Raw genomic sequence first — 144,179 nt, 5'->3', positions numbered from 1 at the left:
GATTTTGTGATCATTTTTCAAATCGAAGGCCGCCGCTCAAAAGTATGATAACTATATTATGGGTATCGTATCCGAGGTTCTCGAGGGTGCTGAGAACGATTTTTTGATCATTTTTCTAATCCAAGATGGCCGCCGCACAAAATTATGTTTTCAGCAATATGGATATAGTGTCCGAGGTTCTCGAGGGTGCAGAAAACAATTCTGTTATCATTTTTTACATCCAAGAGAGCTGCCGCAAACAATTATGTTTTCAGCAATTTGGATATCGTGACCGAGGTTCTCGAGGGTGCAGAGAACGATTTTATGATCAGTTTTCAAATACAATATGGCTGCCGCTCAAAAGTATGATAACTACATTATGGGTATCGTATCCGAGTTTCTCGAGGGTGCTGAGAACGATTTTGTGATCATTTTTCAAATCCAAGATGGCCGCCGTGCAAGATTATGATCATAAAAATATGGGTATCGTATCCGAGGTTCCCGAGGGTGCTGAGAACGATTTTGTGATCATTTTTCAAATCCAAGATGGCCGCCGCTCAAAATTATGATAACTACATTATGGGTATCGTATCCGAGGTTCTCGAGGGTGCTGAGAACGATTTTGTGATCATTTTTCAAATCGAAGGCCGCCGCTCAAAAGTATGATAACTATATTATGGGTATCGTATCCGAGGTTCTCGAGGGTGCTGAGAACGATTTTTTGATCATTTTTCTAATCCAAGATGGCCGCCGCACAAAATTATGTTTTCAGCAATATGGATATAGTGTCCGAGGTTCTCGAGGGTGCAGAAAACAATTCTGTTATCATTTTTTACATCCAAGAGAGCTGCCGCAAACAATTATGTTTTCAGCAATTTGGATATCGTGACCGAGGTTCTCGAGGGTGCAGAGAACGATATTGTGATCATTTTTGAAATTCAAGATTGCCGCCACTCAAAATTATGATAACTACATTATGGGTATCGTATCCGAGATTCTCGAGGGTGCTGAGAACGATTTTGTGATCATTTTTCAAATCCTAGATGGCCGCCGCACAAAATTATAATTTCAGCAATATGGATAACGTACCCGAGGTTCTCGAGGAAGCAGAGAACGATTTGGTGATCATTTTTCAAATCCAAGATAGCCGCCGCACAAAATTATGATATTAGCAATACGGATATCGTGCCCGAGGTTCTCGAGGGTGCAGAGAACAATTCTGTCGTCATTTTTGAAATCCAAGAGGGCTGCCGCAAACAATAATGTTTTCAGCAATAGTTTGATAACTACATTATGGGTATCGTATCCGAGGTTCTCGATGGTGCTGAGAACGATTTATGTGATCATTTTTGAAATCCAAGATTGTCGTCGCTCAAAATTATGATAACTACATTAGGGGTATCGTATCCGAGGTTCCCGAGGGTGCAGAAAACAATTTTGGGATCATTTTTAAATCCGAGATGGCCGCCGCTCAAAAGTATAATAACTAGATTATGGGTATCGTCTCCTAGGTTCTCGAGGGTGCAGAGAACGATTTTGTGATTAGTTTTCAAATCCAAGATGGCCGCCGCTCAAAAGTATGATTACTTCATTATGGGTATCGAATCCTAGGTTCTCGAGGGTGCAGAGAACGATTTTGTGATCATTTTTGAAATCCAAGATGGCCGCCGCTCAAAATTATGATTTCAGCAATATGGATATCGTGTCCGAGATTCTCGAGGGTGCAGAGAACGATTTGGTGATCATTTTTCAAATCCAAGATGGCCGCCGCACAAAATTATGATTTCAGCTATATGGATATCGTGTCCGAGATTCTCGACGGTGCACAGAACGATTTGGTGATCATTATTCAAATCCAAGATGGCCGCCGCACAAAATTATGATTTCAGCAACATGGATATCCTGTCTGAGGTTCTCGAGGGTGCAGAAAATAATTTTGGGATCATTCTTAAATCCGAGATGGCCGCCGTGCAATATTATGATCACGAAAATGTGGGTATCGTATCCGAGGTTCTCGAGAGTGCAGAGAACGATTTTGTGATCATTTTTCAAATCCAAGATGGCCGCCGCTCAAAAGTATGATAACTACATTATGGTTATCGCATCCGAGGTTCTCGAGGGTGCTGAGAACGATTTTGTGATCATTTTTCAAATCGAAGGCCGCCGCTCAAAAGTATGATAACTATATTATGGGTATCGTATTCGAGGTTCTCGAGGGTGCAGAAAACAATTTTGGGATCATTTTTAAATCCGAGATGGCCGCCGCTCAAAAGTATGATAACTAGATTATGGGTATCGTCTCCTAGGTTCTCGAGGGTGCAGAGAACGATTTTGTAATCAGTTTTCAAATCCAAGATGGCCGCCGCTCAAAAGTATGATAACTTCATTATGGGTATCGTATCCGAGGTTCTCGAGGGTGCTGAGAACGATTTCGTGATCATTTTTCAATTCCAAGATGGCCGCCGTGCAAGATTATGATCACAAAAATATGGGTATCGTATCCGAGGTTCTTGAGAGTGTACAGAACGATTTTGTGATCATTTTTGAAATCCAAGATGGCCGCCACTCAAAATTATGATAACTACATTATGGATATCGTGTCCGAGATTCTCGAGGGTGCAGAAAACAATTTTGTGATCATTTTCAAATCCAAGATGGCCGCCGCTCAAAACTTTGATAACTACATTATGGGTATCGTATCCGAGGTTCTCGAGGGTGCTGAGCATGATTTTGTGATCATTTTTCAAATCCAAGATGGCCGCCGTGCAAGATTATGATCTCAAAAATATGGGTATCGTATCCGAGGTTCTTCAGAGTACACAGAACGATTTTGTGATAATTTTTCAAATCGAAGATGGCCGTGGATCAAATGTATGATAACAACATTATGGGTATCGTACCATAGGTTCTCGAGGGTGCTGAGAACGATTTAAGATTCATTTTTCAAATCCAAGATGGTCGCCGCTCAAAATTATGATAACCACATTATGGGTATCGTATCCGAGGTTCTCAAGGGTGCAGAGAACGATTTTGTGATCATTTTTCAAATCGAAGATAGCCGCCGCTCAAAAGTATGATAACTAGATTATGGGTATCGTCTCCGAGGTTCTTGAGAGTGCACTGAACGATTTTGTGATCATTTTTGAAATCCAAGATGGCCGCCGCACAAAATTATGATAACTAGATTATGGGTATCGTCTCCTAGTTTCTCGAGGGTGCAGAGAACGATTTTGTAATCAGTTTTCAAATCCAAGATGGCCGCCGCTCAAAAGTATGATAACTTCATTATGGGTATCGTATCCGAGGTTCTCGAGGGTGCTGAGAACGATTTTGTGATCATTTTTCAATTCCAAGATGGCCGCCGTGCAAGATTATGATCACAAAAATATGGGTATCGTATCCGAGGTTCTTGAGAGTGTACAGAACGATTTTGTGATCATTTTTGAAATCCAAGATGGCCGCCACTCAAAATTATGATAACTACATTATGGATATCGTGTCCGAGATTCTCGAGGGTGCAGAAAACAATTTTGTGATCATTTTCAAATCCAAGATGGCCGCCGCTCAAAACTTTGATAACTACATTATGGGTATCGTATCCGAGGTTCTCGAGGGTGCTGAGCATGATTTTGTGATCATTTTTCAAATCCACGATGGCTGCCGTGCAAGATTATGATCTCAAAAATATGGGTATCGTATCCGAGGTTCTTCAGAGTACACAGAACGATTTTGTGATCATTTTTCAAATCGAAGATGGCCGTGGATCAAATGTATGATAACAACATTATGGGTATCGTACCATAGGTTCTCGAGGGTGCTGAGAACGATTTAAGATTCATTTTTCAAATCCAAGATGGTCGCCGCTCAAAATTATGATAACCACATTATGGGTATCGTATCCGAGGTTCTCGAGGGTGCAGAGAACGATTTTGTGATCATTTTTCAAATCGAAGATAGCCGCCGCTCAAAAGTATGATAACTAGATTATGGGTATCGTCTCCGAGGTTCTTGAGAGTGCACTGAACGATTTTGTGATCATTTTTGAAATCCAAGATGGCCGCCGCTCAAAATTATGATAACTACATTATGGGTATCGTATCCGAGGTTCTCGAGGGTGCAGAGAACGATTTTGTGATCAGTTTTCAAATCCAAGATGGCCGCCGCTCAAAAGTATGATAACTACATTATGGGTATCGTATCCGAGGTTCTCGAGGGTGCTGAGAATGATTTTCTTATGTATGTATGTTGGTATGTGTGTAAGTAGTGTAAATGTTAGTGTGCATGTATGTTTGTGTTAGAGTCTGATCCGTGCAAGATTATGATAACTACATTATGGGTATCGTATCCGAGGTTCTTGAGAGTGCACTGAACGATTTTGTGATCATTTTTGAAATCCAAGATGGCCGCCGCTCAAAATTATGATAACTACATTAGGGGTATCGTATCCGAGGTTCTCGAGGGTGCAGAGAACGATTTTGTGATCATTTTTGAAATCCAAGATGGCCGCTGCTCAAAATTATGATTTCAGCAATATGGATATCGTGTCCGAGATTCTCTAACATAATCTAGTTATCATTTTTCTAATCCAAGATGGCCGCCTTACAAAATTATGTTTTCAGCAATATGGATATCGTGTCCGAGGTTCTCGAGGGTGCAGAGAACAATTCTGTGATCATTTTTCAAATCGAAGATGGCCGCCGCTCAAAAGTATGATAACTACATTATGGGTATCGTATCCGAGTTTCTCGAGGGTGCTGAGAAATATTTTGTGATCATTTTTCAAATCCAAGATGGCTGCCGTGCAAAAGTATGATCATAAAAATATGGGTGACGTATCCGAGGTTCTCGAGGGTGCAGAGAATGATTTTGTGATCATTTTTGAAATCCAAGATGGCCGCCGGTCAAAATTATGATAACTACATTATGGGTATCGTATCCGAGGTTCTCGAGGGTGCTGAGAATGATTTTGTGATCATTTTTCAAATCCAAGATGGCCGCGGATCAAAAGTATGATAACTACATTATGGGTATCGTACCAGAGGTTCTCGAGGGTGCTGAGAACGATTTTGTGATCATTTTTCAAATCCAAGATGGTCGCCGGTCAAAATTAAGATAACTACATTATGGGTATCGTATCCAAGGTTCTCGAGGGTGCAGAGAACGATTTTGTGATCATTTTTCAAATCCAAGATGGCTGCCGTGCAAAAGTATGATCATAAAAATATGGGTGACGTATCCGAGGTTCTCGAGGGTGCAGAGAATGATTTTGTGATCATTTTTGAAATCCAAGATGGCCGCCGGTCAAAATTATGATAACTACATTATGGGTATCGTATCCGAGGTTCTCGAGGGTGCTGAGAATGATTTTGTGATCATTTTTCAAATCCAAGATGGCCGCGGATCAAAAGTATGATAACTACATTATGGGTATCGTACCAGAGGTTCTCGAGGGTGCTGAGAACGATTTTGTGATCATTTTTCAAATCCAAGATGGTCGCCGGTCAAAATTAAGATAACTACATTATGGGTATCGTATCCAAGGTTCTCGAGGGTGCAGAGAACGATTTTGTGATCATTTTTCAAATCCAAGATGGCCGCCGCACAAAATTATGATTTTAGCAATATGGATATCGTGTCCGAAGTTCTCGAGAATGCAGAGAACAATTCTGTTATCATTTTTTACATCCAAGAGAGCTGCCGCAAACAATTATGTTTTCAGCAATATGGATATCGAGTCCGAGGTTCTCGAGGGTGCAGAAAACAATTTTGGGATCATTTTTAAATCCGAGATGGCCGCCGCTCAAAAGTATGATAACTAGATTATGGGTATCGTATCCGAGTTTCTCAAGGGTGCAGAGAACGATTTTGTGATCAGTTTTCAAATCCAAGATGGACGCCGCTCAAAAGTATGATAACTACATTATGGGTATCGTATCAGAGTTTCTCGAGGGTGCTGAGAACGATTTTGTGATCATGTTTCAAATCCAAGATGGCCGCCGTGCAAGATTATGATCATAAAAATATGGGTGTCGTATCCGAGGTTCTCGAGGGTGCAGCCAATGATTTTGTGATCATTTTTAAATCCGAGATGGCCGCCGCTCAAAAGTATGATAACTAGATTATGGGTATCGTATCCGAGTTTCTCAAGGGTGCAGAGAACGATTTTGTGATCAGTTTTCAAATCCAAGATGGCCGCCGCTCAAAATAATGAGAACTCGGAGACGATACATATAATGTTATATGTATCGTCTCCGAGGTTCTCGAGGGTGCAGAGAACGATTTTGTGATCATTTTTCAAATCCAAGAAGACCGCCGTGTAAGATTATGATCATAAAAATATGGGTATCGTATCCGAGGTTCTCGAGGGTGCTGAGAACGATTTTATGATCAGTTTTCAAATACAATATGGCTGCCGCTCAAAAGTATGATAACTACATTATGGGTATCGTATCCGAGTTTCTCGAGGGTGCTGAGAACGATTTTGTGATCATTTTTCAAATCCAAGATGGCCGCCGCTCAAAAGTATGATAACTACATTATGGGTATCGTACCATAGGTTCTCGAGGGTGCTGAGAACGATTTAAGATTCATTTTTCAAATCCAAGATGGTCGCCGCTCAAAATTATGATAACCACATTATGGGTATCGTATCCGAGGTTCTCGAGGGTGCAGAGAACGATTTTGTGATCATTTTTCAAATCGAAGATAGCCGCCGCTCAAAAGTATGATAACTAGATTATGGGTATCGTCTCCGAGGTTCTTGAGAGTGCACTGAACGATTTTGTGATCATTTTTGAAATCCAAGATGGCCGCCGCACAAAATTATGATAACTAGATTATGGGTATCGTCTCCTAGTTTCTCGAGGGTGCAGAGAACGATTTTGTAATCAGTTTTCAAATCCAAGATGGCCGCCGCTCAAAAGTATGATAACTTCATTATGGGTATCGTATCCGAGGTTCTCGAGGGTGCTGAGAACGATTTTGTGATCATTTTTCAATTCCAAGATGGCCGCCGTGCAAGATTATGATCACAAAAATATGGGTATCGTATCCGAGGTTCTTGAGAGTGTACAGAACGATTTTGTGATCATTTTTGAAATCCAAGATGGCCGCCACTCAAAATTATGATAACTACATTATGGATATCGTGTCCGAGATTCTCGAGGGTGCAGAAAACAATTTTGTGATCATTTTCAAATCCAAGATGGCCGCCGCTCAAAACTTTGATAACTACATTATGGGTATCGTATCCGAGGTTCTCGAGGGTGCTGAGCATGATTTTGGGATCATTTTTCAAATCCAAGATGGCCGCCGTGCAAGATTATGATAACCACATTATGGGTATCGTATCCGAGGTTCTCGAGGGTGCAGAGAACGATTTTGTGATCATTTTTCAAATCGAAGATAGCCGCCGCTCAAATGTATGATAACTAGATTATGGGTATCGTCTCCGAGGTTCTTGAGAGTGCACTGAACGATTTTGTGATCATTTTTGAAATCCAAGATGGCCGCCGCTCAAAATTATGATAACTACATTTGGGGTATCGTATCCGAGGTTCTCAAGGGTGCAGAGAACGATTTTGTGATCAGTTTTCAAATCCAAGATGGCCGCCGCTCAAAAGTATGATAACTACATTATGGGTATCGTATCCGAGGTTCTCGAGGGTGCTGAGAATGATTTTCTTATGTATGTATGTTGGTATGTGTGTAAGTAGTGTAAATGTTAGTGTGCATGTATGTTTGTGTTAGTGTCTGATCCGTGCAAGATTATGATAACTACATTATGGGTATCGTATCCGAGGTTCTTGAGAGTGCACTGAACGATTTTGTGATCATTTTTGAAATCCAAGATGGCCGCCGCTCAAAATTATGATAACTACATTAGGGGTATCGTATCCGAGGTTCTCGAGGGTGCAGAGAACGATTTTGTGATCATTTTTGAAATCCAAGATGGCCGCCGCTCAAAATTATGATTTCAGCAATATGGATATCGTGTCCGAGATTCTCTAACATAATCTAGTTATCATTTTTCCAATCCAAGATGGCCGCCTTACAAAATTATGTTTTCAGCAATATGGATATCGTGTCCGAGGTTCTCGAGGGTGCAGAGAACAATTCTGTGATCATTTTTCAAATCGAAGATGGCCGCCGCTCAAAAGTATGATAACTACATTATGGGTATCGTATCCGAGTTTCTCGAGGGTGCTGAGAAATATTTTGTGATCATTTTTCAAATCCAAGATGGCTGCCGTGCAAAAGTATGATCATAAAAATATGGGTGACGTATCCGAGGTTCTCGAGGGTGCAGAGAATGATTTTGTGATCATTTTTGAAATCCAAGATGGCCGCCGGTCAAAATTATGATAACTACATTATGGGTATCGTATCCGAGGTTCTCGAGGGTGCTGAGAATGATTTTGTGATCATTTTTCAAATCCAAGATGGCCGCGGATCAAAAGTATGATAACTACATTATGGGTATCGTACCAGAGGTTCTCGAGGGTGTTGAGAACGATTTTGTGATCATTTTTCAAATCCAAGATGGTCGCCGGTCAAAATTATGATAACTACATTATGGGTATCGTATCCAAGGTTCTCGAGGGTGCAGAGAACGATTTTGTGATCATTTTTCAAATCCAAGATGGCCGCCGCACAAAATTATGATTTTAGCAATATGGATATCGTGTCCGAGGTTCTCGAGGGTGCAGAGAACAATTCTGTAATCATTTTTTACATCCAAGAGAGCTGCCGCAAACAATTATGTTTTCAGCAATATGGATATCGAGTCCGAGGTTCTCGAGGGTGCAGAAAACAATTTTGGGATCATTTTTAAATCCGAGATGGCCGCCGCTCAAAAGTATGATAACTAGATTATGGGTATCGTATCCGAGTTTCTCAAGGGTGCAGAGAACGATTTTGTGATCAGTTTTCAAATCCAAGATGGACGCCGCTCAAAAGTATGATAACTACATTATGGGTATCGTATCAGAGTTTCTCGAGGGTGCTGAGAACGATTTTGTGATCATGTTTCAAATCCAAGATGGCCGCCGTGCAAGATTATGATCATTAAAATATGGGTGTCGTATCCGAGGTTCTCGAGGGTGCAGCCAATGATTTTGTGATCATTTTTAAATCCGAGATGGCCGCCGCTCAAAAGTATGATAACTAGATTATGGGTATCGTATCCGAGTTTCTCAAGGGTGCAGAGAACGATTTTGTGATCAGTTTTCAAATCCAAGATGGCCGCCGCTCAAAATAATGAGAACTCGGAGACGATACATATAATGTTATATGTATCGTCTCCGAGGTTCTCGAGGGTGCAGAGAACGATTTTGTGATCATTTTTCAAATCCAAGAAGGCCGCCGTGCAAGATTATGATCATAAAAATATGGGTATCGTATCCGAGGTTCTCGAGGGTGCTGAGAACGATTTTATGATCAGTTTTCAAATACAATATGGCTGCCGCTCAAAAGTATGATAACTACATTATGGGTATCGTATCCGAGTTTCTCGAGGGTGCTGAGAACGATTTTGTGATCATTTTTCAAATCCAAGATGGCCGCCGTGCAAGATTATGATCATAAAAATATGGGTATCGTATCTGAGGTTCCCGAGGGTGCTGAGAACGATTTTGTGATCATTTTTCAAATCCAAGATGGCCGCCGCTCAAAATTATGATAACTACATTATGGGTATCGTATCCGAGGTTCTCGAGGGTGCAGAGAACGATTTTGTGATCATTTTTGAAATCCAAGATGGCCGCCACTCAAAATTATGATAACTAAATTATGGGTATCGTATCCGAGGTTCTCGAGGGTGCAAAGAACGATTTTGTGATCATTTTTCAAATCGAAGGCCGCCACTCAAAAGTATGATAACTATATTATGGGTATCGTATCCGAGGTTCTCGAGGGTGCTGAGAACGATTTTGTGATCATTTTTCAAATCGAAGGCCGCCGCTCAAAAGTATGATAACTATATTATGGGTATCATATCCGAGGTTCTCGAGGGTGCTGAGAACGATTTTTTGATCATTTTTCTAATCCAAGATGGCCGCCGCACAAAATTATGTTTTCAGCAATATGGATATAGTGTCCGAGGTTCTCGAGGGTGCAGAGAACAATTCTGTTATCATTTTTTACATCCAAGAGAGCTGCCGCAAACAATTATGTTTTCAGCAATTTGGATGTCGTGTCCGAGGTTCTCGAGGGTGCAGAAAACAATTATGGGATTATTTTTAAATCCGAGATGGCCGCCGCTCAAAAGTATGATAACTAGATTATGGGTATCGTATCCGAGGTTCTCAAGGGTGCACAGAACGATTTTGTGATCAGTTTTCAAATCCAAGATGGCCGCCGTGCAAGATTATGATAACTACATTTTGGGTATCGTATCAGAGGTTCTCGAGGGTGCAGAGAACGATTTTGTGATCATTTTTCAAATCGCAGATGTCCGCCGCTCAAAAGTATGATAACTACATTATGGGTATCATATCCGAGGTTCTCGAGGGTGCAGAGAATGATTTTGTGATCATTTTTGAAATCCAAGATGGCCGCCGTGCAAGATTATGATCATAAAAATATGGGTATCGTATCCGAGGTTCTCGAGGGTGCTGAGAACGATTTTGTGATCATTTTTCAAATCCAAGATGGCCGCGGATCAAAAGTATGATAACTACATTATGGGTATCGTACCAGATGTTCTCGAGGGTGCTGAGAACGATTTTGTGATCATTTTTGAAATCCAAGATGGTCGCCGCTCAAAATTATGATAACTACATTATGGGTATCGTATCTGAGGTTCTCGAGGGTGCTGAGAACGATTTTGTGATCATTTTTCAAATCCAAGATGGCCGCCGCACAAAATTATGATCTCAGCAATATGGATATCGTGTCCAAGATTCTCGAGGGTGCAGAGAACGATTTGGTGATCATTTTTCAAATCCAAGACGGCCGCCGCACAAAATTATGATTTTGGCAATATGGATATCGTGTCCGAGGTTCTCGAGGGTGCAGAGAACAATTCTGTTATCATTTTTTACATCCAAGAGAGCTGCCGCAAACAATTATGTTTTCAGCAATACGGATATCGTGTCCGAGGTTCTCGAGGGTGCAGAAAACAATTTTGGGATCATTTTTATATCCGAGATAGCCGCCGCTCAAAAGTATGATAACTAGATTATGGGTATCGAAACCGAGATTCTCAAGGGTGCAGAGCATGATTTTGAGATCAGTTTTCAAATCCAAGATGGCCGCCGCTCAAAAGTATGATAACTACATTATGGGTATCGTATCCGAGGTTCTCGAGGATGCTGAGAACGATTTTGTGATCATTTTTCAAATCGAAGGCCGCCGCTCAAAAGTATGATAACTATATTATGGGTATCGTATCCGAGGGTCTCGATGGTGCTGAGAACGATTTTGTGATCATTTTTCTAATCCAAGATGGCCGCCGCACAAAATTATGTTTTCAGCAATATGGATATCGTGTCCGAGGTTCTCGAGGGTGCAGAGAACAATTCTGTTATCATTTTTTACATCCAAGAGAGCTGCCGCAAACAATTATGTTTTCAGCAATATGGATATCGTGTCCGAGGTTCTCGAGGGTGCAGAAAACAATTATGGGATTATTTTTAAATCCGATATGGCCGCCGCTCAAAAGTATGATAACTAGATTATGGGTATCGTATCCGAGGTTCTCAAGGGTGCACAGAACGATTTTGTGATCAGTTTTCAAATGCAAGAAGGCCGCCGTGCAAGATTATGATAACTACATTTTGGGTATCGTATCCGAGGTTCTCGAGGGTGCAGAGAACGATTTTGTGATCATTTTTCAAATCGAAGATGGCCGCCGCTCAAAAGTATGATAACTACATTATGGGTATCGTATCCTAGGTTCTCGAGGGTGCAGAGAACGATTTGGTGATCATTTTTCAAATCCAAGATGGCCGCCGCACAAAATTATGATTTTAGCAATATGGATATCGTGTCCGAGGTTCTCGAGGGTGCAGAGAACAATTCTGTTATCATTTTTTACATCCAAGAGAGCTGCCGCAAACAATTATGTTTTCAGCAATATGGATATCGTGTCCGAGGTTCTCGAGGGTGCAGAGAACGATTTTGTGATCATTTTTCAAATCGAAGATGGCCGCCGCTCAAAAGTATGATAACTACATTATGGGTATCGTATCCTAGGTTCTCGAGGGTGCAGAGAACGATTTGGTGATCATTTTTCAAATCCGAGATGGCCGCCGCTCAAAAGTATGATAACTAGATTATGGGTATCGTATTCGAGGTTCTCAAGGGTGCAGAGAACGATTTTGTGATCAGTTTTCAAATCCAAGATGGCCGCCTTTCAAAAGTATGATAACTACATTATGGGTATCGTACCATAGGTTCTCGAGGGTGCTGAGAACGATTTAAGATTCATTTTTCAAATCCAAGATGGTCGCCGCTCAAAATTATGATAACCACATTATGGGTATCGTATCCGAGGTTCTCGAGGGTGCAGAGAACGATTTTGTGATCATTTTTCAAATCGAAGATAGCCGCCGCTCAAAAGTATGATAACTAGATTATGGGTATCGTCTCCGAGGTTCTTGAGAGTGCACTGAACGATTTTGTGATCATTTTTGAAATCCAAGATGGCCGCCGCTCAAAATTATGATAACTACATTAGGGGTATCGTATCCGAGGTTCTCGAGGGTGCAGAGAACGATTTTGTGATCAGTTTTCAAATCCAAGATGGCCGTCGCTCAAAAGTATGATTACTACATTATGGGTATCGAATCCGAGGTTCTCGAGGGTGCTGAGAATGATTTTCTTATGTATGTATGTTGGTATGTGTGTAAGTAGTGTAAATGTTAGTGTGCATGTATGTTTGTGTTAGTGTCTGATCCGTGCAAGATTATGATAATTACATTATGGGTATCGTATCCGAGGTTCTTGAGAGTGCACTGAACGATTTTGTGATCATTTTTGAAATCCAAGATGGCCGCCGCTCAAAATTATGATAACTACATTAGGGGTATCGTATCCGAGGTTCTCGAGGGTGCAGAGAACGATTTTGTGATCATTATTGAAATCCAAGATGGCCGCCGCTCAAAATTTGATTTCAGCAATATGGATATCGTGTCCGAGATTCTCTAACATAATCTAGTTATCATTTTTCTAATCCAAGATGGCCGCCTTACAAAATTATGTTTTCAGCAATATGGATATCGTGTCCGAGGTTCTCGAGGGTGCAGAGAACAATTCTGTGATCATTTTTCAAATCGAAGATGGCCGCCGCTCAAAAGTATGATAACTACATTATGGGTATCGTATCCGAGTTTCTCGAGGGTGCTGAGAAATATTTTGTGATCATTTTTCAAATCCAAGATGGCTGCCGTGCAAAAGTATGATCATAAAAATATGGGTGACGTATCCGAGGTTCTCGAGGGTGCAGAGAATGATTTTGTGATCATTTTTGAAATCCAAGATGGCCGCCGGTCAAAATTATGATAACTACATTATGGGTATCGTATCCGAGGTTCTCGAGGGTGCTGAGAATGATTTTGTGATCATTTTTCAAATCCAAGATGGCCGCGGATCAAAAGTATGATAACTACATTATGGGTATCGTACCAGAGGTTCTCGAGGGTGCTGAGAACGATTTTGTGATCATTTTTGAAATCCAAGATGGCCGCCGCACAAAATTATGATCTCAGCAATATGGATATCGTGTCCAAGATTCTCGAGGGTGCAGAGAACGATTTGGTGATCATTTTTCAAATCCAAGACGGCCGCCGCACAAAATTATGATTTTGGCAATATGGATATCGTGTCCGAGGTTCTCGAGGGTGCAGAGAACAATTCTGTTATCATTTTTTACATCCAAGAGAGCTGCCGCAAACAATTATGTTTTCAGCAATATGGATATCGTGTCCGAGGTTCTCGAGGGTGCAGAAAACAATTTTGGGATCATTTTTATATCCGAGATAGCCGCCGCTCAAAAGTATGATAACTAGATTATGGGTATCGTATCCGAGATTCTCAAGGGTGCAGAGCATGAGTTTGAGATCAGTTTTCAAATCCAAGATGGCCGCCGCTCAAAAGTATGATAACTACATTATGGGTATCATATCCGAGGTTCTCGAGGGTGCAGAGAATGATTTTGTGATCATTTTTGAAATCCAAGATGGCCGCCGTGCAAGATTATGATCATAAAAATATGGGTATCGTATCCGAGGTTCTCGAGGGTGCTGAGAACGATTTTGTGATCATTTTTGAAATCCAAGATGGTCGCCGCTCAAAATTATGATAACTACATTATGGGTATCGTATCTGAGGTTCTCGAGGGTGCTGAGAACGATTTTGTGATCATTTTTCAAATCCAAGATGGCCGCCGCACAAAATTATGATATCAGCAATATGGATATCGTGTCCAAGATTCTCGAGGGTGCAGAGAACGATTTGGTGATCATTTTTCAAATCCAAGACGGCCGCCGCACAAAATTATGATTTTGGCAATATGGATATCGTGTCCGAGGTTCTCGAGGGTGCAGAGAACAATTCTGTTATCATTTTTTACATCCAAGAGAGCTGCCGCAAACAATTATGTTTTCAGCAATATGGATATCGTGTCCGAGGTTCTCGAGGGTGCAGAAAACAATTTTGGGATCATTTTTATATCCGAGATAGCCGCCGCTCAAAAGTATGATAACTAGATTATGGGTATCGTATCCGAGATTCTCAAGGGTGCAGAGCATGATTTTGAGATCAGTTTTCAAATCCAAGATGGCCGCCGCTCAAAAGTATGATAACTACATTATGGGTATCGTATCCGAGGTTCTCGAGTATGCTGAGAACGATTTTGTGATCATTTTTCAAATCGAAGGCCGCCGCTCAAAAGTATGATAACTATATTATTGGTATCGTATCCGAGGGTCTTGATGGTGCTGAGAACGATTTTGTGATCATTTTTCTAATCCAAGATGGCCGCCGCACAAAATTATGTTTTCAGCAATATGGATATCGTGTCCGAGGTTCTCGAGGGTGCAGAGAACAATTCTGTTATCATTTTTTACATCCAAGAGAGCTGCCGCAAACAATTATGTTTTCAGCAATATGGATATCGTGTCCGAGGTTCTCGAGGGTGCAGAAAACAATTATGGGATTATTTTTAAATCCGAGATGGCCGCCGCTCAAAAGTATGATAACTAGATTATGGGTATCGTATCCGAGGTTCTCAAGGGTGCACAGAACGATTTTGTGATCAGTTTTCAAATGCAAGAAGGCCGCCGTGCAAGATTATGATAACTACATTTTGGGTATCGTATCCGAGGTTCTCGAGGGTGCAGAGAACGATTTTGTGATCATTTTTCAAATCGAAGATGGCCGCCGCTCAAAAGTATGATAACTACATTATGGGTATCGTATCCTAGGTTCTCGAGGGTGCAGAGAACGATTTGGTGATCATTTTTCAAATCCAAGATGGCCGCCGCACAAAATTATGATTTTAGCAATATGGATATCGTGTCCGAGGTTCTCGAGGGTGCAGATAACAATTCTGTTATCATTTTTAACATCCAAGAGAGCTGCCGCAAACAATTATGTTTTCAGCAATATGGATATCGTGTCCGAGGTTCTCGAGGGTGCAGAAAACCATTTTGGGATCATTTTTAAATCCGAGATGGCCGCCGCTCAAAAGTATGATAACTAGATTATGGGTATCGTATTCGAGGTTCTCAAGGGTATAGAGAACGATTTTGTGATCAGTTTTCAAATCCAAGATGGCCGCCTTTCAAAAGTATGATAACTACATTATGGGTATCGTATCCGAGTTTCTCGAGGGTGCTGAGAACGATTTTGTGATCATTTTTCAAATCCAAGATGGCCGCCGTGCAAGATTATGATCATAAAAATATCGGTATCGTATCCGAGGTTCTCGAGGGTGCTGAGAAAGATTTTGTGATCATTATTTCAAATCCAAGATGGCCGCCGCTCAAAATTATGATAACTACATTATGGGTATCGTATCCGAGGTTCTCGAGGGTGCAGAGAACGATTATGTGATCATTTTTGAAATCCAAGATGGCCGCCGCTCAAAATTATGATAACTACATTATGGGTATCGTATCCGAGGTTCTCCAGGGTGCAGAGAACGATTTTGTGATCATTTTTCAAATCGAAGGCCGCCGCTCAAAAGTATGATAACTATATTATGGGTATCGTATCCGAGGTTCTCGAGGGTGCTGAGAACGATTTTGTGATCATTTTTCAAATCGAAGGCCGCCGCTCAAAAGTATGATAACTATATTATGGGTATCGTATCCGAGGGTCTCGAGGGTGCTGAGAACGATTTTGTGATCATTTTTCTAATCCAAGATGGCCGCCGCACAAAATTATGTTTTCAGCAATATGGATATCGTGTCCGAGGTTCTCGAGGGTGCAGAGAACAATTCTGTTATCATTTTTAACATCCAAGAGAGCTGCCGCAAACAATTATGTTTTCAGCAATATGGATATCGTGTCCGAGGTTCTCGAGGGTGCAGAAAACAATTATGGGATTATTTTTAAATCCGAGATGGCCGCCGCTCAAAAGTATGATAACTAGATTATGGGTATCGTATCCGAGGTTCTCAAGGGTGCACAGAACGATTTTGTGATCAGTTTTCAAATCCAAGATGGCCGCCGCTCAAAAAAATGATAACTACATTTTGGGTATCGTATCCGAGGTTCTCGAGGGTGCAGAGAACGATTTTGTGATCATTTTTCAATTCGAAGATGGCCGCCGCTCAAAAGTATGATAACTACATTATGGGTATCGTATCCTAGGTTCTCGAGGGTGCAGAGAACGATTTGGTGATCATTTTTCAAATCCAAGATGGCCGCCGCACAAAATTATGATTTTAGCAATATGGATATCGTGTCCGAGGTTCTCGAGGGTGCAGAGAACAATTCCGTTATCATTTTTTACATCCAAGAGAGGTGCCGCAAACAATTATGTTTTCAGCAATATGGATATCGTGTCCGAGGTTCTCGAGGGTGCAGGAAACAATTTTGAGATCATTTTTAAATCCGAGATGGCCGCCGCTCAAAAGTATGATAACTAGATTATGGGTATCGTATCCGAGTTTCTCAAGGGTGCAGAGAACAATTTTGTGATCAGTTTTCAAATCCAAGATGGCCGCCGCTCAAAAAAATGATAACTACATTATGGGTATCGTATCCGAGTTTCTCGAGGGTGCTGAGAACGATTTTTTGATCATTTTTCTAATCCAAGATGGCCGCCGCACAAAATTATGTTTTCAGCAATATGGATATAGTGTCCGAGGTTCTCGAGGGTGCAGGAAACAATTTTGAGATCATTTTTAAATCCGAGATGGCCGCCGCTCAAAAGTATGATAACTAGATTATGGGTATCGTATCCGAGGTTCTCAAGGGTGCACAGAACGATTTTGTGATCAGTTTTCAAATCCAAGATGGCCGCCGTGCAAGATTATGATACCTACATTTTGGGTATCGTATCCGAGGTTCTCGAGGGTGCAGAGAACGATTTTGTGATCATTTTTCAAATCGCAGATGTCCGCCGCTCAAAAGTATGATAACTACATTATGGGTATCGTATCCGAGGTTCTCGAGGGTGCAGAGAATGATTTTGTGATCATTTTTGAAATCCAAGATGGCCGCCGGTCAAAATTATGATAACTACATTATGGGTATCGTATCCGAGGTTCTCGAGGGTGCTGAGAACGATTTTGTGATCATTTTTCAAATCGAAGGCCGCCGCTCAAAAGTATGATAACTATATTATGGGTATCGTATCCGAGGGTCTCGAGGGTGCTGAGAACGATTTTGTGATCATTTTTCTAATCCAAGATGGCCGCCGCACAAAATTATGTTTTCAGCAATATGGATATCGTGTCCGAGGTTCTCGAGGGTGCAGAGAACAATTCTGTTATCATTTTTAACATCCAAGAGAGCTGCCGCAAACAATTATGTTTTCAGCAATATGGATATCGTGTCCGAGGTTCTCGAGGGTGCAGAAAACGATTTTGTGATCATTTTTCAAATCCAAGATGGCCGCCGTGCAAGATTATGATCATAAAAATATTGGTATCGTATCCGAGGTTCTCGAGGGTGCTGAGAAAGATTTTGTGATCATTATTTCAAATCCAAGATGGCCGCCGCTCAAAATTATGATAACTACATTATGGGTATCGTATCCGAGGTTCTCGAGGGTGCAGAGAACGATTATGTGATCATTTTTGAAATCCAAGATGGCCGCCGCTCAAAATTATGATAACTACATTATGGGTATCGTATCCGAGGTTCTCCAGGGTGCAGAGAACGATTTTGTGATCATTTTTCAAATCGAAGGCCGCCGCTCAAAAGTATGATAACTATATTATGGGTATCGTATCCGAGGTTCTCGAGGGTGCTGAGAACGATTTTGTGATCATTTTTCAAATCGAAGGCCGCCGCTCAAAAGTATGATAACTATATTATGGGTATCGTATCCGAGGGTCTCGAGGGTGCTGAGAACGATTTTGTGATCATTTTTCTAATCCAAGATGGCCGCCGCACAAAATTATGTTTTCAGCAATATGGATATCGTGTCCGAGGTTCTCGAGGGTGCAGAGAACAATTCTGTTATCATTTTTAACATCCAAGAGAGCTGCCGCAAACAATTATGTTTTCAGCAATATGGATATCGTGTCCGAGGTTCTCGAGGGTGCAGAAAACAATTATGGGATTATTTTTAAATCCGAGATGGCCGCCGCTCAAAAGTATGATAACTAGATTATGGGTATCGTATCCGAGGTTCTCAAGGGTGCACAGAACGATTTTGTGATCAGTTTTCAAATCCAAGATGGCCGCCGCTCAAAAAAATGATAACTACATTTTGGGTATCGTATCCGAGGTTCTCGAGGGTGCAGAGAACGATTTTGTGATCATTTTTCAATTCGAAGATGGCCGCCGCTCAAAAGTATGATAACTACATTATGGGTATCGTATCCTAGGTTCTCGAGGGTGCAGAGAACGATTTGGTGATCATTTTTCAAATCCAAGATGGCCGCCGCACAAAATTATGATTTTAGCAATATGGATATCGTGTCCGAGGTTCTCGAGGGTGCAGAGAACAATTCTGTTATCATTTTTTACATCCAAGAGAGGTGCCGCAAACAATTATGTTTTCAGCAATATGGATATCGTGTCCGAGGTTCTCGAGGGTGCAGGAAACAATTTTGAGATCATTTTTAAATCCGAGATGGCCGCCGCTCAAAAGTATGATAACTACATTATGGGTATCGTATCCGAGTTTCTCGAGGGTGCTGAGAACGATTTTTTGATCATTTTTCTAATCCAAGATGGCCGCCGCACAAAATTATGTTTTCAGCAATATGGATATAGTGTCCGAGGTTCTCGAGGGTGCAGGAAACAATTTTGAGATCATTTTTAAATCCGAGATGGCCGCCGCTCAAAAGTATGATAACTAGATTATGGGTATCGTATCCGAGGTTCTCAAGGGTGCACAGAACGATTTTGTGATCAGTTTTCAAATCCAAGATGGCCGCCGTGCAAGATTATGATACCTACATTTTGGGTATCGTATCCGAGGTTCTCGAGGGTGCAGAGAACGATTTTGTGATCATTTTTCAAATCGCAGATGTCCGCCGCTCAAAAGTATGATAACTACATTATGGGTATCGTATCCGAGGTTCTCGAGGGTGCAGAGAATGATTTTGTGATCATTTTTGAAATCCAAGATGGCCGCCGGTCAAAATTATGATAACTACATTATGGGTATCGTATCCGAGGTTCTCGAGGGTGCTGAGAATGATTTTGTGATCATTTTTCAAATCCAAGACGGCCGCGGATCAAAAGTATGATAAATACATTATGGGTATCGTACCAGAGGTTCTCGAGGGTGCTGAGAACGATTTTGTGATCATTTTTCAAATCCAAGATGGTCGCCGCTCAAAATTATGATAACTACATTATGGGTATCGTATCCGAGTTTCTCGAGGGTGCAGAGAACGATTTTGTGATCATTTTTCAAATCGAAGATGGCTGCCGCACAAAAGTATGATAACTACATTATGGGTATCGTATCCGAGGTTCTCGATGGTGCTGAGAACGATTTTGTGATCATTTTTCAAATCCAAGATGGCCGCCGCACAAAATTATGATCTCAGCAATATGGATATCGTGTCCAAGATTCTCGAGGGTGCAGAGAACGATTTGGTGATCATTTTTCAAATCCAAGATGGCCGCCGCACAAAATTATGATTTTGGCAATATGGATATCGTGTCCGAGGTTCTCGAGGGTGCAGAGAACAATTCTTTTATCATTTTTTACATCCAAGAGAGCTGCCGCAAACAATTATGTTTTCAGCAATATGGATATCGTGTCCGAGGTTCTCGAGGGTGCAGAAAACAATTTTGGGATCATTTTTAAATCCGAGATGGCCGCCGCTCAAAAGTATGATAACTAGATTATGGGTATCGTATCCGAGGTTCTCAAGGGTGCAGAGAACGATTTTGTGATCAGTTTTCAAATCCAAGATGGCCGCCGCTCAAAAGTATGATAACTAAATTATGGGTATCGTATCCGAGTTTCTCGAGGGTGCTGAGAACGATTTTGTGATCATTTTTCAAATCCAAGATGGCCGCCATGCAAGATTATGATCATAAAAATATGGGTGTCGTATCCGAGGTTCTCGAGGGTGCAGACAATGATTTTTTGATCATTTTTAAATCCGAGATGGCCGCCGCTCAAAAGTATGATAACTAAATTATGGGTATCGTATCCGAGTTTCTCGAGGGTGCTGAGAACGATTTTGTGATCATTTTTCAAATCCAAGATGGCCGCCGTGCAAGATTATGATCATAAAAATATGGGTGTCGTATCCGAGGTTCTCGAGGGTGCAGACAATGATTTTGTGATCATTTTTAAATCCGAGATGGCCGCCGCTCAAAAGTATGATAACTAGATAATGGGTATCGTATCCGAGGTTCTCAAGGGTGCAGAGAACGATTTTGTGATCATTTTTCAAATCCAAGATGGCCGCCGTGCAAGATTATGATCATAAAAATATGGGTATCGTATCCGACGTTTTCGAGGGTGCTGAGAACGATTTTCTGATCATTTTTCAAATCCAAGATGGCCGCGGATCAAAAGTATGATAACTACATTATGGGTATCGTACCAGAGGTTCTCGAGGGTGCTGAGAACGATTTTGTGATCATTTTTCAAATCCAAGATGGTCGCCGCTCAAAATTATGATAACTACATTATGGGTATCGTATCTGAGGTTCTCGAGGGTGCTGAGAACGATTTTGTGATCATTTTTCAAATCCAAGATGGCCGCCGCACAAAATTATGATCTCAGCAATATGGATATCGTGTCCAAGATTCTCGAGGGTGCAGAGAACGATTTGGTGATCATTTTTCAAATCCAAGACGGCCGCCGCACAAAATTATGATTTTAGCAATATGGATATCGTGTCCGAGGTTCTCGAGGGTGCAGAGAACAATTCTGTTATCATTTTTTACATCCAAGAGAGCTGCCGCAAACGATTATGTTTTCAGCAATATGGATATCGTGTCCGAGGTTCTCGAGGGTGCAGAAAACAATTTTGGGATCATTTTTATATCCGAGATAGCCGCCGCTCAAAAGTATGATAACAAGATTATGGGTATCGTATCCGAGATTCTCAAGGGTGCAGAGCATGATTTTGAGATCAGTTTTCAAATCCAAGATGGCCGCCGCTCAAAAGTATGATAACTACGTTATGGGTATCGTATCCAAGGTTCTCGAGGATGCTGAGAACGATTTTGTGATCATTTTTCAAATCGAAGGCCGCCGCTCAAAAGTATGATAACTATATTATGGGTATCGTATCCGAGGGTCTCGATGGTGCTGAGAACGATTTTGTGATCATTTTTCTAATCCAAGATGGCCGCCGCACAAAATTATGTTTTCAGCAATATGGATATCGTGTCCGAGGTTCTCGAGGTTGCAGAGAACAATTCTGTTATCATTTTTTACATCCAAGAGAGCTGCCGCAAACAATTATGTTTTCAGCAATATGGATATCGTGTCCGAGGTTCTCGAGGGTGCAGAAAACAATTTTGGGATCATTTTTATATCCGAGATAGCCGCCGCTCAAAAGTATGATAACTAGATTATGGGTATCGTATCCGAGATTCTCAAGGGTGCAGAGCATGATTTTGAGATCAGTTTTCAAATCCAATATGGCCGCCGCTCAAAAGTATGATAACTACGTTATGGGTATCGTATCCGAGGTTCTCGAGGATGCTGAGAACGATTTTGTGATCATTTTTCAAATCGAAGGCCGCCGCTCAAAAGTATGATAACTATATTATGGGTATCGTATCCGAGGGTCTCGATGGTGCTGAGAACGATTTTTTGATCATTTTTCTAATCCAAGATGGCCGCCGCACAAAATTATGTTTTCAGCAATATGGATATCGTGTCCGAGGTTCTCGAGGGTGCAGAGAACAATTCTGTTATCATTTTTTACATCCAAGAGAGCTGCCGCAAACAATTATGTTTTCAGCAATATGGATATCGTATCCGAGGTTCTCAAGGGTGCACAGAACGATTTTGTGATCAGTTTTCAAATCCAAGATGGCCGCCGTGCAAGATTATGATAACTACATTTTGGGTATCGTATCCGAGGTTCTCGAGGGTGCTGAGAACGATTTTGTGATCATTTTTCAAATCGAAGATGGCCGCCGCTCAAAAGTATGATAACTACTTTATGGGTATCGTATCCTAGGTTCTCGAGGGTGCAGAGAACGATTTGGTGATCATTTTTCAAATCCAAGATGGCCGCCGCACAAAATTATGATTTTAGCAATATGGATATCGTGTCCGAGGTTCTCGAGGGTGCAGAGAACAAATCTGTTATCATTTTTTAGATCGAAGAGAGCTGCCGCAAACAATTATGTTTTCAGCAATATGGATATCGTGTCCGAGGTTCTCGAGGGTGCAGAAAACAATTTTGGGATCATTTTTAAATCCGAGATGGCCGCCGCTCAAAAGTATGATAACTAGATTATGGGTATCGTATCCGAGTTTCTCGAGGGTGCTGAGAACGATTTTGTGATCATTTTTCAAATCCAAGATGGCCGCCGTGCAAGATTATGATCATAAAAATATCGGTATCGTATCCGAGGTTCTCGAGGGTGCTGAGAACGATTTTGTGATCATTATTTCAAATCCAAGATGGCCACCGCTCAAAATTATGATAACTACATTATGGGTATCGTATCCGAGGTTCTCGAGGGTGCAGAGAACGATTATGTGATCATTTTTGAATTCCAAGATGGCCGCCGCTCAAAATTATGATAATTACATTATGGGTTTCGTATCCGAGGCTCTCGAGGGTGCAGAGAACGATTTTGTGATCATTTTTCAAATCGAAGGCTGCCGCTCAAAAGTATGATATCTATATTATGGGTATCGTATCCGAGGTTCTCGAGGGTGCTGAGAACGATTTTGTGATCATTTTTCAAATCGAAGGCCGCCGCTCAAAAGTATGATAACTTTTTTATGGGTATCGTATCCGAGGGTCTCGAGGGTGCTGAGAACGATTTTGTGATCATTTTTCTAATCCAAGATGGCCGCCGCACAAAATTATGTTTTCAGCAATATGGATATCGTGTCCGAGGTTCTCGAGGGTGCAGAGAACAATTCTGTTATCATTTTTTACATCCAAGAGAGCTGCCGCAAACAATTATGTTTTCAGCAATATGGATATCGTGTCCGAGGTTCTCGAGGGTGCAGAAAATAATTATGGGATTATTTTTAAATCCGAGATGGCCGCCGCTCAAAAGTATGATAACTAGATTATGGGTATCGTATCCGAGGTTCTCAAGGGTGCACAGAACGATTTTGTGATCAGTTTTCAAATCCAAGATGGCCGCCGTGCAAGATTATGATAAGTACATTTTGGGTATCGTATCCGAGGTTCTCGAGGGTGCAGAGAACGATTTTGTGATCATTTTTCAAATCGAAGATGGCCGCCGCTCAAAGGTATGATAACTACATTATGGGTATCGTATCCTAGGTTCTCGAGGGTGCAGAGAACGATTTGGTGATCATTTTTCAAATCCAAGATGGCCGCCGCACAAAATTATGATTTTAGCAATATGGATATCGTGTCCGAGGTTCTCGAGGGTGCAGAGAACAATTCTGTTATCATTTTTTAACATCCAAGAGAGCTGCCGCAAACAATTATGTTTTCAGCAATATGGATATCGTGTCCGAGGTTCTCGAGGGTGCAGAAAACAATGATGGGATTATTTTTAAATCCGAGATGGCCGCCGCTCAAAAGTATGATAACTAGATTATGGGTATCGTATCCGAGGTTCTCAAGGGTGCACAGAACGATTTTGTGATCAGTTTTCAAATCCAAGATGGCCGCCGTGCAAGATTATGATAACTACATTTTGGGTATCGTATCCGAGGTTCTCGAGGGTGCAGAGAACGATTTTGTGATCATTTTTCAAATCGAAGATGCCCGCCGCTCAAAAGTATGATAACTACTTTATGGGTATCGTATCCTAGGTTCTCGAGGGTGCAGAGAACGATTTGGTGATCATTTTTCAAATCCAAGATGGCCGCCGCACAAAATGGATATCGTGTCCGAGGTTCTCGAGGGTGCAGAGAACAATTCTGTTATCATTTTTTACATCCAAGAGAGCTGCCGCAAACGATTATGTTTTCAGCAATATGGATATCGTGTCCGAGGTTCTCGAGGGTGCAGAAAACAATTTTGGGATCATTTTTATATCCGAGATAGCCGCCGCTCAAAAGTATGATAACAAGATTATGGGTATCGTATCCGAGATTCTCAAGGGTGCAGAGCATGATTTTGAGATCAGTTTTCAAATCCAAGATGGCCGCCGCTCAAAAGTATGATAACTACGTTATGGGTATCGTATCCAAGGTTCTCGAGGATGCTGAGAACGATTTTGTGATCATTTTTCAAATCGAAGGCCGCCGCTCAAAAGTATGATAACTATATTATGGGTATCGTATCCGAGGGTCTCGATGGTGCTGAGAACGATTTTGTGATCATTTTTCTAATCCAAGATGGCCGCCGCACAAAATTATGTTTTCAGCAATATGGATATCGTGTCCGAGGTTCTCGAGGGTGCAGAGAACAATTCTGTTATCATTTTTTACATCCAAGAGAGCTGCCGCAAACAATTATGTTTTCAGCAATATGGATATCGTGTCCGAGGTTCTCGAGGGTGCAGAAAACAATTTTGGGATCATTTTTATATCCGAGATAGCCGCCGCTCAAAAGTATGATAACTAGATTATGGGTATCGTATCCGAGATTCTCAAGGGTGCAGAGCATGATTTTGAGATCAGTTTTCAAATCCAATATGGCCGCCGCTCAAAAGTATGATAACTACGTTATGGGTATCGTATCCGAGGTTCTCGAGGATGCTGAGAACGATTTTGTGATCATTTTTCAAATCGAAGGCCGCCGCTCAAAAGTATGATAACTATATTATGGGTATCGTATCCGAGGGTCTCGATGGTGCTGAGAACGATTTTTTGATCATTTTTCTAATCCAAGATGGCCGCCGCACAAAATTATGTTTTCAGCAATATGGATATCGTGTCCGAGGTTCTCGAGGGTGCAGAGAACAATTCTGTTATCATTTTTTACATCCAAGAGAGCTGCCGCAAACAATTATGTTTTCAGCAATATGGATATCGTATCCGAGGTTCTCAAGGGTGCACAGAACGATTTTGTGATCAGTTTTCAAATCCAAGATGGCCGCCGTGCAAGATTATGATAACTACATTTTGGGTATCGTATCCGAGGTTCTCGAGGGTGCAGAGAACGATTTTGTGATCATTTTTCAAATCGAAGATGGCCGCCGCTCAAAAGTATGATAACTACTTTATGGGTATCGTATCCTAGGTTCTCGAGGGTGCAGAGAACGATTTGGTGATCATTTTTCAAATCCAAGATGGCCGCCGCACAAAATTATGATTTTAGCAATATGGATATCGTGTCCGAGGTTCTCGAGGGTGCAGAGAACAATTCTGTTATCATTTTTTAGATCGAAGAGAGCTGCCGCAAACAATTATGTTTTCAGCAATATGGATATCGTGTCCGAGGTTCTCGAGGGTGCAGAAAACAATTTTGGGATCATTTTTAAATCCGAGATGGCCGCCGCTCAAAAGTATGATAACTAGATTATGGGTATCGTATCCGAGTTTCTCGAGGGTGCTGAGAACGATTTTGTGATCATTTTTCAAATCCAAGATGGCCGCCGTGCAAGATTATGATCATAAAAATATCGGTATCGTATCCGAGGTTCTCGAGGGTGCTGAGAACGATTTTGTGATCATTATTTCAAATCCAAGATGGCCACCGCTCAAAATTATGATAACTACATTATGGGTATCGTATCCGAGGTTCTCGAGGGTGCAGAGAACGATTATGTGATCATTTTTGAAATCCAAGATGGCCGCCGCTCAAAATTATGATAATTACATTATGGGTTTCGTATCCGAGGCTCTCGAGGGTGCAGAGAACGATTTTGTGATCATTTTTCAAATCGAAGGCTGCCGCTCAAAAGTATGATATCTATATTATGGGTATCGTATCCGAGGTTCTCGAGGGTGCTGAGAACGATTTTGTGATCATTTTTCAAATCGAAGGCCGCCGCTCAAAAGTATGATAACTTTTTTATGGGTATCGTATCCGAGGGTCTCGAGGTTGCTGAGAACGATTTTGTGATCATTTTTCTAATCCAAGATGGCCGCCGCACAAAATTATGTTTTCAGCAATATGGATATCGTGTCCGAGGTTCTCGAGGGTGCAGAGAACAATTCTGTTATCATTTTTTACATCCAAGAGAGCTGCCGCAAACAATTATGTTTTCAGCAATATGGATATCGTGTCCGAGGTTCTCGAGGGTGCAGAAAATAATTATGGGATTATTTTTAAATCCGAGATGGCCGCCGCTCAAAAGTATGATAACTAGATTATGGGTATCGTATCCGAGGTTCTCAAGGGTGCACAGAACGATTTTGTGATCAGTTTTCAAATCCAAGATGGCCGCCGTGCAAGATTATGATAAGTACATTTTGGGTATCGTATCCGAGGTTCTCGAGGGTGCAGAGAACGATTTTGTGATCATTTTTCAAATCGAAGATGGCCGCCGCTCAAAGGTATGATAACTACATTATGGGTATCGTATCCTAGGTTCTCGAGGGTGCAGAGAACGATTTGGTGATCATTTTTCAAATCCAAGATGGCCGCCGCACAAAATTATGATTTTAGCAATATGGATATCGTGTCCGAGGTTCTCGAGGGTGCAGAGAACAATTCTGTTATCATTTTTTAACATCCAAGAGAGCTGCCGCAAACAATTATGTTTTCAGCAATATGGATATCGTGTCCGAGGTTCTCGAGGGTGCAGAAAACAATGATGGGATTATTTTTAAATCCGAGATGGCCGCCGCTCAAAAGTATGATAACTAGATTATGGGTATCGTAACCGAGGTTCTCAAGGGTGCACAGAACGATTTTGTGATCAGTTTTCAAATCCAAGATGGCCGCCGTGCAAGATTATGATAACTACATTTTTGGTATCGTATCCGAGGTTCTCGAGGGTGCAGAGAACGATTTTGTGATCATTTTTCAAATCGAAGATGGCCGCCGCTCAAAAGTATGATAACTACTTTATGGGTATCGTATCCTAGGTTCTCGAGGGTGCAGAGAACGATTTGGTGATCATTTTTCAAATCCAAGATGGCCGCCGCACAAAATTATGATTTTAGCAATATGGATATCGTGTCCGAGGTTCTCGAGGGTGCAGAGAACAATTTTGAGATAATTTTTAAATCCGAGATGGCCGCCGCTCAAAAGTATGATAACTAGATTATGGGTATCGTATCCGAGGTTCTCAAGGGTGCAGAGAACAATTTTGTGATCAGTTTTCAAATCCAAGATGGCCGCCGCTCAAAAGTATGATAACTGCATTTTGGGTATCGTACCCGAGTTTCTCGAGGGTGCTGAGAACGATTTTGTAATCATTTTTCAAATCCAAGATGGCCGTCGCTCAAAATTATGATAACTACATTATGGGTATCGTATCCGAGGTTCTCGAGGGTGCAGAGAACGATTATGTGATCATTTTTGAAATCCAAGATGGCCGCCGCTCAAAATTATGATAACTACATTATGGGTATCGTATCCGAGGTTCTCGAGGGTGCAGAGAACGATTTTGTGATCATTTTTCAAATCGAAGGCCGCCGCTCAAAAGTATGATAACTATATTATGGGTATCGTATCCGAGGGTCTCGATGGTGCTGAGAACGATTTTGTGATCATTTTTCTAATCCAAGATGGCCGCCGCACAAAATTATATTTTCAGCAATATGGATATCGTGTCCGAGGTTCTCGAGGGTGCAGAGAACAATACTGTTATCATTTTTTAACATCCAAGAGAGCTGCCGCAAACAATTATGTTTTCAGCAATATGGATATCGTGTCCAAGGTTCTCGAGGGTGCAGAAAACAATTTTGAGATCATTTTTAAATCCGAGATGGCCGCCGCTCAAAAGTATGATAACTAGATTATGGGTATCGTATCCGAGGTTCTCAAGGGTGCAGAGAACAATTTTGTGATCAGTTTTCAAATCCAAGATGGCCGCCGCTCAAAAGTATGATAACTACATTTTGGGTATCGTACCCGAGTTTCTCGAGGGTGCTGAGAACGATTTTGTGATCATTTTTCAAATCCAAGATGGCCGCCGCTCAAAATTATGATAACTACATTATGGGTATCGTATCCGAGGTTCTCGAGGGTGCAGAGAACGATTATGTGATCATTTTTGAAATCTAAGATGGCCGCCGCTCAAAATTATGATAACTACATTATGGGTATCGTATCCGAGGTTCTCGAGGGTGCAGAGAACGATTTTGTGATCATTTTTCAAATCGAAGGCCGCCGCTCAAAAGTTTGATAACTATATTATGGGTATCGTATCCGAAGTTCTCGAGGGTGCTGAGAACGATTTTGTGATCATTTTTTAAATCGAAGGCCGCCGCTCAAAAGTATGATAACTATATTATGGGTATCGTATCCGAGGGTCTCGATGGTGCTGAGAACGATTTTGAGATCATTTTTCTAATCCAAGATGGCCGCCGCACAAAATTATATTTTCAGCAATATGGATATCGTGTCCGAGGTTCTCGAGGGTGCAGAGAACAATACTGTTATCATTTTTTAACATCCAAGAGAGCTGCCGCAAACAATTATGTTTTCAGCAATATGGATATCGTGTCCAAGGTTCTCGAGGGTGCAGAAAACAATTATGGGATTATTTTTAAATCCGAGATGGCCGCCGCTCAAAAGTATGATAACTAGATTATGGGTATCGTATCCGAGGTTCTCAAGGGTGCACAGAACGATTTTGTGATCATTTTTCAAATCGAAGATGGCCGCCGCTCAAAAGTGTGATAACTACATTATGGGTATCGTATCCTAGGTTCTCGAGGGTGCAGAGAACGATTTGGTGATCATTTTTCAAATCCAAGATGGCCGCCGTGCAAGATTATGATAACTACATTTTGGGTATCGTATCCGAGTTTCTCGAGGGTGCAGAGAACGATTTTGTGATCATTTTTCAAATCGAAGATGGCCGCCGCTCAAAAGTGTGATAACTACATTATGGGTATCGTATCCTAGGTTCTCGAGGGTGTAGAGAACGATTTGGTGATCATTTTTCAAATCCAAGATGGCCGCCGCACAAAATTATGATTTTAGCAATATGGATATCGTGTCCGAGGTTCTCGAGGGTGCAGAGAACAATTCTGTAATCATTTTTTACATCCAAGAGAGCTGCCGCAAACAATTATGTTTTCAGCAATATGGATATCGTGTCCGAAGTTCTCGAGGGTGCAGAAAACAATTTTGAGATCATTTTTAAATCCGAGATGGCCGCCGCTCAAAAGTATGATAACTAGATTATGGGTATCGTATCCGAGGTTCTCAAGGGTGCAGAGAACAATTTTGTAATCAGTTTTCAAATCCAAGATGGCCGCCGCTCAAAAGTATGATAACTACATTATGGGTATCGTATCCGAGTTTCTCGAGGGTGCTGAGAAAGATTTTGTGATCATTTTTCAAATCCAAGATGGCTGCCGTGCAAGAGTATGATCATAAAAATATGGGTGACGTATCCGAGGTTCTCGAGGGTGCAGAGAATGATTTTGTGATCATTTTTGAAATCCAAGATGGCCGCCGGTCAAAATTATGATAACTACATTATGGGTATCGTATCCGAGGTTCTCGAGGGTGCTGAGAATGATTTTGTGATCATTTTTCAAATCCAAGATGGCCGCGGCTCAAAAGTATGATAACTACATTATGGGTATCGTATCCGAGGTTCTCGAGGGTGCTGAGAACGATTTTGTGATCATTTTTCAAATCCAAGATGGTCGCCGGTCAAAATTATGATAACTACATTATGGGTATCGTATCCAAGGTTCTCGAGGGTGCAGAGAACGATTTTGTGATCATTTTTCAAATCGAAGATGGCTGCTGCATAAAAGTATGATCTCAGCAATATGGATATCGTGTCCAAGATTCTCGAGGGTGCAGAGAACGATTTGGTGATCATTTTTCAAATCCAAGATGGCCGCCGCACAAAATTATGTTTTCAGCAATATGGATATCGTGTCCGAGGTTCTCGAGGGTGCAAAAAACAATTTTGGGATCATTTTTAAATCCGAGATGGCCGCCGCTCAAAAGTATGATAACTAGATTATGGGTTTCGTATCCGAGTTTCTCAACGGTGCAGAGAACGATTTTGTGATCAGTTTTCAAATCCAAGATGGATGCCGCTCAAAAGTATGATAACTACAATATGGGTATCGTATCCGAGTTTCTCGAGGGTTTTGAGAACGATTTTGTGATCATTTTTCAAATCCAAGATGGCCGCCGTTCAAGATTATGATCATAAAAATATGGGTGTCGTATCCGAGGTTCTCGAGGGTGCAGACAATGATTTTGTGATCATTTTTAAATCCGAGATGGCCGCCGCTCAAAAGTATGATAACTAGATTATGGGTATCGTATCCGAGTTTCTCAAGGGTGCAGAGAACGATTTTGTGATCAGTTTTCAAATCCAAGATGGCCGCCGCTCAAAATAATGAGAACTCGGAGACGATACATATAATGTTATATGTATCGTCTCCGAGGTTCTCGTGGGTGCAGAGAACGATTTTGTGATCATTTTTCAAATCCAAGAAGGCCGCCGTGCAAGATTATGATCATAAAAATATGGGTATCGTATCCGAGGTTCCCGAGGGTGCTGAGAACGATTTTGTGATCAGTTTTCAAATCCAATATGGCTGCCGCTCAAAAGTATGATAACTACATTATGGGTATCGTATCCGAGTTTCTCGAGGGTGCTGAGAACGATTTTGTGATCATTTTTCAAATCCAAGATGGCCGCCGTGCAAGATTATGATCATAAAAATATGGGTATCGTATCCGAGGTTCCCGAGGGTGCTGAGAACGATTTTGTGATCATTTTTCAAATCCAAGATGGCCGCCGTGCAAGATTATGATAACTACATTTTGGGTATCGTATCCGAGTTTCTCGAGGGTGCAGAGAACGATTTTGTGATCATTTTTCAAATCGAAGATGGCCGCCGCTCAAAAGTGTGATAACTACATTATGGGTATCGTATCCTAGGTTCTCGAGGGTGCAGAGAACGATTTGGTGATCATTTTTCAAATCCAAGATGGCCGCCGCACAAAATTATGATTTTAGCGATATGGATATCGTGTCCGAGGTTCTCGAGGGTGCAGAGAACAATTCTGTTATCATTTTTTACATCCAAGAGAGCTGCCGCAAACAATTATGTTTTCAGCAATATGGATATCGTGTCCGAAGTTCTCGAGGGTGCAGAAAACAATTTTGAGATCATTTTTAAATCCGAGATGGCCGCCGCTCAAAAGTATGATAACTAGATTATGGGTATCGTATCCGAGGTTCTCAAGGGTGCAGAGAACAATTTTGTAATCAGTTTTCAAATCCAAGATGGCCGCCGCTCAAAAGTATGATAACTACATTATGGGTATCGTATCCGAGTTTCTCGAGGGTGCTGAGAAAGATTTTGTGATCATTTTTCAAATCCAAGATGGCTGCCGTGCAAGAGTATGATCATAAAAATATGGGTGACGTATCCGAGGTTCTCGAGGGTGCAGAGAATGATTTTGTGATCATTTTTGAAATCCAAGATGGCCGCCGGTCAAAATTATGATAACTACATTATGGGTATCGTATCCGAGGTTCTCGAGGGTGCTGAGAATGATTTTGTGATCATTTTTCAAATCCAAGATGGCCGCGGATCAAAAGTATGATAACTACATTATGGGTATCGTACCAGAGGTTCTCGAGGGTGCTGAGAACGATTTTCTGATCATTTTTCAAATCCAAGATGGTCGCCGGTCAAAATTATGATAACTACATTATGGGTATCGTATCCAAGATTCTCGAGGGTGCAGAGAACGATTTTGTGATCATTTTTCAAATCGAAGATGGCTGCTGCATAAAAGTATGATCTCAGCAATATGGATATCGTGTCCAAGATTCTCGAGGGTGCAGAGAACGATTTGGTGATCATTTTTCAAATCGAAGATGGCCGCCGCACAAAATTATGTTTTCAGCAATATGGATATCGTGTCCGAGGTTCTCGAGGGTGCAAAAAACAATTTTGGGATCATTTTTAAATCCGAGATGGCCGCCGCTCAAAAGTATGATAACTAGATTATGGGTATCGTATCCGAGTTTCTCAAGGGTGCAGAGAACGATTTTGTGATCAGTTTTCAAATCCAAGATGGTTGCCGCTCAAAAGTATGATAACTACATTATTGGTATCGTATCCGAGTTTCTCAAGGGTGCAGAGAACGATTTTGTGATCAGTTTTCAAATCCAAGATGGCCGCCGCTCAAAATAATGAGAACTCGGAGACGATACATATAATGTTATATGTATCGTCTCCGAGGTTCTCGAGGGTGCAGAGAACGATTTTGTGATCATTTTTCAAATCCAAGAAGGCCGCCGTGCAAGATTATGATCATAAAAATATGGGTATCGTATCCGAGGTTCCCGAGGGTGCTGAGAACGATTTTGTGATCAGTTTTCAAATCCAATATGGCTGCCGCTCAAAAGTATGATAACTACATTATGGGTATCGTATCCGAGTTTCTCGAGGGTGCTGAGAACGATTTTGTGATCATTTTTCAAATCCAAGATGGCCACCGTGCAAGATTATGATCATAAAAATATGGGTATCGTATCCGAGGTTCTCGAGGGTGCTGAGAACGATTTTGTGATCATTTTTCAAATCCAAGATGGCCGCCGCTCAAAATTATGATAACTACATTATGGGTATCGTATCCGAGGTTCTCGAGGGTGCAGATCGATTTTGTGATCATTTTTGAAATCCAAGATGGCCGCCGCTCAAAATTATGATAACTAAATTATGGGTATCGTATCCGAGGTTCTCGAGGGTGCAGAGAACGATTTTGTGATCATTTTTCAAATCGAAGGCCGCCGCTCAAAAGTATTATAACTATATTATGGGTATCGTATCCGAGGTTCTCGAGGGTGCTGAGAACGATTTTGTGATCATTTTTCAAATCGAAGGCCGCCGCTCAAAAGTATGATAACTATATTATGGGTATCGTATCCGAGGTTCTCGAGGGTGCTGAGAACGATTTTTTGATCATTTTTCTAATCCAAGATGGCCGCCGCACAAAATTATGTTTTCAGCAATATGGATATAGTGTCCGAGGTTCTCGAGGGTGCAGAGAACAATTCTGTTATCATTTTTTACATCCAAGAGAGCTGCCGCAAACAATTATGTTTTCAGCAATTTGGATATCGTGTCAGAGGTTCTCGAGGGTGCAGAAAACAATTATGGGATTATTTTTAAATCCGAGATGGCCGCCGCTCAAAAGTATGATAACTAGTTTATGGGTATCGTATCCGAGGTTCTCAAGGGTGCACAGAACGATTTTGTGATCAGTTTTCAAATCCAAGATGGCCTTCGTGCAAGATTATGATAACTACATTTTGGGTATCGTATCCGAGGTTCTCGAGGGTGCAGAGAACGATTTTGTGATCATTTTTCAAATCGCAGATGTCCGCCGCTCAAAAGTATGATAACTACATTATGGGTACCATATCCGAGGTTCTCGAGGGTGCAGAGAATGATTTTGTGATCATTTTTGAAATCCAAGATGGCCGCCGGTCAAAATTATGATAACTACATTATGGGTATCGTATCCGAGGTTCTCGAGGGTGCTGAGAATGATTTTGTGATCATTTTTCAAATCCAAGATGGCCGCGGATCAAAAGTATGATAAATACATTATGGGTATCGTACCAGAGGTTCTCGAGGGTGCTGAGAACGATTTTGTGATCATTTTTCAAATCCAAGATGGTCGCCGCTCAAAATTATGATAACTACATTATGGGTATCGTATCCGAGGTTCTCGAGGGTGCAGAGAACGATTTTGTGATCATTTTTCAAATCGAAGATGGCTGCCGCACAAAAGTATGATAACTACATTATGGGTATCGTATCCGAGGTTCTCGATGGTGCTGAGAACGATTTTGTGATCATTTTTCAAATCCAAGATGGCCGCCGCACAAAATTATGATCTCAGCAATATGGATATCGTGTCCAAGATTCTCGAGGGTGCAGAGAACGATTTGGTGATCATTTTTCAAATCCAAGATGGCCGCCGCACAAAATTATGATTTTGGCAATATGGATATCGTGTCCGAGGTTCTCGAGGGTGCAGAGAACAATTCTGTTATCATTTTTTACATCCAAGAGAGGTGCCGCAAACAATTATGTTTTCAGCAATATGGATATCGTGTCCGAGGTTCTCGAGGGTGCAGAGAACAATTTTGAGATCATTTTTAAATCCGAGATGGCCGCCGCTCAAAAGTATGATAACTAGATTATGGGTATCGTATCCGAGGTTCTCAAGGGTGCACAGAACAATTTTGTGATCAGTTTTCAAATCCAAGATGGCCGCCGCTCAAAAGTATGATAACTACATTATGGGTATCGTATCCGAGGTTCTCAAGGGTGCAGAGAACAATTTTGTGATCAGTTTTCAAATCCAAGATGGCCGCCGCTCAAAAGTATGATAACTACATTATGGGTATCGTATCCGAGTTTCTCGAGGGTGCTGAGAACGATTTTGTGATCATTTTTCAAATCCAAGATGGCTGTCGTTCAAAATTATGATAACTACATTATGGGTATCGTATCCGAGTTTCTCGAGGGTGCTGAGAACGATTTTGTGATCATTTTTCAAATCCAAGATTGCCGCCGCTCAAAATTATGATAACTACATTATGGGTATCGTATCCGAGGTTCTCGAGGGTGCAGAGAACGATTATGTGATCATTTTTGAAATCCAATATGGCCGCCGCTCAAAATTATGATAACTACATTATGGGTATCGTATCCGAGGTTCTCGAGGGTGCAGAGAACGATTTTGAGATCATTTTTCAAATCGAAGGCCGCCGCTCAAAAGTTTGATAACTATATTATGGGTATCGTATCCGAGGTTCTCGAGGGTGCTGAGAACGATTTTGTGATCATTTTTAAATCCGAGATGGCCGCCGCTCAAAAGTATGATAACTAGATTGTGGGTATCGTATCCGAGGATCTCAAGGGTGCAGAGAACGATTTTGTGATCAGTTTTCAAATCCAAGATGGCCGCCGCTCAAAAGTATGATAACTAAATTATGGGTATCGTATCCGAGTTTCTCGAGGGTGCTGAGAACGATTTTGTGATCATTTTTCAAATCCAAGATGGCCGCCGTGCAAGATTATGATCATAAAAATATGGGTGTTGTATCCGAGGTTCTCGAGGGTGCAGACAATGATTTTGTGATCATTTTTAAATCCGAGATAGCCGCCGCTCAAAAGTATGATAACTAGATTATGGGTATCGTATCCGAGGTTCTCAAGGGTGCAGAGAACGATTTTGTGATCAGTTTTCAAATCTAAGATGGCCGCCGCTCAAAAGTATGATAAATAAATTATAGGTATCGTATCTGAGTTTCTCGAGGGTGCTGAGAACGATTTTGTGATCATTTTTCAAATCCAAGATGGCCGCCGTGCAAGATTATGATCATAAAAATATGGGTGTCGTATTCGAGGTTCTCGAGGGTGCAGACAATGATTTTGTGATCATTTTTAAATCCGAGATGGCCGCCGCTCAAAAGTATGATAACTAAATTATGGGTATCGTATCCGAGTTTCTCGAGGGTGCTGAGAACGATTTTGTGATCATTTTTCAAATCCAAGATGGCCGCCGTGCAATATTATGATCATAAAAATATGGGTGTCGTATCCGAGGTTCTCGAGGGTGCAGACAATGATTTTGTGATCATTTTTAAATCCGAGATTGCCGCCGCTCAAAAGTATGATAACTAGATAATGGGTATCGTATCCGAGGTTCTCAAGGGTGCAGAGAACGATTTTGTGATCATTTTTCAAATCGAAGATGGCCGCCGTGCAAGATTATGATCATAAAAATATGGGTATCGTATCCGAGGTTCTCGAGGGTGCTGAGAACGATTTTGTGATCATTTTTCAAATCCAAGATGGCCGCGGATCAAATGTATGATAACTACATTATGGGTATCGTACCAGAGGTTTTCGAGGGTGCTGAGAACGATTTTGTGATCATTTTTCAAATCCAAGATGGTCGCCGCTCAAAATTATGATAACTACATTATGGGTATCGTATCTGAGGTTCTCGAGGGTGCTGAGAACGATTTTGTGATCATTTTTCAAATCCAAGATGGCCGCCGCACAAAATTATGATCTCAGCAATATGGATATCGTGTCCAAGATTCTCGAGGGTGCAGAGAACGATTTGGTGATCATTTTTCAAATCCAAGATGGCCGCGGATCAAAAGTATGATAACTACATTATGGGTATCGTATCTGAGGTTCTCGAGGGTGCAGAGAACGATTTGGTGATCATTTTTCAAATCCAAGACGGCCGCCGCACAAAATTATGATTTTAGCAATATGGATATCGTGTCCGAGGTTCTCGAGGGTGCAGAGAACAATTCTGTTATCATTTTTTACATCCAAGAGAGCTGCCGCAAACAATTATGTTTTCAGCAATATGGATATCGTGTCCGAGGTTCTCGAGGGTGCAGAAAACAATTTTGGGATCATTTTTATATCCGAGATAGCCGCCGCTCAAAAGTATGATAACTAGATTATGGGTATCGTATCCGAGATTCTCAAGGGTGCAGAGCATGATTTTCAGATAAGTTTTCAAATCCAAGATGGCCGCCGCTCAAAAGTATGATAACTACGTTATGGGTATCGTATCCGAGGTTCTCGAGGATGCTGAGAACGGTTTTGTGATCATTTTTCAAATCGAAGGCCGCCGCTCAAAAGTATGATAACTACGTTATGGGTATCGTATCCGAGGGTCTCAATGGTGCTGAGAACGATTTTGTGATCATTTTTCTAATCCAAGATGGCCGCCGCACAAAATTATGTTTTCAGCAATATGGATATCGTGTCCGAGGTTCTCGAGGGTGCAGAGAACAATTCTGTTATCATTTTTTACATCCAAGAGAGCTGCCGCAAACAATTATGTTTTCAGCAATATGGATATCGTGTCCGAGATTCTCGAGGGTGCAGAAAGCAATTATGGGATTATTTTTAAATCCGAGATGGCCGCCGCTTAAAAGTATGATAACTAGATTATGGGTATCGTATCCGAGGTTCTCAAGGGTGCACAGAACGTTTTTGTGATCAATTTTCATATCCAAGATGGCCGCCGTGCAAGATTATGATAACTACATTTTGGGTATCGTATCCGAGGTTCTCGAGGGTGCAGAGAACGATTTTGTGATCATTTTTCAAATCGAAGATGGCCGCCGCTCAAAAGTATGATAACTACATTATGGGTATCGTATCCTAGGTTCTCGAGGGTGCAGAGAACGATTTGGTGATCATTTTTCAAATCCAAGATGACCGCCGCACAAAATTATGATTTTAGCAATATGGATATCGTGTCCGAGGTTCTCGAGGGTGCAGAGAACAATTCTGTTATCATTTTTTACATCCAAGAGAGCTGCCGCAAACAATTATGTTTTCAGCAATATGGATATCGTGTCCGAGGTTCTCGAGGGTGCAGAAAACAATTTTGGGATCATTTTTAAATCCGAGATGGCAGCCGCTCAAAAGTATGATAACTAGATTATGGGTATCGTATTCGAGGTTCTCAAGGGTGCAGAGAACGATTTTGTGATCAGTTTTCAAATCCTAGATGGCCGCCGCTTAAAAGTATGATAACTACATTATGGGTATCGTATCCGAGTTTCTCGAGGGTGCTGAGAACGATTTTGTGATCATTTTTCAAATCCAAGATGGCTGCCGCTCGAGAGTATGATAACTAGATTATGGGTATCGTATCCGAGGTTCTCGAGGGTGCAGAGAACGATTTGGTGATCATTTTTCAAATCCAAGATGGCCGCCGCACAAAATGGATATCGTGTCCGAGGTTCTCGAGGGTGCAGAGAACAATTCTGTTATCATTTTTTACATCCAAGAGAGCTGCCGCAAACGATTATGTTTTCAGCAATATGGATATCGTGTCCGAGGTTCTCGAGGGTGCAGAAAACAATTTTGGGATCATTTTTATATCCGAGATAGCCGCCGCTCAAAAGTATGATAACAAGATTATGGGTATCGTATCCGAGATTCTCAAGGGTGCAGAGCATGATTTTGAGATCAGTTTTCAAATCCAAGATGGCCGCCGCTCAAAAGTATGATAACTACGTTATGGGTATCGTATCCAAGGTTCTCGAGGATGCTGAGAACGATTTTGTGATCATTTTTCAAATCGAAGGCCGCCGCTCAAAAGTATGATAACTATATTATGGGTATCGTATCCGAGGGTCTCGATGGTGCTGAGAACGATTTTGTGATCATTTTTCTAATCCAAGATGGCCGCCGCACAAAATTATGTTTTCAGCAATATGGATATCGTGTCCGAGGTTCTCGAGGGTGCAGAGAACAATTCTGTTATCATTTTTTACATCCAAGAGAGCTGCCGCAAACAATTATGTTTTCAGCAATATGGATATCGTGTCCGAGGTTCTCGAGGGTGCAGAAAACAATTTTGGGATCATTTTTATATCCGAGATAGCCGCCGCTCAAAAGTATGATAACTAGATTATGGGTATCGTATCCGAGATTCTCAAGGGTGCAGAGCATGATTTTGAGATCAGTTTTCAAATCCAATATGGCCGCCGCTCAAAAGTATGATAACTACGTTATGGGTATCGTATCCGAGGTTCTCGAGGATGCTGAGAACGATTTTGTGATCATTTTTCAAATCGAAGGCCGCCGCTCAAAAGTATGATAACTATATTATGGGTATCGTATCCGAGGGTCTCGATGGTGCTGAGAACGATTTTTTGATCATTTTTCTAATCCAAGATGGCCGCCGCACAAAATTATGTTTTCAGCAATATGGATATCGTGTCCGAGGTTCTCGAGGGTGCAGAGAACAATTCTGTTATCATTTTTTACATCCAAGAGAGCTGCCGCAAACAATTATGTTTTCAGCAATATGGATATCGTATCCGAGGTTCTCAAGGGTGCACAGAACGATTTTGTGATCAGTTTTCAAATCCAAGATGGCCGCCGTGCAAGATTATGATAACTACATTTTGGGTATCGTATCCGAGGTTCTCGAGGGTGCAGAGAACGATTTTGTGATCATTTTTCAAATCGAAGATGGCCGCCGCTCAAAAGTATGATAACTACTTTATGGGTATCGTATCCTAGGTTCTCGAGGGTGCAGAGAACGATTTGGTGATCATTTTTCAAATCCAAGATGGCCGCCGCACAAAATTATGATTTTAGCAATATGGATATCGTGTCCGAGGTTCTCGAGGGTGCAGAGAACAATTCTGTTATCATTTTTTAGATCGAAGAGAGCTGCCGCAAACAATTATGTTTTCAGCAATATGGATATCGTGTCCGAGGTTCTCGAGGGTGCAGAAAACAATTTTGGGATCATTTTTAAATCCGAGATGGCCGCCGCTCAAAAGTATGATAACTAGATTATGGGTATCGTATCCGAGTTTCTCGAGGGTGCTGAGAACGATTTTGTGATCATTTTTCAAATCCAAGATGGCCGCCGTGCAAGATTATGATCATAAAAATATCGGTATCGTATCCGAGGTTCTCGAGGGTGCTGAGAACGATTTTGTGATCATTATTTCAAATCCAAGATGGCCACCGCTCAAAATTATGATAACTACATTATGGGTATCGTATCCGAGGTTCTCGAGGGTGCAGAGAACGATTATGTGATCATTTTTGAAATCCAAGATGGCCGCCGCTCAAAATTATGATAATTACATTATGGGTTTCGTATCCGAGGCTCTCGAGGGTGCAGAGAACGATTTTGTGATCATTTTTCAAATCGAAGGCTGCCGCTCAAAAGTATGATATCTATATTATGGGTATCGTATCCGAGGTTCTCGAGGGTGCTGAGAACGATTTTGTGATCATTTTTCAAATCGAAGGCCGCCGCTCAAAAGTATGATAACTTTTTTATGGGTATCGTATCCGAGGGTCTCGAGGGTGCTGAGAACGATTTTGTGATCATTTTTCTAATCCAAGATGGCCGCCGCACAAAATTATGTTTTCAGCAATATGGATATCGTGTCCGAGGTTCTCGAGGGTGCAGAGAACAATTCTGTTATCATTTTTTACATCCAAGAGAGCTGCCGCAAACAATTATGTTTTCAGCAATATGGATATCGTGTCCGAGGTTCTCGAGGGTGCAGAAAATAATTATGGGATTATTTTTAAATCCGAGATGGCCGCCGCTCAAAAGTATGATAACTAGATTATGGGTATCGTATCCGAGGTTCTCAAGGGTGCACAGAACGATTTTGTGATCAGTTTTCAAATCCAAGATGGCCGCCGTGCAAGATTATGATAAGTACATTTTGGGTATCGTATCCGAGGTTCTCGAGGGTGCAGAGAACGATTTTGTGATCATTTTTCAAATCGAAGATGGCCGCCGCTCAAAGGTATGATAACTACATTATGGGTATCGTATCCTAGGTTCTCGAGGGTGCAGAGAACGATTTGGTGATCATTTTTCAAATCCAAGATGGCCGCCGCACAAAATTATGATTTTAGCAATATGGATATCGTGTCCGAGGTTCTCGAGGGTGCAGAGAACAATTCTGTTATCATTTTTTAACATCCAAGAGAGCTGCCGCAAACAATTATGTTTTCAGCAATATGGATATCGTGTCCGAGGTTCTCGAGGGTGCAGAAAACAATGATGGGATTATTTTTAAATCCGAGATGGCCGCCGCTCAAAAGTATGATAACTAGATTATGGGTATCGTAACCGAGGTTCTCAAGGGTGCACAGAACGATTTTGTGATCAGTTTTCAAATCCAAGATGGCCGCCGTGCAAGATTATGATAACTACATTTTTGGTATCGTATCCGAGGTTCTCGAGGGTGCAGAGAACGATTTTGTGATCATTTTTCAAATCGAAGATGGCCGCCGCTCAAAAGTATGATAACTACTTTATGGGTATCGTATCCTAGGTTCTCGAGGGTGCAGAGAACGATTTGGTGATCATTTTTCAAATCCAAGATGGCCGCCGCACAAAATTATGATTTTAGCAATATGGATATCGTGTCCGAGGTTCTCGAGGGTGCAGAGAACAATTTTGAGATAATTTTTAAATCCGAGATGGCCGCCGCTCAAAAGTATGATAACTAGATTATGGGTATCGTATCCGAGGTTCTCAAGGGTGCAGAGAACAATTTTGTGATCAGTTTTCAAATCCAAGATGGCCGCCGCTCAAAAGTATGATAACTGCATTTTGGGTATCGTACCCGAGTTTCTCGAGGGTGCTGAGAACGATTTTGTAATCATTTTTCAAATCCAAGATGGCCGTCGCTCAAAATTATGATAACTACATTATGGGTATCGTATCCGAGGTTCTCGAGGGTGCAGAGAACGATTATGTGATCATTTTTGAAATCCAAGATGGCCGCCGCTCAAAATTATGATAACTACATTATGGGTATCGTATCCGAGGTTCTCGAGGGTGCAGAGAACGATTTTGTGATCATTTTTCAAATCGAAGGCCGCCGCTCAAAAGTATGATAACTATATTATGGGTATCGTATCCGAGGGTCTCGATGGTGCTGAGAACGATTTTGTGATCATTTTTCTAATCCAAGATGGCCGCCGCACAAAATTATATTTTCAGCAATATGGATATCGTGTCCGAGGTTCTCGAGGGTGCAGAGAACAATACTGTTATCATTTTTTAACATCCAAGAGAGCTGCCGCAAACAATTATGTTTTCAGCAATATGGATATCGTGTCCAAGGTTCTCGAGGGTGCAGAAAACAATTTTGAGATCATTTTTAAATCCGAGATGGCCGCCGCTCAAAAGTATGATAACTAGATTATGGGTATCGTATCCGAGGTTCTCAAGGGTGCAGAGAACAATTTTGTGATCAGTTTTCAAATCCAAGATGGCCGCCGCTCAAAAGTATGATAACTACATTTTGGGTATCGTACCCGAGTTTCTCGAGGGTGCTGAGAACGATTTTGTGATCATTTTTCAAATCCAAGATGGCCGCCGCTCAAAATTATGATAACTACATTATGGGTATCGTATCCGAGGTTCTCGAGGGTGCAGAGAACGATTATGTGATCATTTTTGAAATCTAAGATGGCCGCCGCTCAAAATTATGATAACTACATTATGGGTATCGTATCCGAGGTTCTCGAGGGTGCAGAGAACGATTTTGTGATCATTTTTCAAATCGAAGGCCGCCGCTCAAAAGTTTGATAACTATATTATGGGTATCGTATCCGAAGTTCTCGAGGGTGCTGAGAACGATTTTGTGATCATTTTTTAAATCGAAGGCCGCCGCTCAAAAGTATGATAACTATATTATGGGTATCGTATCCGAGGGTCTCGATGGTGCTGAGAACGATTTTGAGATCATTTTTCTAATCCAAGATGGCCGCCGCACAAAATTATATTTTCAGCAATATGGATATCGTGTCCGAGGTTCTCGAGGGTGCAGAGAACAATACTGTTATCATTTTTTAACATCCAAGAGAGCTGCCGCAAACAATTATGTTTTCAGCAATATGGATATCGTGTCCAAGGTTCTCGAGGGTGCAGAAAACAATTATGGGATTATTTTTAAATCCGAGATGGCCGCCGCTCAAAAGTATGATAACTAGATTATGGGTATCGTATCCGAGGTTCTCAAGGGTGCACAGAACGATTTTGTGATCATTTTTCAAATCGAAGATGGCCGCCGCTCAAAAATGTGATAACTACATTATGGGTATCGTATCCTAGGTTCTCGAGGGTGCAGAGAACGATTTGGTGATCATTTTTCAAATCCAAGATGGCCGCCGTGCAAGATTATGATAACTACATTTTGGGTATCGTATCCGAGTTTCTCGAGGGTGCAGAGAACGATTTTGTGATCATTTTTCAAATCGAAGATGGCCGCCGCTCAAAAGTGTGATAACTACATTATGGGTATCGTATCCTAGGTTCTCGAGGGTGTAGAGAACGATTTGGTGATCATTTTTCAAATCCAAGATGGCCGCCGCACAAAATTATGATTTTAGCAATATGGATATCGTGTCCGAGGTTCTCGAGGGTGCAGAGAACAATTCTGTAATCATTTTTTACATCCAAGAGAGCTGCCGCAAACAATTATGTTTTCAGCAATATGGATATCGTGTCCGAAGTTCTCGAGGGTGCAGAAAACAATTTTGAGATCATTTTTAAATCCGAGATGGCCGCCGCTCAAAAGTATGATAACTAGATTATGGGTATCGTATCCGAGGTTCTCAAGGGTGCAGAGAACAATTTTGTAATCAGTTTTCAAATCCAAGATGGCCGCCGCTCAAAAGTATGATAACTACATTATGGGTATCGTATCCGAGTTTCTCGAGGGTGCTGAGAAAGATTTTGTGATCATTTTTCAAATCCAAGATGGCTGCCGTGCAAGAGTATGATCATAAAAATATGGGTGACGTATCCGAGGTTCTCGAGGGTGCAGAGAATGATTTTGTGATCATTTTTGAAATCCAAGATGGCCGCCGGTCAAAATTATGATAACTACATTATGGGTATCGTATCCGAGGTTCTCGAGGGTGCTGAGAATGATTTTGTGATCATTTTTCAAATCCAAGATGGCCGCGGATCAAAAGTATGATAACTACATTATGGGTATCGTACCAGAGGTTCTCGAGGGTGCTGAGAACGATTTTGTGATCATTTTTCAAATCCAAGATGGTCGCCGGTCAAAATTATGATAACTACATTATGGGTATCGTATCCAAGGTTCTCGAGGGTGCAGAGAACGATTTTGTGATCATTTTTCAAATCGAAGATGGCTGCTGCATAAAAGTATGATCTCAGCAATATGGATATCGTGTCCAAGATTCTCGAGGGTGCAGAGAACGATTTTGTGATCATTTTTCAAATCCAAGATGGCCGCCGCACAAAATTATGTTTTCAGCAATATGGATATCGTGTCCGAGGTTCTCGAGGGTGCAAAAAACAATTTTGGGATCATTTTTAAATCCGAGATGGCCGCCGCTCAAAAGTATGATAACTAGATTATGGGTTTCGTATCCGAGTTTCTCAACGGTGCAGAGAACGATTTTGTGATCAGTTTTCAAATCCAAGATGGATGCCGCTCAAAAGTATGATAACTACAATATGGGTATCGTATCCGAGTTTCTCGAGGGTTTTGAGAACGATTTTGTGATCATTTTTCAAATCCAAGATGGCCGCCGTTCAAGATTATGATCATAAAAATATGGGTGTCGTATCCGAGGTTCTCGAGGGTGCAGACAATGATTTTGTGATCATTTTTAAATCCGAGATGGCCGCCGCTCAAAAGTATGATAACTAGATTATGGGTATCGTATCCGAGTTTCTCAAGGGTGCAGAGAACGATTTTGTGATCAGTTTTCAAATCCAAGATGGCCGCCGCTCAAAATAATGAGAACTCGGAGACGATACATATAATGTTATATGTATCGTCTCCGAGGTTCTCGTGGGTGCAGAGAACGATTTTGTGATCATTTTTCAAATCCAAGAAGGCCGCCGTGCAAGATTATGATCATAAAAATATGGGTATCGTATCCGAGGTTCCCGAGGGTGCTGAGAACGATTTTGTGATCAGTTTTCAAATCCAATATGGCTGCCGCTCAAAAGTATGATAACTACATTATGGGTATCGTATCCGAGTTTCTCGAGGGTGCTGAGAACGATTTTGTGATCATTTTTCAAATCCAAGATGGCCGCCGTGCAAGATTATGATCATAAAAATATGGGTATCGTATCCGAGGTTCCCGAGGGTGCTGAGAACGATTTTGTGATCATTTTTCAAATCCAAGATGGCCGCCGTGCAAGATTATGATAACTACATTTTGGGTATCGTATCCGAGGTTCTCGAGGGTGCAGAGAACGATTTTGTGATCATTTTTCAAATCGAAGATGGCCGCCGCTCAAAAGTGTGATAACTACATTATGGGTATCGTATCCTAGGTTCTCGAGGGTGCAGAGAACGATTTGGTGATCATTTTTCAAATCCAAGATGGCCGCCGCACAAAATTATGATTTTAGCGATATGGATATCGTGTCCGAGGTTCTCGAGGGTGCAGAGAACAATTCTGTTATCATTTTTTACATCCAAGAGAGCTGCCGCAAACAATTATGTTTTCAGCAATATGGATATCGTGTCCGAAGTTCTCGAGGGTGCAGAAAACAATTTTGAGATCATTTTTAAATCCGAGATGGCCGCCGCTCAAAAGTATGATAACTAGATTATGGGTATCGTATCCGAGGTTCTCAAGGGTGCAGAGAACAATTTTGTAATCAGTTTTCAAATCCAAGATGGCCGCCGCTCAAAAGTATGATAACTACATTATGGGTATCGTATCCGAGTTTCTCGAGGGTGCTGAGAAAGATTTTGTGATCATTTTTCAAATCCAAGATGGCTGCCGTGCAAGAGTATGATCATAAAAATATGGGTGACGTATCCGAGGTTCTCGAGGGTGCAGAGAATGATTTTGTGATCATTTTTGAAATCCAAGATGGCCGCCGGTCAAAATTATGATAACTACATTATGGGTATCGTATCCGAGGTTCTCGAGGGTGCTGAGAATGATTTTGTGATCATTTTTCAAATCCAAGATGGCCGCGGATCAAAAGTATGATAACTACATTATGGGTATCGTACCAGAGGTTCTCGAGGGTGCTGAGAACGATTTTCTGATCATTTTTCAAATCCAAGATGGTCGCCGGTCAAAATTATGATAACTACATTATGGGTATCGTATCCAAGATTCTCGAGGGTGCAGAGAACGATTTTGTGATCATTTTTCAAATCGAAGATGGCTGCTGCATAAAAGTATGATCTCAGCAATATGGATATCGTGTCCAAGATTCTCGAGGGTGCAGAGAACGATTTGGTGATCATTTTTCAAATCGAAGATGGCCGCCGCACAAAATTATGTTTTCAGCAATATGGATATCGTGTCCGAGGTTCTCGAGGGTGCAAAAAACAATTTTGGGATCATTTTTAAATCCGAGATGGCCGCCGCTCAAAAGTATGATAACTAGATTATGGGTATCGTATCCGAGTTTCTCAAGGGTGCAGAGAACGATTTTGTGATCAGTTTTCAAATCCAAGATGGTTGCCGCTCAAAAGTATGATAACTACATTATTGGTATCGTATCCGAGTTTCTCAAGGGTGCAGAGAACGATTTTGTGATCAGTTTTCAAATCCAAGATGGCCGCCGCTCAAAATAATGAGAACTCGGAGACGATACATATAATGTTATATGTATCGTCTCCGAGGTTCTCGAGGGTGCAGAGAACGATTTTGTGATCATTTTTCAAATCCAAGAAGGCCGCCGTGCAAGATTATGATCATAAAAATATGGGTATCGTATCCGAGGTTCCCGAGGGTGCTGAGAACGATTTTGTGATCAGTTTTCAAATCCAATATGGCTGCCGCTCAAAAGTATGATAACTACATTATGGGTATCGTATCCGAGTTTCTCGAGGGTGCTGAGAACGATTTTGTGATCATTTTTCAAATCCAAGATGGCCACCGTGCAAGATTATGATCATAAAAATATGGGTATCGTATCCGAGGTTCCCGAGGGTGCTGAGAACGATTTTGTGATCATTTTTCAAATCCAAGATGGCCGCCGCTCAAAATTATGATAACTACATTATGGGTATCGTATCCGAGGTTCTCGAGGGTGCAGATCGATTTTGTGATCATTTTTGAAATCCAAGATGGCCGCCGCTCAAAATTATGATAACTAAATTATGGGTATCGTATCCGAGGTTCTCGAGGGTGCAGAGAACGATTTTGTGATCATTTTTCAAATCGAAGGCCGCCGCTCAAAAGTATTATAACTATATTATGGGTATCGTATCCGAGGTTCTCGAGGGTGCTGAGAACGATTTTGTGATCATTTTTCAAATCGAAGGCCGCCGCTCAAAAGTATGATAACTATATTATGGGTATCGTATCCGAGGTTCTCGAGGGTGCTGAGAACGATTTTTTGATCATTTTTCTAATCCAAGATGGCCGCCGCACAAAATTATGTTTTCAGCAATATGGATATAGTGTCCGAGGTTCTCGAGGGTGCAGAGAACAATTCTGTTATCATTTTTTACATCCAAGAGAGCTGCCGCAAACAATTATGTTTTCAGCAATTTGGATATCGTGTCAGAGGTTCTCGAGGGTGCAGAAAACAATTATGGGATTATTTTTAAATCCGAGATGGCCGCCGCTCAAAAGTATGATAACTAGTTTATGGGTATCGTATCCGAGGTTCTCAAGGGTGCACAGAACGATTTTGTGATCAGTTTTCAAATCCAAGATGGCCTTCGTGCAAGATTATGATAACTACATTTTGGGTATCGTATCCGAGGTTCTCGAGGGTGCAGAGAACGATTTTGTGATCATTTTTCAAATCGCAGATGTCCGCCGCTCAAAAGTATGATAACTACATTATGGGTACCATATCCGAGGTTCTCGAGGGTGCAGAGAATGATTTTGTGATCATTTTTGAAATCCAAGATGGCCGCCGGTCAAAATTATGATAACTACATTATGGGTATCGTATCCGAGGTTCTCGAGGGTGCTGAGAATGATTTTGTGATCATTTTTCAAATCCAAGATGGCCGCGGATCAAAAGTATGATAAATACATTATGGGTATCGTACCAGAGGTTCTCGAGGGTGCTGAGAACGATTTTGTGATCATTTTTCAAATCCAAGATGGTCGCCGCTCAAAATTATGATAACTACATTATGGGTATCGTATCCGAGGTTCTCGAGGGTGCAGAGAACGATTTTGTGATCATTTTTCAAATCGAAGATGGCTGCCGCACAAAAGTATGATAACTACATTATGGGTATCGTATCCGAGGTTCTCGATGGTGCTGAGAACGATTTTGTGATCATTTTTCAAATCCAAGATGGCCGCCGCACAAAATTATGATCTCAGCAATATGGATATCGTGTCCAAGATTCTCGAGGGTGCAGAGAACGATTTGGTGATCATTTTTCAAATCCAAGATGGCCGCCGCACAAAATTATGATTTTGGCAATATGGATATCGTGTCCGAGGTTCTCGAGGGTGCAGAGAACAATTCTGTTATCATTTTTTACATCCAAGAGAGGTGCCGCAAACAATTATGTTTTCAGCAATATGGATATCGTGTCCGAGGTTCTCGAGGGTGCAGAGAACAATTTTGAGATCATTTTTAAATCCGAGATGGCCGCCGCTCAAAAGTATGATAACTAGATTATGGGTATCGTATCCGAGGTTCTCAAGGGTGCACAGAACAATTTTGTGATCAGTTTTCAAATCCAAGATGGCCGCCGCTCAAAAGTATGATAACTACATTATGGGTATCGTATCCGAGGTTCTCAAGGGTGCAGAGAACAATTTTGTGATCAGTTTTCAAATCCAAGATGGCCGCCGCTCAAAAGTATGATAACTACATTATGGGTATCGTATCCGAGTTTCTCGAGGGTGCTGAGAACGATTTTGTGATCATTTTTCAAATCCAAGATGGCTGTCGTTCAAAATTATGATAACTACATTATGGGTATCGTATCCGAGTTTCTCGAGGGTGCTGAGAACGATTTTGTGATCATTTTTCAAATCCAAGATTGCCGCCGCTCAAAATTATGATAACTACATTATGGGTATCGTATCCGAGGTTCTCGAGGGTGCAGAGAACGATTATGTGATCATTTTTGAAATCCAATATGGCCGCCGCTCAAAATTATGATAACTACATTATGGGTATCGTATCCGAGGTTCTCGAGGGTGCAGAGAACGATTTTGAGATCATTTTTCAAATCGAAGGCCGCCGCTCAAAAGTTTGATAACTATATTATGGGTATCGTATCCGAGGTTCTCGAGGGTGCTGAGAACGATTTTGTGATCATTTTTAAATCCGAGATGGCCGCCGCTCAAAAGTATGATAACTAGATTGTGGGTATCGTATCCGAGGATCTCAAGGGTGCAGAGAACGATTTTGTGATCAGTTTTCAAATCCAAGATGGCCGCCGCTCAAAAGTATGATAACTAAATTATGGGTATCGTATCCGAGTTTCTCGAGGGTGCTGAGAACGATTTTGTGATCATTTTTCAAATCCAAGATGGCCGCCGTGCAAGATTATGATCATAAAAATATGGGTGTTGTATCCGAGGTTCTCGAGGGTGCAGACAATGATTTTGTGATCATTTTTAAATCCGAGATAGCCGCCGCTCAAAAGTATGATAACTAGATTATGGGTATCGTATCCGAGGTTCTCAAGGGTGCAGAGAACGATTTTGTGATCAGTTTTCAAATCTAAGATGGCCGCCGCTCAAAAGTATGATAAATAAATTATAGGTATCGTATCTGAGTTTCTCGAGGGTGCTGAGAACGATTTTGTGATCATTTTTCAAATCCAAGATGGCCGCCGTGCAAGATTATGATCATAAAAATATGGGTGTCGTATTCGAGGTTCTCGAGGGTGCAGACAATGATTTTGTGATCATTTTTAAATCCGAGATGGCCGCCGCTCAAAAGTATGATAACTAAATTATGGGTATCGTATCCGAGTTTCTCGAGGGTGCTGAGAACGATTTTGTGATCATTTTTCAAATCCAAGATGGCCGCCGTGCAATATTATGATCATAAAAATATGGGTGTCGTATCCGAGGTTCTCGAGGGTGCAGACAATGATTTTGTGATCATTTTTAAATCCGAGATTGCCGCCGCTCAAAAGTATGATAACTAGATAATGGGTATCGTATCCGAGGTTCTCAAGGGTGCAGAGAACGATTTTGTGATCATTTTTCAAATCGAAGATGGCCGCCGTGCAAGATTATGATCATAAAAATATGGGTATCGTATCCGAGGTTCTCGAGGGTGCTGAGAACGATTTTGTGATCATTTTTCAAATCCAAGATGGCCGCGGATCAAATGTATGATAACTACATTATGGGTATCGTACCAGAGGTTTTCGAGGGTGCTGAGAACGATTTTGTGATCATTTTTCAAATCCAAGATGGTCGCCGCTCAAAATTATGATAACTACATTATGGGTATCGTATCTGAGGTTCTCGAGGGTGCTGAGAACGATTTTGTGATCATTTTTCAAATCCAAGATGGCCGCCGCACAAAATTATGATCTCAGCAATATGGATATCGTGTCCAAGATTCTCGAGGGTGCAGAGAACGATTTGGTGATCATTTTTCAAATCCAAGATGGCCGCGGATCAAAAGTATGATAACTACATTATGGGTATCGTATCTGAGGTTCTCGAGGGTGCAGAGAACGATTTGGTGATCATTTTTCAAATCCAAGACGGCCGCCGCACAAAATTATGATTTTAGCAATATGGATATCGTGTCCGAGGTTCTCGAGGGTGCAGAGAACAATTCTGTTATCATTTTTTACATCCAAGAGAGCTGCCGCAAACAATTATGTTTTCAGCAATATGGATATCGTGTCCGAGGTTCTCGAGGGTGCAGAAAACAATTTTGGGATCATTTTTATATCCGAGATAGCCGCCGCTCAAAAGTATGATAACTAGATTATGGGTATCGTATCCGAGATTCTCAAGGGTGCAGAGCATGATTTTCAGATAAGTTTTCAAATCCAAGATGGCCGCCGCTCAAAAGTATGATAACTACGTTATGGGTATCGTATCCGAGGTTCTCGAGGATGCTGAGAACGGTTTTGTGATCATTTTTCAAATCGAAGGCCGCCGCTCAAAAGTATGATAACTACGTTATGGGTATCGTATCCGAGGGTCTCAATGGTGCTGAGAACGATTTTGTGATCATTTTTCTAATCCAAGATGGCCGCCGCACAAAATTATGTTTTCAGCAATATGGATATCGTGTCCGAGGTTCTCGAGGGTGCAGAGAACAATTCTGTTATCATTTTTTACATCCAAGAGAGCTGCCGCAAACAATTATGTTTTCAGCAATATGGATATCGTGTCCGAGATTCTCGAGGGTGCAGAAAGCAATTATGGGATTATTTTTAAATCCGAGATGGCCGCCGCTTAAAAGTATGATAACTAGATTATGGGTATCGTATCCGAGGTTCTCAAGGGTGCACAGAACGTTTTTGTGATCAATTTTCATATCCAAGATGGCCGCCGTGCAAGATTATGATAACTACATTTTGGGTATCGTATCCGAGGTTCTCGAGGGTGCAGAGAACGATTTTGTGATCATTTTTCAAATCGAAGATGGCCGCCGCTCAAAAGTATGATAACTACATTATGGGTATCGTATCCTAGGTTCTCGAGGGTGCAGAGAACGATTTGGTGATCATTTTTCAAATCCAAGATGACCGCTTCACAAAATTATGTTTTCAGTAATATGGATATCGTGTCCTAGGTTCTCAAGGGTGCAGAGAACGATTTTGTTATCATTTTTTACATCCAAGAGAGCTGCCGCAAACAATTATGTTTTCAGCAATATGGATATCGTGTCCGAGGTTCTCGAGGGTGCAGAAAACAATTTTGGGATCATTTTTAAATCCGAGATGGCAGCCGCTCAAAAGTATGATAACTAGATTATGGGTATCGTATTCGAGGTTCTCAAGGGTGCAGAGAACGATTTTGTGATCAGTTTTCAAATCCTAGATGGCCGCCGCTTAAAAGTATGATAACTACATTATGGGTATCGTATCCGAGTTTCTCGAGGGTGCTGAGAACGATTTTGTGATCATTTTTCAAATCCAAGATGGCTGCCGCTCGAGAGTATGATAACTAGATTATGGGTATCGTATCCGAGGTTCTCAAGGGTGCAGAGAACGATTTTGTGATCAGTTTTCAAATCCAAGATGGCCTCCGCTCAAAAGTATGATAACTAGATTATGGGTATCGAATCCGAGGTTCTCAAGGATGCACAGAACGATTATGTGATCAGTTTTCAAATCCAAGATGGCCGCCGTGCAAGATTATGATAACTACATTTTGGGTATCGTATCCGAGGTTCTCGAGGGTGCAGAGAACGATTTTGTGATCATTTTTCAAATCGAAGATGGCCGCCGCTCAAAAGTATGATAACTACATTATGGGTATCGTATCCGAGTTTCTCGAGGGTGCTGAGAACGATTTTGTGATCATTTTTCAAATCCAAGATGGCTGCCGCTCAAAATTATGATAACTAGATTATGGGTATCGTATCCGAGGTTCTCAAGGGTGCAGAGAACGATTTTGTGATCAGTTTTCAAATCAAAGATGGCCGCCGCTCAAAAGTATGATAACAAGATTATGGGTATCGTATCCGAGGTTCTCAAGGGTGCACAGAACGATTTTATGATCAATTTTCAAATTCAAAATGGCCGCCGTGCAAGGTTATGATAACTACATTTTGGGTATCGTATCCGAGGTTCTCGAGGGTGCAGAGAACGATTTGGTGATCATTTTTCAAATCCAAGATGGCCGCCGCACAAAATTATGATTTTAGCAATATGGATATCGTGTCCGAGGTTCTCGAGGGTGCAGAGAACAATTCTGTTATCATTTTTTACATCCAAGAGAGGTGCCGCAAACAATTATAATTTCAGCAATATGGATATCGTGTCCGAGGTTCTCGAGGGTGCAGAAAACAATTTTGTGATCAGTTTTCAAATCCGAGATGGTCGCCGTTCAAAAGTATGATAACTAGATTATGGGTATCGTATCCGAGGTTCTCAAGGGTGCAGAGAACAATTTTGTGATCAGTTTTCAAATCCAAGATGGCCGCCGCTCAAAAGTATGATAACTACATTATGGGTATCGTATCCGAGTTTCTCGAGGGTGCTGAGAACGATTTTGTGATCATTTTTCAAATCCAAGATGGCTGCCGTTCAAAATTATGATAACTACATTATGGGTATCGTATCCGAGTTTCTCGAGGGTGCTGAGAACGATTTTGTGATCATTTTTCAAATCCAAGATTGCCGCCGCTCAAAATTATGATAACTACATTATGGGTATCGTATCCGAGGTTCTCGAGGGTGCAGAGAACGATTATGTGATCATTTTTGAAATCCAAGATGGCCGCCGCTCAAAATTATGATAACTACATTATGGGTATCGTATCCGAGGTTCTCGAGGGTGCAGAGAACGATTTTGAGATCATTTTTCAAATCGAAGGCCGCCGCTCAAAAGTTTGATAACTATATTATGGGTATCGTATCCGAGGTTCTCGAGGGTGCTGAGAACGATTTTGTGATCATTTTTCAAATCCAAGATGGCCGCCGCACAAAATTATGATCTCAGCAATATGGATATCGTGTCCAAGATTCTCGAGGGTGCAGAGAACGATTTGGTGATCATTTTTCAAATCCAAGATGGCCGCCGCACAAAATTATGATTTTGGCAATATGGATATCGTGTCCGAGGTTCTCGAGGGTGCAGAGAACAATTCTGTTATCATTTTTTACATCCAAGAGAGGTGCCGCAAACAATTATGTTTTCAGCAATATGGATATCGTGTCCGAGGTTCTCGAGGGTGCAGAAAACAATTTTGAGATCATTTTTAAATCCGAGATGGCCGCCGCTCAAAAGTATGATAACTAGATTATGGGTATCGTATCCGAGTTTCTCGAGGGTGCTGAGAACGATTTTGTGATCATTTTTCAAATCCAAGATGGCCGCCGCACAAAATTATGATCTCAGCAATATGGATATCGTGTCCAAGATTCTCGAGGGTGCAGAGAACGATTTGGTGATCATTTTTCAAATCCAAGATGGCCGCCGCACAAAATTATGATTTTGGCAATATGGATATCGTGTCCGAGGTTCTCGAGGGTGCAGAGAACAATTCTGTTATCATTTTTTACATCCAAGAGAGGTGCCGCAAACAATTATGTTTTCAGCAATATGGATATCGTATCCGAGGTTCTCAAGGGTGCAGAGAACAATTTTGTGATCAGTTTTCAAATCCAAGATGGCCGCCGCTCAAAAGTATGATAACTACATTATGGGTATCGTATCCGAGTTTCTCGAGGGTGCTGAGAACGATTTTGTGATCATTTTTCAAATCCAAGATGGCTGCCGCTCGAGAGTATGATAACTAGATTATGGGTATCGTATCCGAGGTTCTCAAGGGTGCAGAGAACGATTTTGTGATCAGTTTTCAAATCCAAGATGGCCGCCGCTCAAAAGTATGATAACTAGATTATGGGTATCGAATCCGAGGTTCTCAAGGATGCACAGAACGATTATGTGATCAGTTTTCAAATCCAAGATGGCCGCCGTGCAAGATTATGATAACTACATTTTGGGTATCGTATCCGAGGTTCTCGAGGGTGCAGAGAACGATTTTGTGATCATTTTTCAAATCGAAGATGGCCCCCGCTCAAAAGTATGATAACTACATTATGGGTATCGTATCCGAGTTTCTCGAGGGTGCTGAGAACGATTTTGTGATCATTTTTCAAATCCAAGATGGCTGCCGCTCAAAATTATGATAACTAGATTATGGGTATCGTATCCGAGGTTCTCAAGGGTGCAGAGAACGATTTTGTGATCAGTTTTCAAATCAAAGATGGCCGCCGCTCAAAAGTATGATAACAAGATTATGGGTATCGTATCCGAGGTTCTCAAGTGTGCACAGAACGATTTTATGATCAATTTTCAAATTCAAAATGGCCGCCGTGCAAGGTTATGATAATTACATTTTGGGTATCGTATCCGAGGTTCTCGAGGGTGCAGAGAACGATTTGGTGATCATTTTTCAAATCCAAGATGGCCGCCGCACAAAATTATGATTTTAGCAATATGGATATCGTGTCCGAGGTTCTCGAGGGTGCAGAGAACAATTCTGTTATCATTTTTTACATCCAAGAGAGGTGCCGCAAACAATTATAATTTCAGCAATATGGATATCGTGTCCGAGGTTCTCGAGGGTGCAGAAAACAATTTTGTGATCAGTTTTCAAATCCGAGATGGTCGCCGTTCAAAAGTATGATAACTAGATTATGGGTATCGTATCCGAGGTTCTCAAGGGTGCAGAGAACAATTTTGTGATCAGTTTTCAAATCCAAGATGGCCGCCGCTCAAAAGTATGATAACTACATTATGGGTATCGTATCCGAGTTTCTCGAGGGTGCTGAGAACGATTTTGTGATCATTTTTCAAATCCAAGATGGCTGCCGTTCAAAATTATGATAACTACATTATGGGTATCGTATCCGAGTTTCTCGAGGGTGCTGAGAACGATTTTGTGATCATTTTTCAAATCCAAGATTGCCGCCGCTCAAAATTATGATAACTACATTATGGGTATCGTATCCGAGGTTCTCGAGGGTGCAGAGAACGATTATGTGATCATTTTTGAAATCCAAGATGGCCGCCGCTCAAAATTATGATAACTACATTATGGGTATCGTATCCGAGGTTCTCGAGGGTGCAGAGAACGATTTTGAGATCATTTTTCAAATCGAAGGCCGCCGCTCAAAAGTTTGATAACTATATTATGGGTATCGTATCCGAGGTTCTCGAGGGTGCTGAGAACGATTTTGTGATCATTTTTAAATCCGAGATGGCCGCCGCTCAAAAGTATGATAACTAGATTATGGGTATCGTATCCGAGGATCTCAAGGGTGCAGAGAACGATTTTGTGATCAGTTTTCAAATCCAAGATGGCCGCCGCTCAAAAGTATGATAACTAAATTATGGGTATCGTATCCGAGTTTCTCGAGGGTGCTGAGAACGATTTTGTGATCATTTTTCAAATCCAAGATGGCCGCCGTGCAAGATTATGATCATAAAAATATGGGTGTTGTATCCGAGGTTCTCGAGGGTGCAGACAATGATTTTGTGATCATTTTTAAATCCGAGATAGCCGCCGCTCAAAAGTATGATAACTAGATTATGGGTATCGTATCCGAGGTTCTCAAGGGTGCAGAGAACGATTTTGTGATCAGTTTTCAAATCCAAGATGGCCGCCGCTCAAAAGTATGATAAATAAATTAGGGGTATCGCATCTCAGTTTCTCGAGGGTGCTGAGAACGATTTTGTGATCATTTTTCAAATCCAAGATGGCCGCCGTGCAAGATTATGATCATAAAAATATGGGTGTCGTATTCGAGGTTCTCGAGGGTGCAGACAATGATTTTGTGATCATTTTTAAATCCGAGATGGCCGCCGCTCAAAAGTATGATAACTAAATTATGGGTATCGTATCCGAGTTTCTCGAGGGTGCTGAGAACGATTTTGTGATCATTTTTCAAATCCAAGATGGCCGCCGTGCAATATTATGATCATAAAAATATGGGTGTCGTATCCGAGGTTCTCGAGGGTGCAGACAATGATTTTGTGATCATTTTTAAATCCGAGATGGCCGCCGCTCAAAAGTATGATAACTAGATAATGGGTATCGTATCCGAGGTTCTCAAGGGTGCAGAGAACGATTTTGTGATCATTTTTCAAATCCAAGATGGCCGCCGTGCAAGATTATGATCATAAAAATATGGGTATCGTATCCGAGGTTCTCGAGGGTGCTGAGAACGATTTTGTGATCATTTTTCAAATCCAAGATGGCCGCGGATCAAAAGTATGATAACTACATTATGGGTATCGTATCTGAGGTTCTCGAGGGTGCAGAGAACGATTTGGTGATCATTTTTCAAATCCAAGACGGCCGCCGCACAAAATTATGATTTTAGCAATATGGATATCGTGTCCGAGGTTCTCGAGGGTGCAGAGAACAATTCTGTTATCATTTTTTACATCCAAGAGAGCTGCCGCAAACAATTATGTTTTCAGCAATATGGATATCGTGTCCGAGGTTCTCGAGGGTGCAGAAAACAATTTTGGGATCATTTTTATATCCGAGATAGCCGCCGCTCAAAAGTATGATAACTAGATTATGGGTATCGTATCCGAGATTCTCAAGGGTGCAGAGCATGATTTTCAGATAAGTTTTCAAATCCAAGATGGCCGCTGCTCAAAAGTATGATAACTACGTTATGGGTATCGTATCCGAGGTTCTCGAGGATGCTGAGAACGGTTTTGTGATCATTTTTCAAATCGAAGGCCGCCGCTCAAAAGTATGATAACTACGTTATGGGTATCGTATCCGAGGGTCTCAATGGTGCTGAGAACGATTTTGTGATCATTTTTCTAATCCAAGATGGCCGCCGCACAAAATTATGTTTTCAGCAATATGGATATCGTGTCCGAGGTTCTCGAGGGTGCAGAGAACAATTCTGTTATCATTTTTTACATCCAAGAGAGCTGCCGCAAACAATTATGTTTTCAGCAATATGGATATCGTGTCCGAGATTCTCGAGGGTGCAGAAAACAATTATGGGATTATTTTTAAATCCGAGATGGCCGCCGCTTAAAAGTATGATAACTAGATTATGGGTATCGTATCCGAGGTTCTCAAGGGTGCACAGAACGTTTTTGTGATCAGTTTTCAAATCCAAGATGGCCGCCGTGCAAGATTATGATAACTACATTTTGGGTATCGTATCCGAGGTTCTCGAGGGTGCAGAGAACGATTTTGTGATCATTTTTCAAATCGAAGATGGCCGCCGCTCAAAAGTATGATAACTACATTATGGGTATCGTATCCTAGGTTCTCGAGGGTGCAGAGAACGATTTGGTGATCATTTTTCAAATCCAAGAAGGCCGCCGCACAAAATTATGATTTTAGCAATATGGATATCGTGTCCGAGGTTCTCGAGGGTGCAGAAAACAATTATGGGATTATTTTTAAATCCGAGATGGCCGCCGCTTAAAAGTATGATAACTAGATTATGGGTATCGTATCCGAGGTTCTCAAGGGTGCACAGAACGTTTTTGTGATCAGTTTTCAAATCCAAGATGGCCGCCGTGCAAGATTATGATAACTACATTTTGGGTATCGTATCCGAGGTTCTCGAGGGTGCAGAGAACGATTTTGTGATCATTTTTCAAATCGAAGATGGCCGCCGCTCAAAAGTATGATAACTACATTATGGGTATCGTATCCTAGGTTCTCGAGGGTGCAGAGAACGATTTGGTGATCATTTTTCAAATCCAAGATGGCCGCCGCACTAAATTATGATTTTAGCAATATGGATATCGTGTCCGAGGTTCTCGAGGGTGCAGAGAACAATTCTGTTATCATTTTTTACATCCAAGAGAGCTGCCGCAAACAATTATGTTTTCAGCAATATGGATATCGTGTCCGAGGTTCTCGAGGGTGCAGAGAACGATTTTGTGATCATTTTTCAAATCCAAGATGGCCGCCGTGCAAGATTATGATCATAAAAATATGGGTATCGTATCCGAGGTTCTCGAGGGTGCTGAGAACGATTTTGTGATCATTTTTAAATCCGAGATGGCCGCCGCTCAAAAGTATGATAACTAAATTATGGGTATCGTATCCGAGGTTCTCGAGGGTGCTGAGAACGATTTTGTGATCATTTTTAAATCCGAGATGGCCGCCGCTCAAAAGTATGATAACTAAATTATGGGTATCGTATCCGAGTTTCTCGAGGGTGCAGAGAACGATTTTGTGATCATTTTTCAAATCCAAGATGGCCGCCGCACAAAATTATGATTTTAGCAATACGGATATCGTGTCCGAGGTTGTCGAGGGTGCAGAGAACAATTCTGTTATCATTTTTTACATCCAAGAGAGCTGCCGCAAACAATTATGTTTTCAGCAATATGGATATCGTGTCCGAGGTTCTCGAGGGTGCAGAAAACAATTTTGGGATCATTTTTAAATCCGAGATGGCCGCCGCTCAAAAGTATGATAACTAGATTATGGGTATCGTATTCGAGGTTCTCAAGGGTGCAGAGAACGATTTTGTGATCAGTTTTCAAATCCAAGATGGCCGCCGCTTAAAAGTATGATAACTACATTATGGGTATCGTATCCGAGTTTCTCGAGGGTGCTGAGAACGATTTTGTGATCATTTTTCAAATCCAAGATGGCCGCCGTGCAAGATTATGATCATAAAAATATCGGTATCGTATCCGAGGTTCTCGAGGGTGCTGAGAACGATTTTGTGATCATTATTTCAAATCCAAGATGGCCGCCGCTCAAAATTATGATAACTACATTATGGGTATCGTATCCGAGGTTCTCAAGGGTGCATAGAACGATTATGTGATCATTTTTGAAATCCGAGATGGCCGCCGCTCAAAAGTATGATAAGTACATTATGGGTATCGTATCCGAGGTTCTCGAGGGTGCAGAGAACGATTTTGTGATCATTTTTCAAATCGAAGGCCGCCGCTCAAAAGTATGATAACTATATTATGGGTATCGTATCCGAGGTTCTCGAGGGTGCTGAGAACGATTTTGTGATCATTTTTCTAATCCAAGATGGCCGCCGCACAAAATTATGTCTTCAGCAATATGGATATCGTGTCCGAGGTTCTCGAGGGTGCAGAGAACAATTCTGTTTTCATTTATTACATCCAAGAGAGCTGCCGCAAACAATTATGTTTTCAGCAATATGGATATCGTGTCCGAGGTTCTCGAGGGTGCAGAAAACAATTATGGGATTATTTTTAAATCCGAGATGGCCGCCGCTCAAAAGTATGATAACTAGATTATGGGTATCGTATCCGAAGTTCTCAAGGGTGCAGAGAACGATTTTGTGATCATTTTTCAAATCGAAGATGGCCGCCGCTCAAAAGTATGATAACTACATTATGGGTATCGTATCCTAGGTTCTCGAGGGTGCAGAGAACAATTTGGTGATCATTTTTCAAATCCAAGATGGCCGCTGCACAAAATTATGATTTTAGCAATATGGATATCGTGTCCGAGGTTCTCGAGGGTGCAGAGAACAATTCTGTTATCATTTTTTACATCCAAGAGAGGTGCCGCAAACAATTATGTTTTCAGCAATATGGATATCGTGTCCGAGGTTCTCGAGGGTGCAGAAAACAATTTTGGGATCATTTTTAAATCCGAGATGGCCGCCGCTCAAAAGTATGATAACTAGATTTTGGGTATCGTAACCGAGGTTCTCAAGGGTGCAGAGAACGATTTTGTGATCAGTTTTCAAATCCAAGATGGACGCCGCTCAAAAGTATGATAACTACATTATGGGTATCGTATCCGAGTTTCTCTAGGGTGCTGAGAACGATTTTGTGATCATTTTTCAAATCCAAGATGGCCGCCGTGCAAGATTATGATCATAAAAATATGGGTGTCGTATCCGAGGTTCTCGAGGGTGCAGACAATGATTTTGTGATCATTTTTCAATCCGAGATGGCCGCCGCTCAAAAGTATGATAACTAGATTATGGGTATCGTATCCGAGGTTCTCAAGGGTGCAGAGAACGATTTTGTGATCAGTTTTCAAATCCAAGATGGCCGCCGTGCAAGATTATGATAACTTCATTTTGGCTATCGTATCTGAGGTTCTCGAGGGTGCAGAGAACGATTTTGTGATCATTTTTCAAATCGAAGATGGCCGCCGCTCAAAAGTATGATAACTACATTATGGGTATCGTATCCTAGGTTCTCGAGGGTGCAGAGAACGACTTGGTGATCATTTTTCAAATCCAAGATGGCCGCCGCACAAAATAATGATTTTAGCAATATGGATATCGTGTCCGAGGTTCTCGAGGGTGCAGAGAACAATTCTGTTATCATTTTTTACATCCAAGAGAGCTGCCGCAAACAATTATGTTTTCAGCAATATGGATATCGTGTCCGAGGTTCTCGAGGGTGCAGAAAACAATTTTGGGATCATTTTTAAATCCGAGATGGCCGCCGCTTAAAAGTATGATAACTAGATTATGGGTATCGTATCCGAGGTTCTCAAGGGTGCACAGAACGTTTTTGTGATCAGTTTTCAAATCCAAGATGGCCGCCGTGCAAGATTATGATAACTACATTTTGGGTATCGTATCCGAGGTTCTCGAGGGTGCAGAGAACGATTTTGTGATCATTTTTCAAATCGAAGATGGCCGCCGCTCAAAAGTATGATAACTACATTATGGGTATCGTATCCTAGGTTCTCGAGGGTGCAGAGAACGATTTGGTGATCATTTTTCAAATCCAAGAAGGCCGCCGCACAAAATTATGATTTTAGCAATATGGATATCGTGTCCGAGGTTCTCGAGGGTGCAGAAAACAATTATGGGATTATTTTTAAATCCGAGATGGCCGCCGCTTAAAAGTATGATAACTAGATTATGGGTATCGTATCCGAGGTTCTCAAGGGTGCACAGAACGTTTTTGTGATCAGTTTTCAAATCCAAGATGGCCGCCGTGCAAGATTATGATAACTACATTTTGGGTATCGTATCCGAGGTTCTCGAGGGTGCAGAGAACGATTTTGTGATCATTTTTCAAATCGAAGATGGCCGCCGCTCAAAAGTATGATAACTACATTATGGGTATCGTATCCTAGGTTCTCGAGGGTGCAGAGAACGATTTGGTGATCATTTTTCAAATCCAAGATGGCCGCCGCACAAAATTATGATTTTAGCAATATGGATATCGTGTCCGAGGTTGTCGAGGGTGCAGAGAACAATTCTGTTATCATTTTTTACATCCAAGAGAGCTGCCGCAAACAATTATGTTTTCAGCAATATGGATATCGTGTCCGAGGTTCTCGAGGGTGCAGAAAACAATTTTGGGATCATTTTTAAATCCGAGATGGCCGCCGCTCAAAAGTATGATAACTAGATTATGGGTATCGTATTCGAGGTTCTCAAGGGTGCAGAGAACGATTTTGTGATCAGTTTTCAAATCCAAGATGGCCGCCGCTTAAAAGTATGATAACTACATTATGGGTATCGTATCCGAGTTTCTCGAGGGTGCTGAGAACGATTTTGTGATCATTTTTCAAATCCAAGATGGCCGCCGTGCAAGATTATGATCATAAAAATATCGGTATCGTATCCGAGGTTCTCGAGGGTGCTGAGAACGATTTTGTGATCATTATTTCAAATCCAAGATGGCCGCCGCTCAAAATTATGATAACTACATTATTGGTATCGTATCCGAGGTTCTCAAGGGTGCATAGAACGATTATGTGATCATTTTTGAAATCCGAGATGGCCGCCGCTCAAAAGTATGATAAGTACATTATGGGTATCGTATCCGAGGTTCTCGAGGGTGCAGAGAACGATTTTGTGATCATTTTTCAAATCGAAGGCCGCCGCTCAAAAGTATGATAACTATATTATGGGTATCGTATCCGAGGTTCTCGAGGGTGCTGAGAACGATTTTGTGATCATTTTTCTAATCCAAGATGGCCGCCGCACAAAATTATGTTTTCAGCAATATGGATATCGTGTCCGAGGTTCTCGAGGGTGCAGAGAACAATTCTGTTTTCATTTATTACATCCAAGAGAGCTGCCGCAAACAATTATGTTTTCAGCAATATGGATATCGTGTCCGAGGTTCTCGAGGGTGCAGAAAACAATTATGGGATTATTTTTAAATCCGAGATGGCCGCCGCTCAAAAGTATGATAACTAGATTATGGGTATCGTATCCGAAGTTCTCAAGGGTGCAGAGAACGATTTTGTGATCATTTTTCAAATCGAAGATGGCCGCCGCTCAAAAGTATGATAACTACATTATGGGTATCGTATCCTAGGTTCTCGAGGGTGCAGAGAACAATTTGGTGATCATTTTTCAAATCCAAGATGGCCGCTGCACAAAATTATGATTTTAGCAATATGGATATCGTGTCCGAGGTTCTCGAGGGTGCAGAGAACAATTCTGTTATCATTTTTTACATCCAAGAGAGGTGCCGCAAACAATTATGTTTTCAGCAATATGGATATCGTGTCCGAGGTTCTCGAGGGTGCAGAAAACAATTTTGGGATCATTTTTAAATCCGAGATGGCCGCCGCTCAAAAGTATGATAACTAGATTTTGGGTATCGTAACCGAGGTTCTCAAGGGTGCAGAGAACGATTTTGTGATCAGTTTTCAAATCCAAGATGGACGCCGCTCAAAAGTATGATAACTACATTATGGGTATCGTATCCGAGTTTCTCTAGGGTGCTGAGAACGATTTTGTGATCATTTTTCAAATCCAAGATGGCCGCCGTGCAAGATTATGATCATAAAAATATGGGTGTCGTATCCGAGGTTCTCGAGGGTGCAGACAATGATTTTGTGATCATTTTTCAATCCGAGATGGCCGCCGCTCAAAAGTATGATAACTAGATTATGGGTATCGTATCCGAGGTTCTCAAGGGTGCAGAGAACGATTTTGTGATCAGTTTTCAAATCCAAGATGGCCGCCGTGCAAGATTATGATAACTACATTTTGGCTATCGTATCTGAGGTTCTCGAGGGTGCAGAGAACGATTTTGTGATCATTTTTCAAATCGAAGATGGCCGCTGCTCAAAAGTATGATAACTACATTATGGGTATCGTATCCTAGGTTCTCGAGGGTGCAGAGAACGACTTGGTGATCATTTTTCAAATCCAAGATGGCCGCCGCACAAAATAATGATTTTAGCAATATGGATATCGTGTCCGAGGTTCTCGAGGGTGCAGAGAACAATTCTGTTATCATTTTTTACATCCAAGAGAGCTGCCGCAAACAATTATGTTTTCAGCAATATGGATATCGTGTCCGAGGTTCTCGAGGGTGCAGAAAACAATTTTGGGATCATTTTTAAATCCGAGATGGCCGCCGCTTAAAAGTATGATAACTAGATTATGGGTATCGTATCCGAGGTTCTCAAGGGTGCACAGAACGTTTTTGTGATCAGTTTTCAAATCCAAGATGGCCGCCGTGCAAGATTATGATAACTACATTTTGGGTATCGTATCCGAGGTTCTCGAGGGTGCAGAGAACGATTTTGTAATCATTTTTCAAATCGAAGATGGCCGCCGCTCAAAAGTATGATAACTACATTATGGGTATCGTATCCGAGGGTCTCAATGGTGCTGAGAACGATTTTGTGATCATTTTTCTAATCCAAGATGGCCGCCGCACAAAATTATGTTTTCAGCAATATGGATATCGTGTCCGAGGTTCTCGAGGGTGCAGAGAACAATTCTGTTATCATTTTTTACATCCAAGAGAGCTGCCGCAAACAATTATGTTTTCAGCAATATGGATATCGTGTCCGAGATTCTCGAGGGTGCAGAAAACAATTATGGGATTATTTTTAAATCCGAGATGGCCGCCGCTTAAAAGTATGATAACTAGATTATGGGTATCGTATCCGAGGTTCTCAAGGGTGCACAGAACGTTTTTGTGATCAGTTTTCAAATCCAAGATGGCCGCCGTGCAAGATTATGATAACTACATTTTGGGTATCGTATCCGAGGTTCTCGAGGGTGCAGAGAACGATTTTGTGATCATTTTTCAAATCGAAGATGGCCGCCGCTCAAAAGTATGATAACTACATTATGGGTATCGTATCCTAGGTTCTCGAGGGTGCAGAGAACGATTTGGTGATCATTTTTCAAATCCAAGAAGGCCGCCGCACAAAATTATGATTTTAGCAATATGGATATCGTGTCCGAGGTTCTCGAGGGTGCAGAGAACAATTCTGTTATCATTTTTTACATCCAAGAGAGCTGCCGCAAACAATTATGTTTTCAGCAATATGGATATCGTGTCCGAGGTTCTCGAGGGTGCAGAAAACAATTTTGGGATCATTTTTAAATCCGAGATGGCCGCCGCTTAAAAGTATGATAACTAGATTATGGGTATCGTATCCGAGGTTCTCAAGGGTGCACAGAACGTTTTTGTGATCAGTTTTCAAATCCAAGATGGCCGCCGTGCAAGATTATGATAACTACATTTTGGGTATCGTATCCGAGGTTCTCGAGGGTGCAGAGAACGATTTTGTGATCATTTTTGAAATCGAAGATGGCCGCCGCTCAAAAGTATGATAACTACATTATGGGTATCGTATCCTAGGTTCTCGAGGGTGCAGAGAACGATTTGGTGATCATTTTTCAAATCCAAGAAGGCCGCCGCACAAAATTATGATTTTAGCAATATGGATATCGTGTCCGAGGTTCTCGAGGGTGCAGAAAACAATTATGGGATTATTTTTAAATCCGAGATGGCCGCCGCTTAAAAGTATGATAACTAGATTATGGGTATCGTATCCGAGGTTCTCAAGGGTGCACAGAACGTTTTTGTGATCAGTTTTCAAATCCAAGATGGCCGCCGTGCAAGATTATGATAACTACATTTTGGGTATCGTATCCGAGGTTCTCGAGGGTGCAGAGAACGATTTTGTGATCATTTTTCAAATCGAAGATGGCCGCCGCTCAAAAGTATGATAACTACATTATGGGTATCGTATCCTAGGTTCTCGAGGGTGCAGAGAACGATTTGGTGATCATTTTTCAAATCCAAGATGGCCGCCGCACAAAATTATGATTTTAGCAATATGGATATCGTGTCCGAGGTTGTCGAGGGTGCAGAGAACAATTCTGTTATCATTTTTTACATCCAAGAGAGCTGCCGCAAACAATTATGTTTTCAGCAATATGGATATCGTGTCCGAGGTTCTCGAGGGTGCAGAAAACAATTTTGGGATCATTTTTAAATCCGAGATGGCCGCCGCTCAAAAGTATGATAACTAGATTATGGGTATCGTATTCGAGGTTCTCAAGGGTGCAGAGAACGATTTTGAGATCAGTTTTCAAATCCAAGATGGCCGCCGCTTAAAAGTATGATAACTACATTATGGGTATCGTATCCGAGTTTCTCGAGGGTGCTGAGAACGATTTTGTGATCATTTTTCAAATCCAAGATGGCCGCCGTGCAAGATTATGATCATAAAAATATCGGTATCGTATCCGAGGTTCTCGAGGGTGCTGAGAACGATTTTGTGATCATTATTTCAAATCCAAGATGGCCGCCGCTCAAAATTATGATAACTACATTATGGGTATCGTATCCGAGGTACTCAAGGGTGCATAGAACGATTATGTGATCATTTTTGAAATCCGAGATGGCCGCCGCTCAAAAGTATGATAAGTACATTATGGGTATCGTATCCGAGGTTCTCGAGGGTGCAGAGAACGATTTTGTGATCATTTTTCAAATCGAAGGCCGCCGCTCAAAAGTATGATAACTATATTATGGGTATCGTATCCGAGGTTCTCGAGGGTGCTGAGAACGATTTTGTGATCATTTTTCTAATCCAAGATGGCCGCCGCACAAAATTATGTCTTCAGCAATATGGATATCGTGTCCGAGGTTCTCGAGGGTGCAGAGAACAATTCTGTTTTCATTTATTACATCCAAGAGAGCTGCCGCAAACAATTATGTTTTCAGCAATATGGATATCGTGTCCGAGGTTCTCGAGGGTGCAGAAAACAATTATGGGATTATTTTTAAATCCGAGATGGCCGCCGCTCAAAAGTATGATAACTAGATTATGGGTATCGTATCCGAAGTTCTCAAGGGTGCAGAGAACGATTTTGTGATCATTTTTCAAATCGAAGATGGCCGCCGCTCAAAAGTATGATAACTACATTATGGGTATCGTATCCTAGGTTCTCGAGGGTGCAGAGAACAATTTGGTGATCATTTTTCAAATCCAAGATGGCCGCTGCACAAAATTATGATTTTAGCAATATGGATATCGTGTCCGAGGTTCTCGAGGGTGCAGAGAACAATTCTGTTATCATTTTTTACATCCAAGAGAGGTGCCGCAAACAATTATGTTTTCAGCAATATGGATATCGTGTCCGAGGTTCTCGAGGGTGCAGAAAACAATTTTGGGATCATTTTTAAATCCGAGATGGCCGCCGCTCAAAAGTATGATAACTAGATTTTGGGTATCGTAACCGAGGTTCTCAAGGGTGCAGAGAACGATTTTGTGATCAGTTTTCAAATCCAAGATGGACACCGCTCAAAAGTATGATAACTACATTATGGGTATCGTATCCGAGTTTCTCTAGGGTGCTGAGAACGATTTTGTGATCATTTTTCAAATCCAAGATGGCCGCCGTGCAAGATTATGATCATAAAAATATGGGTGTCGTATCCGAGGTTCTCGAGGGTGCAGACAATGATTTTGTGATCATTTTTCAATCCGAGATGGCCGCCGCTCAAAAGTATGATAACTAGATTATGGGTATCGTATCCGAGGTTCTCAAGGGTGCAGAGAACGATTTTGTGATCAGTTTTCAAATCCAAGATGGCCGCCGTGCAAGATTATGATAACTACATTTTGGCTATCGTATCTGAGGTTCTCGAGGGTGCAGAGAACGATTTTGTGATCATTTTTCAAATCGAAGATGGCCGCCGCTCAAAAGTATGATAACTACATTATGGGTATCGTATCCTAGGTTCTCGAGGGTGCAGAGAACGACTTGGTGATCATTTTTCAAATCCAAGATGGCCGCCGCACAAAATAATGATTTTAGCAATATGGATATCGTGTCCGAGGTTCTCGAGGGTGCAGAGAACATTTCTGTTATCATTTTTTACATCCAAGAGAGCTGCCGCAAACAATTATGTTTTCAGCAATATGGATATCGTGTCCGAGGTTCTCGAGGGTGCAGAAAACAATTTTGGGATCATTTTTAAATCCGAGATGGCCGCCGCTTAAAAGTATGATAACTAGATTATGGGTATCGTATCCGAGGTTCTCAAGGGTGCACAGAACGTTTTTGTGATCAGTTTTCAAATCCAAGATGGCCGCCGTGCAAGATTATGATAACTACATTTTGGGTATCGTATCCGAGGTTCTCGAGGGTGCAGAGAACGATTTTGTGATCATTTTTCAAATCGAAGATGGCCGCCGCTCAAAAGTATTATAACTACATTATGGGTATCGTATCCTAGGTTCTCGAGGGTGCAGAGAACGATTTGGTGATCATTTTTCAAATCCAAGAAGGCCGCCGCACAAAATTATGATTTTAGCAATATGGATATCGTGTCCGAGGTTCTCGAGGGTGCAGAAAACAATTATGGGATTATTTTTAAATCCGAGATGGCCGCCGCTTAAAAGTATGATAACTAGATTATGGGTATCGTATCCGAGGTTCTCAAGGGTGCACAGAACGTTTTTGTGATCAGTTTTCAAATCCAAGATGGCCGCCGTGCAAGATTATGATAACTACATTTTGGGTATCGTATCCGAGGTTCTCGAGGGTGCAGAGAACGATTTTGTGATCATTTTTCAAATCGAAGATGGCCGCCGCTCAAATGTATGATAACTACATTATGGGTATCGTATCCTAGGTTCTCGAGGGTGCAGAGAACGATTTTGTGATCATTTTTCAAATCCAAGATGGCCGCCGCACAAAATTATGATTTTAGCAATATGGATATCGTGTCCGAGGTTGTCGAGGGTGCAGAGAACAATTCTGTTATCATTTTTTACATCCAAGAGAGCTGCCGCAAACAATTATGTTTTCAGCAATATGGATATCGTGTCCGAGGTTCTCGAGGGTGCAGAAAACAATTTTGGGATCATTTTTAAATCCGAGATGGCCGCCGCTCAAAAGTATGATAACTAGATTATGGGTATCGTATTCGAGGTTCTCAAGGGTGCAGAGAACGATTTTGTGATCAGTTTTCAAATCCAAGATGGCCGCCGCTTAAAAGTATGATAACTACATTATGGGTATCGTATCCGAGTTTCTCGAGGGTGCTGAGAACGATTTTGTGATCATTTTTCAAATCCAAGATGGCCGCCGTGCAAGATTATGATCATAAAAATATCGGTATCGTATCCGAGGTTCTCGAGGGTGCTGAGAACGATTTTGTGATCATTATTTCAAATCCAAGATGGCCGCCGCTCAAAATTATGATAACTACATTATTGGTATCGTATCCGAGGTTCTCAAGGGTGCATAGAACGATTATGTGATCATTTTTGAAATCCGAGATGGCCGCCGCTCAAAAGTATGATAAGTACATTATGGGTATCGTATCCGAGGTTCTCGAGGGTGCAGAGAACGATTTTGTGATCATTTTTCAAATCGAAGGCCGCCGCTCAAAAGTATGATAACTATATTATGGGTATCGTATCCGAGGTTCTCGAGGGTGCTGAGAACGATTTTGTGATCATTTTTCTAATCCAAGATGGCCGCCGCACAAAATTATGTTTTCAGCAATATGGATATCGTGTCCGAGGTTCTCGAGGGTGCAGAGAACAATTCTGTTTTCATTTATTACATCCAAGAGAGCTGCCGCAAACAATTATGTTTTCAGCAATATGGATATCGTGTCCGAGGTTCTCGAGGGTGCAGAAAACAATTATGGGATTATTTTTAAATCCGAGATGGCCGCCGCTCAAAAGTATGATAACTAGATTATGGGTATCGTATCCGAAGTTCTCAAGGGTGCAGAGAACGATTTTGTGATCATTTTTCAAATCGAAGATGGCCGCCGCTCAAAAGTATGATAACTACATTATGGGTATCGTATCCTAGGTTCTCGAGGGTGCAGAGAACAATTTGGTGATCATTTTTCAAATCCAAGATGGCCGCTGCACAAAATTATGATTTTAGCAATATGGATATCGTGTCCGAGGTTCTCGAGGGTGCAGAGAACAATTCTGTTATCATTTTTTACATCCAAGAGAGGTGCCGCAAACAATTATGTTTTCAGCAATATGGATATCGTGTCCGAGGTTCTCGAGGGTGCAGAAAACAATTTTGGGATCATTTTTAAATCCGAGATGGCCGCCGCTCAAAAGTATGATAACTAGATTTTGGGTATCGTAACCGAGGTTCTCAAGGGTGCAGAGAACGATTTTGTGATCAGTTTTCAAATCCAAGATGGACGCCGCTCAAAAGTATGATAACTACTTTATGGGTATCGTATCCGAGTTTCTCTAGGGTGCTGAGAACGATTTTGTGATCATTTTTCAAATCCAAGATGGCCGCCGTGCAAGATTATGATCATAAAAATATGGGTGTCGTATCCGAGGTTCTCGAGGGTGCAGACAATGATTTTGTGATCATTTTTCAATCCGAGATGGCCGCCGCTCAAAAGTATGATAACTAGATTATGGGTATCGTATCCGAGGTTCTCAAGGGTGCAGAGAACGATTTTGTGATCAGTTTTCAAATCCAAGATGGCCGCCGTGCAAGATTATGATAACTACATTTTGGCTATCGTATCTGAGGTTCTCGAGGGTGCAGAGAACGATTTTGGGATCATTTTTCAAATCGAAGATGGCCGCCGCTCAAAAGTATGATAACTACATTATGGGTATCGTATCCTAGGTTCTCGAGGGTGCAGAGAACGACTTGGTGATCATTTTTCAAATCCAAGATGGCCGCCGCACAAAATAATGATTTTAGCAATATGGATATCGTGTCCGAGGTTCTCAAGGGTGCAGAGAACGATTTTGTGATCAGTTTTCAAATCCAAGATGGCCGCCGTGCAAGATTATGATAACTACATTTTGGCTATCGTATCTGAGGTTCTCGAGGGTGCAGAGAACGATTTTGTGATCATTTTTCAAATCGAAGATGGCCGCCGCTCAAAAGTATGATAACTACATTATGGGTATCGTATCCTAGGTTCTCGAGGGTGCAGAGAACGACTTGGTGATCATTTTTCAAATCCAAGATGGCCGCCGCACAAAATAATGATTTTAGCAATATGGATATCGTGTCCGAGGTTCTCGAGGGTGCAGAGAACAATTCTGTTATCATTTTTTACATCCAAGAGAGCTGCCGCAAACAATTATGTTTTCAGCAATATGGATATCGTGTCCGAGGTTCTCGAGGGTGCAGAAAACAATTTTGGGATCATTTTTAAATCCGAGATGGCCGCCGCTCAAAAGTATGATAACTAGATTATGGGTATCGTATTCGAGGTTCTCAAGGGTGCAGAGAACGATTTTGTGATCAGTTTTCAAATCCAAGATGGCCGCCGCTTAAAAGTATGATAACTACATTATGGGTATCGTATCCGAGTTTCTCGAGGGTGCTGAGAACGATTTTGTGATCATTTTTCAAATCCAAGATGGCCGCCGTGCAAGATTATGATCATAAAAATATCGGTATCGTATCCGAGGTTCTCGAGGGTGCTGAGAACGATTTTGTGATCATTATTTCAAATCCAAGATGGCCGCCGCTCAAAATTATGATAACTACATTATGGGTATCGTATCCGAGGTTCTCAAGGGTGCATAGAACGATTATGTGATCATTTTTGAAATCCAAGATGGCCGCCGCTCCAAAGTATGATAAGTACATTATGGGTATCGTATCCGAGGTTCTCGAGGGTGCAGAGAACGATTTTGTGATCATTTTTCAAATCGAAGGCCGCCGCTCAAAAGTATGATAACTATATTATGGGTATCGTATCCGAGGGTCTCGAGGGTGCTGAGAACGATTTTGTGATCATTTTTCTAATCCAAGATGGCCGCCGCACAAAATTATGTTTTCAGCAATATGGATATCGTGTCCGAGGTTCTCGAGGGTGCAGAGAACAATTCTGTTATCATTTATTACATCCAAGAGAGCTGCCGCAAACAATTATGTTTTCAGCAATATGGATATCGTGTCCGAGGTTCTCGAGGGTGCAGAAAACAATTATGGGATTATTTTTAAATCCGAGATGGCCGCCGCTCAAAAGTATGATAACTAGATTATGGGTATCGTATCCGAGGTTCTCAAGGGTGCAGAGAACGATTTTGTGATCATTTTTCAAATCGAAGATGGCCGCCGCTCAAAAGTATGATAACTACATTATGGGTATCGTATCCTAGGTTCTCGAGGGTGCAGAGAACGATTTGGTGATCATTTTTCAAATCCAAGATGGCCGCCGCACAAAATTATGATTTTAGCAATATGGATATCGTGTCCGAGGTTCTCGAGGGTGCAGAGAACAATTCTGTTATCATTTTTTACATCCAAGAGAGGTGCCGCAAACAATTATGTTTTCAGCAATATGGATTTCGTGTCCGAGGTTCTCGAGGGTGCAGAAAACAATTTTGGGATCATTTTTAAATCCGAGATGGCCGCCGCTCAAAAGTATGATAACTAGATTATGGGTATCGTAACCGAGGTTCTCAAGGGTGCACAGAACGATTTTGTGATCAGTTTTCAAATCCAAGATGGACGCCGCTCAAAAGTATGATAACTACATTATGGGTATCGTATCCGAGTTTCTCTAGGGTGCTGAGAACGATTTTGTGATCATTTTTCAAATCCAAGATGGCCGCCGTGCAAGATTATGATCATAAAAATATGGGTGTCGTATCCGAGGTTCTCGAGGGTGCAGACAATGATTTTGTGATTATTTTTAAATCCGAGATGGCCGCCGCTTAAAAGTATGATAACTAGATTATGGGTATCGTATCCGAGGTTCTCAAGGGTGCAGAGAACGATTTTGTGATCAGTTTTCAAATCCAAGATGGCCGCCGCTCAAAATAATGATAACTACATTATATGTATCGTCTCCGAGGTTCTCGAGGGTGCAGAGAACGATTTTGTGATCATTTTTCAAATCCAAGATGGCCGCCGTGCAAGATTATGATAACTACATTTTGGGTATCGTATCCGAGGTTCTCAAGGGTGCACAGAACGATTTTGTGATCAGTTTTCAAATCCAAGATGGACGCCGCTCAAAAGTATGATAACTACATTATGGGTATCGTATCCGAGTTTCTCTAGGGTGCTGAGAACGATTTTGTGATCATTTTTCAAATCCAAGATGGCCGCCGTGCAAGATTATGATCATAAAAATATGGGTGTCGTATCCGAGGTTCTCGAGGGTGCAGACAATGATTTTGTGATCATTTTTAAATCCGAGATGGCCGCCGCTTAAAAGTATGATAACTAGATTATGGGTATCGTATCCGAGGTTCTCAAGGGTGCAGAGAACGATTTTGTGATCAGTTTTCAAATCCAAGATGGCCGCCGCTCAAAATAATGATAACTACATTATATGTATCGTCTCCGAGGTTCTCGAGGGTGCAGAGAACGATTTTGTGATCATTTTTCAAATCCAAGATGGCCGCCGTACAAAATTATGATTTTAGCAATATGGATATCGTGTCCGAGGTTCTCGAGGGTGCAGAGAATAATTCTGTTATCATTTTTTACATCCAAGAGAGGTGCCGCAAACAATTATGTTTTCAGCAATATGGATATCGTGTCCGAGGTTCTCGAGGGTGCAGAAAACAATTTTGAGATCATTTTTAAATCCGAGATGGCCGCCGCTCAAAAGTATGATAACTAGATTATGGGTATCGTATCCGAGGTTCTCAAGGGTGCAGAGAACAATTTTGTGATCAGTTTTCAAATCCAAGATGGCCGCCGCTCAAAAGTATGATAACTACATTATGGGCATCGTATCCTAGATTCTCGAGGGTGCAGAGAACGATTTGGTGATCATTTTTCAAATCCAAGATGGCCGCCGTACAAAATTATGATTTTAGCAATATGGATATCGTGTCCGAGGTTCTCGAGGGTGCAGAGAATAATTCTGTTATCATTTTTTACATCCAAGAGAGGTGCCGCAAACAATTATGTTTTCAGCAATATGGATATCGTGTCCGAGGTTCTCGAGGGTGCAGAAAACAATTTTGAGATCATTTTTAAATCCGAGATGGCCGCCGCTCAAAAGTATGATAACTAGATTATGGGTATCGTATCCGAGGTTCTCAAGGGTGCAGAGAACAATTTTGTTATCAGTTTTCAAATCCAAGATGGCCGCCGCTCAAAAGTATGATAACTACATTATGGGTGTCGTATCCGAGATTCTCGAGGGTGCTGAGAACGATTTTGTGATCATTTTTCAAATCCAAGATGGCTGATGCTCAAAATTAAGATAACTACATTATGGGTATCGTATCCGAGTTTCTCGAGGGTGCTGAGAACGATTTTGTGATCATTTTTCAAATCTAAGATGGCCGCCGCTCAAAATTATGATAACTACATTATGGGTATCGTATCCGAGGTTCTCGAGGGTGCAGAGAACGATTATGTGATCATTTTTGAAATCCAAGATGGCCGCCGCTCAAAATTATGATAACTACATTATGGGTATCGTATCCGAGGTTCTCGAGGGTGCAGAGAACGATTTTGTGATCATTTTTCAAATCGAAGGCAGCCGCTCAAAAGTATGATAACTATATTATGGGTATCGTATCCGAGGTTCTCGAGGGTGCTGAGAACGATTTTGTGATCATTTTTCAAATCGAAGGCCGCCGCTCAAAAGTATGATAACTATATTATGGGTATCGTATCCGAGGGTCTCGATGGTGCTGAGAACGATTTTGTGATCATTTTTCTAATCCAAGATGGCCGCCGCACAAAATTATGTTTTCAGCAATATGGATATCGTGTCCGAGATTCTCGAGGGTGCAGAGAACAATTCTGTTATCATTTTTTACATCCAAGAGAGCTGCCGCAAACAATTATGTTTTCAGCAATATGGATATCGTGTCCGAGGTTCTCGAGGGTGCAGAAAACAATTATGGGATTATTTTTAAATCCGAGATGGCCGCCGCTCAAAAGTATGATAACTAGATTATGGGTATCGTATCCGAGGTTCTCAAGGGTGCACAGATTGATTTTGTGATCATTTTTCAAATCTAAGATGGCCGCCGCTCAAAAGTGTGATAACTACATTATGGGTATCGTATCCTAGATTCTCGAGGGTGCAGAGAACGATTTGGTGATCATTTTTCAAATCCAAGATGGACGCCGCTCAAAAGTATGATAACTACATTATGGGTATCGTATCCGAGTTTCTCTAGGGTGCTGAGAACGATTTTGTGATCATTTTTCAAATCCAAGATGGCCGCCGTGCAAGATTATGATCATAAAAATATGGGTGTCGTATCCGAGGTTCTCGAGGGTGCAGACAATGATTTTGTGATCATTTTTCAATCCGAGATGGCCGCCGCTCAAAAGTATGATAACTAGATTATGGGTATCGTATCCGAGGTTCTCAAGGGTGCAGAGAACGATTTTGTGATCAGTTTTCAAATCCAAGATGGCCGCCGTGCAAGATTATGATAACTACATTTTGGGTATCGTATCTGAGGTTCTCGAGGGTGCAGAGAACGATTTTGTGATCATTTTTCAAATCGAAGATGGCCGCCGCTCAAAAGTATGATAACTAGATTATGGGTATCGTATCCGAGGTTCTCAAGGGTGCAGAGAACAATTTTGTGATCAGTTTTCAAATCCAAGATGGCCGCCGCTCAAAATTATGATAACTACATTATGGGTATCGTATCCAAGGTTCTCGAGGGTGCAGAGAACGATTTTGTGATCATTTTTCAAATCGAAGATGGCTGCCGCATAAAAGTATGATAACTACATTATGGGTATCGTACCAGAGGTTCTCGAAGGTGCTGAGAACGATTTTGTGATCATTTTTCAAATCCAAGATGGTCGCCGGTCAAAATTATGATAACTACATTATGGGTATCGTATCCGAGGTTCTCGAGAGTGCTGCGAATGATTTTGTGATCATTTTTCAAATCCAAGATGGCCGCGGATCAAAAGTATGATAACTACATTATTGGTATCGTACCAGAGGTTCTCGAGGGTGCTGAGAACGATTTTGTGATCATTTTTCAAATCCAAGATGACCGCCGCACAAATTTATGATCTCAGCAATATGGATATCGTGTCTAAGATTCTCGAGGGTGCAGAGAACGATTTGGTGATCATTTTTCAAATCCAAGATGGCCGCCGCACAAAATTATGATTTTAGCAATATGGATATCGTGTCCGAGGTTCTCGAGGGTGCAGAGAACAATTCTGTTATCATTTTTTACATCCAACAGAGCTGCCGCAAGCAATTATGTTTTCAGCAATATGGATATCGTGTCCGAGGTTCTCGAGGGTGCAGAAAACAATTTTGGGATCATTTTTAAATCCGAGATGGCCGCCGCTCAAAAGTATGATAACTAGATTATGGGTATCGTATCCGAGTTTCTCAAGGGTGCAGAGAACGATTTTGTGATCAGTTTTCAAATTCAAGATGGACGCCGCTCAAAAGTATGATAACTACATTATGGGTATCGTATCCGAGTTTCTCGAGGGTGCTGAGAACAATTTTGTGATCATTTTTCAAATCCAAGATGGCCGCCGTGCAAGATTATGATCATAAAAATATGGGTGTCGTATCCGAGGTTCTCGAGGGTGCAGACAATGATTTTGTGATCATTTTTAAATCCGAGATGGCCGCCGCTCAAAAGTATGATAACTAGATTATGGGTATCGTATCCGAGTTTCTCAAAGGTCCAGAGAACGATTTTGTGATCAGTTTTCAAATCCAAGATGGCCGCCGCTCAAAATAATGAGAACTCGGAGACGATACATATAATGTTATATGTATCGTCTCCGAGGTTCTCGAGGGTGCAGAGAACGATTTTGTGATCATTTTTCAAATCCAAGATGGCCGCCGTGCAAGATTATGATCATTAAAATATGGGTATCGTATCCGAGGTTCTCGAGGGTGCTGAGAACGATTTTGTGATCAGTTTTCAAATCCAATATGGCTGCCGCTCAAAATTATGATAACTACATTATGGGTATCGTATCCGAGTTTCTCGAGGGTGCTGAGAACGATTTTGTGATCATTTTTCAAATCCAAGATGGCCGCCGTGCAAGATTATGATCATAAAAATATGGGTATCGTATCCGAGGTTCCCGAGGGTGCTGAGAACGATTTTGTGATCATTTTTCAAATCCAAGATGGCCGCCGCTCAAAATTATGATAACTACATTATGGGTATCGTATCCGAGTTTCTCGAGGGTGTTGAGAACGATTTTGTGATCATTTTTCAAATCCAAGATGGCCGCCGTTCAAGATTATGATCATAAAAATATGGGTGTCGTATCCGAGGTTCTCGAGGGTGCAGACAATGATTTTGTGATCATTTTTAAATCCGAGATGGCCGCCGCTCAAAAGTATGATAACTAGATTATGGGTATCGTATCCGAGTTTCTCAAGGGTGCAGAGAACGATTTTGTGATCAGTTTTCAAATCCAAGATGGCCGCCATGCAAGATTATGATCATAAAAATATGGGTATCGTATCCGAGGTTCTCGAGGGTGCTGAGAACGATTTTGTGATCAGTTTTCAAATCCAATATGGCTGCCGCTCAAAAGTATGATAACTACATTATGGGTATCGTATCCGAGTTTCTCGAGGGTGCTGAGAACGATTTTGTGATCATTTTTCAAATCCAAGATGGCCGCCGTGCAAGATTATGATCATAAAAATATGGGTATCGTATCCGAGGTTCCCGAGGGTGCTGAGAACGATTTTGTGATAATTTTTTAAATCCATGATGGCCGCCGCTCAAAATTATGATAACTACATTATGGGTATCGTATCCGAGGTTCTCGAGGGTGCAGAGAACGATTTTGTGATCATTTTTGAAATCCAAGATGGCCGCCGCTCAAAATTATGATAACTAAATTATGGGTATCGTATCCGAGGTTCTCGAGGGTGCAGAGAACGATTTTGTGATCATTTTTCAAATCGAAGGCCGCCGCTCAAAAGTATGATAACTATATTATGGGTATCGTATCCGAGGTTCTCGAGGGTGCTGAGAACGATTTTGTGATCATTTTTCAAATCGAAGGCCGCCGCTCAAAAGTATGATAACTATATTATGGGTATCGTATCCGAGGTTTTCGAGGGTGCTGAGAACGATTTTTTGATAATTTTCTAATCCAAGATGGCCGCCGCACAAAATTATGTTTTCAGCAATATGGATATAGTGTCCGAGGTTCTCGAGGGTGCAGAGAACAATTCTGTTATCATTTTTTACATCCAAGAGAGCTGCCGCAAACAATTATGTTTTCAGCAATTTGGATATCGTGTCCGAGGTTCTCGAGGGTGCAGAAAACAATTATGGGATTATTTTTAAATCCGAGATGGCCGCCGCTCAAAAGTATGATAACAAGATTATGGGTATCGTATCCGAGGTTCTCAAGGGTGCACAGAACGATTTTGTGATCAGTTTTCAAATCCAAGATGGCCGCCGTGCAAGATTATGATAACTACATTTTGGGTATCGTATCCGAGGTTCTCGAGGGTGCAGAAAACGATTTTGTGATCATTTTTCAAATCGCAGATGTCCGCCGCTCAAAAGTATGATAACTACATTATGGGTATCGTATCCGAGGTTCTCGAGGGTGCAGAGAATGATTTTGTGATCATTTTTCAAATCCAATATGGCTGCCGCTCAAAATTATGATAACTACATTATGGGTATCGTATCCGAGTTTCTCGAGGGTGCTGAGAACGATTTTGTGATCATTTTTCAAATCCAAGATGGCCGCCGTGCAAGATTATGATCATAAAAATATGGGTATCGTATCCGAGGTTCCCGAGGGTGCTGAGAATGATTTTGTGATCATTTTTCAAATCCAAGATGGCCGCCGCTCAAAATTATGATAACTACATTATGGGTATCGTATCCGAGTTTCTCGAGGGTGTTGAGAACGATTTTGTGATCATTTTTCAAATCCAAGATGGCCGCCGTTCAAGATTATGATCATAAAAATATGGGTGTCGTATCCGAGGTTCTCGAGGGTGCAGACAATGATTTTGTGATCATTTTTAAATCCGAGATGGCCGCCGCTCAAAAGTATGATAACTAGATTATGGGTATCGTAGCCGAGTTTCTCAAGGGTGCAGAGAACGATTTTGTGATCAGTTTTCAAATCCAAGATGGCCGCCGTGCAAGATTATGATCATAAAAATATGGGTGTCGTATCCGAGGTTCTCGAGGGTGCAGACAATGATTTTGTGATCATTTTTCAATCCGAGATGGCCGCCGCTCAAAAGTATGATAACTAGATTATGGGTATCGTATCCGAGGTTCTCAAGGGTGCAGAGAACGATTTTGTGATCAGTTTTCAAATCCAAGATGGCCGCCGTGCAAGATTATGATAACTACATTTTGAGTATCGTATCTGAGGTTCTCGAGGGTGCAGAGAACGATTTTGTGATCATTTTTCAAATCGAAGATGGCCGCCGCTCAAAAGTATGATAACTAGATTATGGGTATCGTATCCGAGGTTCTCAAGGGTGCAGAGAACAATTTTGTGATCAGTTTTCAAATCCAAGATGGCCGCCGCTCAAAATTATGATAACTACATTATGGGTATCGTATCCAAGGTTCTCGAGGGTGCAGAGAACGATTTTGTGATCATTTTTCAAATCGAAGATGGCTGCCGCATAAAAGTATGATAACTACATTATGGGTATCGTACCAGAGGTTCTCGAGGGTGCTGAGAACGATTTTGTGATCATTTTTCAAATCCAAGATGGTCGCCGGTCAAAATTATGATAACTACATTATGGGTATCGTATCCGAGGTTCTCGAGAGTGCTGCGAATGATTTTGTGATCATTTTTCAAATCCAAGATGGCCGCGGATCAAAAGTATGATAACTACATTATTGGTATCGTACCAGAGGTTCTCGAGGGTGCTGAGAACGATTTTGTGATCATTTTTCAAATCCAAGATGACCGCCGCACAAATTTATGATCTCAGCAATATGGATATCGTGTCTAAGATTCTCGAGGGTGCAGAGAACGATTTGGTGATCATTTTTCAAATCCAAGATGGCCGCCGCACAAAATTATGATTTTAGCAATATGGATATCGTGTCCGAGGTTCTCGAGGGTGCAGAGAACAATTCTGTTATCATTTTTTACATCCAAGAGAGCTGCCGCAAACAATTATGTTTTCAGCAATATGGATATCGTGTCCGAGGTTCTCGAGGGTGCAGAAAACAATTTTGGGATCATTTTTAAATCCGAGATGGCCGCCGCTCAAAAGTATGATAACTAGATTATGGGTATCGTATCCGAGTTTCTCAAGGGTGCAGAGAACGATTTTGTGATCATTTTTCAAATCGAAGATGGCCGCCGCTCAAAAGTGTGATAACTACATTATGGGTATCGTATCCTAGGTTCTCGAGGGTGCAGAGAACGATTTGGTGATCATTTTTCAAATCCAAGATGGACGCCGCTCAAAAGTATGATAACTACATTATGGGTATCGTATCCGAGTTTCTCTAGGGTGCTGAGAACGATTTTGTGATCATTTTTCAAATCCAAGATGGCCGCCGTGCAAGATTATGATCATAAAAATATGGGTGTCGTATCCGAGGTTCTCGAGGGTGCAGACAATGATTTTGTGATCATTTTTCAATCCGAGATGGCCGCCGCTCAAAAGTATGATAACTAGATTATGGGTATCGTATCCGAGGTTCTCAAGGGTGCAGAGAACGATTTTGTGATCAGTTTTCAAATCCAAGATGGCCGCCGTGCAAGATTATGATAACTACATTTTGGGTATCGTATCTGAGGTTCTCGAGGGTGCAGAGAACGATTTTGTGATCATTTTTCAAATCGAAGATGGCCGCCGCTCAAAAGTATGATAACTAGATTATGGGTATCGTATCCGAGGTTCTCAAGGGTGCAGAGAACAATTTTGTGATCAGTTTTCAAATCCAAGATGGCCGCCGCTCAAAATTATGATAACTACATTATGGGTATCGTATCCAAGGTTCTCGAGGGTGCAGAGAACGATTTTGTGATCATTTTTCAAATCGAAGATGGCTGCCGCATAAAAGTATGATAACTACATTATGGGTATCGTACCAGAGGTTCTCAAGGGTGCAGAGAACAATTTTGTGATCAGTTTTCAAATCCAAGATGGCCGCCGCTCAAAATTATGATAACTACATTATGGGTATCGTATCCAAGGTTCTCGAGGGTGCAGAGAACGATTTGGTGATCATTTTTCAAATCCAAGATGGCCGCCGCACAAAATTATGATTTTAGCAATATGGATATCGTGTCCGAGGTTCTCGAGGGTGCAGAGAACAATTCTGTTATCATTTTTTACATCCAAGAGAGCTGCCGCAAACAATTATGTTTTCAGCAATATGGATATCGTGTCCGAGGTTCTCGAGGGTGCAGAAAACAATTTTGGGATCATTTTTAAATCCGAGATGGCCGCCGCTCAAAAGTATGATAACTAGATTATGGGTATCGTATCCGAGTTTCTCAAGGGTGCAGAGAACGATTTTGTGATCAGTTTTCAAATTCAAGATGGACGCCGCTCAAAAGTATGATAACTACATTATGGGTATCGTATCCGAGTTTCTCGAGGGTGCTGAGAACAATTTTGTGATCATTTTTCAAATCCAAGATGGCCGCCGTGCAAGATTATGATCATAAAAATATGGGTGTCGTATCCGAGGTTCTCGAGGGTGCAGACAATGATTTTGTGATCATTTTTAAATCCGAGATGGCCGCCGCTCAAAAGTATGATAACTAGATTATGGGTATCTTATCCGAGTTTCTCAAAGGTGCAGAGAACGATTTTGTGATCAGTTTTCAAATCCAAGATGGCCGCCGCTCAAAATAATGAGAACTCGGAGACGATACATATAATGTTATATGTATCGTCTCCGAGGTTCTCGAGGGTGCAGAGAACGATTTTGTGATCATTTTTCAAATCCAAGATGGCCGCCGTGCAAGATTATGATCATAAAAATATGGGTATCGTATCCGAGGTTCTCGAGGGTGCTGAGAACGATTTTGTGATCAGTTTTCAAATCCAATATGGCTGCCGCTCAAAAGTATGATAACTACATTATGGGTATCGTATCCGAGTTTCTCGAGGGTGCTCAGAACGATTTTGTGATCATTTTTCAAATCCAAGATGGCCGCCGTGCAAGGTTATGATCATAAAAATATGGGTATCGTATCCGAGGTTCCCGAGGGTGCTGAGAACGATTTTGTGATCATTTTTCAAATCCAAGATGGCCGCCGCTCAAAATTATGATAACTACATTATGGGTATCGTATCCGAGTTTCTCGAGGGAGTTGAGAACGATTTTGTGATCATTTTTCAAATCCAAGATGGCCGCCGTTCAAGATTATGATCATAAAAATATGGGTGTCGTATCCGAGGTTCTCGAGGGTGCAGACAATGATTTTGTGATCATTTTTAAATCCGAGATGGCCGCCGCTCAAAAGTATGATAAATAGATTATGGGTATCGTATCCGAGTTTCTCAAGGGTGCAGAGAACGATTTTGTGATCAGTTTTCAAATCCAAGATGGCCGCCGTGCAAGATTATGATCATAAAAATTTGGGTATCGTATCCGAGGTTCTCGAGGGTGCTGAGAACGATTTTGTGATCAGTTTTCAAATCCAATATGGCTGCCGCTCAAAAGTATGATAACTACATTATGGGTATCGTATCCGAGGTTCTCGAGGGTGCAGAGAACGATTTTGTGATCATTTTTCAAATCGAAGGCCGCCGCTCAAAAGTATGATAACTATATTATGGGTATCGTATCCGAGGTTCTCGAGGGTGCTGAGAACGATTTTGTGATCATTTTTCAAATCGAAGGCCGCCGCTCAAAAGTATGATAACTATATTATGGGTATCGTATCCGAGGTTTTCGAGGGTGCTGAGAACGATTTTTTGATCATTTTTCTAATCCAAGATGGCCGCCGCACAAAATTATGTTTTCAGCAATATGGATATAGTGTCCGAGGTTCTCGAGGGTGCAGAGAACAATTCTGTTATCATTTTTTACATCCAAGAGAGCTGCCGCAAACAATTATGTTTTCAGCAATTTGGATATCGTGTCCGAGGTTCTCGAGGGTGCAGAAAACAATTATGGGATTATTTTTAAATCCGAGATGGCCGCCGCTCAAAAGTATGATAACAAGATTATGGGTATCGTATCCGAGGTTCTCAAGGGTGCACAGAACGATTTTGTGATCAGTTTTCAAATCCAAGATGGCCGCCGTGCAAGATTATGATAACTACATTTTGGGTATCGTATCCGAGGTTCTCGAGGGTGCAGAAAACGATTTTGTGATCATTTTTCAAATCGCAGATGTCCGCCGCTCAAAAGTATGATAACTACATTATGGGATTCGTATCCGAGGTTCTCGAGGGTGCAGAGAATGATTTTGTGATCATTTTTGAAATCCAAGATGGCCGCCGGTCAAAATTATGATAACTACATTATGGGTATCGTATCCGAGGTTCTCGAGGGTGCTGAGAATGATTTTGTGATCATTTTTCAAATCCAAGATGGCCGCGTATCAAAAGTATGATAAATACATTATGGGTATCGTACCAGAGGTTCTCGAGGGTGCTGAGAACGATTTTGTGATCATTTTTTAAATCCAAGATGGTCGCCGCTCAAAATTATGATAACTACATTATGGGTATCGTATCCGAGTTTCTCGAGGGTGCTGAGAGCGATTTTGTGATCATTTTTCAAATCCAAGATGGCTGCCGCTCAAAATTATGATAACTATATTATGGGTATCGTATCCGAGTTTCTCGAGGGTGCAGAGAACGATTTTGTGATCATTTTTCAAATCGAAGGCCGCCGCTCAAAAGTATGATAACTATATTATGGGTATCGTATCCGAGGTTCTCGAGGGTGCTGAGAACGATTTTGTGATCATTTTTAAATCCGAGATGGCCGCCGCTCAAAAGTATGATAACTAGATTATGGGTATCGTATTCGAGGTTCTCGAGGGTGCAGAAAAAAATTTTGAGATCATTTTTAAATCCGAGATGGCCGGCGCTCAAAAGTTTGATAACTAGATTATGGGTATCGTATCCGAGGTTCTCGAGGGTGCAGAGAACAATTTTGTGATCAGTTTTCAAATCCAAGATGGCCGCCGCTCAAAAGTATGATAACTACATTATGGGTATCGTATCCGAGTTTCTCGAGGGTGCTGAGAACGATTTTGTGATCATTTTTCAAATCCAAGATGGCTGCCGCTCAAAATTATGATAACTACATTATGGGTATCGTATCCGAGTTTCTCGAGGGTGCTGAGAACGATTTTGTGATCATTTTTCAAATCTAAGATGGCCGCCGCTCAAAATTATGATAACTACATTATGGGTATCATATCCGAGGTTCTCGAGGGTGCAGAGAACGATTATGTGATCATTTTTTAAATCCAAGATGGCCGCCGCTCAAAATTATGATAACTACATTATGGGTATCGTACCAGAGGTTCTCGAGGGTGCTGAGAACGATTTTGTGATCATTTTTCAAATCCATGATGGTCGCCGGTCAAAATTATGAAAACTACATTATAGGTATCGTATCCAAGGTTCTCGAGGGTGCAGAGAACGATTTTGTGATCATTTTTCAAATCGAAGATGGCCGCCGCTCAAAAGTATGATAACTACTTTATGGGTATCGTATCCGAGGTTCTCGATGGTGCTGAGAACGATTTTGTGATCATTTTTCAAATCCAAGATGGCCGCCGCACAAAATTATGATCTCAGCAATATGGATATCGTATCCGAGTTTCTCGAGGGTGCTGAGAACGATTTTGTGATCATTTTTCAAATCCAAGATGGCTGCCGCTCAAAATTATGATAACTACATTATGGGTATCGTATCCGAGTTTCTCGAGGGTGCTGAGAACGATTTTGTGATCATTTTTCAAATCCAAGATGGCCGCCGCTCAAAATTATGATAACTACATTATGGGTATCGTATCCGAGGTTCTCGAGGGTGCAGAGAACGATAATGTGATCATTTTTGAAATCCAAGATGGCCGCCGCTCAAAATTATGATAACTACATTATGGGTATCGTATCCGTGGTTCTCGAGGGTGCAGAGAACGATTTTGTGATCATTTTTCAAATCGAAGGCCGCCGCTCAAAAGTTTGATAACTATATTATGGGTATCGTATCCGAGGTTCTCGAGGGTGCTGAGAACGATTTTGTGATCATTTTTCAAATCGAAGGCCGCCGCTCAAAAGTATGATAACTATATTATGGGTATCGTATCCGAGGGTCTCGATGGTGCTGAGAACGATTTTGTGATCATTTTTCTAATCCAAGATGGCCGCCGCACAAAATTGTATTTTCAGCAATATGGATATCGTGTCCGAGGTTCTCGAGGGTGCAGAGAACAATTCTGTTATCATTTTTTAACATCCAAGAGAGCTGCCGCAAACAATTATGTTTTCAGAAATATGGATATCGTGTCCGAGGTTCTCGAGGGTGCAGAAAACAATTATGGGATTATTTTTAAATCCGAGATGGCCGCCGCTCAAAATTATGATAACTAGATTATGGGTATAGTATCCGAGGTTCTCAAGGGTGCACAGAACGATTTTGTGATCAGTTTTCAAATCCAAGATGGCCGCCGTGCAAGATTATGATAACTACATTTTGGGTATCGTATCCGAGGTTCTCGAGGGTGCAGAGAACGATTTTGTGATCATTTTTCAAATCGAAGATGGCCGCCGCTCAAAAGTATGATAACTTCATTATGGGTATCGTATCCTAGGTTCTCGAGGGTGCAGAGAACGATTTGGTGATCATTTTTCAAATCCAAGATGGCCGCCGCACAAAATTATGATTTTAGCAATATGGATATCGTGTCCGAGGTTCTCGAGGGTGCAGAGAACAATTCTGTTATCATTTTTTACATCCAAGAGAGGTGCCGCAAACAATTATGTTTTCAGCAATATGGATATCGTGTCCGAGGTTCTCGAGGGTGCAGAAAACAATTTTGAGATCATTTTTAAATCCGAGATGGCCGCCGCTCAAAAGTATGATAACTAGATTATACGTATCGTATCCGAGGTTCTCAAGGGTGCAGAGAACGATTTTGTGATCAGTTTTCAAATCCAAGATGGCCGCCGTGCAAGATTATGACAACTACATTTTGGGTATCGTATCCGAGGTTCTCGAGGGTGCAGAGAACGATTTTGTGATCATTTTTCAAATCGAAGATGGCCGCCGCTCAAAAGTATGATAACTACATTATGGGTATCGTATCCTAGGTTTTCGAGGGTGCAGAGAACGATTTGGTGATCATTTTTCAAATCCAAGATGGCCGCCGCACAAAATTATGATTTTAGCAATATGGATATCGTTTCCGAGGTTCTCGAGGGTGCAGAGAACAATTCTGTTATCATTTTTTACATCCAAGAGAGCTGCCGCAAACAATTATGTTTTCAGCAATATGGATATCGTGTCCGAGGTTCTCGAGGGTGCAGAAAACAATTTTGAGATCATTTTTAAATCCGAGGTGGCCGCCGCTCAAAAGTATGATAACTAGATTATGGGTATCGTATCCGAGGTTCTCAAGGGTGCAAAGAACAATTTTGTGATCAGTTTTCAAATCCAAGATGGCCGCCGCTCAAAAGTATGATAACTACATTATGGGTATCGTATCCGAGTTTCTCGAGGGTGCTGAGAACGATTTTGTGATCATTTTTCAAATCCAAGATGGCTGCCGCTCAAAATTATGATAACTACTTTATGGGTATCGTTTCCGAGTTTCTCGAGGGTGCTGAGAACGATTTTGTGATCATTTTTCAAATCCAAGATGGCCGCCGCTCAAAATTATGATAACTACATTATGGGTATCGTATCCGAGGTTCTCGAGGGTGCAGAGAACGATTATGTGATCATTTTTGAAATCCAAGATGGCCGCCGCTCAAAATTATGATAACTACATTATGGGTATCGTATCCGAGGTTCTCGAGGGTGCAGAGAACGATTTTGTGATCATTTTTCAAATCGAAGGCCGCCGCTCAAAAGTTTGATAACTATATTATGGGTATCGTATCCGAGGTTCTCGAGGGTGCTGAGAACGATTTTGTGACCATTTTTCAAATCGAAGGCCGCCGCTCAAAAGTTTGATAACTATATTATGGGTATCGTATCCGAGGTTCTCGAGGGTGCTGAGAACGATTTTGTGATCATTTTTCAAATCGAAGGCCGCCGCTCAAAAGTATGATAACTATATTATGGGTATCGTATCCGAGGGTCTCGATGGTGCTGAGAACGATTTTGTGATCATTTTTCTAATCCAAGATGGCCGCCGCACAAAATTATATTTTCAGCAATATGGATATCGTGTCCGAGGTTCTCGAGGGTGCAGAGAACAATTCTGTTATCATTTTTTAACATCAAAGAGAGCTGCCGCAAACAATTATGTTTTCAGCAATATGGATATCGTGTCCGAGTTTCTCGAGGGTGCTGAGAACGATTTTGTGATCATTTTTCAAATCCAAGATGGCTGCCGCTCAAAATTATGATAACTATATTATGGGTATCGTATCCGAGTTTCTCGAGGGTGCAGAGAACGATTTTGTGATCATTTTTCAAATCGAAGGCCGCCGCTCAAAAGTATGATAACTATATTATGGGTATCGTATCCGAGGTTCTCGAGGGTGCTGAGAACGATTTTGTGATCATTTTTAAATCCGAGATGGCCGCCGCTCAAAAGTATGATAACTAGATTATGGGTATCGTATTCGAGGTTCTCGAGGGTGCAGAAAAAAATTTTGAGATCATTTTTAAATCCGAGATGGCCGGCGCTCAAAAGTTTGATAACTAGATTATGGGTATCGTATCCGAGGTTCTCGAGGGTGCAGAGAACAATTTTGTGATCAGTTTTCAAATCCAAGATGGCCGCCGCTCAAAAGTATGATAACTACATTATGGGTATCGTATCCGAGTTTCTCGAGGGTGCTGAGAACGATTTTGTGATCATTTTTCAAATCCAAGATGGCTGCCGCTCAAAATTATGATAACTACATTATGGGTATCGTATCCGAGTTTCTCGAGGGTGCTGAGAACGATTTTGTGATCATTTTTCAAATCTAAGATGGCCGCCGCTCAAAATTATGATAACTACATTATGGGTATCATATCCGAGGTTCTCGAGGGTGCAGAGAACGATTATGTGATCATTTTTTAAATCCAAGATGGCCGCCGCTCAAAATTATGATAACTACATTATGGGTATCGTATCCGAGGTTCTCGAGGGTGCAGAGAACAATTTTGTCATCATTTTTCAAATCGAAGGCCGCCGCTCGAATGTTTGATAACTACCTATATTATGGGTATCGTATCCGAGGTTCTCGAGGGTGCTGAGAACGATTTTGTGATCATTTTTCAAATCGAAGGCCGCCGCTCAAAAGTATGATCACTATATTATGGGTATCGTATCCGAGGGTCTCGATGGTGCTGAGAACGATTTTGTGATCATTTTTCTAATCCAAGATGGCCGCCGCACAAAATTATATTTTCAGCAATATGGATATCGTGTCCGAGGTTCTCGAGGGTGCAGAGAACAATTCTGTTATCATTTTTTAACATCCAAGAGAGATGCCGCAAACAATTATGTTTTCAGCAATATGGATATCGTGTCCGAGGTTCTCGAGGGTGCAGAAAACAATTATGGGATTATTTTTAAATCCGAGATGGCCGCCGCTCAAAAGTATGATAACTAGATTATGGGTATCGTATCCGAGGTTCTCAAGGGTGCACAGAACGATTTTGTGATCAGTTTTCAAATCCAAGATGGCCGCCGCTCAAAAGTATGATAACTACATTATGGGTATCGTATCCGAGTTTCTCGAGGGTGCTGAGAATGATTTTGTGATCATTTTTCAAATCCAAGATGGCCGCGGATCAAAAGTATGATAACTACATTATGGGTATCGTACCAGAGGTTCTCGAGGGTGCTGAGAACGATTTTGTGATCATTTTTCAAATCCATGATGGTCGCCGGTCAAAATTATGAAAACTACATTATAGGTATCGTATCCAAGGTTCTCGAGGGTGCAGAGAACGATTTTGTGATCATTTTTCAAATCGAAGATGGCCGCCGCTCAAAAGTATGATAACTACTTTATGGGTATCGTATCCGAGGTTCTCGATGGTGCTGAGAACGATTTTGTGATCATTTTTCAAATCCAAGATGGCCGCCGCACAAAATTATGATCTCAGCAATATGGATATCGTATCCGAGTTTCTCGAGGGTGCTGAGAACGATTTTGTGATCATTTTTCAAATCCAAGATGGCTGCCGCTCAAAATTATGATAACTACATTATGGGTATCGTATCCGAGGTTCTCGAGGGTGCAGAGAACGATAATGTGATCATTTTTGAAATCCAAGATGGCCGCCGCTCAAAATTATGATAACTACATTATGGGTATCGTATCCGTGGTTCTCGAGGGTGCAGAGAACGATTTTGTGATCATTTTTCAAATCGAAGGCCGCCGCTCAAAAGTTTGATAACTATATTATGGGTATCGTATCCGAGGTTCTCGAGGGTGCTGAGAACGATTTTGTGATCATTTTTCAAATCGAAGGCCGCCGCTCAAAAGTATGATAACTATATTATGGGTATCGTATCCGAGGGTCTCGATGGTGCTGAGAACGATTTTGTGATCATTTTTCTAATCCAAGATGGCCGCCGCACAAAATTGTATTTTCAGCAATATGGATATCGTGTCCGAGGTTCTCGAGGGTGCAGAGAACAATTCTGTTATCATTTTTAATATCCAAGAGAGCTGCCGCAAACAATTATGTTTTCAGAAATATGGATATCGTGTCCGAGGTTCTCGAGGGTGCAGAAAACAATTATGGGATTATTTTTAAATCCGAGATGGCCGCCGCTCAAAATTATGATAACTAGATTATGGGTATAGTATCCGAGGTTCTCAAGGGTGCACAGAACGATTTTGTGATCAGTTTTCAAATCCAAGATGGCCGCCGTGCAAGATTATGATAACTACATTTTGGGTATCGTATCCGAGGTTCTCGAGGGTGCAGAGAACGATTTTGTGATCATTTTTCAAATCGAAGATGGCCGCCGCTCAAAAGTATGATAACTTCATTATGGGTATCGTATCCTAGGTTCTCGAGGGTGCAGAGAACGATTTGGTGATCATTTTTCAAATCCAAGATGGCCGCCGCACAAAATTATGATTTTAGCAATATGGATATCGTGTCCGAGGTTCTCGAGGGTGCAGAGAACAATTCTGTTATCATTTTTTACATCCAAGAGAGGTGCCGCAAACAATTATGTTTTCAGCAATATGGATATCGTGTCCGAGGTTCTCGAGGGTGCAGAAAACAATTTTGAGATCATTTTTAAATCCGAGATGGCCGCCGCTCAAAAGTATGATAACTAGATTATACGTATCGTATCCGAGGTTCTCAAGGGTGCAGAGAACGATTTTGTGATCAGTTTTCAAATCCAAGATGGCCGCCGTGCAAGATTATGACAACTACATTTTGGGTATCGTATCCGAGGTTCTCGAGGGTGCAGAGAACGATTTTGTGATCATTTTTCAAATCGAAGATGGCCGCCGCTCAAAAGTATGATAACTACATTATGGGTATCGTATCCTAGGTTTTCGAGGGTGCAGAGAACGATTTGGTGATCATTTTTCAAATCCAAGATGGCCGCCGCACAAAATTATGATTTTAGCAATATGGATATCGTTTCCGAGGTTCTCGAGGGTGCAGAGAACAATTCTGTTATCATTTTTTACATCCAAGAGAGCTGCCGCAAACAATTATGTTTTCAGCAATATGGATATCGTGTCCGAGGTTCTCGAGGGTGCAGAAAACAATTTTGAGATCATTTTTAAATCCGAGGTGGCCGCCGCTCAAAAGTATGATAACTAGATTATGGGTATCGTATCCGAGGTTCTCAAGGGTGCAAAGAACAATTTTGTGATCAGTTTTCAAATCCAAGATGGCCGCCGCTCAAAAGTATGATAACTACATTATGGGTATCGTATCCGAGTTTCTCGAGGGTGCTGAGAACGATTTTGTGATCATTTTTCAAATCCAAGATGGCTGCCGCTCAAAATTATGATAACTACTTTATGGGTATCGTTTCCGAGTTTCTCGAGGGTGCTGAGAACGATTTTGTGATCATTTTTCAAATCCAAGATGGCCGCCGCTCAAAATTATGATAACTACATTATGGGTATCGTATCCGAGGTTCTCGAGGGTGCAGAGAACGATTATGTGATCATTTTTGAAATCCAAGATGGCCGCCGCTCAAAATTATGATAACTACATTATGGGTATCGTATCCGAGGTTCTCGAGGGTGCAGAGAACGATTTTGTGATCATTTTTCAAATCGAAGGCCGCCGCTCAAAAGTTTGATAACTATATTATGGGTATCGTATCCGAGGTTCTCGAGGGTGCTGAGAACGATTTTGTGATCATTTTTCAAATCGAAGGCCGCCGCTCAAAAGTATGATAACTACATTATGGGTATCGTATCCGAGTTTCTCGAGGGTGCTGAGAACGATTTTGTGATCATTTTTCAAATCCAAGATGGCTGCCGCTCAAAATTATGATAACTACATTATGGGTATCGTATCCGAGTTTCTCGAGGGTGCTGAGAACGATTTTGTGATCATTTTTCAAATCCAAGATGGCCGCCGCTCAAAATTATGATAACTACATTATGGGTATCGTATCCGAGTTTCTCGAGGGTGCTGAGAACGATTTTGTGATCATTTTTCAAATCCAAGATGGCCGCCGCTCAAAATAATGATAACTACATTATGGGTATCGTATCCGAGGTTCTCGAGGGTGCAGAGAACGATTTTGTGATCATTTTTCAAATCGAAGGCCGCCGCTCAAAAGTTTGATAACTATATTATGGGTATCGTATCCGAGGTTCTCGAGGGTGCTGAGAACGATTTTGTGATCATTTTTCAAATCGAAGGCCGCCGCTCAAAAGTATGATAACTATATTATGGGTATCGTATCCGAGGGTCTCGATGGTGCTGAGAACGATTTTGTGATCATTTTTCTAATCCAAGATGGCCGCCGCACAAAATTATATTTTCAGCAATATGGATATCGTGTCCGAGGTTCTCGAGGGTGCAGAGAACAATTCTGTTATCATTTTTTAACATCAAAGAGAGCTGCCGCAAACAATTATGTTTTCAGCAATATGGATATCGTGTCCGAGTTTCTCGAGGGTGCTGAGAACGATTTTGTGATCATTTTTCAAATCCAAGATAGCCGCCGCTCAAAATAATGATAACTACATTATGGGTATCGTATCCGAGGTTCTCGAGGGTGCTGAGAACGATTTTGTGATCATTTTTCAAATCGAAGGCCGCCGCTCAAAAGTATGATAACTACATTATGGGTATCGTATCCGAGTTTCTCGAGGGTGCTGAGAACGATTTTGTGATCATTTTTCAAATCCGAGATGGCCGCCGCTCAAAAGTATGATAACTACATTATGGGTATCGTATCCGAGGTTCTCAAGGGTGCACAGAACGATTTTGTGATCAGTTTTCAAATCCAAGATGGCCGCCGTGCAAGATTATGATAACTTCATTTTGGGTATCGTATCCGAGGTTCTCGAGGGTGCAGAGAACGATTTTGTGATCATTTTTCAAATCGAAGATGGCCGCCGCTCAAAAGTATGATAACTACATTATGGGTATCGTATCCTAGGTTCTCGAGGGTGCAGAGAACGATTTGGTGATCATTTTTCAAATCCAAGATGGCCGCCGCACTAAATTATGATTTTAGCAATATGGATATCGTGTCCGAGGTTCTCGAGGGTGCAGAGAACAATTCTGTTATCATTTTTACATCCAAGAGAGCTGCCGCAAACAATTATGTTTTCAGCAATATGGATATCGTGTCCGAGGTTCTCGAGGGTGCAGAGAACGATTTTGTGATCATTTTTCAAATCCAAGATGGCCGCCGTGCAAGATTATGATCATAAAAATATGGGTATCGTATCCGAGGTTCTCGAGGGTGCTGAGAACGATTTTGTGATCATTTTTAAATCCGAGATGGCCGCCGCTCAAAAGTATGATAACTAAATTATGGGTATCGTATCCGAGTTTCTCGAGGGTGCAGAGAACGATTTGGTGATCATTTTTCAAATCCAAGATGGCCGCCGCACAAAATTATGATTTTAGCAATATGGATATCGTGTCCGAGGTTCTCGAGGGTGCAGAGAACAATTCTGTTATCATTTTTTACATCCAAGAGAGCTGCCGCAAACAATAATGTTTTCAGCAATATGGATATCGTGTCCGAGGTTCTCGAGGGTGCAGAAAACAATTTTGAGATCATTTTTAAATTCGAGATGGCCGCCGCTCAAAAGTATGATAACTAGATTATGGGTATCGTATCCGAAGTTCTCAAGGGTGCAGAGAACAATTTTGTGATCAGTTTTCAAATCCAAGATGGCCGCCGCTCAAAAGTAAGCCGAGTTTCTCGAGGGTGCTGAGAACGATTTTGTGATCATTTTTCAAATCCAAGATGGCTGCCGTGCAAGATTATGATCATAAAAATATGGGTGACGTACCCGAGGTTCTCGAGGGTGCAGAGAATGATTTTGTGATCATTTTTGAAATCCAAGATGGCCGCCGGTCAAAATTATGATAACTACATTATGGGTATCGTATCCGAGGTTCTCGAGGGTGCTGAGAATGATTTTGTGATCATTTTTCAAATCCAAGATGGCCGCGGATCAAAAGTATGATAACTACATTATGGGTATCGTACCAGAGGTTCTCGAGGGTGCTGAGAACGATTTTGTGATCATTTTTCAAATCGAAGATGGCTGCCGCATAAAAGTATGATAACAACATTATGGGTATCGTATCCGAGGTTCTCGATGGTGCTGAGAACGATTTTGTGATCATTTTTCAAATCCAAGATGGCCGCCGCACAAAATTATGATCTCAGCAATATGGATAACGTGTCCAAGATTCTCTAGGGTGCAGAGAACGATTTGGTGATCAATTTTCAAATCCAAGATGGCCGCCGCACAAAATTATGATTTTAGCAATATGGATATCGTGTCCGAGGTTCTCGAGGGTGCAGAGAACAATTCTGTTATCATTTTTAACATCCAAGAGATCTGCCGCAAACAATTATGTTTTCAGCAATATGGATATCGTGTCCGAGGTTCTCGAGGGTGCAGAAAACAATTTTGGGATAATTTTTACATCCGAGATGGCCGCCGCTCAAAAGTATGATAACTAGATTATGGGTATCGTAACCGAGGTTCTCAAGGGTGCAGAAAACGATTTTGTGATCAGTTTTCAAATCCAAGATGGACGCCGCTCAAAAGTATGATAACTACATTATGGGTATCGTATCCGAGTTTCTCTAGGGTGCTGAGAACGATTTTGTGATCATTTTTCAAATCCAAGATGGCTGCCGTGCAAGAGTATGATCATAAAAATATGGGTGACGTATCCGATGTTCTCGAGGGTGCAGAGAATGATTTTGTGATCATTTTTGAAATCCAAGATGGCCGCCAGTCAAAATTATGATAACTACATTATGGGTATCGTATCCGAGGTTCTCGAGGGTGCTGAGAACGATTTTGTGATCATTTTTCAAATCGAAGATGGCTGCCGCATAAAAGTATGATAACTACATTATGGGTATCGTATCCGAGGTTCTCGATGGTGCTGAGAACGATTTTGTGATCATTTTTCAAATCCAAGATGGTCGCCAGTCAAAATTATGATAACTACATTATGGGTATCGTATCCGAGGTTCTCGATGGTGCTGAGAACGATTTTGTGATCATTTTTCAAATCCAAGATGGCCGCCGCACAAATGTATGATTTTAGCAATATGGATATCGTGTCCGAGGTTCTCGAGTGTGCAGAGAACAATTCTGTTATCATTTTTTACATCCAAGAGAGCTGCCGCAAACAATTATGTTTTCAGCAATATGGATATCGTGTCCGAGGTTCTCGAGGGTGCAGAAAACAATTTTGGGATCATTTTTAAATCCGAGATGGCCGCCGCTCAAAAGTATGATAACTAGATTATGGGTATCGTATCCGAGTTTCTCAAGGGTGCAGAGAACGATTTTGTGATCAGTTTTCAAATCCAAGATGGACGCCGCTCAAAAGTATGATAACTACATTATGGGTATCGTATCCGAGTTTCTCGAGGGTGCTGAGAACGATTTTGTGATCATTTTTCAAATCCAAGATGACCGCCGTGCAAGATTATGATCATAAAAATATGGGTGTCGTATCCGAGGTTCTCGAGGGTGCAGACAATGATTTTGTGATCATTTTTAAATCCGAGATGGCCGCCGCTCAAAAGTATGATAACTAGATTATGGGTATCGTATCCGAGGTTCTCGAGGGTGCTGAGAACGATTTTGTAATCATTTTTCTAATCCAAGATGGCCGCCGCACAAAATTATGTTTTCAGCAATATGGATATCGTGTCCGAGTTTCTCGAGGGTGCAGAAAACAATTTTGGGATCATTTTTAAATCCGAAATGGCCGCCGCTCAAAAGTATGATAACTAGATTGTGGGTATCGTATCCTAGGTTCTCGAGGGTGCAGAGACCGATTCGGTGATCATATTTCAAATCCAAGATGGCCGCCGCACAAAATTATTTTTTTAGCAATATGGATATCGTGTCCGAGGTTTTCGAGGGTGCAGAGAACAATTCTGTGATCATTTTTTACATCCAAGAGAGCTGCCGCAAACAATTATGTTTTTAGCAATATGGATATCGTGTCCGAGGTTCTCAAGGGTGCACTGAACAATTCTGTTATCATTTTTACATCCAAGAGAGCTGCCGCAAACAATTATGTTTTCAGCAATACGAATATTGTGTCCGAGGTTCTCGAGGGAGCAGAAAAAAATTTTTGGATCATTTATAAATCCGAGATGGCCGCCGCTCAAAAGTATGATAACTAGATTATGGGTATTGTATCCGAGGTTCTCAAGTGTGCAGAGAAGGATTTTGTGATCAGTTTTCAAATCCAGGATCGCCGCCGCTCAAAAGTATGATAACTACATTTTGGGTATCGTATCCGAGTTTGTCGAGGGTGCTGAGAACGATTTTGTGATGATTTTTCAAATACAAGATGGCCGCCGTGCAAGATTATGATCATAAAAATATGGGTATCGTATCCGAGGTTCCCGTGGGTGCTGAGAACGATTTTGTGATCATTTTTCAAATCCAAGATGGCCGCCGCTCAAAAGTATGATAACTAGATTATGGGTATCGTATCCGAGTTTCTCGAGGGTGCAGAGAACGATTTTGTGATCATTTTTCAAATCGAAGATGGCCGCCGCTCGAAAGTATGATAACTACATTATGGGTATCGTATCCGAGTTTCTCGAGGGTGCTGAGAAAGATTTTGTGATCATTTTTCAAATCCAAGATGGCTGCCGTGCAAGAGTATGATCATAAAAATATGGGTGACGTATCCGAGGTTCTCGAGGGTGCAGAGAATGATTTTGTGATCATTTTTGAAATCCAAGATGGCCGCCGGTCAAAATTATGATAACTACATTATGGGTATCGTATCCGAGGTTCTCGAGGGTGCTGAGAATGATTTTGTGATCATTTTTCAAATCCAAGATGGCCGCGGATCAAAAGTATGATAACTACATTATGGGTATCGTATCCAAGGTTCTCGAGGGTGCAGAGAACGATTTTGTGATCATTTTTCAAATCCAAGATGGCCGCCGCACAAAATTATGATTTTAGCAATATGGATATCGTGTCCGAGTTTCTCGAGGGTGCAGAGAACAATTCTGTTATCATTTTTTACATCCAAGAGAGCTGCCGCAAACAATTATGTTTTCAGCAATATGGATATCGAGTCCGAGGTTCTCGAGGGTGCAGAAATCAATTTTGGGATCATTTTTAAATCCGAGATGGCCGCCGCTCAAAAGTATGATAACTACATTATGGGTATCCTATCCGAGTTTCTCGAGGGTGCTGAGAACGATTTTGTGATCATTTTTCAAATCCAAGATGGCCGCCGTGCAAGATTATGATCATAAAAATATGGGTGTCGTATCCGAGGTTCTCGAGGGTGCAGACAATGATTTTGTGATCATTTTTAAATCCGAGATGGCCGCCGCTCAAAAGTATGATAACTAGATTATGGGTATCGTATCCGAGTTTCTCAAGGGTGCAGAGAACGATTTTGTGATCAGTTTTCAAATCCAAGATGCCCGCCGCTCAAAATAATGAGAACTCGGAGACGATACATATAATGTTATATGTATCGTCTCCGAGGTTGTCGAGGGTGCAGAGAACGATTCTGTGATCATTTTTCAAATCCAAGAAGGCCGCCGTGCAAGATTATGATCATAAAAATATGGGTATCGTATCCGAGGTTCTCGAGGGTGCTGAGAACGATTTTGTGATCAGTTTTCAAATCCAATATGGCTGCCGCTCAAAAGTATGATAAATACATTATGGGTATCGTATCCGAGTTTCTCGAGGGTGCTGAGAACAATTTTGTGATCATTTTTCAAATCCAAGATGGCCGCCGTGCAAGATTATGATCATAAAAATATGGGTATCGTATCCGAGGTTCCCGTGGGTGCTGAGAACGATTTTGTGATAATTTTTCAAATCCAAGATGGCCGCCGCTCAAAATTATGATAACTACATTATGGGTATCGTATCCGAGGTTCTCGAGGGTGCAGAGAACGATTTTTTGATCATTTTTGAAATCCAAGATGGCCGCCACTGAAAATTATGATAACTAAATTATGGGTATCGTATCCGAGGTTCTCGAGGGTGCAGAGAACGATTTTGTGATCATTTTTCAAATCGAAGGCCGCCACTCAAAAGTATGATAACTATATTATGGGTATCGTATCCGAGGTTCCCGAGGGTGCTGAGAACGATTTTGTGATCATTTTTCAAATCCAAGATGGCCGCCGCTCAAAATTATGAAAACTACATTATAGGTATCGTATCCGAGGTTCTCGAGGGTGCAGAGAACGATTTTGTGATCAGTTTTCAAATCCAAGATGCCCGCCGCTCAAAATAATGAGAACTCGGAGACGATACATATAATGTTATATGTATCGTCTCCGAGGTTGTCGAGGGTGCAGAGAACGATTTTGTGATCATTTTTCAAATCCAAGAAGGCCGCCGTGCAAGATTATGATCATAAAAATATGGGTATCGTATCCGAGGTTCTCGAGGGTGCTGAGAACGATTTTGTGATCAGTTTTCAAATCCAATATGGCTGCCGCTCAAAAGTATGATAAATACATTATGGGTATCGTATCCGAGTTTCTCGAGGGTGCTGAGAACAATTTTGTGATCATTTTTCAAATCCAAGATGGCCGCCGTGCAAGATTATGATCATAAAAATATGGGTATCGTATCCGAGGTTCCCGTGGGTGCTGAGAACGATTTTGTGATCATTTTTCAAATCCAAGATGGCCGCCGCTCAAAATTATGATAACTACATTATGGGTATCGTATCCGAGGTTCTCGAGGGTGCAGAGAACGATTTTGTGATCATTTTTGAAATCCAAGATGGCCGCCACTGAAAATTATGATAACTAAATTATGGGTATCGTATCCGAGGTTCTCGAGGGTGCAGAGAACGATTTTGTGATCATTTTTCAAATCGAAGGCCGCCACTCAAAAGTATGATAACTATATTATGGGTATCGTATCCGAGGTTCCCGAGGGTGCTGAGAACGATTTTGTGATCATTTTTCAAATCCAAGATGGCCGCCGCTCAAAATTATGAAAACTACATTATAGGTATCGTATCCGAGGTTCTCGAGGGTGCAGAGAACGATTTTGTGATCATTTTTGAAATCCAAGATGGCCGCCACTCAAAATTATGATAACTAAATTATGGGTATCGTATCCGAGGTTCTCGAGGGTGCAGAGAACGATTTTGTGATCATTTTTCTAATCCAAGATGGCCGCCGCACAAAATTATGTTTTCAGCAATATGGATATAGTGTCCGAGGTTCTCGAGGGTGCAGAGAACAATTCTGTTATCATTTTTTACATCCAAGAGAGCTGCCGCAAACAATTATGTTTTCAGCAATTTGGATATCGTGTCCGAGGTTCTCGAGGGTGCAGAAAACAATTATGGGATTATTTTTAAATCCGAGATGGCCGCCGCTCAAAAGTGTGATAACTAGATTATGGGTATCGTATCCGAGGTTCTCAAGGGTGCACAGAACGATTTTGTGATCAGTTTTCAAATCCAAGATGGCCGCCGTGCAAGATTATGATAACTACATTTTGGGTATCGTATCCGAGGTTCTCGAGGGTGCAGAGAACGATTTTGTGATCATTTTTCAATTCGAAGATGGCCGCCGCTCAAAAGTATGATAACTACATTATGGTTATCGTATCCTAGGTTCTCGAGGGTGCAGAGAACGATTTGGTGATCATTTTTCAAATCCAAGATGGCCGCCGCTCAAAATTATGATAACTACATTATGGGTATCGTATCCGAGGTTCTCGAGGGTGCAGAGAACGATTTTGTGATCATTTTTCAAATCGAAGATGGCTGCCGCACAAAAGTATGATAACTACATTATGGGTATCGTATCCGAGGTTCTCGATGGTGCTGAGAACGATTTTGTGATCATTTTTCAAATCCAAGATGGCCGCCGCACAAAATTATGATCTCAGCAATATGGATATCGTGTCCAAGATTCTCGAGGGTGCAGAGAACGATTTGGTGATCATTTTTCAAATCCAAGATGGCCGCCGCACAAAATTATGATTTTGGTAATATGGATATCGTGTCCGAGGTTCTCGAGGGTGCAGAGAACAATTCTTTTATCATTTTTTACATCCAAGAGAGCTGCCGCAAACAATTATGTTTTCAGCAATATGGATATCGTGTCCGAGGTTCTCGAGGGTGCAGAAAACAATTTTGGGATCATTTTTAAATCCGAGATGGCCGCCGCTCAAAAGTATGATAACTAGATTATGGGTATCGTATCCGAGGTTCTCAAGGGTGCAGAGAACGATTTTGTGATCAGTTTTCAAATCCAAGATGGCCGCCGCTCAAAAGTATGATAACTAAATTATGGGTATCCTATCCGAGTTTCTCGAGGGTGCTGAGAACGATTTCGTGATCATTTTTCAAATCCAAGATGGCCGCCGTGCAAGATTATGATCATAAAAATATGGGTGTCGTATCCGAGGTTCTCGAGGGTGCAGACAATGATTTTGTGATCATTTTTAAATCCGAGATAGCCGCCGCTCAAAAGTATGATAACTAGATTATGGGTATCGTATCCGAGGTTCTCAAGGGTGCAGAGAACGATTTTGTGATCAGTTTTCAAATCCAAGATGGCCGCCGCTCAAAAGTATGATAAATAAATTATGGGTATCGTATCCGAGTTTCTCGAGGGTGCTGAGAACGATTTTGTGATCATTTTTCAAATCCAAGATGGCCGCCGTGCAAGATTATGATCATAAAAATATGGGTGTCGTATCCGAGGTTCTCGAGGGTGCAGACAATGATTTTGTGATCATTTTTAAATCCGAGATGGCCGCCGCTCAAAAGTATGATAACTAAATTATGGGTATCGTATCCGAGTTTCTCGAGGGTGCTGAGAACGATTTTGTGATCATTTTTCAAATCCAAGATGGCCGCCGTGCAAGATTATGATCATAAAAATATGGGTGTCGTATCCGAGGTTCTCGATGGTGCAGACAATGATTTTGTGATCATTTTTAAATCCGAGATGGCCGCCGCTCAAAAGTATGATAACTACATTATGGGTATCGTACCAGATGTTCTCGAGGGTGCTGAGAACGATTTTGTGATCATTTTTCAAATCCAAGATGGTCGCCGCTCAAAATTATGATAACTACATTATGGGTATCGTATCTGAGGTTCTCGAGGGTGCTGAGAACGATTTTGTGATCATTTTTCAAATCCAAGATGGCCGCCGCACAAAATTATGATCTCAGCAATATGGATATCGTGTCCAAGATTCTCGAGGGTGCAGAGAACGATTTGGTGATCATTTTTCAAATCCAAGACGGCCGCCGCACAAAATTATGATTTTAGCAATATGGATATCGTGTCCGAGGTTCTCGAGGGTGCAGAGAACAATTCTGTTATCATTTTTTACATCCAAGAGAGCTGCCGCAAACAATTATGTTTTCAGCAATATGGATATCGTGTCCGAGGTTCTCGAGGGTGCAGAAAACAATTTTGGGATAATTTTTATATCCGAGATAGCCGCCGCTCAAAAGTATGATAACTAGATTATGGGTATCGTATCCGAGATTCTCAAGGGTGCAGAGCATGATTTTGAGATCAGTTTTCAAATCCAAGATGGCCGCCGCTCAAAAGTATGATAACTACGTTATGGGTATCGTATCCGAGGTTCTCGAGGGTGCTGAGAACGATTTTGTGATCATTTTTCAAATCGAAGGCCGCCGCTCAAAAGTATGATAACTATATTATGGGTATCGTATCCGAGGGTCTCGATGGTGCTGAGAACGATTTTGTGATCATTTTTCTAATCCAAGATGGCCGCCGCACAAAATTATGTTTTCAGCAATATGGATATCGTGTCCGAGGTTCTCGAGGGTGCAGAGAACAATTCTGTTATCATTTTTTACATCCAAGAGAGCTGCCGCAAACAATTATGTTTTCAGCAATATGGATATCGTGTCCGAGGTTCTCGAGGGTGCAGAAAACAATTATGGGATTATTTTTAAATCCGAGATGGCCGCCGCTCAAAAGTATGATAACTAGATTATGGGTATCGTATCCGAAGTTCTCGAGGGTGCTGAGAACGATTTTGTGATCATTATTTCAAATCCAAGATGGCCGCCGCTCAAAATTATGATAACTACATTATGGGTATCGTATCCGAGGTTCTCGAGGGTGCAGAGAACGATTATGTGATCATTTTTTAAATTCAAGATGGCCGCCGCTCAAAATTATGATAACTACATTATGGGTATCGTATCCGAGGTTCTCGAGGGTGCAGAGAACGATTTTGTGATCATTTTTCAAATCGAAGGCCGCCGTTCAAAAGTATGATAACTATATTATGGGTATCGTATCCGAGGTTCTCGAGGGTGCTGAGAACGATTTTGTGATCATTTTTCAAATCGAAGGCCGCCGCTCAAAAGTATGATAACTATATTATGGGTATCGTATCCGAGGGTCTCGATGGTGCTGAGAACGATTTTTTTATCATTTTTCTAATCCAAGATGGCCGCCGCACAAAATTATGTTTTCAGCAATATGGATATCGTGTCCGAGGTTCTCGAGGGTGCAGAGAACAATTCTGTTATCATTTTTTACATCCAAGAGAGCTGCCGCAAACAATTATGTTTTCAGCAATATGGATATCGTATCCGAGGTTCTCAAGGGTGCACAGAACGATTTTGTGATCAGTTTTCAAATCCAAGATAACCGCCGTGCAAGATTATGATAACTACATTTTGGGTATCGTATCCGAGGTTCTCGAGGGTGCAGAGAACGATTTTGTGATCATTTTTCAAATCGAAGATGGCCGCCGCTCAAAAGTATGATAACTACATTATGGGTATCGTATCCTAGGTTCTCGAGGGTGCAGAGAACGATTTGGTGATCATTTTTCAAATCCAAGATGGCCGCCGCTCAAAAGTATGATATCTACATTATGGGTATCGTATCCGAGGTTCTCGAGGGTGCAGAGAACGATTTTGTGATCATTTTTCAAATCGAAGGCCGCCGTTCAAAAGTATGATAACTATATTATGGGTATCGTATCCGAGGTTCTCGAGGGTGCTGAGAACGATTTTGTGATCATTTTTCAAATCGAAGGCCGCCGCTCAAAAGTATGATAACTATATTATGGGTATCGTATCCGAGGATCTCGATGGTGCTGATAACGATTTTGTGATCATTTTTCTAATCCAAGATGGCCGCCGCACAAAATTATGATTTTAGCAATATGGATATCGTGTCCGAGGTTCTCGAGGGTGCAGAGAACAATTCTGTTATCATTTTTTACATCCAAGAGAGCTGCCGCAATCAATTATGTTTTCAGCAATTTGGATATCGTGTCCGAGGTTCTCGAGGGTGCAGAAAACAATTATGGGATTATTTTTAAATCCGAGATGGCCGCCGCTCAAAAGTATGATAACTAGATTATGCGTATCGTATCCGAGGTTCTCAAGGGTGCACAGAACGATTTTGTGATCAGTTTTCAAATCCAAGATGGCCGCCGTGCAAGATTATGATAACTATATTTTGGGTATCGTATCCGAGGTTCTCGCGGGTGCAGAGAACGATTTTGTGATCATTTTTCAATTCGAAGATGGCCGCCGCTCAAAAGTATGATAACTACATTATGGGTATCGTATCCTAGGTTCTCGAGGGTGCAGAGAACAATTCTGTTATCATTTTTGACATCCAAGAGAGGTGCCGCAAACAATTATGTTTTCAGCAATATGGATATCGTGTCCGAGGTTCTCGAGGGTGCAGGAAACAATTTTGAGATCATTTTTAAATCCGAGATGGCCGCCGCTCAAAAGTATGATAACTAGATTATGGGTATCGTATCCGAGTTTCTCAAGGGTGCAGAGAACAATTTTGTGATCAGTTTTCAAATCCAAGATGGCCGCCGCTCAAAAGTATGATAACTACATTATGGGTATCGTATCCGAGTTTCTCGAGGGTGCTGAGAACGATTTTTTGATCATTTTTCTAATCCAAGAAGGCCGCCGCACAAAATTATGTTTTCAGCAATATGGATATAGTGTCCGAGGTTCTCGAGGGTGCAGAGAACAATTCTGTTATCATTTTTTACATCCAAGAGAGCTGCCGCAAACAATTATGTTTTCAGCAATTTGGATATCGTGTCCGAGGTTCTCGAGGGTGCAGAAAACAATTATGGGATTATTTTTAAATCCGAGATGGCCGCCGCTCAAAAGTATGATAACTAGATTATGGGTATCGTATCCGAGGTTCTCGAGGGTGCTGAGAACGATTTTGTGATCATTTTTCAAATCCAAGATGGCCGCGGATCAAAAGTATGATAACTACATTATGGGTATCGTACCAGATGTTCTCGAGGGTGCTGAGAACGATTTTGTGATCATTTTTCAAATCCAAGATGGTCGCCGCTCAAAATTATGATAACTACATTATGGGTATCGTATCTGAGGTTCTCGAGGGTGCTGAGAACGATTTTGTGATCATTTTTCAAATCCAAGATGGCCGCCGCACAAAATTATGATTTCAGCAATATGGATATCGTGTCCAAGATTCTCGAGGGTGCAGTGAACGATTTGATGATCATTTTTCAAATCCAAGATGGCCGCCGCACAAAATTATGATTTTAGCAATATGGATATCATGTCCGAGGTTCTCGAGGGTGCAGAAAACAATTTCGGGATCATTTTTATATCCGAGATAGCCGCCGCTCAAAAGTATGATAACTAGATTATGGGTATCGTATCCGAGATTCTCAAGGGTGCAGAGCATGATTTTGAGATCAGTTTTCAAATCCAAGATGGCCGCCGCTCAAAAGTATGATAACTACGTTATGGGTATCGTATCCGAGGTTCTCGAGGATGCTGAGAACGATTTTGTGATCATTTTTCAAATCGAAGGCCGCCGCTCAAAAGTATGATAACTATATTATGGGTATCGTATCCGAGGGTCTCGATGGTGCTGAGAACGATTTTGTGATCATTTTTCTAATCCAAGATGGCCGCCGCACAAAATTATGTTTTCAGCAATATGGATATCGTGTCCGAGGTTCTCGAGGGTGCAGAGAACAATTCTGTTATCATTTTTTACATCCAAGAGAGCTGCCGCAAACAATTATGTTTTCAGCAATATGGATATCGTGTCCGAGGTTCTCGAGGGTGCAGAAAACAATTATGGGATTATTTTTAAATGCGAGATGGCCGCCGCTCAAAAGTATGATAACTAGATTATGGGTATCGTATCCGAGGTTCTCAAGGGTGCACAGAACGATTTTGTGATCAGTTTTCAAATGCAAGAAGGCCGCCGTGCAAGATTATGATAACTACATTTTGGGTATCGTATCCGAGGTTCTCGAGGGTGCTGAGAACGATTTTTTGATCATTTTTCAAATCCAAGATGGCCGCCGCACAAAATTATGTTTTCAGCAATATGGATATAGTGTCCGAGGTTCTCGAGGGTGCAGAGAACAATTCTGTTATAATTTTTTACATCCAAGAAAGGTGCCGCAAACAATTATGTTTTCAGCAATATGGATATCGTGTCCGAGGTTCTCGAGGGTGCAGGAAACAATTTTGAGATCATTTTTAAATCCGAGATGGCCGCCGCTCAAAAGTATGATAACTAGATTATGGGTATCGTATCCGAGTTTCTCAAGGGTGCAGAGAACAATTTTGTGATCAGTTTTCAAATCCAAGATGGCCGCCGCTCAAAATTATGATAACTACATTATGGGTTTCGTATCCGAGGCTCTCGAGGGTGCAGAGAACGATTTTGTGATCATTTTTCAAATCGAAGGCCGCCGCCCAAAAGTATGATATCTATATTATGGGTATCGTATCCGAGGTTCTCGAGGGTGCTGAGAACGATTTTGTGATCATTTTTCAAATCGAAGGCCGCCGCTCAAAAGTATGATAACTTTTTTATGGGTATCGTATCCGAGGGTCTCGAGGGTGCTGAGAACGATTTTGTGATCATTTTTCTAATCCAAGATGGCCGCCGCACAAAATTATGTTTTCAGCAATATGGATATCGTGTCCTAGGTTCTCGAGGGTGCAGAGAACAATTCTGTTATCATTTTTTACATCCAAGAGAGCTGCCGCAAACAATTATGTTTTCAGCAATATGGATATCGTGTCCGAGGTTCTCGAGGGTGCAGAAAACAATTATGGGATTATTTTTAAATCCGAGATGGCCGCCGCTCAAAAGTATGATAACTAGATTATGGGTATCGTATCCGAGGTTCTCAAGGGTGCACAGAACGATTTTGTGATCAGTTTTCAAATCCAAGATGGCCGCCGTGCAAGATTATGATAACTACATTTTAGGTATCGTATCCGAGGTTCTCGAGGGTGCAGAGAACGATTTTGTGATCATTTTTCAAATCGAAGATGGCCGCCGCTCAAAAGTATGATAACTACATTATGGGTATCGTATCCTAGGTTCTCGAGGGTGCAGAGAACGATTTGGTGATCATTTTTCAAATCCAAGATGGCCGCCGCACAAAATTATGATTTTGGCAATATGGATATCCTGTCCGAGGTTCTCGAGGGTGCAGAGAACAATTATTTTATCATTTTTTACATCCAAGAGAGCTGCCGCAAACAATTATGTTTTCAGCAATATGGATATCGTGTCCGAGGTTCTCGAGGGTGCAGAAAACAATTTTGGGATCATTTTTATATCCGAGATAGCCGCCGCTCAAAAGTATGATAACTAGATTATGGGTATCGTATCCGAGATTCTCAAGGGTGCAGAGCATGATTTTGAGATCAGTTTTCAAATCCAAGATGGCCGCCGCTCAAAAGAATGATAACTACATTATGGGTATCGTATCCGAGTTTCTCGAGGGTGCTGAGAACGATTTTGTGATCATTTTTCAAATCCAAGATGGCTGCCGTTCAAAATTATGATAACTACATTATGGGTATCGTATCCGAGTTTCTCGAGGGTGCTGAGAACGATTTTGTGATCATTTTTCAAATCCAAGATTGCCGCCGCTCAAAATTATGATAACTACATTATGGGTATCGTATCCGAGGTTCTCGAGGGTGCAGAGAACGATAATGTGATCATTTTAGAAATCCAAGATGGCCGCCGCTCAAAATTATGATAACTACATTATGGGTATCGTATCCGAGGTTCTCGAGGGTGCAGAGAACGATTTTGAGATCATTTTTCAAATCGAAGGCCGCCGCTCAAAAGTTTGATAACTATATTATGGGTATCGTATCCGAGGTTCTCGAGGGTGCTGAGAACGATTTTATGATCATTTTTCTAATCCAAGATGGCCGCCGCAAAAAATTATATTTTCAGCAATATGGATATCGTGTCCGAGGTTCTCGAGGGTGCAGAGAACAATTCTGTTATCATTTTTTAACATCCAAGAGAGCTGCCGCAAACAATTATGTTTTCAGCAATATGGATATCGTGTCCGAGGTTCTCGAGGGTGCAGAAAACAATTATGGGATTATTTTTAAATCCGAGATGGCCGCCGCTCAAAAGTATGATTACTAGATTATGGGTATCGTATCCGAGGTTCTCAAGGGTGCACAGAACGATTTTGTGATCAGTTTTCAAATCCAAGATGGCCGCCGTGCAAGATTATGATAACTACATTTTGGGTATCGTATCCGAGGTTCTCGAGGGTGCAGAGAACGATTTTGTGATCATTTTTCAAATCGAAGATGGCCGCCGCTCAAAAGTATGATAACTACTTTATGGGTATCGTATCCTAGGTTCTCGAGGGTGCAGAGAACGATTTGGTGATCATTTTTCAAATCCAAGATGGCCGCCGCACAAAATTATGATTTTAGCAATATGGATATCGTGTCCGAGGTTCTCGAGGGTGCAGAGAACAATTCTGTTGTCATTTTTTACATCCAAGAGAGCTGCCGCAAACAATTATGTTTTCAGCAATATGGATATCGTGTCCGAGGTTCTCGAGGGTGCAGAAAACAATTTTGAGATCATTTTTAAATCCGAGATGGCCGCCGCTCAAAAGTATGATAACTAGATTATGGGTATCGTATCCGAGGTTCTCAAGGGTGCAGAGAACAATTTTGTGATCAGTTTTCAAATCCAAGATGGCCGCGGATCAAAAGTATGATAACTACATTATGGGTATCGTATCCGAGTTTCTCGAGGGTGCTGAGAACGATTTTGTGATCATTTTTCAAATCCAAGATGGCTGCCGTGCAAGATTATGATCATAAAAATATGGGTGACGTATCCGAGGTTCTCGAGGGTGCAGAGAATGATTTTGTGATCATTTTTGAAATCCAAGATGGCCGCCGGTCAAAATTATGATAACTACATTATGGGTATCGTATCCGAGGTTCTCGAGGGTGCTGAGAATGATTTTGTGATCATTTTTCAAATCCAAGATGGCCGCGGATCAAAAGTATGATAACTAGATTATGGGTATCGTATCCGAGGTTCTCAAGGGTGCACAGAACGATTTTGTGATCATTTTTCAAATCCAAGATGGCCGCGGATCAAAAGTATGATAACTAGATTATGGGTATCGTATCCGAGGTTCTCAAGGGTGCACAGAACGATTTTGTGATCAGTTTTCAAATCCAAGATGGCCGCCGTGCAAGATTATGATAACTACATTTTGGGTATCGTATCCGAGGTTCTCGAGGGTGCAGAGAACGATTTTGTGATCATTTTTCAAATCGAAGATGGCTGCCGCTCAAAAGTATGATAACTACTTTATGGGTATCGTATCCGAGGTTCTCGATGGTGCTGAGAACGATTTTGTGATCATTTTTCAAATCCAAGATGGCCGCCGTACAAAATTATGATCTCAGCAATATGGATATCGTGTCCAAGATTCTCTAGGGTGCCGAGAACGATTTGGTGATCATTTTTCAAATCCAAGATGGCCGCCGCACAAAATTATGATTTTAGCAATATGGATATCGTGTCCGAGGTTCTCGAGGGTGCAGAGAACAATTCTGTTATCATTTTTTACATCCAAGAGAGCTGCCGCAAACAATTATGTTTTCAGCAATATGGATATCGTGTCCGAGGTTCTCGAGGGTGCAGAAAACAATTTTGAGATCATTTTTAAATCCGAGATGGCCGCCGCTCAAAAGTATGATAACTAGATTATGGGTATCGTATCCGAGGTTCTCAAGGGTGCAGAGAACAATTTTGTGATCAGTTTTCAAATCCAAGATGGCCGCGGATCAAAAGTATGATAACTACATTATGGGTATCGTATCCGAGTTTCTCGAGGGTGCTGAGAACGATTTTGTGATCATTTTTCAAATCCAAGATGGCTGCCGTGCAAGATTATGATCATAAAAATATGGGTGACGTATCCGAGGTTCTCGAGGGTGCAGAGAATGATTTTGTGATCATTTTTGAAATCCAAGATGGCCGCCGGTCAAAATTATGATAACTACATTATGGGTATCGTATCCGAGGTTCTCGAGGGTGCTGAGAATGATTTTGTGATCATTTTTCAAATCCAAGATGGCCGCGGATCAAAAGTATGATAACTAGATTATGGGTATCGTATCCGAGGTTCTCAAGGGTGCACAGAACGATTTTGTGATCAGTTTTCAAATCCAAGATGGCCGCCGTGCAAGATTATGATAACTACATTTTGGGTATCGTATCCGAGGTTCTCGAGGGTGCAGAGAACGATTTTGTGATCATTTTTCAAATCGAAGATGGCTGCCGCTCAAAAGTATGATAACTACTTTATGGGTATCGTATCCGAGGTTCTCGATGGTGCTGAGAACGATTTTGTGATCATTTTTCAAATCCAAGATGGCCGCCGCACAAAATTATGATCTCAGCAATATGGATATCGTGTCCAAGATTCTCTAGGGTGCCGAGAACGATTTGGTGATCATTTTTCAAATCCAAGATGGCCGCCGCACAAAATTATGATTTTAGCAATATGGATATCGTGTCCGAGGTTCTCGAGGGTGCAGAGAACAATTCTGTTATCATTTTTTACATCCAAGAGAGCTGCCGCAAACAATTATGTTTTCAGCAATATGGATATCGTGTCCGAGGTTCTCGAGGGTGCAGAAAACAATTTTGGGATCATTTTTATATCCGAGATAGCCGCCGCTCAAAAGTATGATAACTAGATTATGGGTATCGTATCCGAGATTCTCAAGGGTGCAGAGCATGATTTTGAGATCAGTTTTCAAATCCAAGATGGCCGCCGCTCAAAAGTATGATAACTACGTTATGGGTATCGTATCCGAGTTTCTCGAGGGTGCTGAGAACGATTTTGTGATCATTTTTCATATCCAAGATAGCTGCCGTGCAAGATTTTGATCATAAAAATATGGGTGACGAATCCGAGGTTCTCGAGGGTGCAGAGAATGATTTTGTGATCATTTTTTAAATCCAAGATGGCCGCCGGTCAAAATTATGATAACTACATTATGGGTATCGTATCCGAGGTTCTCGAGGGTGCTGAGAATGATTTTGTGATCATTTTTCAAATCCAAGATGGCCGCGGATCTAAAGTATGATAACTACATTATGGGTATCGTACCAGAGGTTCTCGAGGGTGCTGAGAACGATTTTGTGATCATTTTTCAAATCCAAGATGGTCGCCGGTCAAAATTATGATAACTACATTATGGGTATCGTATCCAAGGTTCTCGAGGGTGCAGAGAACGATTTTGTGATCATTTTTCAAATCGAAGATGGCTGCCGCATAAAAGTATGATAACTACATTATGGGTATCGTATCCGAGGTTCTCGATGGTGCTGAGAACGATTTTGTGATCATTTTTCAAATCCAAGATGGCCGCCGCACAAAATTATGATCTCAGCAATATGGATATCGTGTCCAAGATTCTCTAGGGTGCAGAGAACGATTTGGTGATCATTTTTCAAATCCAAGATGGCCGCCGCACAAAATTATGATCTCAGCAATATGGATATCGTGTCCAAGATTCTCTAGGGTGCAGAGAACGATTTGGTGATCATTTTTCAAATCCAAGATGGCCGCCGCACAAAATTATGATTTTAGCAATATGGATATCGTGTCCGAGGTTCTCGAGGGTGCAGAGAACAATTCTGTTATCATTTTTTACATCCAAGAGATCTGCCGCAAACAATTATGTTTTCAGCAATATGGATATCGTGTCCGAGGTTCTCGAGGGTGCAGAGAACAATTCTGTTATCATTTTTTAGATCCAATAGAGCTGCCGCAAACAATTATGTTTTCAGCAATATGGATATCGTGTCCGAGGTTCTCGAGGGTGCAGAAAACAATTTTGAGATCATTTTTAAATCCGAGATGGCCGCCGCTCAAAAGTATGATAACTAGATTATGGGTATCGTAACCGAGGTTCTCTAGGGTGCTGAGAACGATTTTGTGATCATTTTTCAAATCCAAGATGGCCGCCGTGCAAGATTATGATCATAAAAATATGGGTGTCGTATCCGAGGTTCTCGAGGGTGCAGACAATGATTTTGTGAACATTTTTAAATCCGAGATGGCCGCCGCTCAAAAGTATGATAACTAGATTATGGGTATCGTATCCGAGGTTCTCAAGGGTGCAGAGAACGATTTTGTGATCAGTTTTCAAATCCAAGATGGCCGCCGCTCAAAATAATGATAACTACATTATATGTATCGTCTCCGAGGTTCTCGAGGGTGCAGAGAACGATTTTGTGATCATTTTTCAAATCCAAGATGGCCGCCGCACAAAATTATGATCTCAGCAATATGGATATCGTGTCCAAGATTCTCTAGGGTGCAGAGAACGATTTGGTGATCATTTTTCAAATCCAAGATGGCCGCCGCACAAAATTATGATTTTAGCAATATGGATATCGTGTCCGAGGTTCTCGAGGGTGCAGAGAACTATTCTGTTATCATTTTTTACATCCAAGAGATCTGCCGCAAACAATTATGTTTTCAGCAATATGAATATCGTGTCCGAGGTTCTCGAGGGTGCAGAAAACAATTTTGGGATCATTTTTAAATCGTAGATGGCCGCCGCTCAATAGTATGATAACTAGATTATGGGTATCGTAACCGAGGTTCTCTAGAGTGCTGAGAACGATTTTGTGATCATTTTTCAAATCCAAGATGGCCGCCGTGCAAGATTATGATCATAAAAATATGGGTGTCGTATCCGAGGTTCTCGAGGGTGCAGACAATGATTTTGTGATCATTTTTAAATCCGAGATGGCCGCCACTCAAAAGTATGATAACTAGATTATGAGTATCGTATCCGAGGTTCTCAAGGGTGCAGAGAACGATTTTGTGATCAGTTTTCAAATCCAAGATGGCCGCCGCTCAAAATAATGATAACTACATTATATGTATCGTCTCCGAGGTTCTCGAGGGTGCAGAAAACAATTTTGAGATCATTTTTAAATCCGAGATGGCCGCCGCTCAAAAGTATGATAACTACATTATGGGTATCGTATCCGAGTTTCTCGAGGGTGCTGAGAACGATTTTGTGATCATTTTTCAAATCCAAGATGGCTGCCGTGCAAGATTATGATCATAAAAATATGGGTGACGAATCCGAGGTTCTCGAGGGTGCACAGAATGATTTTGTGATCATTTTTTAAATCCAAGATGGCCGCCGGTCAAAATTATGATAACTACATTATGGGTATCGTATCCGAGGTTCTCGAGGGTGCTGAGAATGATTTTGTGATCATTTTTCAAATCCAAGATGGCCGCGGATCAAAAGTATGATAACTACATTATGGGTATCGTACCAGAGGTTCTCGAGGGTGCTGAGAACGATTTTGTGATCATTTTTCAAATCCAAGATGGTCGCCGGTCAAAATTATGATAACTACATTATGGGTATCGTATCCAAGGTTCTCGAGGGTGCAGAGAACGATTTTGTGATCATTTTTCAAATCGAAGATGGCTGCCGCATAAAAGTATGATAACTACATTATGGGTATCGTATCCGAGGTTCTCGATGGTGCTGAGAACGATTTTGTGATCATTTTTCAAATCCAAGATGGCCGCCGCACAAAATTATGATCTCAACAATATGGATATCGTGTCCAAGATTCTCTAGGGTGCAGAGAACGATTTGGTGATCATTTTTCAAATCCAAGATGGCCGCCGCACAAAATTATGATCTCAGCAATATGGATATCGTGTCCAAGATTCTCGAGGGTGCAGAGAACGATTTGGTGATCATTTTTCAAATCCAAGACGGCCGCCGCACAAAATTATGATTTTAGCAATATGGATATCGTGTCCGAGGTTCTCGAGGGTGCAGAGAACAATTCTGTTATCATTTTTTACATCCAAGAGAGCTGCCGCAAACAACTTTGTTTTCAGCAATATGGATATCATGTCCGAGGTTCTCGAAGGTGCAGAAAACAATTTTGGGATCATTTTTATATCCGAGATAGCCGCCGCTCAAAAGTATGATAACTAGATTATGGGTATCGTATCCGAGATTCTCAAGGGTGCAGAGCATGATTTTCAGATCAGTTTTCAAATCCAAGATGGCCGCCGCTCAAAAGTATGATAACTACGTTATGGGTATCGTATCCGAGGTTCTCGAGGATGCTGAGAACGATTTTGTGATCATTTTTCAAATCCAAGATGGCCGCCGCACAAAATTATGATTTTAGCAATATGGATATCGTGTCCGAGGTTCTCGAGGGTGCAGAGAACAATTCTGTTATCATTTTTCAAATCCAAGATGGCCGCCGTGCAAGATTATGATCATAAAAATATGGGTATCGTATCCGAGGTTCTCGAGGGTGCAGAGAACAATTCTGTTATCATTTTTTACATCCAAGAGAGCTGCCGCAAACAATTATGTTTTCAGCAATATGGATATCGTGTCCGAGGTTCTCGAGGGTGCAGAGAACGATTTTGTGATCATTTTTCAAATCCAAGATGGCCGCCGTGCAAGATTATGATCATAAAAATATGGGTATCGTATCCGAGGTTCTCGAGGGTGCTGAGAACGATTTTGTGATCATTTTTAAATCCGAGATGGCCGCCGCTCAAAAGTATGATAACTAAATTATGGGTATCGTATCCGAGTTTCTCGAGGGTGCTGAGAACGATTTTGTGATCATTTTTCAAATCCAAGATGGCCGCCGTGCAAGATTATGATCATAAAAATATGGGTGTCGTATCCGAGGTTCTCGAGGGTGCAGACAATGATTTTGTGATCATTTTTAAATCTGAGATGGCCGCCGCTCAAAAGTATGATAACTAGATAATGGGTATCGTATCCGAGGTTCTCGAGGGTGCAGAGAACGATTTTGTGATCATTTTTCAAATCCATGATGGCCGCCGTGCAAGATTATGATCATAAAAATATGGGTATCGTATCCGAGGTTCTCGAGGGTGCTGAGAACGATTTTGTGATCATTTTTCAAATCCAAGATGGCCGCGGATCAAAAGTATGATAACTAGATTATGGGTATCGTATCCGAGATTCTCAAGGGTGCAGAGCATGATTTTCAGATCAGTTTTCAAATCCAAGATGGCCGCCGCTCAAAAGTATAATAACTACGTTATGGGTATCGTATCCGAGATTCTCGAGGATGCTGAGAACGATTTTGTGATCATTTTTCAAATCGAAGGCCGCCGCTCAAAAGTATAATAACTACGTTATGGGTATCGTATCCGAGGGTCTCGATGGTGCTGAGAACGATTTTGTGATCATTTTTCTATTCCAAGATGGCCGCCGCACAAAATTATGTTTTCAGCAATATGGATATCGTGTCCGAGGTTCTCGAGGGTGCAGAGAACAATTCTGTTATCATTTTTTACATCCAAGAGAGCTGCCGCAAACAATTATGTTTTCAGCAATATGGATATCGTGTCCGAGATTCTCGAGGGTGCAGAAAACAATTATGGGATTATTTTTAAATCCGAGAAGGCCGCCGCTTAAAAGTATGAAAACTAGATTATGGGTATCGTATCCGAGGTTCTCAAGGGTGCACAGAACGATTTTGTGATCAGTTTTCAAATCCAAGATGGCCGCCGTGCAAGATTATGATAACTACATTTTGGGTATCGTATCCGAGGTTCTCGAGGGTGCAGAGAACGATTTTGTGATCATTTTTCAAATCGAAGATGGCCGCCGCTCAAAAGTATGATAACTTCATTATGGGTATCGTATCCTAGGTTCTCGAGGGTGCAGAGAACGATTTGGTGATCATTTTTCAAATCCAAGATGGCCGCCGCACAAAATTATGATTTTAACAATATGGATATCGTGTCCGAGGTTCTCGAGGGTGCAGAGAACAATTCTGTTATCATTTTTTACATCCAAGAGAGCTGCCGCAAACAATGATGTTTTCAGCAATATGGATATCGTGTCCGAGGTTCTCGAGGGTGCAGAAAACAATTTTGGGATCATTTTTAAATCCGAGATGGCCGCCGCTCAAAAGTATGATAACTAGATTATGGGTATCGTATTCGAGGTTCTCAAGGGTGCAGAGAACGATTTTGTGATCAGTATTCAAATCCAAAATGGCCGCCGCTCAAAAGTATGATAACTAGATTATGGGTATCGTATCCGAGTTTCTCGAGGGTGCTGAGAACGATTTTGTGATCATTTTTCAAATCCAAGATGGCCGCCGTGCAAGATTATGATCATAAAAATATCGGTATCGTATCCGAGGTTCTCGAGGGTGCTGAGAACGATTTTGTGATCATTATTTCAAATCCAAGATGGCCGCCGCTCAAAATTATGATAACTACATTATGGGTATCGTATCCGAGGTTCTCGAGGGTGCAGAGAACGATTTTGTGATCATTTTTCAAATCGAAGGCCGCCGCTCAAAAGTATGATAACTATATTATGGGTATCGTATCCGAGGGTCTCGAGGGTGCTGAGAACGATTTTGTGATCATTTTTCTAATCCAAGATGGCCGCCGCACAAAATTATGTTTTCAGCAATATGGATATCGTGCCCGAGGTTCTCGAGGGTGCAGAGAACAATTCTGTTATCATTTATTACATCCAAGAGAGCTTCCGCAAACAATTATGTTTTCAGCAATATGGATATCGTGTCCGAGGTTCTCGAGGGTGCAGAAAACAATTATGGGATTATTTTTAAATCCGAGATGGCCGCCGCTCAAAAGTATGATAACTAGATTATGGGTATCGTATCCGAGGTTCTCAAGGGTGCAGAGAACGATTTTGTGATCATTTTTCAAATCGAAGATGGCCGCCGCTCAAAAGTATGATAACTACATTATGGGTATCGTATCCTAGGTTCTCGAGGGTGCAGAGAACGATTTGGTGATCATTTTTCAAATCCAAGAGAGCTGCCGCAAACAATTATGTTTTCAGCAATATGGATATCGTGTCCGAGGTTCTCGAGGGTGCAGAGAACGATTTTGTGATCATTTTTCAAATCCAAGATGGCCGCCGTGCAAGATTATGATCATAAAAATATGGGTATCGTATCCGAGGTTCTCGAGGGTGCAGAGAACGATTTGGTGATCATTTTTCAAATCCAAGATGGCCGCCGCACTAAATTATGATTTTAGCAATATGGATATCGTGTCCGAGGTTCTCGAGGGTGCAGAGAACAATTCTGTTATCATTTTTTACATCCAAGAGAGCTGCCGCAAACAATTATGTTTTCAGCAATATGGATATCGTGTCCGAGGTTCTCGAGGGTGCAGAGAACGATTTTGTGATCATTTTTCAAATCCAAGATGGCCGCCGTGCAAGATTATGATCATAAAAATATGGGTATCGTATCCGAGGTTCTCGAGGGTGCTGAGAACGATTTTGTGATCATTTTTAAATCCGAGATGGCCGCCGCTCAAAAGTATGATAACTAAATTATGGGTATCGTATCCGAGTTTCTCGAGGGTGCTGAGAACGATTTTGTGATCATTTTTCAAATCCAAGATGGCCGCCGTGCAAGATTATGATCATAAAAATATGGGTATCGTATCCGAGGTTCTCGAGGGTGCTGAGAACGATTTTGTGATCATTTTTAAATCCGAGATGGCCGCCGCTCAAAAGTATGATAACTAAATTATGGGTATCGTATCCGAGTTTCTCGAGGGTGCTGAGAACGATTTTGTGATCATTTTTCAAATCCAAGATGGCCGCCGTGCAAGATTATGATCATAAAAATATGGGTGTCGTATCCGAGGTTCTCGAGGGTGCAGACAATGATTTTGTGATCATTTTTAAATCTGAGATGGCCGCCGCTCAAAAGTATGATAACTAGATTATGGGTATCGTATCCGAGGTTCTCAAGGGTGCAGAGAACGATTTTGTGATCATTTTTCAAATCGAAGATGGCCGCCGCTCAAAAGTATGATAACTACATTATGGGTATCGTATCCTAGGTTCTCGAGGGTGCAGAGAACGATTTGGTGATCATTTTTCAAATCCAAGATGGCCGCCGCACTAAATTATGATTTTAGCAATATGGATATCGTGTCCGAGGTTCTCGAGGGTGCAGAGAACAATTCTGTTATCATTTTTTACATCCAAGAGAGCTGCCGCAAACAATTATGTTTTCAGCAATATGGATATCGTGTCCGAGGTTCTCGAGGGTGCAGAGAACGATTTTGTGATCATTTTTCAAATCCAAGATGGCCGCCGTGCAAGATTATGATCATAAAAATATGGGTATCGTATCCGAGGTTCTCGAGGGTGCTGAGAACGATTTTGTGATCATTTTTAAATCCGAGATGGCCGCCGCTCAAAAGTATGATAACTAAATTATGGGTATCGTATCCGAGTTTCTCGAGGGTGCTGAGAACGATTTTGTGATCATTTTTCAAATCCAAGATGGCCGCCGTGCAAGATTATGATCATAAAAATATGGGTGTCGTATCCGAGGTTCTCGAGGGTGCAGACAATGATTTTGTGATCATTTTTAAATCTGAGATGGCCGCCGCTCAAAAGTATGATAACTAGATAATGGGTATCGTATCCGAGGTTCTCAAGGGTGCAGAGAACGAATTTGTGATCATTTTTCAAATCCATGATGGCCGCCGTGCAAGATTATGATCATAAAAATATGGGTATCGTATCCGAGGTTCTCGAGGGTGCTGAGAACGATTTTGTGATCATTTTTCAAATCCAAGATGGCCGCGGATCAAAAGTATGATTACTACATTATGGGTATCGTACCAGAGATTCTCGAGGGTGCTGAGAACGATTTTATGATCATTTTTCAAATCCAAGATGGTCGCCGCTCAAAATTATGATAACTACATTTTGGGTATCGTATCTGAGGTTCTCGAGGGTGCTGAGAACGATTTTGTGATCATTTTTCAAATCCAAGATGGCCGCCGCAAAAAATTATGATCTCAGCAATATGGATATCGCGTCCAAGTTTCTCGAGGGTGCAGAGAACGATTTGGTGATCATTTTTCAAATCCAAGACGGCCGCCGCACAAAATTATGATTTTAGCAATATGGATATCGTGTCCGAGGTTCTCGAGGGTGCAGAGAACAATTCTGTTATCATTTTTTACATCCAAAAGAGCTGCCGCAAACAATTATGTTTTCAGCAATATGGGTATCGTATCCGAGGTTCTCGAGGGTGCTGAGAACGATTTTGTGATCATTTTTCAAATCCAAGATGGCCGCGGATCAAAAGTATGATAACTACATTATGGGTATCGTACCAGAGATTCTCGAGGGTGCTGAGAACGATTTTATGATCATTTTTCAATTCCAAGATGGTCGCCGCTCAAAATTATGATAACTACATTATGGGTATCGTATCTGAGGTTCTCGAGGGTGCTGAGAACGATTTTATGATCATTTTTCAAATCCAAGATGGCCGCCGCTCAAAAGTATGATAACTACATTATGGGTATCGTATCCTAGGTTCTCGAGGGTGCAGAGAACGATTTGGTGATCATTTTTCAAATCCAAGATGGCCGCCGCAAAAAATTATGATTTTAGCAATATGGATATCGTGTCCGAGTTTCTCGAGGGTGCAGAGAACGATTTTGTGATCATTTTTCAAATCCAAGATGGCCGCCGTGCAAGATTATGATCATAAAAATATGGGTATCGTATCCGAGGTTCTCGAGGGTGCTGAGAACGATTTTGTGATCATTTTTAAATCCGAGATGGCCGCCGCTCAAAAGTATGATAACTAAATTATGGGTATCGTATCCGAGTTTCTCGAGGGTGCTGAGAACGATTTTGTGATCATTTTTCAAATCCAAGATGGCCGCCGTGCAAGATTATGATCATAAAAATATGGGTGTCGTATCCGAGGTTCTCGAGGGTGCAGACAATGATTTTGTGATCATTTTTAAATCCGAGATGGCCGCCGCTCAAAAGTATGATAACTAGATTATGGGTATCGTATTCGAGGTTCTCAAGGGTGCAGAGAACGATTTTGTGATCAGTATTCAAATCCAAGATGGCCGCCGCTCAAAAGTATGATAACTACATTACGGGTATCGTATCCGAGTTTCTCGAGGGTGCTGAGAACGATTTTGTGATCATTTTTCAAATCCAAGATGGCCGCCGTGCAAGATTAAGATCATAAAAATATCGGTATCGTATCCGAGGTTCTCGAGGGTGCTGAGAACGATTTTGTGATCATTATTTCAAATCCAAGATGGCCGCCGCTCAAAATTATGATAACTACATTATGGGTATCGTATCCGAGGTTCTCGAGGGTGCAGAGAACGATTTTGTGATCATTTTTCAAATCGAAGGCCGCCGCTCAAAAGTATGATAACTATATTATGGGTATCGTATCCGAGGGTCTCGAGGGTGCTGAGAACGATTTTGTGATAATTTTTCTAATCCAAGATGGCCGCCGCACAAAATTATGTTTTCAGCAATATGGATATCGTGCCCGAGGTTCTCGAGGGTGCAGAGAACAATTCTGTTATCATTTATTACATCCAAGAGAGCTGCCGCAAACAATTATGTTTTCAGCAATATGGATATCGTGTCCGAGGTTCTCGAGGGTGCAGAAAACAATTATGGGATTATTTTTAAATCCGAGATGGCCGCCGCTCAAAAGTATGATAACTAGATTATGGGTATCGTATCCGAGGTTCTCAAGGGTGCAGAGAACGATTTTGTGATCATTTTTCAAATCGAAGATGGCCGCCGCTCAAAGGTATGATAACTACATTATGGGTATCGTATCCTAGGTTCTCGAGGGTGCAGAGAACGATTTGGTGATCATTTTTCAAATCCAAGATGGCCGCCGCACAAAATTATGATTTTAGCAATATGGATATCGTGTCCGAGGTTCTCGAGGGTGCAGAGAACAATTCTGTTATCATTTTTTACATCCAAGAGAGGTGCCGCAAATAATTATGTTTTCAGCAATATGGATATCGTGTCCGAGGTTCTCGAGGGTGCAGAAAACAATTTTGAGATCATTTTTAAATCCGAGATGGCCGCCGCTCAAAAGTATGATAACTAGATTATGGGTATCGTATTCGAGGTTCTCAAGGGTGCAGAGAACAATTTTGTGATCAGTTTTCAAATCCAAGATGGCCGCCGCTCAAAAGTATGATAACTACATTATGGGTATCGTATCCGAGTTTCTCGAGGGTGCTGAGAACGATTTTTTGATCATTTTTCTAATCCAAGATGGCCGCCGCACAAAATTATGTTTTCAGCAATATGGATATAGTGTCTGAGGTTCTCGAGGGTGCAGAGAACAATTCTGTTATCATTTTTTACATCCAAGAGAGCTGCCGCAAACAATTTTGTTTTCAGCAATTTGGATATCGTGTCCGAGGTTCTCGAGGGTGCAGAAAACAATTATGGGATTATTTTTAAATCCGAGATGGCCGCCGCTCAAAAGTATGATAACTAGATTATGGGTATCGTATCCGAGGTTCTCAAGGGTGCACACAACGATTTTGTGATCAGTTTTCAATTCCAAGATGGCCGCCGTGCAAGATTATGATAACTACATTTTGGGTATCGTATCCGAGGTTCTCGAGGGTGCAGAGAACGATTTTGTGATCATTTTTCAAATCGCAGATGTCCGCCGCTCAAAAGTATGATAACTACATTATGGGTATCGTATCCGAGGTTCTCGAGGGTGCAGAGAATGATTTTGTGATTTTTCATTTTTGAAATCCAAGATAGCCGCCGGTCAAAATTATGATAACTACATTATGGGTATCGTATCCGAGTTTCTCGAGGGTGCTGAGAATGATTTTGTGATCATTTTTCAAATCCAAGATGGCCGCGGATCAAAAGTATGATAAATACATTATGGGTATCGTCCCAGAGGTTCTCGAGGGTGCTGAGAACGATTTTGTGATCATTTTTCAAATCCAAGATGGTCGCCGCTCAAAATTATGTTAACTACATTATGGGTATCGTATCCGAGGTTCTCGAGGGTGCAGAGAACGATTTTGTGATCATTTTTCAAATCGAAGATGGCTGCCGCACAAAAGTATGATAACTACATTATGGATATCGTGTCCAAGATTCTCGAGGGTGCAGAGAACGATTTGGTGATCATTTTTCAAATCCAAGATGGCCGCCGCACAAAATTATGATTTTGGCAATATGGATATCGTGTCCGAGGTTCTCGAGGGTGCAGAAAACAATTCTTTTATCATTTTTTACATCCAAGAGAAATGCCGCAAACAATTATGTTTTCAGCAATATGGATATCGTGTCCGAGGTTCTCGAGGGTGCAGAAAACAATTTTGGGATCATTTTTAAATCCGAGATGGCCGCCGCTCAAAAGTATGATAACTAGATTATGGGTATCGTATCCGAGGTTCTCAAGGGTGCAGAGAACGATTTTGTGATCAGTTATCAAATCCAAGATGGCCGCCGCTCAAAAGTATGATAACTAAATTATGGGTATCGTATCCGAGTTTCTCGAGGGTGCTGAGAACGATTTTGTGATCATTTTTCAAATCCAAGATGGCCGCCGTGCAAGATTATGATCATAAAAATATGGGTGTCGTATCCGAGGTTCTCGAGGGTGCAGACAATGATTTTGTGATCATTTTTAAATCCGAGATAGCCGCCGCTCAAAAGTATGATAACTAGATTATGGGTATCGTATCCGAGGTTCTCAAGGGTGCAGAGAACGATTTTGTGATCAGTTTTCAAATCCAAGATGGCCGCCGCTCAAAAGTATGATAAATAAATTATGGGTATCGTATCCGAGTTTCTCGAGGGTGCTGAGAACGATTTTGTGATCATTTTTCAAATCCAAGATGGCCGCCGTGCAAGATTATGATCATAAAAATATGGGTGTCGTATCCGAGGTTCTCGAGGGTGCAGACAATGATTTTGTGATCATTTTTAAATCCGAGATGGCCGCCGCTCAAAAGTATGATAACTAAATTATGGGTATCGTATCCGAGGTTCTCAAGGGTGCACAGAACGATTTTGTGATCATTTTTCAAATCCAAGATGGCCGCCGCACAAAATTATGTTTTCAGCAATATGGATATCGTGCCCGAGGTTCTCGAGGGTGCAGAGAACAATTCTGTTATTATTTTTTACATCCAAGAGAGCTGCCGCAAACAATTATGTTTTCAGCAATATGGATATCGTGTCCGAGGTTCTCGAGGGTGCAGAAAACAATTTTGGGATCATTTTTATATCCGAGATAGCCGCCGCTCAAAAGTATGATAACTAGATTATGGGTATCGTATCCGAGGTTCTCAAGGGTGCACAGAACGATTTTGTGATCAATTTTCAAATCCAAGATGGCCGCCGTGCAAGATTATGATAACTACATTTTGGGTATCGTATCCGAGGTTCTCGAGGGTGCAGAGAACGATTTTGTGATCATTTTTCAAATCGAAGATGGCCGCCGCTCAAAAGTATGATAACTACATTATGGGTATCGTATCCTAGGTTCTCGAGGGTGCAGAGAACGATTTTGTGATCAGTTTTCAAATCCAAGATGGCCGCCGCTCAAAAGTATGATAAATAAATTATGGGTATCGTATCCGAGTTTCTCGAGGGTGCTGAGAACGATTTTGTGATCATTTTTCAAATCCAAGATGGCCGCCGTGCAAGATTATGATCATAAAAATATGGGTGTCGTATCCGAGGTTCTCGAGGGTGCAGACAATGATTTTGTGATCATTTTTAAATCCGAGATGGCCGCCGCTCAAAAGTATGATAACTAAATTATGGGTATCGTATCCGAGGTTCTCGAGGGTGCTGAGAACGATTTTGTGATCATTTTTCATATCCAAGACGGCCGCCGCACAAAATTATGATTTTAGCAATATGGATATCGTGTCCGAGGATCTTGAGGGTGCAGAGAACAATTCTGTTATTATTTTTTACATCCAAGAGAGCTGCCGCAAACAATTATGTTTTCAGCAATATGGATATCGTGTCCGAGGTTCTCGAGGGTGCAGAAAACAATTTTGGGATCATTTTTATATCCGAGATAGCCGCCGCTCAAAAGTATGATAACTAGATTATGGGTATCGTATCCGAGGTTCTCAAGGGTGCACAGAACGATTTTGTGATCATTTTTCAAATCCAAGATGGCCGCGGATCAAAAGTATGATAACTACATTATGGGTATCGTACCAGAGATTCTCGAGGGTTCTGAGAACGATTTTATGATCATTTTTCAAATCCAAGATGGTCGCCGCTCAAAATTATGATAACTACATTATGGGTATCGTATCTGAGGTTCTCGAGGGTGCTGAGAACGATTTTGTGATCATTTTTCAAATCCAAGATGGCCGCCGCTCAAAAGTATGATAACTACATTATGGGTATCGTATCCAAGGTTCTCGAGGGTGCAGAGAACGATTTGGTGATCATTTTTCAAATCCAAGATGGCCGCCGCACAAAATTATGATTTTAGCAATATGGATATCGTGTCCGAGGTTCTCGAGGGTGCAGAGAACGATTTTGTGATCATTTTTCAAATCCAAGATGGCCGCCGTGCAAGATTATGATCATAAAAATATGGGTATCGTATCCGAGGTTCTCGAGGGTGCAGAGAACAATTCTGTTATCATTTTTTACATCCAAGAGAGCTGCCGCAAACAAATATGTTTTCAGCAATATGGATATCGTGTCCGAGGTTCTCGAGGGTGCAGAGAACGATTTTGTGATCATTTTTCAAATCCAAGATGGCCGCCGTGCAAGATTATGATCATAAAAATATGGGTATCGTATCCGAGGTTCTCGAGGGTGCTGAGAACGATTTTGTGATCATTTTTAAATCCGAGATGGCCGCCGCTCAAAAGTATGATAACTAAATTATGGGTATCGTATCCGAGTTTCTCGAGGGTGCTGAGAACGATTTTGTGATCATTTTTCAAATCCAAGATGGCCGCCGTGCAAGATTATGATCATAAAAATATGGGTGTCGTATCCGAGGTTCTCGAGGGTGCAGACAATGATTTTGTGATCATTTTTAAATCTGAGATGGCCGCCGCTCAAAAGTATGATAACTAGATAATGGGTATCGTATCCGAGGTTCTCAAGGGTGCAGAGAACGATTTTGTGATCATTTTTCAAATCCATGATGGCCGCCGTGCAAGATTATGATCATAAAAATATGGGTATCGTATCCGAGGTTCTCGAGGGTGCTGAGAACGATTTTGTGATCATTTTTCAAATCCAAGATGGCCGCGGATCAAAAGTATGATAACTAGATTATGGGTATCGTATCCGAGATTCTCAAGGGTGCAGAGCATGATTTTCAGATCAGTTTTCAAATCCAAGATGGCCGCCGCTCAAAAGTATGATAACTACGTTATGGGTATCGTATCTGAGGTTCTCGAGGATGCTGAGAACGATTTTGTGATCATTTTTCAAATCGAAGGCCGCCGCTCAAAAGTATAATAACTACGTTATGGGTATCGTATCCGAGGGTCTCGATGGTGCTGAGAACGATTTTGTGATCATTTTTCTATTCCAAGATGGCCGCCGCACAAAATTATGTTTTCAGCAATATGGATATCGTGTCCGAGGTTCTCGAGGGTGCAGAGAACAATTCTGTTATCATTTTTTACATCCAAGAGAGCTGCCGCAAACAATTATGTTTTCAGCAATATGGATATCGTGTCCGAGATTCTCGAGGGTGCAGAAAACAATTATGGGATTATTTTTAAATCCGAGAAGGCCGCCGCTTAAAAGTATGAAAACTAGATTATGGGTATCGTATCCGAGGTTCTCAAGGGTGCACAGAACGATTTTGTGATCAGTTTTCGAATCCAAGATGGCCGCCGTGCAAGATTATGATAACTACATTTTGGGTATCGTATCCGAGGTTCTCGAGGGTGCAGAGAACGATTTTGTGATCATTTTTCAAATCGAAGATGGCCGCCGCTCAAAAGTATGATAACTTCATTATGGGTATCGTATCCTAGGTTCTCGAGGGTGCAGAGAACGATTTGGTGATCATTTTTCAAATCCAAGATGGCCGCCGCACAAAATTATGATTTTAGCAATATGGATATCGTGTCCGAGGTTCTCGAGGGTGCAGAGAACAATTCTGTTATCATTTTTTACATCCAAGAGAGCTGCCGCAAACAATGATGTTTTCAGCAATATGGATATCGTGTCCGAGGTTCTCGAGGGTGCAGAAAACAATTTTGGGATCATTTTTAAATCCGAGATGGCCGCCGCTCAAAAGTATGATAACTAGGGTATCGTATTCGAGGTTCTCAAGGGTGCAGAGAACGATTTTGTGATCAGTATTCAAATCCAAAATGGCCGCTGCTCAAAAGTATGATAACTACATTATGGGTATCGTATCCGAGTTTCTCGAGGGTGCTGAGAACGATTTTGTGATCATTTTTCAAATCCAAGATGGCCGCCGTGCAAGATTATGATCATAAAAATATCGGTATCGTATCCGAGGTTCTCGAGGGTGCTGAGAACGATTTTGTGATCATTATTTCAAATCCAAGATGGCCGCCGCTCAAAATTATGATAACTACATTATGGGTATCGTATCCGAGGTTCTCGAGGGTGCAGAGAACGATTTTGTGATCATTTTTCAAATCGAAGGCCGCCGCTCAAAAGTATGATAACTATATTATGGGTATCGTATCCGAGGGTCTCGAGGGTGCTGAGAACGATTTTGTGATCATTTTTCTAATCCAAGATGGCCGCCGCACAAAATTATGTTTTCAGCAATATGGATATCGTGCCCGAGGTTCTCGAGGGTGCAGAGAACAATTCTGTTATCATTTATTACATCCAAGAGAGCTTCCGCAAACAATTATGTTTTCAGCAATATGGATATCGTGTCCGAGGTTCTCGAGGGTGCAGAAAACAATTATGGGATTATTTTTAAATCCGAGATGGCCGCCGCTCAAAAGTATGATAACTAGATTATGGGTATCGTATCCGAGGTTCTCAAGGGTGCAGAGAACGATTTTGTGATCATTTTTCAAATCGAAGATGGCCGCCGCTCAAAAGTATGATAACTACATTATGGGTATCGTATCCTAGGTTCTCGAGGGTGCAGAGAACGATTTGGTGATCATTTTTCAAATCCAAGATGGCCGCCGCACTAAATTATGATTTTAGCAATATAGATATCGTGTCCGAGGTTCTCGAGGGTGCAGAGAACAATTCTGTTATCATTTTTTACATCCAAGAGAGCTGCCGCAAACAATTATGTTTTCAGCAATATGGATATCGTGTCCGAGGTTCTCGAGGGTGCAGAGAACGATTTTGTGATCATTTTTCAAATCCAAGATGGCCGCCGTGCAAGATTATGATCATAAAAATATGGGTATTGTATCCGAGGTTCTCGAGGGTGCTGAGAACGATTTTGTGATCATTTTTAAATCCGAGATGGCCGCCGCTCAAAAGTATGATAACTAAATTATGGGTATCGTATCCGAGTTTCTCGAGGGTGCTGAGAACGATTTTGTGATCATTTTTCAAATCCAAGATGGCCGCCGTGCAAGATTATGATCATAAAAATATGGGTGTCGTATCCGAGGTTCTCGAGGGTGCAGACAATGATTTTGTGATCATTTTTAAATCTGAGATGGCCGCCGCTCAAAAGTATGATAACTAGATAATGGGTATCGTATCCGAGGTTCTCAAGGGTGCAGAGAACGATTTTGTGATCATTTTTCAAATCCATGATGGCCGCCGTGCAAGATTATGATCATAAAAATATGGGTATCGTATCCGAGGTTCTCGAGGGTGCTGAGAACGATTTTGTGATCATTTTTCAAATCCAAGATGGCCGCGGATCAAAAGTATGATTACTACATTATGGGTATCGTACCAGAGATTCTCGAGGGTGCTGAGAACGATTTTATGATCATTTTTCAAATCCAAGATGGTCGCCGCTCAAAATTATGATAACTACATTTTGGGTATCGTATCTGAGGTTCTCGAGGGTGCTGAGAACGATTTTGTGATCATTTTTCAAATCCAAGATGGCCGCCGCAAAAAATTATGATCTCAGCAATATGGATATCGCGTCCAAGATTCTCGAGGGTGCAGAGAACGATTTGGTGATCATTTTTCAAATCCAAGACGGCCGCCGCACAAAATTATGATTTTAGCAATATGGATATCGTGTCCGAGGTTCTCGAGGGTGCAGAGAACAATTCTGTTATCATTTTTTACATCCAAAAGAGCTGCCGCAAACAATTATGTTTTCAGCAATATGGGTATCGTATCCGAGGTTCTCGAGGGTGCTGAGAACGATTTTGTGATCATTTTTCAAATCCAAGATGGCCGCGGATCAAAAGTATGATAACTACATTATGGGTATCGTACCAGAGATTCTCGAGGGTGCTGAGAACGATTTTATGATCATTTTTCAAATCCAAGATGGTCGCCGCTCAAAATTATGATAACTACATTATGGGTATCGTATCTGAGGTTCTCGAGGGTGCTGAGAACGATTTTATGATCATTTTTCAAATCCAAGATGGCCGCCGCTCAAAAGTATGATAACTACATTATGGGTATCGTATCCTAGGTTCTCGAGGGTGCAGAGAACGATTTGGTGATCATTTTTCAAATCCAAGATGGCCGCCGCAAAAAATTATGATTTTAGCAATATGGATATCGTGTCCGAGTTTCTCGAGGGTGCAGAGAACGATTTTGTGATCATTTTTCAAATCCAAGATGGCCGCCGTGCAAGATTATGATCATAAAAATATGGGTATCGTATCCGAGGTTCTCGAGGGTGCTGAGAACGATTTTGTGATCATTTTTAAATCCGAGATGGCCGCCGCTCAAAAGTATGATAACTAAATTATGGGTATCGTATCCGAGTTTCTCGAGGGTGCTGAGAACGATTTTGTGATCATTTTTCAAATCCAAGATGGCCGCCGTGCAAGATTATGATCATAAAAATATGGGTGTCGTATCCGAGGTTCTCGAGGGTGCAGACAATGATTTTGTGATCATTTTTAAATCCGAGATGGCCGCCGCTCAAAAGTATGATAACTAGATTATGGGTATCGTATTCGAGGTTCTCAAGGGTGCAGAGAACGATTTTGTGATCAGTATTCAAATCCAAGATGGCCGCCGCTCAAAAGTATGATAACTACATTACGGGTATCGTATCCGAGTTTCTCGAGGGTGCTGAGAACGATTTTGTGATCATTTTTCAAATCCAAGATGGCCGCCGTGCAAGATTAAGATCATAAAAATATCGGTATCGTATCCGAGGTTCTCGAGGGTGCTGAGAACGATTTTGTGATCATTATTTCAAATCCAAGATGGCCGCCGCTCAAAATTATGATAACTACATTATGGGTATCGTATCCGAGGTTCTCGAGGGTGCAGAGAACGATTTTGTGATCATTTTTCAAATCGAAGGCCGCCGCTCAAAAGTATGATAACTATATTATGGGTATCGTATCCGAGGGTCTCGAGGGTGCTGAGAACGATTTTGTGATAATTTTTCTAATCCAAGATGGCCGCCGCACAAAATTATGTTTTCAGCAATATGGATATCGTGCCCGAGGTTCTCGAGGGTGCAGAGAACAATTCTGTTATCATTTATTACATCCAAGAGAGCTGCCGCAAACAATTATGTTTTCAGCAATATGGATATCGTGTCCGAGGTTCTCGAGGGTGCAGAAAACAATTATGGGATTATTTTTAAATCCGAGATGGCCGCCGCTCAAAAGTATGATAACTAGATTATGGGTATCGTATCCGAGGTTCTCAAGGGTGCAGAGAACGATTTTGTGATCATTTTTCAAATCGAAGATGGCCGCCGCTCAAAGGTATGATAACTACATTATGGGTATCGTATCCTAGGTTCTCGAGGGTGCAGAGAACGATTTGGTGATCATTTTTCAAATCCAAGATGGCCGCCGCACAAAATTATGATTTTAGCAATATGGATATCGTGTCCGAGGTTCTCGAGGGTGCAGAGAACAATTCTGTTATCATTTTTTACATCCAAGAGAGGTGCCGCAAATAATTATGTTTTCAGCAATATGGATATCGTGTCCGAGGTTCTCGAGGGTGCAGAAAACAATTTTGAGATCATTTTTAAATCCGAGATGGCCGCCGCTCAAAAGTATGATAACTAGATTATGGGTATCGTATTCGAGGTTCTCAAGGGTGCAGAGAACAATTTTGTGATCAGTTTTCAAATCCAAGATGGCCGCCGCTCAAAAGTATGATAACTACATTATGGGTATCGTATCCGAGTTTCTCGAGGGTGCTGAGAACGATTTTTTGATCATTTTTCTAATCCAAGATGGCCGCCGCACAAAATTATGTTTTCAGCAATATGGATATAGTGTCTGAGGTTCTCGAGGGTGCAGAGAACAATTCTGTTATCATTTTTTACATCCAAGAGAGCTGCCGCAAACAATTTTGTTTTCAGCAATTTGGATATCGTGTCCGAGGTTCTCGAGGGTGCAGAAAACAATTATGGGATTATTTTTAAATCCGAGATGGCCGCCGCTCAAAAGTATGATAACTAGATTATGGGTATCGTATCCGAGGTTCTCAAGGGTGCACACAACGATTTTGTGATCAGTTTTCAATTCCAAGATGGCCGCCGTGCAAGATTATGATAACTACATTTTGGGTATCGTATCCGAGGTTCTCGAGGGTGCAGAGAACGATTTTGTGATCATTTTTCAAATCGCAGATGTCCGCCGCTCAAAAGTATGATAACTACATTATGGGTATCGTATCCGAGGTTCTCGAGGGTGCAGAGAATGATTTTGTGATTTTTCATTTTTGAAATCCAAGATAGCCGCCGGTCAAAATTATGATAACTACATTATGGGTATCGTATCCGAGTTTCTCGAGGGTGCTGAGAATGATTTTGTGATCATTTTTCAAATCCAAGATGGCCGCGGATCAAAAGTATGATAAATACATTATGGGTATCGTCCCAGAGGTTCTCGAGGGTGCTGAGAACGATTTTGTGATCATTTTTCAAATCCAAGATGGTCGCCGCTCAAAATTATGTTAACTACATTATGGGTATCGTATCCGAGGTTCTCGAGGGTGCAGAGAACGATTTTGTGATCATTTTTCAAATCGAAGATGGCTGCCGCACAAAAGTATGATAACTACATTATGGATATCGTGTCCAAGATTCTCGAGGGTGCAGAGAACGATTTGGTGATCATTTTTCAAATCCAAGATGGCCGCCGCACAAAATTATGATTTTGGCAATATGGATATCGTGTCCGAGGTTCTCGAGGGTGCAGAAAACAATTCTTTTATCATTTTTTACATCCAAGAGAAATGCCGCAAACAATTATGTTTTCAGCAATATGGATATCGTGTCCGAGGTTCTCGAGGGTGCAGAAAACAATTTTGGGATCATTTTTAAATCCGAGATGGCCGCCGCTCAAAAGTATGATAACTAGATTATGGGTATCGTATCCGAGGTTCTCAAGGGTGCAGAGAACGATTTTGTGATCAGTTATCAAATCCAAGATGGCCGCCGCTCAAAAGTATGATAACTAAATTATGGGTATCGTATCCGAGTTTCTCGAGGGTGCTGAGAACGATTTTGTGATCATTTTTCAAATCCAAGATGGCCGCCGTGCAAGATTATGATCATAAAAATATGGGTGTCGTATCCGAGGTTCTCGAGGGTGCAGACAATGATTTTGTGATCATTTTTAAATCCGAGATAGCCGCCGCTCAAAAGTATGATAACTAGATTATGGGTATCGTATCCGAGGTTCTCAAGGGTGCAGAGAACGATTTTGTGATCAGTTTTCAAATCCAAGATGGCCGCCGCTCAAAAGTATGATAAATAAATTATGGGTATCGTATCCGAGTTTCTCGAGGGTGCTGAGAACGATTTTGTGATCATTTTTCAAATCCAAGATGGCCGCCGTGCAAGATTATGATCATAAAAATATGGGTGTCGTATCCGAGGTTCTCGAGGGTGCAGACAATGATTTTGTGATCATTTTTAAATCCGAGATGGCCGCCGCTCAAAAGTATGATAACTAAATTATGGGTATCGTATCCGAGGTTCTCGAGGGTGCTGAGAACGATTTTGTGATCATTTTTCATATCCAAGACGGCCGCCGCACAAAATTATGATTTTAGCAATATGGATATCGTGTCCGAGGATCTTGAGGGTGCAGAGAACAATTCTGTTATTATTTTTTACATCCAAGAGAGCTGCCGCAAACAATTATGTTTTCAGCAATATGGATATCGTGTCCGAGGTTCTCGAGGGTGCAGAAAACAATTTTGGGATCATTTTTATATCCGAGATAGCCGCCGCTCAAAAGTATGATAACTAGATTATGGGTATCGTATCCGAGGTTCTCAAGGGTGCACAGAACGATTTTGTGATCAATTTTCAAATCCAAGATGGCCGCCGTGCAAGATTATGATAACTACATTTTGGGTATCGTATCCGAGGTTCTCGAGGGTGCAGAGAACGATTTTGTGATCATTTTTCAAATCGAAGATGGCCGCCGCTCAAAAGTATGATAACTACATTATGGGTATCGTATCCTAGGTTCTCGAGGGTGCAGAGAACGATTTGGTGATCATTTTTCAAATCCAAGATGGCCGCCGCACAAAATTATGATTTTAGCAATATGGATATCGTGTCCGAGGTTCTCGAGGGTGCAGAGAACAATTCTGTTATCATTTTTTACATCCAAGAGAGGTGCCGCAAACAATTATGTTTTCAGCAATATGGATATCGTATCCGAGGTTCTCGAGGGTGCTGAGAACGATTTTGTGATCATTATTTCAAATCCAAGATGGCCGCCGCTCAAAATTATGATAACTACATTATGGGTATCGTATCCGAGGTTCTCGAGGGTGCAGAGAACGATTATGTGATCATTTTTGAAATCCAAGATGGCCGCCGCTCAAAATTATGATAACTACATTATGGGTATCGTATCCGAGGTTCTCGAGGGTGCAGAGAACGATTTTGTGATCATTTTTCAAATCGAAGGCCGCCGCTCAAAAGTATGATAACTATATTATGGGTATCGTATCCGAGGTTCTCGAGGATGCTGAGAACGATTTTGTGATCATTTTTCAAATCGAAGGCCGCCGCTCAAAAGTATGATAACTATATTATGGGTATCGTATCCGAGGGTCTCGATGGTGCTGAGAACGATTTTGTGATCATTTTTCTAATCCAAGATGGCCGCCGCACAAAATTATATTTTCAGCAATAAAGATATCGTGTCCGAGGTTCTCGAGGGTGCAGAGAACAATTCTGTTATCATTTTTTAACATCCAAGAGAGCTGCCGCAAACAATTATGTTTTCAGCAATATGGATATCGTGTCCGAGGTTCTCGAGGGTGCAGAGAACAATTCTGTTATCATTTTTTACATCCAAGAGAGCTGCCGCAAACAATTATATTTTCAGCAATATGGATATCGTGTCCGAGGTTCTCGAGGGTGCAGAAAACAATTTTGAGATCATTTTTAAATCCGAGATGGCCTTCGCTCAAAAGTATGATAACTAGATTATGGGTATCGAATCCGAGGTTCTCAAGGGTGCAGAGAACAATTTTGTGATCAGTTTTCAAATCCAAGATGGCCGCCGCTCAAAAGTATGATAACTACATTATGGGTATCGTATCCGAGTTTCTCGAGGGTGCTGAGAACGATTTTGTGATCATTTTTCAAATCCAAGATGAATGCCGCTCAAAATTATGATAACTACATTATGGGTATCGTATCCGAGTTTCTCGAGGGTGCTGAGAACGATTTTGTGATCATTTTTCAAATCCAAGATGGCCGCCGCTCAAAATTATGATAACTACATTATGGGTATCGTATCCGAGGTTCTCGAGGGTGCAGAGAACGATTATGTGATCATTTTTTACATCCAAGAGAGCTGCCGCAAACAATTATGTTTTCAGCAATATGGATATCGTGTCCGAGGTTTTCGAGGGTGCAGAAAAAAATTTTGAGATCATTTTTAAATCCGAGATGGCCGCCGCTCAAAAGTATGATAACTAGATTATGGGTATCGTATCCGAGGTTCTCAATGTTGCAGAGAACAATTTTGTGATCAGTTTTCAAATCCAAGATGGCCGCCGCTCAAAAGTATGATAACTACATTATGGGTATCGTATCCGAGTTTCTCGAGGGTGCTGAGAACAATTTTGTGATCATTTTTCAAATCCAAGATGGCTGCCGTGCAAGATTATGATCATAAAAATATGGGTGACGTATCCGAGGTCCTCGAGGGTACAGAGAATGATTTTGTGATCATTTTTGAAATCCAAGATGGTCGCCGCTCAAAATTATGATAACTACATTATGGGTATCGTATCTGAGGTTCTCGAGGGTGCTGAGAACGATTTTGTGATCATTTTTCAAATCCAAGATGGCCGCCGCAAAAAATTATGATTTTAGCAATATGGATATCGTGTCCGAGGTTCTCGAGGGTGCAGAAAAAAATTTTGAGATCATTTTTAAATCCGAGATGGCCGCCGCTCAAAAGTATGATAACTAGATTATGGGTATCGTATCCGAGGTTCTCAATGTTGCAGAGAACAATTTTGTGATCAGTTTTCAAATCCAAGATGGCCGCCGCTCAAAAGTATGATAACTACATTATGGGTATCGTATCCGAGGTTCTCGAGGGTGCTGAGAATGATTTCGTGATCATTTTTCAAATCCAAGATGGCCGCGGATCAAAAGTATGATTACTACATTATGGGTATCGTACCAGAGGTTCTCGAGGGTGCTGAGAACGATTTTGTGATCATTTTTCAAATCCAAGATGGTCGCCGCTCAAAATTATGATAACTACATTATGGGTATCGTATCTGAGGTTCTCGAGGGTGCTGAGAACGATTTTGTGATCATTTTTCAAATCCAAGATGGCCGCCGCAAAAAATTATGATCTCAGCAATATGGATATCGCGTCCAAGATTCTCGAGGGTGCAGAGAACGATTTGGTGATCATTTTTCAAATCCAAGACGGCCGCCGCACAAAATTATGATTTTAGCAATATGGATATCGTGTCCGAGGTTCTCGAGGGTGCAGAGAACAATTCTGTTATCATTTTTTACATCCAAGAGAGCTGCCGCAAACAATTATGTTTTCAGCAATATGGGTATCGTATCCGAGGTTCTCGAGGGTGCTGAGAACGATTTTGTGATCATTTTTCAAATCCAAGATGGCCGCGGATCAAAAGTATGATAACTATATTATGGGTATCGTACCAGAGATTCTCGAGGGTGCTGAGAACGATTTTATGATCATTTTTCAAATCCAAGATGGTCGCCGCTCAAAATTATGATAACTACATTATGGGTATCGTATCTGAGGTTCTCGAGGGTGCTGAGAACGATTTTGTGAACATTTTTCAAATCCAAGATGGCCGCCGCTCAAAAGTATGATAACTACATTATGGGTATCGTATCCTAGGTTCTCGAGGGTGCAGAGAACGATTTGGTGATCATTTTTCAAATCCAAGATGGCCGCCGCACAAAATTATGATTTTAGCAATATGGATATCGTGTCCGAGGTTCTCGAGGGTGCAGAGAACAATTCTGTTATCATTTTTTACATCCAAGAGAGCTGCCGCAAACAATTATGTTTTCAGCAATATGGATATCGTGTCCGAGGTTCTCGAGGGTGCAGAGAACGATTTTGTGATCATTTTTCAAATCCAAGATGGCCGCCGTGCAAGATTATGATCATAAAAATATGGGTATCGTATCCGAGGTTCTCGAGGGTGCTGAGAACGATTTTTTGATCATTTTTAAATCCGAGATGGCCGCCGCTCATAAGTATGATAACTAAATTATGGGTATCGTATCCGAGTTTCTCGAGGGTGCTGAGAACGATTTTGTGATCATTTTTCAAATCCAAGATGGCCGCCATGCAAGATTATGATCATAAAAATATGGGTGTCGTATCCGAGGTTCTCGAGGGTGCAGACAATGATTTTGTGATCATTTTTAAATCTGAGATGGCCGCCGCTCAAAAGTATGATAACTAGATAATGGGTATCGTATCCGAGGTTCTCAAGGTTGCAGAGAACGATTTTGTGATCATTTTTCAAATCCATGATGGCCGCCGTTTAAGATTATGATCATAAAAATATGGGTATCGTATCCGAGGTTCTCGAGGGTGCTGAGAACGATTTTGTGATCATTTTTCAAATCCAAGATGGCCGCGGATCAAAAGTATGATAACTAGATTATGGGTATCGTATCCGAGATTCTCAAGGGTGCAGAGCATGATTTTCAGATCAGTTTTCAAATCCAAGATGGCCGCCGCTCAAAAGTATGATAACTACGTTATGGGTATCGTATCCGAGGTTCTCGAGGATGCTGAGAACGATTTTGTGATCATTTTTCAAATCGAAGGCCGCCGCTCAAAAGTATGATAACTACGTTATGGGTATCGTATCCGAGGGTCTCGATGGTGCTGAGAACGATTTTGTGATCATTTTTCTAATCCAAGATGGCCGCCGCACAAAATTATGTTTTCAGCAATATGGATATCGTGTCCGAGGTTCTCGAGGGTGCAGAGAACAATTCTGTTATCATTTTTTACATCCAAGAGAGCTGCCGCAAACAATTATGTTTTCAGCAATATGGATATCGTGTCCGAGATTCTCGAGGGTGCAGAAAACAATTATGGGATTATTTTTAAATCCGAGATGGCCGCCGCTCAAAAGTATGATAACTAGATTATGGGTATCGTATCCGAAGTTCTCGAGGGTGCTGAGAACGATTTTGTGATCATTATTTCAAATCCAAGATGGCCGCCGCTCAAAATTATGATAACTACATTATGGGTATCGTATCCGAGGTTCTCGAGGGTGCAGAGAACGATTATGTGATCATTTTTTAAATTCAAGATGGCCGCCGCTCAAAATTATGATAACTACATTATGGGTATCGTATCCGAGGTTCTCGAGGGTGCAGAGAACGATTTGGTGATCATTTTTCAAATCCAAGATGGCCGCCGCACAAAATTATGATTTTAGCAATATGGATATCGTGTCAGAGGTTCTCGAGGGTGCAGAGAACAATTCTGTTATCATTTTTTACATCCAAGAGAGCTGCCGCAAACAATGATGTTTTCAACAATATGGATATCGTGTCCGAGGTTCTCGAGGGTGCAGAAAACAATTTTGGGATCATTTTTAAATCCGAGATGGCCGCCGCTCAAAAGTATGATAACTAGATTATGGGTATCGTATTCGAGGTTCTCAAGGGTGCAGAGAACGATTTTGTGATCAGTATTCAAATCCAAGATGGCCGCCGCTCAAAAGTATGATAACTACATTATGGGTATCGTATCCGAGTTTCTCGAGGGTGCTGAGAACGATTTTGTGATCATTTTTCAAATCCAAGATGGCCGCCGTGCAAGATTATGATCATAAAAATATCGGTATCGTATCCGAGGTTCTCGAGGGTGCTGAGAACGATTTTGTGATCATTATTTCAAATCCAAGATGGCCGCCGCTCAAAATTATGATAACTACATTATGGGTATCGTATCCGAGGTTCTCGAGGGTGCAGAGAACGATTTTGTGATCATTTTTCAAATCGAAGGCCGCCGCTCAAAAGTATGATAACTATATTATGGGTATCGTATCCGAGGGTCTCGAGGGTGCTGAGAACGATTTTGTGATCATTTTTCTAATCCAAGATGGCCGCCGCACAAAATTATGTTTTCAGCAATATGGATATCGTGCCCGAGGTTCTCGAGGGTGCAGAGAACAATTCTGTTATCATTTATTACATCCAAGAGAGCTGCCGCAAACAATTATGTTTTCAGCAATATGGATATCGTGTCCGAGGTTCTCGAGGGTGCAGAAAACAATTATGGGATTATTTTTAAATCCGAGATGGCCGCCGCTCAAAAGTATGATAACTAGATTATGGGTATCGTATCCGAGGTTCTCAAGGGTGCAGAGAACGATTTTGTGATCATTTTTCAAATCGAAGATGGCCGCCGCTCAAAAGTATGATAACTACATTATGGGTATCGTATCCTAGGTTCTCGAGGGTGCAGAGAACGATTTGGTGATCATTTTTCAAATCCAAGATGGCCGCCGCACAAAATTATGATTTTAGCAATATGGATATCGTGTCCGAGGTTCTCGAGGGTGCAGAGAACAATTCTGTTATCATTTTTTACATCCAAGAGAGGTGCCGCAAACAATTATGTTTTCAGCAATATGGATATCGTGTCCGAGGTTCTCGAGGGTGCAGAAAACAATTTTGAGATCATTTTTAAATCCGAGATGGCCGCCGCTCAAAAGTATGATAACTAGATTATGGGTATCGTATTCGAGGTTCTCAAGGGTGCAGAGAACAATTTTGTGATCAGTTTTCAAATCCAAGATGGCCGCCGCTCAAAAGTATGATAACTACATTATGGGTATCGTATCCGAGTTTCTCGAGGGTGCTGAGAACGATTTTTTGATCATTTTTCTAATCCAAGATGGCCGCCGCACAAAATTATGTTTTCAGCAATATGGATATAGTGTCCGAGGTTCTCGAGGGTGCAGAGAACAATTCTGTTATCATTTTTTACATCCAAGAGAGCTGCCGCAAACAATTTTGTTTTCAGCAATTTGGATATCGTGTCCGAGGTTCTCGAGGGTGCAGAAAACAATTATGGGATTATTTTTAAATCCGAGATGGCCGCCGCTCAAAAGTATGATAACTAGATTATGGGTATCGTATCCGAGGTTCTCAAGGGTGCACAGAACGATTTTGTGATCAGTTTTCAATTCCAAGATGGCCGCCGTGCAAGATTATGATAACTACATTTTGGGTATCGTATCCGAGGTTCTCGAGGGTGCAGAGAACGATTTTGTGATCATTTTTCAAATCGCAGATGTCCGCCGCTCAAAAGTATGATAACTACATTATGGGTATCGTATCCGAGGTTCCGAGCAATATGGATATAGTGTCCGAGGTTCTCGAGGGTGCAGAGAACAATTCTGTTATCATTTTTTACATCCAAGAGAGCTGCCGCAAACAATTTTGTTTTCAGCAATTTGGATATCGTGTCCGAGGTTCTCGAGGGTGCAGAAAACAATTATGGGATTATTTTTAAATCCGAGATGGCCGCCACTCAAAATTATGTTAACTACATTATGGGTATCGTATCCGAGGTTCTCGAGGGTGCAGAGAACGATTTTGTGATCATTTTTCAAATCGAAGATGGCTGCCGCACAAAAGTATGATAACTACATTATGGATATCGTGTCCAAGATTCTCGAGGGTGCAGAGAACGATTTGGTGATCATTTTTCATATCCAAGACGGCCGCCGCACAAAATTATGATTTTAGCAATATGGATATCGTGTCCGAGGATCTTGAGGGTGCAGAGAACAATTCTGTTATTATTTTTTACATCCAAGAGAGCTGCCGCAAACAATTATGTTTTCAGCAATATGGATATCTTGTCCGAGGTTCTCGAGGGTGCAGAAAACAATTTTGGGATCATTTTTATATCCGAGATAGCCGCCGCTCAAAAGTATGATAACTAGATTATGGGTATCGTATCCGAGGTTCTCAAGGGTGCACAGAACGATTTTGTGATCAGTTTTCAAATCCAAGATGGCCGCCGTGCAAGATTATGATAACTACATTTTGGGTATCGTATCCGAGGTTCTCGAGGGTGCAGAGAACGATTTTGTGATCATTTTTCAAATCGAAGATGGCCGCCGCTCAAAAGTATGATAACTACATTATGGGTATCGTATCCTAGGTTCTCGAGGGTGCAGAGAACGATTTGGTGATCATTTTTCAAATCCAAGATGGCCGCCGCACAAAATTATGATTTTAGCAATATGGATATCGTGTCCGCGGTTCTCGAGGGTGCAGAGAACAATTCTGTTATCATTTTTTACATCCAAGAGAGGTGCCGCAAACAATTATGTTTTCAGCAATATGGATATCGTATCCGAGGTTCTCGAGGGTGCTGAGAACGATTTTGTGATCATTATTTCAAATCCAAGATGGCCGCCGCTCAAAATTATGATAACTACATTATGGGTATCGTATCCGAGGTTCTCGAGGGTGCAGAGAATGATTATGTGATCATTTTTGAAATCCAAGATGGCCGCCGCTCAAAATTATGATAAATACATTATGGGTATCGTATCCGAGGTTCTCGAGGGTGCAGAGAACGATTTTGTGATCATTTTTCAAATCGAAGGCCGCCGCTCAAAAGTATGATAACTATATTATGGGTATCGTATCCGAGGTTCTCGAGGGTGCTGAGAACGATTTTGTGATCATTTTTCAAATCGAAGGCCGCCGCTCAAAAGTATGATAACTATATTATGGGTATCGTATCCGAGGGTCTCGATGGTGCTGAGAACGATTTTGTGATCATTTTTCTAATCCAAGATGGCCGCCGCACAAAATTATATTTTCAGCAATATAGATATCGTGTCCGAGGTTCTCGAGGGTGCAGAGAACAATTCTGTTATCATTTTTTAACATCCAAGAGAGCTGCCGCAAACAATTATGTTTTCAGCAATATGGATATCGTGTCCGAGGTTCTCGAGGGTGCAGAGAACAATTCTGTTATCATTTTTTACATCCAAGAGAGCTGCCGCAAACAATTATATTTTCAGCAATATGGATATCGTGTCCGAGGTTCTCGAGGGTGCAGAAAACAATTTTGAGATCATTTTTAAATCCGAGATGGCCTTCGCTCAAAAGTATGATAACTAGATTATGGGTATCGAATCCGAGGTTCTCAAGGGTGCAGAGAACAATTTTGTGATCAGTTTTCAAATCCAAGATGGCCGCCGCTCAAAAGTATGATAACTACATTATGGGTATCGTATCCGAGTTTCTCGAGGGTGCTGAGAACGATTTTGTGATCATTTTTCAAATCCAAGATGAATGCCGCTCAAAATTATGATAACTACATTATGGGTATCGTATCCGAGTTTCTCGAGGGTGCTGAGAACGATTTTGTGATCATTTTTCAAATCCAAGATGGCCGCCGCTCAAAATTATGATAACTACATTATGGGTATCGTATCCGAGGTTCTCGAGGGTGCAGAGAACGATTATGTGATCATTTTTTACATCCAAGAGAGCTGCCGCAAATAATTATGTTTTCAGCAATATGGATATCGTATCCGAGGTTCTCGAGGGTGCTGAGAACGATTTTGTGATCATTATTTCAAATCCAAGATGGCCGCCGCTCAAAATTATGATAACTACATTATGGGTATCGTATCCGAGGTTCTCGAGGGTGCAGAGAACGATTATGTGATCATTTTTGAAATCCAAGATGGCCGCCGCTCAAAATTATGATAAATACATTATGGGTATCGTATCCGAGGTTCTCGAGGGTGCAGAGAACGATTTTGTGATCATTTTTCAAATCGAAGGCCGCCGCTCAAAAGTATGATAACTATATTATGGGTATCGTATCCGAGGTTCTCGAGGGTGCTGAGAACGATTTTGTGATCATTTTTCAAATCGAAGGCCGCCGCTCAAAAGTATGATAACTATATTATGGGTATCGTATCCGAGGGTCTCGATGGTGCTGAGAACGATTTTGTGATCATTTTTCTAATCCAAGATGGCCGCCGCACAAAATTATATTTTCAGCAATATAGATATCGTGTCCGAGGTTCTCGAGTTTGCAGAGAACAATTCTGTTATCATTTTTTAACATCCAAGAGAGCTGCCGCAAACAATTATGTTTTCAGCAATATGGATATCGTGTCCGAGGTTCTCGAGGGTGCAGAGAACAATTCTGTTATCATTTTTTACATCCAAGAGAGCTGCCGCAAACAATTATATTTTCAGCAATATGGATATCGTGTCCGAGGTTCTCGAGGGTGCAGAAAACAATTTTGAGATCATTTTTAAATCCGAGATGGCCTTCGCTCAAAAGTATGATAACTAGATTATGGGTATCGAATCCGAGGTTCTCAAGGGTGCAGAGAACAATTTTGTGATCAGTTTTCAAATCCAAGATGGCCGCCGCTCAAAAGTATGATAACTACATTATGGGTATCGTATCCGAGTTTCTCGAGGGTGCTGAGAACGATTTTGTGATCATTTTTCAAATCCAAGATGAATGCCGCTCAAAATTATGATAACTACATTATGGGTATCGTATCCGAGTTTCTCGAGGGTGCTGAGAACGATTTTGTGATCATTTTTCAAATCCAAGATGGCCGCCGCTCAAAATTATGATAACTACATTATGGGTATCGTATCCGAGGTTCTCGAGGGTGCAGAGAACGATTATGTGATCATTTTTTACATCCAAGAGAGCTGCCGCAAACAATTATGTTTTCAGCAATATGGATATCGTGTCCGAGGTTCTCGAGGGTGCAGAAAAAAATTTTGAGATCATTTTTAAATCCGAGATGGCCGCCGCTCAAAAGTATGATAACTAGATTATGGGTATCGTATCCGAGGTTCTCAATGTTGCAGAGAACAATTTTGTGATCAGTTTTCAAATCCAAGATGGCCGCCGCTCAAAAGTATGATAACTACATTATGGGTATCGTATCCGAGTTTCTCGAGGGTGCTGAGAACGATTTTGTGATCATTTTTCAAATCCAAGATGGCTGCCGTGCAAGATTATGATCATAAAAATATGGGTGACGTATCCGAGGTCCTCGAGGGTACAGAGAATGATTTTGTGATCATTTTTGAAATCCAAGATGGCCGCCGGTCAAAATTATGATAACTACATTATGGGTATCGTATCCGAGGTTCTCGAGGGTGCTGAGAATGATTTCGTGATCATTTTTCAAATCCAAGATGGCCGCGGATCAAAAGTTTGATTACTACATTATGGGTATCGTACCAGAGGTTCTCGAGGGTGCTGAGAACGATTTTGTGATCATTTTTCAAATCCAAGATGGTCGCCGCTCAAAATTATGATAACTAAATTATGGGTATCGTATCTGAGGTTCTCGAGGGTGCTGAGAACGATTTTGTGATCATTTTTCAAATCCAAGATGGCCGCCGCAAAAAATTATGATCTCAGCAATATGGATATCGCGTCCAAGATTCTCGAGGGTGCAGAGAACGATTTGGTGATCATTTTTCAAATCCAAGACGGCCGCCGCACAAAATTATGATTTTAGCAATATGGATATCGTGTCCGAGGTTCTCGAGGGTGCAGAGAACAATTCTGTTATCATTTTTTACATCCAAGAGAGCTGCCGCAAACAATTATGTTTTCAGCAATATGGGTATCGTATCCGAGGTTCTCGAGGGTGCTGAGAACGATTTTGTGATCATTTTTCAAATCCAAGATGGCCGCGGATCAAAAGTATGATAACTACATTATGGGTATCGTACCAGAGATTCTCGAGGGTGCTGAGAACGATTTTATGATCATTTTTCAAATCCAAGATGGTCGCCGCTCAAAATTATGATAACTACATTATGGGTATCGTATCTGAGGTTCTCGAGGGTGCTGAGAACGATTTTGTGATCATTTTTCAAATCCAAGATGGCCGCCGCTCAAAAGTATGATAACTACATTATGGGTATCGTATCCTAGGTTCTCGAGGGTGCAGAGAACGATTTGGTGATCATTTTTCAAATCCAAGATGGCCGCCGCACAAAATTATGATTTTAGCAATATGGATATCGTGTCCGAGGTTCTCGAGGGTGCAGAGAACAATTCTGTTATCATTTTTTACATCCAAGAGAGCTGCCGCAAACAATTATGTTTTCAGCAATATGGATATCGTGTCCGAGGTTCTCGAGGGTGCAGAGAACGATTTTGTGATCATTTTTCAAATCCAAGATGGCCGTCGTGCAAGATTATGATCATAAAAATATGGGTATCGTATCCGAGGTTCTCGAGGGTGCTGAGAACGATTTTGTGATCATTTTTAAATCCGAGATGGCCGCCGCTCATAAGTATGATAACTAAATTATGGGTATCGTATCCGAGTTTCTCGAGGGTGCTGAGAACGATTTTGTGATCATTTTTCAAATCCAAGATGGCCGCCATGCAAGATTATGATCATAAAAATATGGGTGTCGTATCCGAGGTTCTCGAGGGTGCAGACAATGATTTTGTGATCATTTTTAAATCTGAGATGGCCGCCGCTCAAAAGTATGATAACTAGATAATGGGTATCGTATCCGAGGTTCTCAAGGTTGCAGAGAACGATTTTGTGATCATTTTTCAAATCCATGATGGCCGCCGTGCAAGATTATTATCATAAAAATATGGGTATCGTATCCGAGGTTCTCGAGGGTGCTGAGAACGATTTTGTGATCATTTTTCAAATCCAAGATGGCCGCGGATCAAAAGTATGATAACTAGATTATGGGTATCGTATCCGAGATTCTCAAGGGTGCAGAGCATGATTTTCAGATCAGTTTTCAAATCCAAGATGGCCGCCGCTCAAAAGTATGATAACTACGTTATGGGTATCGTATCCGAGGTTCTCGAGGATGCTGAGAACGATTTTGTGATCATTTTTCAAATCGAAGGCCGCCGCTCAAAAGTATGATAACTACGTTATGGGTATCGTATCCGAGGGTCTCGATGGTGCTGAGAACGATTTTGTGATCATTTTTCTAATCCAAGATGGCCGCCGCACAAAATTATGTTTTCAGCAATATGGATATCGTGTCCGAGGTTCTCGAGGGTGCAGAGAACAATTCTGTTATCATTTTTTACATCCAAGAGAGCTGCCGCAAACAATTACGTTTTCAGCAATATGGATATCGTGTCCGAGATTCTCGAGGGTGCAGAAAACAATTATGGGATTATTTTTAAATCCGAGATGGCCGCCGCATAAAAGTATGAAAACTAGATTATGGGTATCGTATCCGAGGTTCTCAAGGGTGCACAGAACGATTTTGTGATCAGTTTTCAAATCCAAGATGGCCGCCGTGCAAGATTATGATAACTACATTTTGGGTATCGTATCCGAGGTTCTCAA

This window comes from Leptidea sinapis, chromosome 23 (genome assembly GCF_905404315.1).
Source record: "Leptidea sinapis chromosome 23, ilLepSina1.1, whole genome shotgun sequence".
Taxonomy (NCBI): domain Eukaryota; kingdom Metazoa; phylum Arthropoda; class Insecta; order Lepidoptera; family Pieridae; genus Leptidea; species Leptidea sinapis.
This window is presented reverse-complemented; position numbering follows the sequence as displayed.